Source organism: Pagrus major, chromosome 7 (assembly GCF_040436345.1).
Source record: "Pagrus major chromosome 7, Pma_NU_1.0".
Classification (NCBI taxonomy): domain Eukaryota; kingdom Metazoa; phylum Chordata; class Actinopteri; order Spariformes; family Sparidae; genus Pagrus; species Pagrus major.
In genome coordinates, this window is record NC_133221.1 from 20,785,035 (window position 1) to 20,929,213 (window position 144,179).

The following is a 144,179-nucleotide window of genomic DNA, read 5'->3' on the forward strand; positions in this document are numbered from 1 at the left end:
TTTATTAAGACAATATTAGTGCACACAAACCACTTTTTTCTCTTTAAAAATACCATAAATTAGGAAGAAAACAAGGAACAATATAAAACAAGCAAGGAAAAAAAGTGCATGTTAACCATGGTATACACCACATTGTCTTATACTGTAGTTTACAACCTTTTTTTCGTTGTTGTTTGTGTAACTTTTTGTCTGCCGCTAGATATGTGTTGTGTTTTTGACATGTCTTTCGCTCAGATGGATATGTCGTGCCTTGGGGGGGATTGGGAGGTTCAGGGATGAGATCCAGGCTGCTTCCCTGAGTTGTGTTCAACAGAAACATGAACGTCACTATGTGGAACAACTTAGGGTTTACATTTGTGCTTTTTGATCGGAGCTGTAAATGATTCTTAATGAACCTGTATGTTGATATTTCAGAAGGCGTACTGGAGGTAAAGTGACAGGAACAAAAAACCATAAGCAAAAGCTCTTGGCTGCTGAAATCCCTGGATTTTTTTTTTTTTACTTTCTTCTCTAAGGAAATAAAAAGTAACATTCTATTCAAAGAGACTGCAAAAATATAGTTTTAATTATTTATTTGTACATCATGCCAACATATTTTGTGGGTTAGGATACTTGTTTTTTATCCAAAAAAGGTGAAAACAATAAAAAGGTAAAATCTACAAATCATATGACTGAGAAATCACATCTAACCAAATCTAGAAATGTTAGCACCAAATTTCAGTTTCAACCTTTCAGTATTGCAGGTCTGTACAAACATGTTTGTCCACAATAGCTTATGAAATTTTCAACGTTGGCAGTAATTTCAGCTGTTCCAGTTTCAACAGCTGGATGCTAGTATGCACTGAAGCTAATTCACTACTTAAATATTTACAAAAAAGCTAAAAAAAGAAGAAAAGAAATAGAAAATAATACACAAACTACTTTTTAGCTCTTAGACATAGTAGGGAAGGAACACCTGGTGTATCAGGGCCATTTGAAAACCACAAGGATCCTGGCTGATATGTATTGTATGTTTGAATATCTATTTCATCCTATGGCAGTGAGAAGTCACTGTTTTGAGGTATATTTTGTTCACACGCTGTCTCGTGTTTCATCTGAGCAAGAAAAAGAAAATGCATCTGTTTTTTCATAAAGTGCTAGACAATTGATGAATTATAAAAAGCAGAAGAGTGCTGCTGCTGCTGCTGCTGGTAAGGCTAACCAAATAAGCTATCGAGGAATGTAGAATTAAAAATCGAGTAATGGCACTAAATTCATTTTTATACTCCAGGTCGTGACTCTATAACAGAAATGCTATTTGTCTTTTCTACTTCCATGCACATGTTAGGGCAGATTTGCGAGCATGCTTCATTCACAGTGAACAGAGGTTTTCATATATGGACACCGTGTTATCACCTGACAGGTGCTAATGGTATGTAATCATGGTCACTGTCAATGTTGCAGCTACAGCTACATTTTAAAATCAGTTTAATTATAGGAGAGTTAAAAAACATTGTGTATTCAGTCTGTTTAGGTGGATTAACAACATATGACATGTTGTCTTATAGTGAAGAATTGTGAATAGCAGTAAATTTAACATTAAAATTCCTTTATCTCCAGTTGATGCAAATCCTGTTCTGTCTCTGACAGGTGCACTTCATTGCTACATTGGAGCTGACACTACAATGTGTCGAGCATGAGGATGTTTTCCTATCACAAGGAGCTAATCACTTGAAAAAAACAACACTTCATTTCTCCTCCAATCCACCAAACCTGACTACAGTCTCAGCAGGAAACCCCTTCTTTATGACTGCACAACATACTGCAGATTCTCTTTAAATAAAGATATCGTGTTGTAAAGATAAAAATACGGCAGGTGTATGCCTCTCTGAGAATCCCACACCCACCCCAAAAAACACCTTCACCCTCACTATTTTGCAAAAAATGAAACAAGGAGAGGTCAATTTGGCAGTTATCATATGTGTTACATCCCACTCTCTGCACATTGCTGCAGTGTAAGCTAAGTTTGGATCGTGGGGTTTGGGAGTAGAGGTGCAAAGCGAGGAGAGTCAGGGGAGCAGCCTCAGATCTTTGTTTCTTTTTGAGGGGAGTTTTGGTGTTTCTGTTTCTGTATGTGTGTACCGTTTCTCTGCTCTTGTTTCGCATTTAACATCCTATGTTTGAATCATTTTTGGATTGATATGTGTTTTTAAAAAGGAATGTCTGTTGCCATGCGTACAGGTGTGTATGTGCGTGTTATGTATTTGTGAGTGCATGAAGCTGCTTGAATCTCACTCAGTCAATAACTTGATCTCATTGGCGAGGAGGGTGTTGAAATTGTAGGCCGGATCAGGGAGGTCAGGGAGATCGGGCAGGTTGGGGGCTGTGGACTGGCGGGGCGAGGACTGAGAGGGCTCGGCCAGCTCCGGGTCGCTCTCGCTGGAAGTGGAACCCATGCTCATGTTGCAGACGGCCTCGGGAAGTGAGCCACCGCCGGTGGGCACGCTGCACACCTCAGGCTCACTGCTGGTCTCGCTGGTGCTCGACACGACAGACAGCAGGGACATCTTACGGGTGAGGCGGCTGGGCAGCATGGACAGAGCGTAGTCGGCGACAATGCCCGCCACATCGATGCCACAGGCCTGGTCGAAAGCAATGAAGCCTACATTGGCATTGGCCTCGCAGACCACAAACGAGCCATCGTTGAGCTGTAGGAGGTCGATGCCGCACACATCCATGCCGAGGATGTTAGACACCTCTATGGCCAGCTGCTTGCCCTGCTCGCTCAGTGGGCACATCATGCCCACACCACCTAACAATCAGAGAGACATCAAGTTGGTTAATACCCTCAGTCATCTGTGGTTCCATCCAGTTTTTCTTTTTTATTAAGAATCAAGAGTAATCTTTAAAAAATCTATGTGGACGATCAAAAAATTTAAAAAAACAATAATTTGTCTAATTTTGTTATGTAAACTCAGAGAGTCAAATAGCACAGCCGATCTATCTAGAGTCAGCGGAATTGTCAACATGATCTGTTACATAAACACAGAATAATCTGATGACTGATGTCCTAAATATGTCACAGCACATTACAGCCTCACTAGACCAAAACTGCTCATGCTCTGACATTGAAGATCAGTCTCATCAGCTGGACTGCTGATGTCTCTGGGGCAGATTGTGGATGAGCTTGGTGATCTGGCACTGTTTCCCCAAACTGGTTTATGTAGCAGATGGAGTAATGATCAAACATTTAGAAATATGCTATGACCGTTAAATATTCTCCTCACATACAGGAATGATTAGAGCAATCCAGTGAGATAGTGATTTAAATGTGGCACACAGAGCAGTAGTTAATTTGTTTTCTAATGGTCTTATTTAAAAATTAATGCCTGTCTTTTACTCTTACTATGTTTAAAAAGAAGCATCCTGAAACTAATCGTAACAATGACCAGAACAGCTTTGGTTCTCCAAGAACAGTGGGACCGTTTAATCACACAACTCAAAATAAAACATTGCACGACTCAAGGCAACTCAAGACAGATTTAGTATCATCCATATAATCAGTAAATTAACTACACCTAAAACCAGACTAGTGTAAACTTAAGAGGATCTGTTCCAGTGCTGCCATGGTTGGTAACTGTGATGAGTGGAAGGGGAAGTGAGTTCACTAATGTATTATGTGTGTGACAGTGTGAAATTCAGTGTGTCATCTTTGACTCTCGGGGGTCTGCCTACCCAGGGAGCAGTTGCTCTGCATGCGACCATCAGTGGAGCAGCGTAGCATCGAGCCAATGACGCGGCCGCCCACCAGGACCACCCGCACATCTCGGCCGTGCGACTCCTTGACGTACTCCTGGAACAGGTAGGGGGTATCGTGGCGGATCAGGTGGCACAGATCCGTCAGGTGGTGTTTGTCCCGTGCCAGGAACACAGCCTTGCCTGAGCGAGGGAAGGAAGGAAAGGTGAGCTAGTTATCAGGCTGTCTGGATTTCTTCTTTTCTTTTTTTTTATATGAACATGAAAATAAAATTTGCAGGGTCTGGTAATAGCAGTCGAGGTTGGATAACTTCCACGGTTTAGCTGACAAGAAGCTGCTTCTGCTGACCAAGTCTCATGTCAGTTCCCATTTCTCATATAATGGATGGGACACTCCTCTTAGCAGCCACAGAACTGCTTCTCACAGAGGATAGAAGACGCCTGTTTTAATTAGCACCTTTTGGCTCCGTCTCCAGGTTGTCACGCACTCTGACCCCTGTTCCCAGCACCAGGGAAAATCATGTGCTCTGTGAGTGTATGTGCACATTGTGTCTAAGTGACAATCTAAGCAAGATGACAAGGCGATCCCTTGGTAAAGTCATAAGGATGTGAAGATGGACAGTCAAAAGTCAAGCCAAAAACAAGACAAACAAGGAATTATGGTCCTGTGACTCAGTGAGACATGTGACTACTGTGTGATGATGGTACTAAAATATTGTTTGCACCCAAAGACAAATGATATACTGAGAATTAGAATATTTCCCAAGACCTTGCCATGAAGAGCAAATTAAATTAAATATGGCATCTAGTATAGACCTATTAATACCAATGATTCTTAAGCTTTTTGATTTGAACTTTATATTTGTTTACAGGCCTTGATGGCTCATGAAAAGGGAGGCCGGCTGGACTTGAGCCAATGTCAACGGTCAACCGCAGAGGAGAGGAAAGCAACCATTGAGATGCTGAACTCCATAAAAAGGGTGAAGTTAGAGGCTGACCAACGGCTGCTTTCCCTAACAATGCACTGTGATGGCAGCCTAGGCTAGCCAAGGTCCATTGTTATTCCTTCACACAATGGCAGACCCAGTCAAGTGTCGATAACTATGAATGGGAAAGGGCTAATGGGTCAGCAGGCACTGGAAGCACAACATTAAGGAAAAGGCTAAAACTTCCCACACAAGTCCTGTGTGTATTCTGGCAAAATGAGGACACGAGGGTCAATTTGTAAACTGATCTAGCAGCCATACAGCAAGAAGCACTACAAGCTTCTGTTCTGCAGCACCACAGGCCTAATCATTTAACACTCTGTCAACGAATTTCATATAAGGGTGGACTGAGCTGCCGTTAGGGGCCTACAGTGTACAGATCCTTCAGGTGTGGTGTAGTGAGCAGAGCTGGGACCTCATCACGGAAACTTCATATGTCTGAAACCCTACCCTGTCTGGGTTTAGGATGATGTTTAGGATTTTTGGTATTACAGAAGCATGTTTCCTGACTACATTTAGGAAAAAATCCTATCTTATATTGGGATAGGAATTTGTCAGAACTGTCCTAACTGAGGAATTTCCTAAGTTAGGAATTCTAAGTGGGAATGTCATAGACCCTGTCCTAAATTGAAAGTAACTGCCACAAACTGTTGTACGGTCTGTATGGAAACAACAATGAAGATAGAGAGCAACATGAGCACCGAGGCAAGCCGGCTCTTAGCTCATCAAATAAAAAGTAAGTCTGCGTCGCGTATGATTTCTCAAATTGTAGATTCCTCTCAAAATTTAACATCAGACCCTGCTATCATTAATGATACATTTTCAGCTTATATATTCAGCTTATAATATCCTGAATTTCCACTGTTACCACCCAAATCCAGTATGGATACTCTTCTCGAGACTCTTCCTAGGCTTAAAGGGCTTATCTCATGTTTATATAATCAAATACTATCTTTTAAAGACCACCCTCTTAACAATATTAAATGCGTCTGGGAGAAAGAGTTAGGTATGGAGTTTGATGGGGACTGGTGGGAGAGGGCTACTGCATGTGTCAACTCCTCTTCCTCCTGGGCCCGACTGAGTCTAATCCAATTCAAGGTTCTGCAACGACTCCATCTCTCTAAATCTAAACTGTCAAAAATGTATTCTGAAGTGGATAATAAATGTGCCCGCTGTGCACAATCCGCAGCTGATCTAACACACATGTTTTGGTCATGCTCTAAATTGATAAGCTTCTGGTCCTTTTATTTTGAAACAATCTCTGAAATCACTGGGGTGGAGGTCCTGCCGGGTGCAGGGATAGTATTTTTGGAACGCCTGATTCAGCTAAAAATTTGACATCTTGGCAGCTAAACATTATTGATTTCAGTTCCCTTCTTGGAATACTAATACTAAAAATAATACTTCTTTGGAAGTACTCTGCACCCCCTTCGTCATTTTCCCTTATAGAGGATATGATGATGTTCCTTAATTTAGAAAAAATTATATTTGCTCTTCGTGGATCAGCCTAAAAATTCTATTCCACCTGGCAGCCCCTCTTATCTTATTTTGACCGACTTACAGTGCTTCCCCATGATTAAGACCACTTATACCCTATACTTTATGAATTATTCTGATGCTGTGCATCTGTGTGATCTGCTGGGCTTGCGGCATATGGAAGATTTTTTTCCTTTTTTTTTTTCTTCTCTCTCCAGTCATGAAAATGTGTGACATATTACTGAATGTTTTATGTGAGGCTCCTTAACTTATGTTATGTGTATGTATATATGTACGTATGTATGTATGTAGGTAGGTATATATATGGGTATATATGTACATAGCAGTACTATTGTGTATTTTATTTTATTTTATTTCTTCTTTTTTTTTGGCAATGGGTGACGGTGGGGTGGGTGAACTATCAAAAAATAATGGAGGAACAACTATTTCTTTTCCTGTAATTTTTTTTATTCTGTACATATGTTGGTCTTCCCAATAAATATAAGTTAAAAAAAAAACAAAAAAAAAACAAAACATGAACACCGAAATATTATGATTGAAATGCTACTCAAACCGTGGAGAAGCTAACACTGTTGTTAGTCTGTTGGAGAAGCTAATACTGTTGTTAGTCTGTTGGAGAAGCTAACACTGTTGTTAGTCTGTTGGAGAAGCTAACACTGTCGTTAGCCTGTTGGAGAAGCTAACACTGTCGTTAGCCTGTTGGAGAAGCTAACACTGTCGTTAGTCTGTTGGAGAAGCTAACACTGTCGTTAGCCTGTACGTTGTAATTTCCTGACACAATTAATACCTCCAAGTCATCGAAGCTAAAATATAATGCCTGTTTATTCATGTCCAGTATAGGAAGCTAGCTAGCCAGAGACAAGTAAAGTGAGACAGCTGTTGTCATGGGTACAGGCAGTCTCCTGTACATTTCTAAACACAGATTGACGCTGATTGAAATATCAAGTTTACAGTTTTAGATAGGATCTCTTAAGTTGTAAGATCAGCTATGAGTTTAGGAACTGATACTAGTAGGAAGTAAGGACTTTTTCTTTTTTTGACACCTAGGAAAGGAAAAGCAGTTGACTGAGGGTCTTACCTCTGTGGCCACGCGCGTTCTTCACCACCACGGGGTAGCCCAGTGGCTCTGCCTCATCGATCATCTTACGGAAGTTGTCATGCCCTCCTGGGAAACGCCCGTGAACACAAACACAAAGCAGACAGAGAGAAACACAGAGAGAGAGGTGTAAAATATATTAAAAAATTGTCCTTGTTTTGATTGCAATGTTCACACATGACAGCCAACTGAGCAGGGTGGGGGGAGGGGATGAAGCCCGTTGCTATGGCAACAGAAGTGACTCAAAACAGCGAGGCAGCGGGAGTGTTGTCCTGAGCTTTTACTTATTTTGCTGCTTGATTCATGAGATTGGAACTGAGCAGTCAGTGAAGGAGGCATTAATGTGAAGCAGCTGACCATATCTGACATTGATTCAGGAGCTGGCAGCTTGTAGCGACAGCTGAGCTTCAGCTCTCTCTGCTTTGGCTTGAGAAGTGACTGAAAAATGTGTCAAAAAGATTGAGAAAATGGGAGGTGTTAATAACTTCTTTCCCCTCGCTCTCTCCATTTCCACTTCTCCGTCTCCCTCTCCATCTTTGTGTTTCTGTCTGGTCTTATCTGGCATTGAGTCAAGGGAACAGATGTGAGCTCAATGTCACACAGTTTTTCCAGATGCACGATTCACATGTGATTTCAGTGAGAGGGAGAAAGAACAGAGGTAGCAGAGGAGGGGAGAGAGAGAGCGGACTGCAAATGTGGGTCCAACCATGTCATAAGCTGCTGAGGTTGAGAACAGGAGGGAGGCATCTTTTATTTTGAAAAATCATGAGGAGGGCATGGGGTGGGGCGTTGGGAGGAGGGTGGGGGTGGTGGTTGGGGGTTGTGTTACATAAGCTCTCCAGCCGCTCTGCATGCATTGCCTGGCCTACTGTGCAGAGAGACGAATGGAATGTAGGCCAAACACCCCCTCCTCTCTCTTCTTTCTTTCTTTCTTTCCCTCTGTCTGTATCCTTCTCTTTCTGCTCTCACAAACACCACAGCACTGTGGATTTTTGGAAAACAGGAAGAAATGTGCAGCGTTGTTTGTCAGCCCTTTGTTTTGTCTTTGACTACAATCAACCACAACAAATAAAAACAGCAGCCTGGCATGTTTTGTGAGGGCCGTATCCACATGTGTCGTGCCTTCATCAACAGTTAAAAAACCACTGGTGTTTGAGAAATTGTGAAAATGATAAATATATGTGGTTAAGTGGACAGCTATGAGGATTTGACCTGGTATGTAAATGGGATTTTTTTCTGTGCTGTTTGAGTAACCGCAGTGGACTAGCAATCTGCTGACTGATGATTTATTATTCTGTGATACAGACACATGTGGAGTAAAGCCTCTGATGCAACTAATGTGACTGAAATGTCACCTGACACAGCAGTGCTGGTGTTTATCCTAATATCCACTTACCATATAATGTGTTTATACATACTTAAAGATAATATTCACATCTAGTTTTTGTTGTGCTCATGTTCACTTAATTTGACTAAAACATTAAAGGTCATATCAATGACCTATGCGGCAAGAGCCGTCTGTAAAAGTTTTATCAAACGAAAAACATGATGGAAGCAATTCATTAAGAAACTGATGAAGAATCTAGGTTGACTGGTTCTGTGGGACTTCCTAAGAGGAAATTGTCCAGCGGGTGCTGTGATGGACAAGTCTATTAGAGCTAGGGTGTTTATTAATTTGTGCATTTGTGTGTAACACTTCTATTATGTACTCTGCTCTGGGAATTACAGTATGCTCAGAGCCCTGCATGAGAAACAGTGCAGTGGCATCTTTCAACACAAGGCCGGTACTTGTCCACAGACTTGGAAGCAGATACATTAATAAAGCTATCTGCGTCACTCATCAACTGACTTGCTGGTTATAGTCATGGAGAAACACACGGCTTCAGACGTCTTAGTTACAGCAAGACGGTGCTAAAATGGCTAAGACTAATGCTTATTTTCATTGTTGATTCATCTGTTGATTATTTTCTAAATGAAATGATTAGTTGTTTGGTCTATGATGTTAGAAAATGATGAAAGATATTTGGTTTTCTGCCATAGAGAAGTATGGACTCCAGTAAATATTCACATTTAAGAAGCTGGAACTTTTTTCTTAATAAAATTACCCAAAGCAATTAATGCAATTCACTTAATAGTTGACAATCAATTCATTTTACCAGCTCTTAGTGCTACCACAACTCACTGAAAAAGATGAACGTCACGTATTGATTTACCGTAGGAGAAGGTGTCAGGAAGAGGCACCCCGTGACCGGCCAGCTCCTGAAAGGTCCAGAACTTGTTGACACAGTTGAGTATGGCCTGGGGCCGGTTGATCAGCCGACAGCCCATCTTCTCAAGATGGCGCAGCACAGTGATGTCACTGTCTGACTGCACCCAGGGCGTGGGCACCCGTACCACCACCACCTGTGGATAAGATGTCACCAATTCCTGCTCCACTCGCAGACCTGGAGGGTGATGTGATGAGGGGGCGTGATTGGAGAACAGAGAGAAGAAACAAGATGGTCATCATTAAACAAAAATCCTTTGTCAGTCTGTGAAACGAAAAAACGTTCTTTTTGTCATTCTTTATTGCTACCATTACACCCTAAAAATCCTATTTCCAGTAGCTGGAAAAATTGTGTTTGGTGAGATTTCCTCTACTGGTGGAAAAGATGACTCGTCTTATGGAGGCTGTTTGTGGACACTGCACTGGCTCTGACCGAGAGTTGGCTGGGTGACAAGACCATGCAGAGGCAGCCAGCTCCAAGGCTGGTGCTGTTAAGCCATGAATTTGGAACCTGCCTTATTTACATGCTGCCCATATCAATATACAGTACTCCCCTGCAGTGCTGCCAGCTCGTGTGTCTTTTGGACCAATACTGTCTTCTCCTTTGGCTGAGGAAGGGATATTCTTGCTGATACACTACTTTGTCTCAATGTAGGGCAGTGGGGTAGGGAGTGAGGTCTGAAACCCCAAGGGTGCATAATTGAATTTAATCACACACGAACACACATGAGGGAGAAAAGCATGATTAAAAACACTGTATTGTATCCAATGAAATATTTGTTTGGTTCAAGTCGTTGTCCCTTAAATTAAATCGTAAAAAATATCTCATTTAAAAAAATTATGTTTTGTTTTATAGAAATTCAAACTGACATCGCTTTTCAATGTCTCAGCCTGACACCACTTTTATTATGTAAATGTGAGTGAAGGAAATACAACAGGCTAACTGAACACATCTGAATAGGTCACTGATCAGCCATTTCAATTCAGCACAGCATGAACAAGCCATGGAAAACAGGGGAGACTTGACAAAGAGAAGCTTGTAGAGTATAAAGCCGGCGTGACTTAGTATACTGTAACTTTTCTACTCTCAGTCCAATAACAGCTATCTGGAATAAGAGTTTGCTATTGGCTTGAGAGTTGCTAAACACAGATGGCAAATTCACCAAAAGATTTGGCAGCATTCTACCGGTGACTACTTTGTCACCCTGGATGAGAAAAGGAAACAGAGACAGACTGTGAGATTTTTGAGCAGGCGATGCGACCCAACAGCTCATCAGAAAGAACAGATTGGGTGAAAAACTAAAAAAAAACCTCAGTGTACGTGTGCACATATATGAGCACATATAAGACCTGTAGAGACCCATTTGTCACTGGCACAGCACTTCACCTCTACAGTGACCTGATTTTCAGCCATCTTAGAATCTGCAGGCTCACAATAGTGACAGCGCCACTGGCTGACATCATGAGGGGTCACGAGAAGCTAGATGGTTGCTGCATACATAATAACATCAGACAGCTAGCTTTTGGTGTGCCGGCGGATGCACAGTACAACAAGCGCACACTATGGGTGGGACCAACATTTGTCATTCTGTGGACAGACAGGTAGATAGGGGTACATAAGAGAGAGCAGCTGACAGACAAGGTCGGGATGTCTTGTAGCCTTAACACAGAGGAATGGAGGGAGGGGAGAGAGAAATGGAGGCACGTGAAAAAAAGGGGTTTGAAGCCATGAAAAGGCTGCCACCCCTCCTATTTTCTCCTCCTCCTGCTCACAATCTCACTGTAGAAGCAGGAGGATTCACTGTCTCTCCAGCCCTATTGAACACTCTCACACACTGCTCTGATTGTGCAGCTAGAAAGCAGTGAGAGTGGTGTTACAGTGGGAAGTGTCAGGGGATGTGGTCTCATGCTTTTTGACAGACAGTATTCACTGGTGCTCGTCTCCATCTCCAGGGGAACCAAACAGAGACCAATGAGGCAGCCAGATGAATCAGTGGTATTCATTTGTGCAAGTGTGCACAGCGCTGCCCGTCATGTGACCGTTGCAAAAACATTTAGAAAACCTCCTGATTATTTTGGTGTATAACAAAGGCAACATTGGTTTTGTATTGTGATCGTGTCTACATTTAGTGTGGGTGGGACCTGTTTATGGTTACAACTCACCTCTACGACAGTGTGTAATATTTTTATGGTTCAATGGACTGTACATGCGCGTCCCATTTTCAATCTGCCTGACAAAGCTAACAAGCATAACAGGCATTCTGTGCATACCGCTGCAACGTCACAAAGCAGGCGATGCCGACAAACGCTGTGCCAATGTTTGGCTACTGGGTCCTGCCAGTCCGGAATGCAGTCTAAGTCTGGGTCAGGGGGTATCCTGTCTAAATTAGCCTGATGGGGCAGCCGGATTGCCCACTGTTTCTTCTGGTTCGTTATGGTCTTCAGTGGTCTATTTACATATCTGTCATCAGTGACACACAAAACATGTACTGTAGGCCTACTGAGAGGCCAAGCAAAAAAATAAATCTTTTGTTCATCGAGCACAGAGGCCATGAAAACCTGCATATCATCGGTGAGTTAGCCTGTTTGTCGTACAGCTGATAGCTACTCTGACATTTACAGTACTTTCACTAACAGGAATCTGAAATACAGTCCCCAGTAATACAGAAAGACTTCCCATGCCTAAACCAGACAAAAAAAGTATTCTGTGGCTTTGAACTATTCAATCTTGGAATTCTTCAGTGGCGGTTTAATGTGTTTGTTGAGCTGTTTGCATGGTCATAAGATGATGCTTTAATATGGTGACACCCAATTATGTAATGTAAACTGATATAGCTCTGGAAACTATAAATGTGTTTATGAAGATTTTTAAAATATCGTTTTTCTTCACCATCACAGTTCACATGTGAACATCAGTTTGTTTATTTAAAGGTGCAATGTGTAAGAATTGGCCATCTGGCAAATTCATACTCCAAAAAAATAGGGGGCGGCATATGACCAAATCAAACAATATGTGCTGCAAACTGTACCTGCCTTTAGCAGGTTAGCTCAGTTAGCTGTGCAACTAGCCATTTAGACTGGGAGCTCGAGGACCAGGGGAGTGTTGGTGTTCACACCGCTAGTACAGGGGCTTTGGACCAGGACCAGCCGGGGCTAGCTGGTCAGCATGCTAACTTCAGTAGATATCTCTGAAACACAGTATATAGGCATCATAATGTTAAATTTGCTATTTATTCACATTGTCGGGTAGATAATAACTTTAACTAGTTATTTGCATGCACAGCACTATCACAAATGACTCCAACATACATTTTAATATATATTCATATATATATATATATACACTGGATGCAAATACTTTTATGCATACAATAAATTATGTTACTATGAATACATATTGGTGATGTAGCTTGTTATTATCCGTTTTGTTGTAGGGACTGGAGGAGAAAGTACTTGGGTATAGTGGCTGAATGAGTGAGTCTACACCCTCTCTTGCCAAACTGTCTAACCTGTTAGAGAGTGGCTTCTCTTGAAAGGTGTACATCAATCTTGTCTGACAGAAAAACCACAAGCACACAAAAGAGAAAAACAGCTTGGGGTTACTTACAGCCTATCCCAGCCACATTTTTTACCAATGATGCAACAACATTCGGCATCAGAAAATATAAAAGTTTATAGTCCAGCAATCATGGAGCAGACACTGTTAACTATGCAAACTACAAACGCAAGTGTTTATTTGCAGTATGACCATATATATGTAAAGAAGGGCCAGACATTCACAGCAACATAGCAACATATTTGATATGGAAAGATGTGTCAGCCACTTGTAAGGATCTTCTTATATAAGAATAGTGTTTTCAGTTACAACAGTAACAGTAAGAATGCAATTTCAGGGTGTGTTGGTCAGTGTTGCTCCAAATTGAAGTATTAGCTCTCTGTCTGTTGGCACAACTTAAAATACACTAAAAATACTTACAATTCAGTGTGTGACAATAGGCTGGGGTGCCTTGTGTTGAATATGTACATCAGAGCAAAAAATATGTACATTACTATGTGGGTAAAATAAGATGTAATATTGTTACGTGTGGTTAATCTAGTTATACACACACAAAAACACACAAGCAGCAAGTACTGAGCCTCTTTCTCACCACCAATAAAATGCAAATATACCTGTTCAGGCTGCTTGTGATAATTTAGATACTGTACAAGCTGTTGGGACTGTGGCATGCAAACAGGTCACCACCCAAAAACACTGTGTACACTTTTTATATCCTAAAACTTAACATATACTGTATTTTTCTAAGCAATTATAAAATCCAACTTTTTTTATTGATTTTGCAACAAAAATCCTGAAGTACGGGGTAAGTAACAGCAACAGTGGGATAAGTTAGTGCTGCAATGTGGATTTTAATCAAATTAAAAGCAATGCCACACAGTTGATCATCATATAATCTCATTTCTCAAAAAATGCGGAGTCTGTACTTCATAATTAACCGAAAATGGATCGGCATTAAATCTACAGTATCTCAACCCTGTGTGTTCATGCTGATGAACACTCACATGTCTGGGGGCAAATTAATGTTCCATCATCCTGTTCACTGACATAGGAGTGTTGCATTTATCATGTTTGGGGTAAAAGTGTGCCCACTGGCAGGCACAAGGATCACATGATCAAACATCAATTCATATCCGGTCTCTGTTTAAATGTCTCGCAGCAGACATCATGGGGTGTGAAATGCCTCTAGCTGAATGCTGGGTTTAGCTGTCTTATGTGAGAGGCCATCATGGTCATTAATGCATGTGTGCGTGCACATGTGTGTGTACTCATCTCTTTTCCTGGGGCCACATTGAACCCATTAACTTTAGTGTGAAATGTGGACCTCAACCTCACTTGAGATCACACATGTGAGCCAAGAGTATGAGGAGCCTTTGAAATAGCAAGCTGTAAAGGTGTTATCAGTTTTAGGATTACCTTAACAAATACTACATGGTCAATAATGTATTTTGGTTTAGGTTGTTAATGTAGCATCTACCACTAGTGGAAAGCTTATCTTTGAATTAGTCCTGATAACAGAGTTGCCTTTTTATGTGTTTCCCAATACCATGTATTCATTATGACACCAAGCTTGTTAATTAATAATAAATTATCTTTAAAGGGTAAAAGACAAATGGCAATAGTGGTGAGTGACCACAAAGGCGTTATTGATCACATGATGGTGAACGCATGTCTCCAATGCAGAAACAATGACAACTGTGAGTGTCACTCACTGATCATGACTCAGTCGCTGCACATGAAGTTGCATCTCCTTGAGGTATATCAAATTCCAGAACTGTCTTAACTTGTTGTGTTGCCTCCGTTAGAGTGCACTAATGCAAATCAACATGAAGATTCAAACAGCCTGCATATTACACCAGATAAGCAACTTTATTTTCATTGAAGACGATGCAGTCAAGCTGCCAATTCTACAGGTTCTGTAGCCTGTGGTGTTTTTCGTATGTACATAAATGCTGCATGCAGTGCCAGGTGCATAGGACCGGTATGCACCTCACGACCCCCAGACAGAGTATGAACTCTATGGCTTCCGCTGTAGCAAGCCTACAGCGTGTCCAATCTGCTCACTGGCTGTTAATCTGTGATGTCAAGCCAAGGCTCAGAAGACATTTACTGTATGCAGACTTGGGGCCAGCATGGATTACAGGTAATGCTAACTGCTCCTGCTCCAGTTGTGTGTATATTGCTAAGCTACAGGTCTAGACAGCTGTCCAACTTCCTGTCCTGGTTAGACAATACGCACTCATTTTCAGGGTGTCTTCTAGATGTATTCAGTATTTTATGATATCTACAGATTGGCCTATTGTTTGGTTGAAATTATCTAGCCAAAACTGCATTTTAATGTACTTTTCATGTGGTAGGTATTCTGCTTAAATGAGACAAATAGCCAATTCTAGGATTTGTGTATGTTCACAAATATTCCTTTTGTTGTACTAATGTATGTGGAATACAAGTAATTTGAATACTCCTTTGTTGGCATTTGAACCCCCATGTTGAGTATAAAGGTTTGCCATGACTGAGCTGTACAGTAGACCTGATGTAACAGTATGTAGTCTGTGAGGGACCAATCTCACCCCTATTCATCCCACATCCTCTCCAAACTATTGAGCCTGTGCCAACGCCAGCCTACACCGCTTATGTGTTAATTGAGACCTACACGCCTCTCATCTGGTGACACGGCCCCACATCACACCGCCTTGACGAATTCCATGTGTGTCTGTTTGCTGAGTTCCTCCTGTTACAATCACTTTATCAAGGCCTCCTGAGTCAATACTGTAAAATGTTGTTATTTCAGAACAAGCAGAGTACAAACAATGTGTTCTGGACAAAGCAGTACCAAAATAACACCAACAAATTGCCTGAAGATAGTCATCATGATATGTTGTTGATAGCATAGATACAGAAAACAGAAAACCTGACATAGGAGACTTGGGGATTAAGCTGAAACATGGTTAATTGTTTTTTTGGTTTTGATAATCAGTGGACTTTTTTGTAATTAATCATGTAATAACAATAAACAGAACTTGTTTATGGTTACAAAGATGCGATATTTAATTATGATTTTCCTTCATTTAACCTGAATATTTAATTTTTGGGGTTGCTGGTATCAATTTTAAGATATCACTCTAGTTGCTGGTTGCATCTAATGAACATGAAATCCTTTGAGATTTTCTAGAGAAAATATTTAGGTGATCAAACTCGACCTGTGCACTTGCGACCCTTTCTGTATGTTTACATGTTTACATGTCTTTTTCTCCGGCCTGTTTCTAAAGGCAATCTGCCTTTCCTGCCTGAAAAACTCGGGCTAACATATGAGAGAATATCATAAAACCTACAACTAGAACCTTCGAGCGACGCAATGTGCATCAGTTCAGTTTGCCCACAAATGCCTGTGATTTGATGTGGACGCTGCAACATTAGAAACGATTTCCCCGTTGCTCTGGTGATTAATTAAACCTTTCAATAAACGACATTGCAGCGTATTCAGGGAAATGAAACCAAGCATCATCGCTCCCCTCGGTCTGGAGGCAGTCTAGCTGGAAAGTGGGTTAGGCGGTCACTGCTGTGGTACACTTCGCTTTCTTGCTAGCAGGCAGACCGGGCTAGCCCTCGACTTGCTTTACGGCAGTGCAGCCCCCCTAAACAATGACCACCTGCTATTCACTATTCATCTAAAATAATCCAAGTTACACTGCACCATTCACTTAACACACTTTACGACCACATATCGGCTGCTTTGAGTAATTGTTTGATACTTGCCTAATTGTCCCTCGCTGATGGTAAGCACGATTTGATCCATGAGAAGCGAGCGGAATTCCACATCCTCGTCGGCGCAGCGCTCCTTCAGTGCCCGGAGGATCTGAAGTTGAGGATATTCCTGGCTGATACGCCGGTCGGTCACGAACCAAACCCGTGAACACATGTTTGGACGAGTGGATTCAAAAAGTTAGGGGGAAAAAATCCGTCTGAAAAACTGTGGGAGGCGGCAGGTGTGCGGTGGCAGCGAGTGGTCCGGGGGTCGGGCGGCAGTGTATTAGCACAGAGATGCTCACACAATGGAGACCTCGGCGGCTAACAGTACGAGCAGGCTGTGATGTGGCTAAAAACAGGACCACGGGTCAACCGTTGTCTGGACCTTAACGTAACAGCAAGGATGAATAATCTTCGTTATCACCTTTGTTTCCCTTCATTTGCAGCCATTTAGTCCTCCGGAGGCGCAGTTAGCAGTAACCAGACCGCGCGATTTCGACACAAGGGAGCTGAAAATAACGGTATATTTACCCGCAGAAACTTGTCTCTTTCAGCCGAGAGGCAGCTCGTGGCACTATTTGCCCGCCGGGGCGAACAAAGCTCAAGCTGTGCGCTTTATATCTCCCACCGGCCGACTCAAAACTACCAATAAAGTTTTCCCGCGATCGCAGCGGTTGTATGGCGTTGCAAACCGCAAGCTCGTCGGTTTGTCACAATGAACTAACGACAGCCCTCTCTGCTCCGTTTGGCTGCTATCCACACGGTGCTGGTGCTGAAAAGTGCACGCGCTTCGTTTACAACTCCACTTCTCCGCGTGCCCGTGCTCAGTCGACGGGGCCGCCCCAAAATAGAAGGTTTGGAGGGGCGCTGACCAATCACGGCGCGTCCACCGTCTCGTCGTCCAAACAGAACGCGGGCGGTGTGGGCGAGCCGCGGCCGGCTTGACCAATGGAGGAGGTCTAAACGGAACGAGGGGCGGGGCCTGGGTGTGAATCTGTGCGTGGTGTCTGCAGTGCGCACGAGACCGCGCACTTTCCGAACCGGTTCAGACCAGACGGTGCGAGGGGGTTTGGCGAATATCGACAGTGCTGTCTCCATGCCGAAGTGGCAGGAGATGAAATAAGGTCATCACAAACCAAAGACACTGCCCATCTTGCTTTTTTCATCCGCTCTGTAATCTCTATACACAATAGAGGCGTTTGTTTTAAGAATAACTCGTATTTACACTGTGGCTGCTGTTAAATTGTGCCATCCGGTGATGGCCGTGTCTGCTGAGGAGGGGAACACTTCCACGTGATAATAGCGCGAAATCATTCCAGTGACCCACTTCTCTTGTTCTCTTCCCCTCTCTGTGCCTGTGTGAATATTATTGACGGTGCGGGCAACACAGACATGATACACATATATTTGGATTCAATGGAATTAAGACTTTGCGAAGTTACCCCATTCGAGATGCCCATCTCGAATAAAGTCCATAAATCCGCGCAAAATAGATGCGCTTGCTAAAACCTCTGAACTTTACAGAGAATCATCACGGTTTAAAGTTTTCTTAAGTTTTCTGCTTTCTTGATAGATTTGTCCACATCCATGGGTAAATTGCAAACAGCACCTACTAATAGCTAATCCGGCATACTTTTAATGGTGCTTATTTCCCAAAATGTAAATAAATATAGGCTAAAATCACGCAGCTGACTCACTAACTCCATGGCAACCCATATTTCCTGTTTCAGTACCTCTAAGCATTCTGGGAACTGAAGTTCCAGAACTGAAAGCATGGCTATCGCCTCGTCAGAATGAAGAAATAATAATAATACTGATAATAATAATAATAATGGTGATGATAATGATGATGATGATAATAATAAGAATAATAATAAGAATAATAATAATAATAATAATAATAATAATAATAATAATAATAATAATGATAATAGGAGTGACAGAACCCATAAATATTGATTGTGCAAAACAAGAAAGGATCAGAGTGTCCCATTACACATGGTTCCTATATTCCTAGAACACTGGTACATGGCATACTAATCAAATATTCTCCAACAAACACAGATAAACACAGATGTTTGTTTGAGGTGCCCCGGCTGACTGTGTTTGTTGTAGAGTGTTTGGAGATGTTTGGTCAGATTCAACATGTTCAGTCTTTGTTTGTCAGTTTGTTACACTTTCAAACTGACAATTACCCAGACAATAGACATATAGTACACAAATCCATAGCAACACAGCTCACATATGCCCAGTATATGTGCTCAACTCATTCATACTGCCTACATACCCATGTGTTTTGCATTCGCACTGCTTGGGGCTGCACAATGAAGGGGAGAATGATCAAACTCTCAGGATGGCCAAGTGCAATATCACATCACATAAGCTGCAGTTTTTTGATAAAGACAGCATTACAACAAAGTACTGTTGTTGTGCTGCAGAGATGTCCTGTCCTACAAATCTTGTTGCTCAGTTTCCATTTCTTCAGTGAAAATGATTATACAAAAATGATAAATCCCATGAATCACCAATCATAGTGCAATCAGAATATCTATCAAGTAATTCTTGTTATTTTCTTTTACCATTTTTTTTAGCCCTCGACCTGATTAAGCTAGCCTAATTTGGAGCCTACTTCCTTGTTGCCAAAAAAAAAAAAAAAAAAAAAGATTATGATCAATGGCCCTGCCCATGAGTACCATGTAATACTGTAGTAATGACTAATGAGTCGGTCTATGCATGGGCCCATACATCAGTTAATCGTGTCGGTGTGATCCAATCGCAAAATGACCTCTAATTTATTTGAATAAACAAAACCGAAAAAGATGCTCAAGTGCATCTGGCTATAGATGATCTAAATAATAACCCGTTTAATTCATTCCATCTGAGGCTGCTGGATGTCTAGCTTGTAACCCTGTTAACACCGGCTCTGGATCACTGAACTTTTCATCAACGATTATGCTACAGACTACAGGCCCACAAGTTATTAGCCTATAAAAAATGGCTAACATAAACTAGACGAAAAGATGTGTGAGGCCCCTACAGACTTACATGACTCAACAATACATACAAGTTCACATCAATATAGAATCACTGAAAAACACAATTTAATGAAATATCCTCATAATTAGACAAATAGCCTCATCTAGATAAAAATCTAACCACATGGCTGTGCACCCATTGTTGGTGGTGAGCAAATGGCCTACTGTATTCTATGTTTATTATAAATGTACGACCTCTAGATATTACTCATACCTAGCCACAAGATGTGGATATTGCCTCAAATCAGTAGATTAAATGGAAAAACCTTGGTGTTTGCCTTAATAAGTTATAGTGGGTTTTTTTGTCTGCCTCCATGACCAGCTCCCTGAGCTCAGCCCACCTCAACGCCGGGGAACCAACAGGATCAAACCGGGCAGAGCCAGTCATGCCGCTGCCCAATCATCATCATCACAAAGGAGGGGGAAGGCGCAGAGAGAGACACATTCCTCCTGATGAACGTCGCGCAGTTCAGCAGCAGAGAGACGCTCCCTGCTGCAAGACCAGCCTACCTTCATACCCGTCATGTTCAAAACACACATCAACCACAGAGGTTTACTGTGAAATTGCTTTTTTCCATTCGGTGCCAACATGAACTACAGGCTCGCAATCCGGTGTTTTACAAGCAGCAGAGCAAAATGCTGCATGTTTGACACAGGCATCCTGACATCATACAGTCTGACTTGATTTATTCCATATAAGCCCACCAATCAGCACAGTAGATACATCTAATCACATCTTGTTATTCATTCATTCATTCCTTATTGTTGGCTTTGGCTTTGTTATCATGCACCAGGGCTGCATTTAACAAATATGAGACATTTAATGCTTTTAAAGACAAAAAGTCTTTTCACGTGGCGATTCAGTTTCTAATAAATGAACACTAAAGAAGCCTTCTTTGGGATTTTTAAACTATGGCAACACAATGTGTTAGGTTAGAGCGCCCTCTAGCGGTGGATTTATAGATTACAACATTTAACACAAGAAATTCAAGTAAGTTATTCATCTGCTTTTTGTTTTAATTTCTTAATCTCAATGTTTAAAAAATGTCAAATCATAGACAGAGCCTATATAGTTGTTATTAACATGGTCAAACTATTTATTACCATTTGAGAATTGATCAACACAATCCTGCATTTGTGCATGTTGTTTGTTGGGAGCAGTTTTGTTTTAGCATCATACAATCTCTTCAGCCAAAGTGTGTAATTCATGAAGCAATAGAATATCCAGCACTGTATATCGCTGCTTTGAAAAACCCCAATAATTCCATTACAAATATCTCATTAACTAGTGCAAGCACCTCCAGCATCCAGACGAGTGCAGCACTGAGCTGTTTTCCAACGCTGACAAAGTGGGGATGGCTCCATATCACCAAGCTCACAGACAAAAAGTACATCATTTGCTTCAAGTCTGACTAAATGTAGTTTGGGGAAGAAATTATACTGCGAGAATACTGATCTGGAATGTACATGCAGTTGTTTTCACAGCTGTTTGCGGGAAGTTTAAAGATCTGTCTCAAGATTTTAAGACATTTTTAGAATATTCCACTTAATAATAACAATCAATCTGTGTCTCATGTGATTTTTTCCACATAAGAGTTCAATTACTTTTTTAGAAATTCTTAAAATTACATCTCCTAATAATTGAAACATCCACAATATGTAGTAGCCAAAATATTTTTAAATTTCTAAAACTTTCACAAGATGTCTCCTTCTTCACTACACATTCTTTGTATGTGCACTTGAGGTTTCCTGTTTCCACATCACACTTGTGTAAGTAGTTGCATACTGGACAACAAGTGGTGCTCTCCAAACTAATTGTGATGTCTCACAATCATGCTGGTTGTACACTTACAGCCAGTTTGGCAGTCTTGGGGAGTACTACTGCATATGTGAAAAAAGCAGTATAAAGCCTTTTGTGGCACCAGAGGAAGCTGCATGCAATCTGATACATTGCCTCTAGTGATGTCACTCAGTGGCCAAGTTGCATTGTGGGTAATGTAGGCACCAGGTTTTGAAATTTGTGAAACAAAAAGGCGATATCTCTGGTTCTGCTGTATTGATTATAATAATGTGTTTATAAACTGTCCATAATGAGTTCAACAGTGTTATAGGAGCGAATTGACTACTTTTTAGAACCTGGCGCCTACATTACCCATAATGCAACCTGGCCACTTAGTGACATCACTGGAAGTAATTTATCAGATTACATGCAGCTTCCCCTGGAGCAATAAATGCTACTTTGTTCACGGAGGCAGCAGTCCTCCCCAAGACCTGTCAACACTTAAATGTGTAAAATTAGTGGAGTTACCCTTTAACTTCTCTGAAAACAGCCTTCTTGTGTCAAACTCTGCACAGCCATCCTTCTGCACACTGAAGGTCAAACATCCAAGTGTAGTAACAATAAGCAAAACACACTTTTGAGTGGAGGAGGCCTTTAATATAAACCCAGTTACAAGTGTACCATACCACATGGCATTGGATGTTTTCCAGTGCTTTTCAATTGCTCCTCTTATCAGCATTAAAACCATCTCAAGCAGTTTGTCACGGCAAGACAAGTTGGTTTGTATAGCATGCTCACCACCAAGGCAATTTAAAGGGCATTGCATCAGACATAAAGAGGAATTTCAAACAACTAAGTCCCTCCATTCCGACTTATTAAATTGTAAGAACCAAGTCTGTCATCCTCCATCTTCTCTGTCGGCTTCTATATATTCAGAGAAATTAGTTTTATATTCATTCATAGTATTTAGTTTTTGTTATCAATGTAGTCAACGATGTTTAAGGTATAATCAATGCTGATGGGAAAATCAGTATGTGACTTTTTAGATACAAATGCCATTCAAAATTTGTGTTTAAATCCACCAATTTAGAAAAAATGATATACATTGGTCAAATGTTCTCATCCCGGGGAAGTTTGTGTGTTGTGGTGGCACGATTAACAAAATACAAGTCACACTCATCTTTAATGTCTTAAAGGAAAAGTTCACCCAAAAATGAAAATTCTGTAATTCTCGTCTTACCCTCATGGCGATGGAAAGTTTTATGGTCCACATTTTTGGAGCTTCACGCCAAAACAGTGTTGCAGAATTCTCCTAAACAACTGAAGTAGATGGGGACTTGTTTTAAAATGTAAAAAAACAATGTAGAAAGAAACATAAAATGGCTCCATACACCTCGTCCAGAGTAATCGGAGTCTTGAGGTCACAAAATTGATTTGAAAAGACGTTATCGACACCCTCGATGCCCTGCGTAACTCGTGCACCCACTTCAGAAGATAGCACTTTTAGCTTAGCAACTACAATGAAGATTTCAGCTTGAAAGAGGGTGTGAATAATGTCATTTCAAATCAGTTTGGGATCTTTGGGCCTCTAGGGACTTGGATGAGCTGTATGGAGCCGTATTATTTATTTTTTTTAGTTGATTTTTTGCATTTCAAAACAAGTCTCCATCTACTTCAGTTATTTAGGAGACCTCTGCAACGTTGTTTTGTTGTGAAGCTCCAGAAATGTTTTGTGGACTACAAAACTTCACCTGACTTTCTGTCGGCATGGGGGTGAATAGATAATGACCGGATTTTCATGTTTGGGTGAACTTTAAATCCATGTTTCGGGAAATCATTTGCAAAATGAAGGAAAACTGCGCTCAAGCTAAATAACGGAAGCACCAGCCGAGTCTGTACTGCAGCATCAGTAGTCTAATGTGAGACTCAACATTGAAATACACATCCATGAGAGCGTGTGAACACATGCAGTAAAGTACGATAAACAAATCGATGCACTCTGGCTCCTCGGCAAGGAGCTCTGACTGATGTCCTGTCCAAGGTGGGTGCGCTGTGCTTCACATCAAGCTTCTCCCCGCATTTAATCAACAAATTAGAGGCATGCAGCCGAACTGAGGAACACCTCAACCATAGCAGAGAAGTAGCACACAACCAAGCCCTCAATGTGCTGAGGTATAATACTGTAGGTGCCACTGAACGCCAGCATGTTGCAGCAAATGTTGTGTGGCACTTGGAGCAGTGTTGTTTGAATATCATTATTGAAAAATGTTATTTGTTTTCAAAAAATCACAAGTTTGAATGATTTGTCTTAATAATTATTCGTATAATTAGGGTACATCATATAATGATCATTAGTTATAATCATATAATCACATTATCATTTTCATTATTATTATTGTTGTTTATTATTATGTATTATTATTATTATTATTATTTGTATTATTATTATTATTATTATGATTATGATTATTATTATTATGATTATTATTATATGTCAGTGGTATACATCATTAAGGTAGGCTTGTGTGATGCCTCAGTAGACACTCATTAATATTGAAATTGGGAACTAGTTAAAGGGTTGTGATTTCATTTTTCCCATTGTGGTGCATGAATTCATCTTCAACGTGCTCCGGCTGGCGTTGGAAGTAGTTCCGGTGGTGTAGCAGCCGAGCGGAGCACACAGACCCGGGATCTTCGTGTTGCCGAGCGCAAATGCGAATAGCGGGTCGAGTCCGCCTGTCATGACTGTCGACTGACCACAGCCGCGGTCAGTGTGACGGCCGCAGAGCACCGTGCGTGCAGCCCGAGTGACAGCGTCCAGGCACCGCTGGAGCTTTTGTCTTCGAGGGGGATTTTTCAAGTGCAGAATCGGCGTCTGGAGCTTCTGAAGCAAGAGTACAAGAAAAAAAATTGAGCCGGTTCCTAGTCACCTACGACGGTGAGTGTGTGCAGAAGAATTTTTTGAATGCCAGTCATGAAGGTTTGTGACAAATAATGCTGCACCGGGGAGGAAGTGTTGGCGAAAGCCAGCGGTTTGAGGATAGTTAATGGCAGGCTATGACAAGTTCGCTGCCTGTCACAATACGCATGCATGCAGACACTGAAGCGTTTGTCTTTATCCCGAATGTCCGTCAGATAAAGTCAACTTGTGTTAACTTTACAGTAATAGTCTGAAGGCTGCTGGGAAACGGTCTCTTAAAGGAAGTAGTGTTCATTAAAAACAATTATCTGAAAGGTGAACGCGCAAGTACGCATGAAGAGAAGACGGTGCCTCGCACAGCTGAGAACACTTTGGAAGTGATAACTGGGAGCTGAAAGCCTGACCGAGCAACCAGACCGAGCTCCACACTGATGTGTCCCTGTTTGTACCAACGTTATTATACGGAGAGGTGAAATATTCTTTACTACCAAGTTTTAAGACATTTTTGTTGAAGGTAACTCCATATTTAAGGAGAAGTAGTAACAGGAGGGAAACAAGTCAGGACACTGAATTCATAAGATGCACTAACTTTGTTTTACAGTCTAAAATATATATATATCGGTGTATGAATACACACCAACGTGCCTTTAACAGCCTGGCATGTATTCATAGGTGTTAATGGCTGATTTATTTTTTTTCTTTACTTGTGTAGCATTTGTGTGCATGCATGTACAGATTTTTGCAGAATTCCTGTGGCCACGCGCTGTATGGATGTACAGTATGCATGCATGTAATAATGCCATATTGCTTCATGTCGCAGTGTTTCGCAAACTTTTCCACCTCAAGGACTCCTAAACTAACACGAATTAGACCACGAACCCCCATTTGATAAAAATGTGTCCCCCTGTCTAATAAGAATTTTGCTTTTAGATGTTTTATGAAGGAAAGTGTATGAAAACTAGGGGTTGACCGATATGGCTTTTGCAAGGCTGACTCTGATGCCGATTATTAGAAATCAAGGGGACTGAAAACTGATATTTGGGATCGATATTCATTTACAGTAAAACTGAAAATCTTTGTGTCAAAATTTAGAACAACCAGTGATGAAATAAACTGAAGTACAATTTACTCAAGAAATTTCCAATCCAATTTTTGCTACTTTATACTTCCTCTACTCTACATTTATTTGTGGAGGTGGAAAAATGCTGAATATCGGCCCCAATAATCAACCAGGCCGATAATCGGTCTATCCCTAATGAAACCCATTTATAGTCACACAGTGTGACATAGTGTTAATTATGGATTGAATTTTAGTGGAAATATTGCCCTTTTTGCTGGGGACCCCTGGAACCCCCTCAAGGACCCCTGGGGGTCCCCAGACCACACTTTGAGAACCACTCTTTTAAGGGATGTGTCATTTTCAGTGGCTCCTCGTGTCTAGTTTAGGACAATACGTAAATGATTTAGTATATGTAGAGCTCGACCGATATTTGATTTTTTGGGCCGATGCCAACAGCGAAAATCGGAGATAAAGATAAAATTCTGATATTGATGCATCAGTGATGTTCTCATATACACAGAATCTACAATAGAATGCACTTTTTTGGTAATTATCCCTCAACTGAGGTTATTAAACACTTGTCTAAAATGACCTTAGTACGCTGAAACAGGAAACTTCACTGCGAATCTAATTATTATAAATTACCTCAAGCATCTTTTGTGTAAAAAAAAGAAAAAAAATGTTTTTGGGGCACCCTGGTAGCTATGTTGGCCGAGGGTGTGCCCCATGTATAGAGGCTGGGACTTGCTGCAGTGGCCCCGGGTTAGAATATGCAAGTCATATTGGCACAAATCAAACATTATATGCGCCGATACCGATATATCTGTTGCAGGCAAATATCAGCCAACCAATATATCATTCGGGCTCTAAGAATAAGGGCTCAACTTACTAAATCAGATTCACCCTGTAGAAGCTGGAGTTAAAATTTTGTTGAAAGTTGACATAATTTACTGAACTACTCAACATTAACTTTAAGTTGGGTGAAACATCTCAACGGTTTAACTGATGCAGGCAGAAAATACTGTAACTTGCCTCAACTGACACTATTATTTCAACAGTACATGCAGGTCATTTTCTTATGTTATCTATTATTTGCTGTTTTCCAGTTAGCTGAGTTTGTTGAAGGTGCAGTTCTGCTCACCCGCTATGGATTTCTGTTCCATAAGCTGCCTCAGACGGACCATCTCTTTCCATAAAGAGACCATAAACTTACCATGATCGGTGACCATCTTATGGCAGGAGTCATTATCTTTAATCATGCTGCAGTGTGGAGAGCCAGCCCATACTATACAATTTCATCTTTCCAAAAACACACAGACAAGGGGAGGTGTGTGTGTGTGTTTGTGGGCGACAGACTGAGAAAGCGTTTGAGAGAGTACCCTGCTCCTGATTTGGATGCGCCTCTAATTCCTATCAAGATGAGAGCTGTCTGAACAGATTTCTCTCATCATTATTTGCTCTGAGATTTACTTGCGCTTGTAAATGGTGTTGATTGAGGGTAATTTGGCTTTTTAATTGCTGAACAGCTGCCACACTCACTGCTGATTGCTATTGTAGACTTTCTCAGTAGATCACTCATAGACCCCTAAATGCCTCATTAAAACGTTATGCGGAATCGCATGAAACGTGAAGAGAAGGAACCCTCATAATGTTTTACTGATTTGTGTTTTATCATCGGAAAGGTCGTCATAATTATCGTCAATGTCAGCAAACGCAATGCTAAGACACGAGTGTAGTAATGACTTTTTGAAAGTTGAATTAAGGGCTATTTGTGGATACACTACATGCTTTTCAGTTTGTTTGATAAAGATGATCTCCATATGCCAGTGTAACGGATGTTAGTTAGGCACTAGTGAGAAGAACTCAGAGGAATGATTTCCACCGTTTCTTTTTCTGCAGGCAGTCAATATAACACACACATTGTCTTGAGGATGGTCACTGCAGATCTGGACCCTCCTGTCTCACGAAACACAAGACTACATAACTGTGACATTAAAATGAATATCGCTTAGCCAATGATTGCACAGTGTGTTCCTCATATTTGTCATTAAATCAATATAAAAAAAAACATTAACACTCTCAAAAAGAGTAGAGTTAAAAAATGAAAACTTTAGAAAACATAGACTAAACATAGGCTTAGGTGTCCAGGTCGATCGCTGCACATCTGGACCAATATGTACAAAATAACAGACTTTACACAAACAAATGGCTGGAAAAATCTCCAAAGGGCTACAGAAGTCACGTGATATTTGGCATGCGAGGAATGGTGCTTGATGAATTTAAAAGGTAAAATGGAAGCATCAGAAATACAAAGAATATAGCGGTCAAAATAAAACATAAACAGCAGAACAGCATGAACAGTACACTGTATGCTTTAAAGGTTAAATGATTAGTTTGAAGTAGTGAAGTAGTTCCAGTGGTGTTTTGCCACACAACTTGCCCTCATCAATGCAAATCAGTTCTGTGAGCGGAGCTATGGAAAATCAGCAGATTATTTATTTATTTATCAGTTCATCTGACAGAGGCAATATATGTAGTCATTGTTACATCTAATTAAAATGCACCCGATGCAATGTACATGGAGCTTCTAGCCATGGCTAATTTGCAGTCTGGTTCGGCTTTTGAGGAATAAAACACACAGATTCGTTACGGGAGATGTGCAGTGACTAAATTACCACAGAAAACTTATCTGAATAAAAATAGCTCAGCTTCCTTAATGAGATGAGATTCACAAACACTAAACAAAATTATTAAATAATAAAATCGAATTCACACGTATGAAATATAATTTGGGATTCATTTCCCTCTGTTACTCCCACTCCCACCGAATTTTATTCAATTTGACCTCCTACTGTGGCCTATGAACTCGAGGAAACATCACAAGCTAACAGATATGGTAAGGTTAAAATAAAAAACACATAAACCTCAAGAGTATCACATAGGGATGAAGTCGTGTGAAAGCATCACTCAAATTCCAAATTCAGCTAATAGAAACAGGCTGTCTTGTACACTAGAGCACGGATACTAGACCTGAACCTAGGCTTGGTTCGGACAAAAGTTTAAAACTGATTTTCGGGTCGGGTTCGGTCAAATCAATTGACAGCGATAGTATAGATTTTTTGAAATATGTATGTATGTGCATAGAACAATGCATTTTCACGGTCATCCACACTATAAATATCTGTGATAAGTGAAAACAGAGAAGCTGTAACCATGGTAGTAAAGGCGTGACAGCAGAAATGTAAATAACTGAAATCCAAGTTCGGGTCAGGCTCGGTTACTATTCTCTCAGATTCGACTGGGTTCAGACATAAAAGTACAGCTGCACTCTGTTTTACACCCCACAAGATCCCAACACCTAGTGAAGTACAGAAAGAGAAGAAAATGGAAAAAGAATAGAAAGTATCTTTACACGAGGTAGGTTGGGAGGTTATCTGACTTAAGATTTAAGCAGCAAAAGCCTGAGACATTAACCTCCAAACAGCTTTAACACTTGTCCCGACCAACATCCTATCTGGGCATGGTTAATATCAGCCTCTGTACTGGGTTAACTTGGTGCCCAAATCTCGATCTGACCTGTGTTTATGCATTGGCCACAGTGTGTGTGTGAGGTCTGATCACCAGTGTCCTGAGTGCGTTGTGTGTTGTCTCCCTGTGTCATGGTTTCAAGGGCGAGGTCAGACTGTCTGACAGGAACTTCAGCAGCAGTATCACTGTCGGTCACAGGTCACACACTGACCTGTCATCTGGTCTTCAGGTATGGCTGAGATGTCCTGAGGAGTAGAGGTCATCTGCTTTTGATAATCTCGATTCAGAGAACGAGCAATCCATTTTATGGTTCTCCTTTTAGAGGTCGTAGGCATTCGGATCAGTCAAGGGCCCGGTCCCTATCTCACACTTAAAGGTGAGAGAAGGGCAGTCTGATTGAATCATTCAACACTTCTATCTTCAATTGGATGGGAGGCCTTTGTGCCGGATTTCTTGATACCAGAGACCTCGAGAAAGTCAGCTGACTCTTAAGGTTCGGTTCTTGGTCACTGTGGATCTGGACAAAAGAGTACTGTGTATCTGACTGGTCGTTACATGGAAATGAGCCTGAACCATCCTCATAAGAAGGTCTGTCATGACTTTGATTGACTTTTTCTTCGAATCTTTGGCCGACCAAAAGCCTAAACATAGGAGCTCTAGTGGCCTAGTTGACATTAACGCTCTCACTTCAGGTTCAGCTGCCTTTCATTGCTGACAATGGCATATGTGGTCTCATCTCTGTTGAGGTTTGACCAGAAAAACCTCCGCCTTGTTAAGTTGAGGTTCCTGAAATGAACCTGATGTCCGGCATCAATGTGAACTCCTCTCAGGACTTTATTCTTCTATTCTTCCTCTACCCTTATTCTTCTTGTGTGTACTGGAAGTTCTTCGACATATCTTTGACTCCAGTGTTCTGGATTGTCATAATCTCTTCTGCTTGTTCATGCACAGGTACCTATTGCCAAACGGGAGTATTTGTTGGTGCTTTCACCTCTGAATGTCTGGATTTCTCTATCTCACTTAACATAGACTGTTGCATGTGGACTGTCATGTTTGGAAACTTGAGCGTCTGTATTCTGAGTATCGGAAGCAGCCTGGTGGTCACTAGTCATGTTTTCTAAACCAGCTGACTTTACAACGATGGATTCACCGACCTGAGCCATAACTGCCCTACCATGTCTTGGGAATGGCATCAACACCAGGACTGGGTGTGAAGGTTTGAAGACCCTCCCTCATGATGAATCCAGTAACTGTACAACTATCAAACATCCCTTCTGCCAGCAGTGCCACTAAGGAAACATCCCTTTTTCTTTTGGCAGAACTGGACTGGTAAAATCTGTCCATTTTCATGTTAGCATTCAGCAATTAAATGTGCTCGTGCCGCATATATTTATACATAAACGGATCAGAGTATGTAATTAAGTCAGTCAGGTTATAGAACCACAACGGTCTTATTATTGATCTGACCAAATATTTATCTTGAAATGTAGATCAGGATTAGAGCCTGACCAACGCCTAATTTTTGGGGCTGATTTTTTCCAATGATGCCTAAAATCCAGTTATTAACCATTTATTAAATATGGTTATGAAACACAATGACAAAGATATGTAGTGGATACAGGACATTTTACAGTTTAACAAACATTACTGTCTGAAACGCTACAAAACTAATATGACCGTTCAACATAACATAAAACAACATAGTAATGTAAAAATAATACAGTAAACAATTCAGATAAAGGTTAGAACTTAAATGACTCGTTCATCAAAGAAAATAGTAGTCGCGCCAGCAGCGCTTCACCACATATCATGTTCTCCTCACTGCAAAACAGCACTGTGAGGGAGTCCACAGAAACTCGGCAGGAATGGTCAGAGAGATGTGCAGCGACTGAATTACCACAGGAGACTCTGGTAAAAAGAACTAGCTGAAGCTGCTCGATAAGGTCAACTTAACAAGCGCAAAACAAAATGATTAAATAAAAAATGAAATTACTGTCATGACTGTCAACACTTGGTTGTCCCTCCACATCTTCATTTTAACTTGTAATATCTTCTTTTCCTGTCACTTGTGCAGCCAGTCTTTCTTCCCAGTGTCTGTCTGCCAAGAATGATTTACCACCCAATTAAAACATGATGAAGATTGGCTACTGAATTTTTCCCAAATTATGACAAAAATGTGTTTTGTTAAACAGCAATTTTTTTTGTAAACAAAACAGCAAAACATGCAGTTCTTTACAATACGGTTTATATGTATTTTTTTTTTTACATTTTTGAAAAATGTAAATGTATGTTTAAACAGTCAAATCTAAGTCCCAGCTTCCTGTGTTTGCCTGGTTTCAACATAGAAGCGCATTTATTGACAAACCCAGCATGATTATCGTAAGCATGTATCATTCAGAATTCTCTTTTTTACAGCTCAGAAGTACACGCCGATCTCTTTGAAGTGCGCTGTGGAAAATGTTTGTCCGTCTTAGCCACAGTGTTGATCCCTGTAAACAGACTATAGGCTACAGGCTCACCTTTTCATACATACTTTGTATTTAACCTTGAAAAGATCTGTTTACTTAAGGAAAAACCTCAGATTAGTAAGATTATGCTTTTAGCATACACTAACACCCACTCTCTTCAGCTGTACGGAGTGATGCCTGGGAGTCGTCGTCTGCTCTTTAACACAAACATTTCGCCACAGCAGCTGTGGGGGAAGCTGCCTTGCTCGAAGATAGCTCGGCAATACCTTTGAAAAGATGCGAGAAAGAGGTCTCTAATCTGCCTCTGTAATTATCAGGCCACTACAACATTACGAGGTCAACAGATTGTTTTAATTACCTCAGGTCATCTTAATAATCAGCTGTGTAAATCATCATTTAGACAAAGCGATCGTCATTTCATCATCATTGAAATGACCTGATATTAGAAGCAATTACCGCGACCCTGCAATGATAACAGAATATGAAATCAGCTGTTCCTTAGGTGTTGATTTACCTACACTGTACCATAGCAGACTCCTCTATCATCAGGCGGGGGATATGAGGATTTTGACAGCACATTAGAGCAGACTCACTCTCTTTTTAAGTACCTTTAAGTTCTCTGAGTGCTCCCAGTCATTGTGATATTTGTCTTGTCCCCAGGAAAGTACACATAATTTGAATTCAAATGCAGCAAATCCTTTTATCTAGTCAAAATCCTCTTTGATTCTGTTAGTAAAGCATTGCTGTGATTTGAAAAAGAAAGATGTAAAAGATAAGATGGGGAAAGATCACTTATAAAGGGGCTGTCATTTGGATTGATTCAGCCGCAGTGCTGCCAGCGACTAAAGTTCAGTGCAAGGCTTCTGTTGTGATCCTGATGTAAATCCTGTGTCTTACACAAGCTGCCGTTGTTGTTGCTCTCTACTGGTTATGTTTTAATGAGTAACAATTGTTAGCCAATTTGCATGTAAAACAATGTAATTATAAACAAGCATCAAAAAGCTGTAATACTTCTAAAAAATGTAAATTACCCTCCATTATAAAGCGCAACAAAACCTAAGCCATGCCTCGGAGCCAGGGCCTCTAGGTTTTGGATGCTCGCTTCCATTATTAATGCTATTCACAAGCCAAACTTTTTAGGTTGGTGCAGTTGGGCGCTTTAATCTATTTTTGCTGTAAATTAATGAATTTTTAAAGAGGACTAGTCCTTGCTGAATAGCGCTGGATGTGGGAATGAAGTTTTTGAGTCGTGGTGACGCAGTGCTATACAGTAGCCCCCTTTACTGTGCAAAGCATGAGTTCACAAACAGCATCCCATCTCTCTCCTGGGACCGCTCGTTGGGGGAGTTTGCCGAAATGCTGCACTCCTATGTTTTATTTATGACTAAATATGCCTTTTTAACTTCGCCGTTGTCAGAATCTGGAATTGTGATAGCTTCTTCCTAGTCGGCAGTGCTAAGTCTTCTGGGTCGCTAACTCCCTCTACCTTGGCAGATGTTTTCAGGTGTTATGTTCTGTGTGGGCATAGTGAGTTAAATATTTTATCCGAGGCCTTCAGGGATTCAGTGGTACCCACTGATTTTCTTACCTTCTTTCAATCAGATTTTCTTTCAGGGAGAGAAAAATCGTGTGAATCAGTGTGTTCTGTTTCATTTGAGATGCCAGTTAATTGACATCAGTTTTTAGTTCTCACTTGTTGTTCTCTCATGGTTAGATTATGGTCCTCTCCCTCTGTATTAGTCTTTTCTTCCCCTCTCATTTTTCCCTTTCAAGCATTAGTCTGCCTGACCACTGGCTTTAAGGACTAAGGACACAAAACATGTCTCAGTTTGATACGGTGCATTACATTGCTGCCTCTCCAGGTCTCCTTTGAGAATAAGTAGACAGTATCAAACGATAATTGCTTAACCCAGCTCCATTGAGAGATGAGCAAGCAGCCACCATAAGGGCAGCTGATTTGCCTTGATATCTTATAATTGAACCTTTTCAGGGGTATGTTTTCTGGCACTGAAGCAGAAAGTAATTAAGATGTTCAATACTGCTTTTTGGACCTTTTCCTCCTTCCTTTGAATGGCCCACACTCCTAGACATGACAGCGCTCAGTATGCCTACAGACTTTCTTTTGACACATTAGCCTTACCCTTGCCAAGGCAGTCCTTCCCAGAAACCCCCTCTGCTCGACGCGCTCCGGGTGGGTATTTTGTCATTACTTCATTTTCCTCAGAAAATATTTTGATGCCTCTTTCTTTTGGCTTCCTCCCCCCCACCCCACCCCCCTTCTCTCACCCATCCCCCGTCACTCCATTCAAAGTTCTCTATTAAAATGCAGAACTGTAAAGCCTCTCTCAGTCTAAAAGCCTGCTAGCAGCGGGGGACTGTTAGCTGTTAGTGATGCATACAGCTGAGTGAGTGCATCACAGCTACAAAGTCTAATGGGTGAATACATTCAATCACACACAGACCCTCAACTCTTTTTAAAGGGACAATGTTCCCAGTCATGAAAGCTCCATCCACAGTGCGGAGAGTGATGTATTTAAATTCTTTGGAGGAGAAAGATTTCTTGTTCATAAACGTCCAAATCCTGGCTCTTCTCTTTATATTAGTGCTTGTAATCTTTTTTTTTTTTTTTTTGCTGCAAATGCCAGTTAATGTCTCTCAACTTTCAAGTTACCAAAGTTAACTTTTTACATGCTTTTTTCATCGGGTAAAAGATACAAAATCTGAGATGCCACATGTTCTTTTTGCCAGATTTTGAACCTCTTTTGATACATACTAATGTTAGCCAAATGTCTGTCTCTGAAAATTTATGTTCCCGTGCACATTCATACTACAAGCTTTCAAGCTATTTAATCAAACACCACTTTTTTTGTATAATCAGCTGCCAAAATATCCCCACTTTGCTTACCTTTATTTTCTATTCAAGTGCAGCTCTTTGAAATCTGCTCGGTTGGTGAAGTTTTTGATGTTTCCTGATCAGTGATAAAAAGTGAAATCTTTTGGGTAGCATGTCCACAAACTGTTAGTCGGGTTAGTGCATGAGTCCCCAATCATGGCATTACCATTACTTCTCTCTCCTGATCCGCTTTCAGGGACTATTTTCTGAACCATCATGAAATGAACTGTATTTGTTCAGTTTTTTTTCCAAGCATGCAATGAGTCTTATATTTATGTATTTATTTATATATTTGTTTGGTCTTATCATGGCTTTATTGAGAGTACAGCTGAAGAGTGACAGGAAATGGGGGATGACATGTAGCAAAGGGCCACAGGTTGGATTTGCACCCTGCGCCGCTGTGAAGACACAGCCGATACAGTACATGGGGCACATGCTCTACCAACTGAGCTACTGGAGCTGCCCAAATTTTATATTTATGAGTAGGAATATATAATTAATATTCTTAATGAAGTTCTGTTTTAAAATGTCCTTTTTAGAGATTTAATTGTCTGTTATAACATGATATCATTTATTCATAATATATGATAATATAATGTATAGTGATTAAATTTTTAGTTGCCCCCTTCAAATTGTTTTATTTATTAGCAGTTACCAAATAACGACAAAAACTAAAGTTAATTGTCTTCATTAAAACCGCTCAGAACATCACTGGTGCCCATTTACCGAGCATCAGTGATATCTGTGAAGTGAGATGTCTGCAAAGAGCCCAAAGGATGCTAAAAGACAACACACACCCCAGCCACAGTCTGTTCACCCTGCTGTCATCTGACAAGAGATACAGAATATCTGCTGCCGTACCACCAGACTACGCAGCAGCTTCATCCCTCAGGCTGTGAGACTCGTTATGTAGCATTGAGGGACAAAACTCAACTTCGTTTTTCAACCCTGGTGTTGTAAAATGACAAATGAATGAACCTTTACCTTTAACCTTCTCTCCCGTACTGTTAAACTTGTTGTAAACTGTGCAGTACACAGTTGGAGTTGTGTGCACCCAACTAAAAGCTTGTTTCCAGGATAATTGAAATTTTCGCTCATCAGCGTCTTTTCGCCGCCATTTTCTCTTGACTGCCCGATCAGTATTATGCAAGTGCAACTCTCAACAGAGATGAGAAGGAAGTGAGATGTCTCAATGCTGAGCTTCTTCCATCATCACCTCTGGAAAAAACAATGTGTTTAAGTCTTTTTTACCACTTGCCTGATTGGGAAAGTGAGTTGCTAGATTTACTAGCCTGACCTGGCAATTTATTTGCCAAAGATTAAAGAAAATGACAGCTTGAGTTTACACAAAACTAGCTGTTAGACCGGCACTGTTGAGTAAATTTGGTTTATCAGAGACATGAAAAAAATATCTTTTAACTAAGAATTTAGTACTCAGCATCCATGCATACAATGCATTCCTATGGAAAACTGATAGCTCAAAGACAGGCAGAGATACATGTACTGTAAGCTGTCTTCTCTGCAGTGATCATTTTTCTCCCCTGATACCACGCAGGCGTCTGAGGCTGATGTGAGACACGGCAGGTATCGGGAACAAAAGGCACAGTGCTGAGGTTAGCCCAGTCACTATGGGACCGGTTGACTGAGTCGACTAGGTAATTGGTTGCGTCTACCCGCCCAGCAGGGCCCCTCTCCCCAGCAGCCAAGTCATGCCCCTCCTCTTCTCTCTCCGCTCTCTTCTATTACTCATCATCCCAACGCCTCACCAGGCTAGCGGTGCAAAGCTACACCGTGCTGCCGTGCAGCCTGCCCACGCTCCCAAACTTCTCAACAACAACAGCCACGGCAGCACAGCAGGTCAGGGCTTGTGGCAGGCTGATTTGCAGCTTGAGCCTCCTTTTTAATGAGGGGAAAATAAGTACTTGTTGTTCTGTGTCTTGTGTGTCACCACCCCCATCCCCACCTACCCACCACCGCTACAACTAGCAATGCTACCTTCCCTTCAGCAAAAAAAAAAAAAAAAAGGTGCACTAATTAAGATGGTTTCCTGGGATTTGGAAGAGGGGGGCTTGGCTATGGCTTCTCCCACAGTGGCAGAGCCTTGAGGAGGAGATGGGGGTGGTGTTGTGCAAGAGGCCTCATCGGGCATATCTCTCCTCTCGGCTCCTCTCTGCTTACCCTAGTCCCACTGCCTGGCTTGTTTGGCTTGATGAGTCTGCTGCTAAACATTTGTGTTTTCTACTTGTAATTAAGCGAGGTTTTTGCAGGAGCTGAGCATTTCCCTTCTTCTTCTTCATCCTGGCTCTCCAGGGGGATTGGAGGAAAGAGAGACGGAGGGGTTTGTGTGCCTGCTGGTAGGAAGGCACATTGAAGTTCTCCCACCTTGATTATATACAGTGTGCATGAATGGAAAATGCGTGGGCCAATAGACTCTTTGTTGTTCAAGGACACATGAAGGTTACTGCATGGGATGGCAGATGAAGGCTTAGATGTAGATTTCTGTATCCTTGGGAGGCTGAATTCATCCAGCCATTGTTAACTGTTTACTTGCATAGGACACTTCAGTAGCCATCTCTTTCACAGAACTACTCATAGGTTACTGTATAAGACGTTTATCTTCCTAAAGCACCAAGTACTAAACAAGGCAATTTACTTTGATTAATTAGTGTGGTCTGAATGCAACATCTTCACTCCAGTGATGAGTAACAGTTACATGACATTCTCAGTCCAGCAGTGACAAATCTACGAATGTTCTGTGACTGACTGAAGTACAGAACAATGGGTGAGTAAGTTCTCTCTCGTGTACCGAATGATAGTCTTTGTTATTTTCTGAATCATGCTAAAACTATTTGCAAAAGCCCCCACGACCGAAAAAAAAAAAAGTTCCTACACAGGAGGACACATTTTTAAGTTCAGCGGCGCTCTAAAAATAGCAACCAAATTAAAATGTTGAGGCTTCTTGAGTTCTTTCATTGTTTGTGTCTGTCTGAGCAGGATCTGAGGCGCTGGGGGGGTGGGTGGGCACGGACTTGACAGGAGAGTGAGGCACGTCGAGAGTCAGAGAATGGGAGCACGGTGTGGGGGGGTTACACAGAGAGGGAAAGGGGACGAGCCTTTCGGCTCCTCTAGAGGGTTGGAATTCCTCCCGTGCTGTTCCCCCCATTTGGCAGGCACTTGTGAAAACAATTCCCCAGCTTTTAGTCACTCTGCAGATCCAATTGCCATTTCCACTTTGGAGGGAACGAGAGTGAGAGGCAATCCAGATAGACAGAACACAGAGAGAGAAAGAGAGAAGAGTTTTAATCGGGTTGGACAGATGCCGAGGCCAGTTGAGCGGTTGTGCAATATTAATATCTTATGAAGGCTGTCTGGCAGTGCAAGCTCACCGTCTTGTGTGGTTCTGTGTTTGTGTGTTGCAGCAGCAGCCATTGCAGTGGCTAAATGAAGAACTTGTGAACATGCACAAGGGAAGGACTCTACCTTTCACTTCGGTGACTTCCCCAGATGCTTTGGCCCAAAGAAAGATGGAAAGGATTGGGAAGAGTAAGACACTTAACTCATATGTCTAGTCCCCATACTGCTTTGCTTTTCACTGTTTAGTTAATAGAATACAACTGTTCCATCAAAGTTTTTTTTAATCCATAGTTCACATTGCGGATCATATTTATGTGCAGTGTTAAAGACCAAGTGATGAACATGCCAAAATATTTAGTTTTCCATTATACAAAGCTTCACTGTATGTGGAAAATAATGTGCACGTTAACATCTGTGTGTCTCTGCCAAGTGCGCTTTCTGCTCCAGCTAAAGGAGATGAATAGGCGTAGTAAACAAACCTCCTGCTCTTCCAGACTTGAGCCAAGGCTGCTGCACAGCACCCATTCAGTGAGCCAGAAGGAGATCCTCCACACGCCACGTCACTGAGCCTCTCACCCTTCTCTTTTGACCCCTCGACCTACAAGCACCATGACCTCTGAGCTGGAGAGCAGCCTGACCTCGATGGACTGGCTCCCCCAGCTCAGCATGAGGGCAGCCATCCAGAAGGCAGACACGGGCCATCACCACGGCCACCACCACGGGCACCACCACCACCATGCCCACCATCACGGGCATGGGCCCGGCAAGAAAATCACCCATCTGGACCCAGGAACAACACTGGACCAGGAGGAAGCTGCGCAGCACAGAGACGGTAAACCACCCTACAGCTACGCCAGCCTCATCACCTTCGCAATCAACGGCTCGCCGCGCAAACGGATGACCCTCAGTGAGATCTACCAGTGGATCTGTGACAACTTCCCCTACTACAGAGAGGCAGGCAGCGGCTGGAAGGTAAGACAAGACAAAAGAGATACAGTATGTGATGTGGAGTCTTGCTGCTAAAGCTGCTTCTAGACTGTCACTCTATCATTTTGGTAAAATGACATCAGCTTCTGCCAATTATATCAGCTGTAGCTAATTATCATCAATTCTCTGACGTACTTGACTTAACACTTAACACTCTCTAACACAACTCCATGATCACGGTTGGACTGTGAACTGTTTTTGCAGTTAAACAAAATGACAGAGAGGTGAGACATTTTTAGTACTATTCAGAATTATAGGTTTTCATGAGTCCTCTTGCTTCTGAGACCAGACTCAAGACCTGACTCGAACGGGCTCCAAAGCATACTCAGTCAAATTGGGTCTGGTTACTCGTTTTACTGCCACGGATCTTGGGTCTGTGTCAGCTTTTTCTGATATCTGAGGGGATCCAAGTGGATCTGAGTGCACTCCAGCTCTGATCACATGGTTCCTCAGAATCGCAACTTGAGAAGTAGAAGTATACAAAGTCAGAATGACCTATTTTTTGTTATTTTTTGTTTTGTTTTATTATATTGCTGCTCATTTTGACCACGGCCGCTTGTTAATTGATAGTGAATCATACTACTGCTAGGGTCTCTTTTTAAAAAAATGATTTATGAATGTTGGGTGGGTTAGACACGTATATATCATACCAATAATAATAATAATAAAAAAAGCTTGGAGCAAGTAGCTTATGAGATACAACCCCAACAGTCCCCCTGTTATGTCTGCGTCGTGTTACAGCTGCGACACGGCGGCCAGAGTTGATCATGGCTGTTCTAGACAATGCTCCACCAGTTTCCGAAGCAGCTGTCCGTAAATGATGTCAATATATGTTACTCAGATCTGCTAGACAATTGACCACTTTGAGACCTTTCACTTTAACTTTTCAATCAGACTAATGACAGGTTGCCAGATTTTCTCAGAGTCTCTCGTTGTTTTTTGACAGTGAATCCAATTTTCTGTAGATGTAATACATTCCTCAATTCCTTCAGCCACATATTAAGCTTTAGGGGCTTCTCAGATTTCCACAAATTGAAGCAGCTGTTAGAAAGATGGCCTGGGTGTCATTCTCCAAATTCTAATAAATGATCCCAGAAAGTTTGCAACCACCGATGGAAGGAATTAAGATAATGTCCCTTGATCTTTTGAGCATTTTACACAGGGGGTGAAGTATCTGTTAATATTTTACATAATCTAGCCTTTCATTGTGCTTGTCAGGTCTCAACTGCTCATAAGTGTTTCTATGTACCTACCCAACAAAAAGTGATCACAGATCTGAATCTTTGAGTGAAATTTAAGTTTCTAGTTGCTACCAAACCTCAACCCCATTGCTCGAGCTCAAAATGCACAAATGTGATCCAGCAGTTGCCTCAAGGAGCACTGAAACCTTTTAGTGAACCGAGAGTGATTGACAGATGCATTTAGTCTCATTCAGACGACATTATTAAATCCTTATGTAAATGCAGCTATGCAAATCCTGGCAAATATGAGCAGAAAGGGTGGCTGTGTTATTGGAGACAAATGAATAGATCCCTACGGTTGTGTCTTGGGGATTCTCTACCTTATTAGCGAAGAAGGGGATGGATATAGTCCTTTCACTGACACATCGTAAAGGCTGTCTGCAAACTATCAACCAATTCATCTCTCTGAGAGCAGAAACATTTTTCTTCTTCTCTCATTATTTTTCTCTCTCTTTCACTTTCTGTCTTCATCTCCCAAGTACTTGCACTTCACCAATCCCTCTCCTCCCCTCCTCTCTCCTTCGCTCTCTTAGTCATTCACTCACTCCTCTCCTCCTCTCGTCTCCTCTTCTTTCCTTTTCACGAACCTGTGTTTGTTCCCCGTCTATAATCTTGAACACGCCATTCCCCGAGCAGAGATGCATGCCAGCAACGGAGACAAAAAGGTTATGATACAAGCCAGGTTGTGTTGGCAGAGCTTCTTACCTGCACGTAGGATTCAATCAATTCGTTTTCTGTTCGCAGAGAGAGGATAGGGGTTATTAAGACCATTCAGGCTTTCTCTCTCGCGGCAGCTCACGACTGCCTTCTCCTGCTGGTTGAGTGCCAGGATGTTTTAGTATCCCATAATTACACCTCTAGATTCATTGATTTGTGTGTGTGTGGCTGCATTCTAGTAGCGTCATTAAAGCGCAGTGCATGATGGCACTGTGGTTATATTTTCACATGTTCTGGCATTTGACCATGATATCAGTGAGGAGAGTTTATTGTGAGATACATAACCCAAAAGTTGTGTTGATTTCCACCTAGGCCAGGCCTTATTTGTCAGTGTACATGAAAGAGCACAGCATTATAAAAACTAGCTAACACAGATCTGTGGCGTGAAAAAACATTCCCACAACCACTGCCCTGTGCATGAACTAACATTTTAGGAGCGTGTAAAGTTACAAATGAAGCACTTCAAGGTAGAGCATGTTAAATTTTTGTCTTTGAGAAAAAGGCTAGAAACTTTCGCTTCCTGGATGACCCGATTCAACACAGTGGGGCTTGTTTTATACCAGCCATGGCCGTCACAGGGAAAGTTACATAAGTCCGGTTCATTCCAGTTCAGGTGATTGCTGTCAGCTGTACACAGTGGGACGCAGACACAGAGATTGTCTAGCTGCCACGGTCGGCAGACATCGGCGGCTCTCACACACACACACACACACTTTGAAACGTGTGTTTCCTGAACGCACCGACTCCCGGGCTTTCAGAAAACGCCTCGTGCATGGTCCGCCGTCTTCCTTCACCCTCCGCCACACATGCGTGCGCACACACACAAGGCTCGTACGCCCACGGAAGAGACTCCCACTCAGGTCGGCAGTGTACGTGTGCAGTCTGCAGATTACACACGGGGAGCTCAGCGGGAGAGGAGATGGGGGGGGGTGGTGGTGGAGAGGGGGGGGTCGAGTTGGAGAAGAGAGAGGAGACTGTCAGAGAGCAGAGGAGAGTTTTACTACCCAGCACACGCACTCCGTCTGCTCTGTATGATAATGTGAGAGTGCAGGAACGGCAGAGTTGAAACCAGGACAACACACACACACACGCACACAAACACAGACATACACACACATACACACACATGTACACACACACATACACACACATGTACACACACACACACACACACACACACACACACACACACACACACACACACTTCCATCCTTAGAAATGACATGAATAAGTACACTGGTTGAACACCACAGGCTTACTGCATATGTTGTAGCAACACATACACACACACACACACACATTTTCACGTGCATTAAATGGCCTAATTCTACTAGCTGATATACTCAGGTAGCTTTCCAAGGTCGTGAGATTTTTGTGTAACTGAATATGGAGAGCTCTTTTCATCCGAGAAGAAGTAATGATGAGAATCTTCCTCCGGAGCTGTGGAGGAGGTTCAGAATCTGTAACAAAAAACATCCTGAAATTAAATAGCACACGACTGCATAAGCCATTTGTTTATGGAGCTTGTTGACGCACCTAAATTCATCTTGTGTAACATGCATGCATAGCATTTCCCTTTTTAAAACAAAGGATTAAACTGGAGTGGAGTTGGAGTGTACAGAAGGGGGATGCAAACAGGCTGTGTCATTGTTTTTTGTTTCACTGGAACAGTATTATCTCCCCTATGTTATCTTTACCAGCCTCTCCCTCTCTCTGTCTGTGTACTACACTGTGCACCGCTCTGTTTTCCCATGCCCTCCGCGGCCCCCTCACAGCCCTTCACACCCACGTGTCCCTCCACTCTAGGGTCCACCTTTAGTACTACTCATAGACAGAAGCCACACAAGTTCGGGTTTCTCTTTTTTAGAGGTCAACCGATTATTCGGTTTTGCCAATTAATCGGCGCAGATAGGACCTTTTACAAACTATTGTTATCGGCTGAACTTGGCTCCAATAGTTACCGATGGCTGCGCAGCCTCCACTGACCGCGGAGGAGTACGTCACCATTTTGCATGGAGGATACGCTGACTCAATCATCATCATTTGAGGGCCACCTCTGCTGAAAATATCTAAATCCTCTTAATCTCCCTCTCTCCCTTAATCTAAAGTAAACAAACTGACACAGCAGCCATATATGCACAGACTATTAATTAATGTCACGTTTTTCAATGTAGACTAAGAGAGACTAACGTCACACCAGAGGTATTTTTTTCATAAAGTAATTCTCCACTCCATGAAATACCTTCCAGTTAAGTAGTTAAAAAGTAAGGTTTTATAAATATAATACACCCTATCAATTATTTAAAAACAAAAAAATACACTAAAATATTGCACACAGAACATGATAGAATTACTGTATACATAATTTTGTATATATATTAATGATGAATTGATTAAATGAAAAAATCTGTATAGATTCATCTGTATTCGGTGCTGCTCTATTTTATTCCATTCCGGCTGAATAATGATGGGAAATGCTGGTTATTCAAATCTCACCTCCCTATTGTAATATAATGGAAATGTGCAGGCCTTCCCATTATTTACCACTAGAGAAATGCAGTCCAGACCGGTACCTTCACCAAAAAGCTTATTGCCGTCTGTGCTGACTAACCTGCTCTCTTGCGACCCCTGACGCCTCGGGCTAGCTCCCATGCAGCCAGGCTAATTGCCTGCGAATTAGCAAGGCCTAATGTGACGTTGTAAAGGGCAGCGCTACCACGATGGCCTTTGGCCTTTGGCTGAACACCACATGTCACAGACAATCACCTGATATGAATCAGCGCCGGGGCCATTATTCTGGCTCCAGTCCTGTCCTGCCGGCTCTGTGGGAGATCTGCGACTGAGCACAGTGGAGGTCGGTGCACAGTGTCAAGTGTACTTACGTATGTGGAGGGAGGCTGTTGTCATTGGCTGCTGGGAGTCATTATGTGGCCGGAGCTGCACTGAGGCTCCTGGGCCTGTGTCTTATGTGCACTTTCACCACAGTTCTTTGCTTGTTGTGATTCAGTTTGAGACAATCTGGGGAAGATCTGTGGAGAACACAGTGTGCAGAGTCTGTGTGGAGCTGGTGTCGTGTTTATGTGTCTACAGCTGCGTACTCTTGTCAGTGTGTGTGTCTCTGTGCTTTTGTCTGTATTTTCCAGAAAGTCACCCTAAAGGAGTCTGATAGTGGTGCCTGGGAAAACGTCTCAGCCGTCTGCTTGTTAAATTGAGTCTCACCTTTGACTCTGTGTTGATCCTGTCGTCACTAAGTAACACATACAGAACTGTTACATGTAGCCCAGCATTCCCAGTTTACACGTCACGTTAGACCAGTCTGCTGTCCAGATGTTTGTGTGTGTGTATTTATGTGTTTTTGTGTGTGTGTGTGTCTCAAGGTCAAAGTCTCCCTGTTGACATTGTTTATTTGAAATGTTAATATACAACATAGATTCCTAGCAAATCAAATACAACCTTGACTCTGAAATGATTTTTTTTGGCAGTTTGAGTTTTTATCTGATCCTCTAAGAATCCAGGTTTACCTTAGCTCCTCAATACATTTTAAAAATGTTTTGGTGTCTTAAAAATACAGTTGGTGATTCCAAATTATGGATCTCTCAAGAAAACAAAAGATTTAGTTTGTTTCGAATTCTATAATTGCAAAATAACAACCCTGAGGCTCTGTTTTCTGGATCAGAGCAGCAAGCTTTTAACTGCAGTGCATTAGACAGACTACTTCCGTTTTTACCTGTCACAATAAGAGTCCTGGATACCAGTATACACTGCGCAACTGCTTATCAGGAGGAACTAAGGTTCACTAAGACCATTTCAATAACAGGTAACTGAATAAAACAGCTAACGACATGTTAGTCAAGTGGGATATACTGCAGTTCATTTTCAGTTGGTTGCTTTTTGTACAAAAAAGCTCTGTCCAGTAAAAGAGCACTTTATTTTGAAACTCGTTTTGAGTGTGAGTGAGAGGAGGTCCTGTAACCTGGTGCACTTTTGGAGAAAATATTAGAGTTAGCTTTATTTAATAGTCAATGCTTTAATATGAACATAGAAATGTTTTTGTTTGTTGTCAATTATAGTTCTTAAAAAGACAATTGGAATCAACATAAATCGGGATCGGTCAAGAAAAATGCCATCAGTGCAAACTTCCCTACTCACTCTCTGACGTATTTAGCTGATGTTTTCCGGGAAGACAGGCGACCAAATGAAACGCACCGTTACCTTAAATAAAATTAATAAATTAAATTAAAAACAGATTTTGGGGGGGTTTTCACATTATTTGAAACATTTAGGGTCATGTAAGTACACAACTCAACAAAATATATACCAATGGTTTAATTGTTTTTAGACCCTTAATGTGGAAATGTTACATATTATTACGTTAAAAACAGGCATGATAAATGGAAACGTCACGTTCTTGAACATTTAAGCCTGAAAAGCTATCACATCATCACAATCACATTAGGAACCTAAATAATAAAGTGTATAATATAAAAACAAATACACTGATTATTGTCCATAATTTACCCTGGTGGCTGTTTTCATCTGACATCACGCTCAGGGTGAGAAGCCCAAATGTCATGTAAAGACAATGGACAGTCAAAATCTAGAGGAATATCTGATCATATTTCAAGGTGAAACATATTTGATAACCTGGAAGAGCAAATATTACTGTTTAAAAGTATTACATGATGGAATGGAAAAGGCTTAAATTAATTTTAAAACATTAACGCACATCTTTGACACACTGGATGTAATTAAACTGCAGTGTTAGCTTTGAATGCTAACAGTAGCTAATGGGTTATCAAAAATGTTGTTTCACCCTCGTCCTTCAAGATTTCCATTTTTCCATCACCTTTTCAGTTTCGGATCAATCGGGAAGCAGTGAAAACAAAACAGTTTAGAACTAGAACTATCTAGAACACAGCAGCATAACATTATCCCAGCATTTGAGCTTCACCACCCTGAGAGTGACTTCAGAGGAAAATGGCTGCCGTGTGAATATGGTCTGTACTCTTGGCCATAAAAACTGTGATTTTGTTGCATGGACATTCATTAGAAATGTGTGGTCATCAGTTAAACATCTTGGGACAGGTGAGCCAGAATATATAGATAAGCTTATAAAATAATACCAACTGTAACTGTGGACATCCTTTATGCAACAAATATTGTTTACTTGCTCAATATTGTAGAAGTTAAAGGTGAACTGTGAAACAATAATAGCCACATTTTGTCTGCTTGTGATGACATTTCTTTATGAGGCAATATATACCGAAGGCACCTTTCCCTCCACCACATTTGTATTTTTAATACAAACTGTTGCTCTCCTTTAATATAAACTGTGCTATCGCTTGGAGAACAAATTGAGATTATCAGCAGAATGTCACTTTTAGGCTTCCTACATACACATTGACACACATACACACACACACACACACACACACACACACACACACACACACACACACACACACTGCTATTAATTAGACTTGTATGTGTAACACTGCTAGAGCTTTTTAATTACATACTAATCACTAATAGCAGTCTCAGTATTAAGTTCTTAATTAAAAGCGAGGAATTTCTCTTGCTATCTCCTCGAGGATTTGGCACCCATCCAGCACAGCATTTCCCTCTCTAACCAGCCAGGCCTGTAGCACTCTCCATATGGCTAATAATAGGCTTACGGCTGGTGTCTGTAGCACTCTGGAATGCAACAATTATACCACAGAATGAGCTTATTCGCTAGTTGCTGGGTTTATATCCCGCAAAGAGGCATGGGCCTGTCTTTTGTCAGACTCTAAATACCATCAGAGTATTTCATAGATAGTAGACTATGTCAGCAGCCCTGCTGGACTGTGTGAGGGGATCTTTGTGTCAGTGTTGTTGTTCTTTTCAGGAAGGACAGTCAGATAAGATGGACACTGGTATCATCAGTTGATGTTTCACTGAGGTGTTTTGAAAGAGTAGAACAAAACAAAAGCTGATTTCTTTGGAAAGACAGTGAAGGTAATGGCTAAATGTCAAAGCTACGGATAGTAAGCATGTGACTAACGATTATTGTCATTATGGAATAATCTGTGGATTACTTTTAACGGTTTAGTCTATAAAATGTCAAACAATTTGTGAAAATGCTCATCACAATTTTACAGAGCCCAAAGTGACATCTTTAAAAGTTCACAGTTAACAAGAGCTAGCTCAAAGTTCAGTTCAACTTTTATGTTACTTTTAGCAGTAAGGACGTAACATAACGTGTTACTGATAAGATTTTGCCTGGTTTCTAGTTTATGACATTTACAGTGTCAACTGACGCGTTACCACCTGACCTCATCATCTGGGATCCATGATGTCATATATATCATTGTTGTATACGATTGACTAAATTTCTCTGGAAAGCTGAATGTTAGTGACTTACTTTTTCTTTTTGCCCAGAAGAGTAACGTTTTGTGAACAAGGGCTCCGGAGTTTTTCGACCAGTCAGAGGCTGTGTTCATGACTTGTTGACCAATCAGCAGCAGAGTAGGGCGGGTCTTCTGAAGAAAAGAATTGAGATCCATAATAACACTGTTCTGTATGAAACATTACCCTCTTCCATTCACAGACAGGTTCTTTAAAACGGTGCATGAGCACCATTAACTCGCGTGAGAGTTAGTGACGCTCACGTCTATCACACATTTACTTTGCCGATTCACCAAAGTATGAGTGTGTTCATGCACAGCACAGCCAACCAACAGTCCAAAACCCAAAGACTCTTCATTTACTCTCATAAATGACAAAGAAAAGCAGCAAATCCTCAGAGAAGCTGGAACCAACAAATGTTTAAACATTTTGCCTGAAAAATGACTGAAATGATTAATCTATTATCAAAATAAATAATCAATTTTCTTCCGACCCATATTTCTATACTACTAACCCTGTCGTTAATGGATATTGGCTACTCGTGCAGTAAAAAGTAGGTGTACTGGGACGCTGCTGATATAGCTTAGTGTTTCTGAGTGCTGATTCCTATTACAGCATTGTAGGCAGTCTTGGTGGCATTTCTGAAACTGGTATCAGTTTCGCAATCCAGATTTTTTTAGATTCTGTATTCAAACAGTTGAGCTAAAATTAGAGATATGATTGTGGCACGTAAATCCTAACTGTTAAACCACGGGAGGCAGCAACTTCCACACTGCTACTGCTTGATTGACTACACTGACATTTTAATCACAGAGAGTTAAAGGCAGCAGAAATACAGACCCTTAACTTTACCTTCCTAAAGTCCTGGACTGTGTCTGAGCAGGTTATAGACAGCTCCCCTCTGTTGAATTAATAACTTCATCACCTGCTGCAGAATGGTCTTCATTTCATCAAGCAAGAAGGAGGATAGAAAAAGGAGGCTGTCAAACATTATTGGGATGCAGAGTTCAACCAAAGAGCTCCTTCCTGCCTGTCCGCCTTCCCCTCCCTCCCTTCACCGCTCACTCGCCTCCTCTCCCGGAAAGCTGCTGACAGAAGCTGTCACTTCGCCACAGCACTCTGCTCGACACAACCAGCAACAGGAAGTGTGCCGCCGTGACCTCTCGACGCTCTGCAACCTAGTTTGGTCTCTGTGTTATTTTTGAAACACTAAATAAGAATAACAGCTGAAAGGATTTGTCTTTCTAAATCAGTTGTGAGATGAGAAACCCTATTGATGTGACAGAGGGAGGATGGTAGCGAGTGGAGTATGTCTAACACTTGGTGGTTCAGGAAAGTGTTCACCAACCTGCAGATCGGGACACCCCAAAATAAATCCAAGGGCTGACGAGAGTTAAAAAGATATTTTTTTGTGCAGGAACGGATAGTTTTTCTTCTTCAGGCATTGAAGAACTTTTTAAATGAACACTTTAGCTGAGCTGCTCACAACCCCTGCGCTTTTGATAGTTGTGGGAATATACTTGCTCATCTGAGCTGTGAGTGTCCACTCAAGACATGTTCGAATGATGCAAGTGTTTCTCCGCTGCGGAGCATTGAGGTCAAAGAAGATGTTTACCTTGATGGCACGTTTTTGCAGAAAAGGCAGTAAAAGCCACTTAACCACTTCCTGTGTCTGTTTCTGCTTGCACTTTTCTATTGGAGAATGGCACTGCTAATGAAGCTCTGTTGACTTGGTGATAAACACATTACATTTCCTGTTGCTGCTTCACAATAAAAGCCTCCTGCGGGTTAGTCTGAGGAAAAGTTTTAATGTGAAGCAGCAGGAAACGTTAACATAGCACCAATATGGATGTAACTTACTTACTCACGCTCTTCACACCACTTTGGAACATGAGGCATCAATAATATACCTCGTCTATCACATTTTTTCATATCTAGCTGTGCCTCGCCCCATGAGAGACTTTTCTCTGGCAGCTCCGTCTCCACCGTCAGTGTTTCCCACAGGATTTGTGAGACTATGGTGGGTGGACCTTGGACCCTCTGGGATGGTCCCGTGGGCATGCTTCCCCGGAAGACAATTTTGCTTAATTAAATGCATCAATCTGGTGCATTTTAAGAGAAAAATTAAGACGCTTTATCATAAATAACATGAACATAAAAAGGAAATTATATGAAATACGAAATGTAGAAAACAGGAAAATATTACACTGAGCTTTGGCTCTGCTGCCTTGGAAATAGTCTTTGGCTACACAATGTAAACACAAGCCTATAGGCGATAGTTAATATCAGTCAATTGCTTTCCATCATGCTTTAGTCCAGAGTTGTAACTAAACCTTGACTGAGAGACTATGGAATCATCGTCTTGTTTTAAAATGATGTGTGCATGTGAGAAGTACCATCGTAACTACATATTATCTGGTCTGGTCCACACAGAGGTTACTTCTGGAAAACACTAGTTTCATTTCGTGCAAGCGCATATCAACAGATTTTTACAAGCAAAGATTTATATTTTTGAAAGATGCTTTGCCGAAGCAATGGCACAAAATGTAAGAGGTCTTTAATCCTATTATGAGGAGTGAAAAATATTTCCGGATTATTATGAAGCTCTGGCGGGACAAATTACAATTAATGTGATGACCTGCCACTGTGCCAAGTAATTAATGGGAAACAATGACCGTTGTTCATCCAGTGATCCTCATTTGCTTTTTTTTGCCTGGTGGTGTCCATTTGAGAGCCACTTCGAAGATCCACATTCATAAAATGTAGAGCTGCAACCATTCATGTACGTTATGATATAGTGTTAGTGAAGTAATGGCCAACTATTATGATTAATTGATTAATTTTTTCAGCCATTTTTCACGCTTCGACAGCCAGTCCTCATGTAGAGTTCCTTATTTGATGTCTTCTTGGGCCAGAATATACAGCAGTCATTGTGGAACGAGCAGACTTTGTTCATGTTCATTTGGTTTTTTGCCAGCACAAGGGGAAAAAATGAGTGGAATTAAATGACAAACCACAGTGATTCAGTCAGAAGCTACACAAGAACTGAGTAATGAACACAGAGAACCTAAAACAGAGTTTCTCCTCTAATCACCAGTACAAACACACAAAAGTCATGATTGTCATGGACCACAACACTGCGCTCAGATTTCCCCTGCTGGGAGGAAACAGCGGAAATGCAAGTACTCATGGCCAACGCATCAATTAAAGCAGACCTACCCGGCTGGACATGGCATGTAACCTGCAACAAGGGTTTGCAGGTAGACGGTGATTTAGCAGATTTGGTGCAGCAGGGCCTCCTGGTTGGCATGATGACTGTACACTGCGTCTACTCTTATTGTGTGGGAGCTTCTTACTGGATCTCCAGAGACAGCAGCAACCCTACTTCCACCTTGTCTGAGATGGCTTTGTGCCAGTCACAAACACACACACACACATACACACACTCACTCATGCCCTTTCTCTCCTTCACACATGCACACACACACACACACACACACACACACACACAATCTGTAAGCAGTTACGGGCACACTACTGCTGTAAAACGTGTGTGCATATAAACACACATACTTACATGGATGAACAGGTGTGTACATAACTGCTCACAGGCACATGCACAGGTGTACACACACCTGCCTACATACACACTTATGCACAGGTGCATGCACAAGCAAAACTGAGTTAACGCTGAAATACACACAGCAGCACACACGCACACATTCAAGCACAGACACCAGTGTGTTAACCCAAACACACACACACACACACACACACACACTCACTCACTTCTCATCGTATAGATGACTTGTGTGAAGCACTTCAGTGAGGAAGTGAAGAGGGCGGGGGAAGGGTCCATCAAATGAAATGAATATGTATTAGATGGGGTTTGAAGTAGTGACTTGTATTCAACCTCGCATTCTCACGGAGCGTCTGTCACTCCGTCACCATCAGGATATAATAAGGCATCTCAATGATGCTCAGAACCCAGGAGACTTTCACATCTAAGACACCTGTCCGTATGTGCGCGTACCCCCACACTCCCTCTTCCAGCCGACTCCTGCTCCTTCTTTCTTTGTGCCTCTTGCACCCTCCCTCCCTCCTCCCAGCTCCTTCTCCTCTGCCTTACCTTCAAACTTTACCACGTTTTACCCTCTCTTTATGCACCATATGGGTTCAGCTGAAAGTTAATAAAATCTCCTCCGTCTCTCTTTTCTCCAAATATCCCCTCTTGCTATATCTTCTTCCTTTCTTACTTCCTCTCTGTTTCTTTATCTATTGTTCTGTCTGTGTGCGTACCTCTCTGACACCACAATGCATTCATCCTGAAGGGCATGGGAGAGACTCCTCCTGAATACTGCTGTGTGGGTGTGCATTTGTGTGCGCGCATCAAACTCCATAGGGCCTCCATAAGTTAATACCCTGGCAAACCTCTTGCCCTCTGACCCCAGTCTCCCTGCAGACAAACAGTTTAGTAGACTTTTCAGGATTTAGACAACCACAGACATGAAGGCTTCCTTCCTGGACCACATTGCTGCCTTTCTGCACAATAGTGAATTTATTCAAAAACTAAAACTTAAAAATGAAGTTTTTTCCAGCCTCTGAGGCTCATTCATCTCCATAACCACAATGGTCCAGGATGTTGGATCTCAAACAAGACTGCCCTGAATTTAAATTTGTTTATTGGATTTTTGCATCTGTTTTCAGCAGTCCTGTTTTATTCATTCCTTTCATATGTTAACATAAAAACTAACTTTTTCTTTAACTTTCATCTTCGGATTTGAGATTTAAAATTATATTTACATTGTCAACAGAACTGAAGTTGATACCTCAGGTCGTGTGCTGGACACATCTGTATTTGTGTTCACAGTCTGGTATATTAAATGAGCACCATCGCCTCCTGTCTTTAGAGTCTTAATCTGGCCTGCTCGTGCATTTGTTTTGGAAGCAAGTGAAAGAAACATGCAGCATATTTTGAATGCAATTGTTCTTTCTTAAACACAGCTGTTTGCTGGATGCAAAGTGATGAGGTAATATATCAATCTGGGCTGTGTAAGATTAATAATACTGTTAAACCCCTAATCATAACCAGTTAGAGTTTGTTGTTGTATGTTTAAATAATGGCTAAGTGTCAAATACATAATAGCCCCCCATTTCCAAGCATGTAGGGGAATCTACGGTGGCCTTTACTACATTGTAAAAATGCAAGAATCTCTCTCTTGAGCCAGTGTTCAGTTTGTCCGCTCTGGGCTACTGTAGGAACATGGCGGACTCCTTTGAAGAGGACCTGCTCCGTTGGTAGATATAAAGGGCTCATTTTAAGCTGATGAATATACAATGATTCTTAGTTTCAGTTGTTTATACACTAATGAAAACGCAATAGAGGCCCTTAAATACTGTAAACTTTTCCTTTAAAGCTTTGTAAATTTGGCTTGAAAAGTGTTTATTTCAGCTTTGATAGTATATCTTAAACTTAAAGTCTGCTCGAGTCTATCAGGTAATCTACCTGATGATGACGACTGAGCGGTTGTGATTTGATCCGATTTGATTGACAGTGTTCTTATATGAGCAAATGACCTCACGCTGTCATCACATTTTGATATAAATGCTGTTAAAAACACAACGTGACATCCCTTTTTTCTAAATGAGACCAGCCCATCTCAAATACCGAAATCTCTCTTGTGGAATAACCAAAACTATAGCAAAATGATTATTTCCTCATGTAGGATCGAGGAGAGAAAAGATTTTCACGGCCTTAAGGATTCTGTTTATCACAGAAATGTTCTTTTTTGAGTCAATTTTCACCTCTATCCTAATTTTTTATACATACACAGGCTCGTACCTTTTGCTTTTTTGCCGAGGAACCAGATATTTTCGAACACTTGACGATTTAGCCTGGGAGAGTTTCATGCCCATATAAGCATTAAATTACTATTATTTCTGGAAACTTAGGCACCAGAAAATACTTCCTCCCACTTTGTAACTCTATACAAGTTGGGCTCTACTATGTGTTTCCAGTGCGCCCAACTTCACCAACCAACCATTCAGTGTAATCAGCATTGTTTTGTTAAAAAAGTCGCGCTTGTGAAGCATCACTTCTCAAGACTGTTTAATTCAGTTTAGAGGAAATGCCATCTCATGTTGCCCCTCTGTATTTAACTCAGCTGCCATGACCCAAATCTTCCAAACCTACCCGCTTATGTAACTGCAGTCTTCTCCGTGTGACCTGTTTCCTTGGCGTATCTACACACAAACACACACACTCAGACATACGCACACACACAAGCTTCCTGCCTATGGCCAGAAAATCCTTCTGGCTGCTCTAACCTGCGCTCACCTCATCTGCAAACACATGCACATACGCTAACCTCTTCAACCACTACTGTCATCCTGCAAACATGTCATTCTTTCTTTGATCACTTTCTATGACTGACAGACACCCCCCCCCCCCCACACCCACACACACACACAGACACACACACACACACACAGTCTTACACTCCTTTTCTCTGTCTTTCCACCCGAAAGCATGTTTCCAAAACCTGACTTTTTGTCACACATCACATTATATCACATTGCATTTTGTCAAAAAGTCACCCATGCTTATCAAGCCCGCCTTATATAACTAACCTCTTCAAGTACAGGATGTTGCACCCTAAGTTAAACAGCAGCAGCAGCAGCAGAAGAAGCAGCAGCACCCACTACCACACACATTAATGGTGTATACTGTACATACCGCATATGCATGCACAAAGGCTCGTACCTAATAATAACTGTGTAAAAACGGTTGTTTGGCCTTATTTTTCTACGACATGCCTCTTAATCTCTTCACTCTAAAAATTGCCCTTAAAATCATGAGGCATCATGGGAGCTATCCAACTACGGTGGATTGTAAAATGAATGGATGCAGGTGCGCTGTGGTCTGCACTCAAAATGATACAGTGTGTTCATGCATATGTAAGCACATATACTTCTAGTCAAACATAAATCCATTTTTCTTACTGTCTATTAATTAGATAATTATTAAATATTTTGTATTAACTTGAAAACTGCAGAATTGTGTATTATATTTGTTTTTAATATCCCTATTTGATAACGGTATGATTCTGTTGTAACACAAAGAGTAATGAGATTTAATTACTGCCCAACACAATAACAAAATCTCTTCACTTTTAAGGTTTTCTAAAACATTTCCCTTCAAGACATAATATGTCACATTTCCACATTAAAATGTCAAAAGACAACTTAACCTTTGTTACATATTTTGTGAAGTTGTTTATTTACATTATCCTAAATGGTTCCAGGGATAACATCAGATTATTCTTCAGAGAGTGAGGAAGGAAGTTGGACAATATGACTCGACGTAATGTGTGTAAGATATAAAATATGCAATGGAGGTAGGATATTTTGCAGTTAAACAAAAAACTTGATTTTCGAAAATGACATCAGTGCACTGAAATGGTTAAACACGTTAAACACACGCACAGAGCGATCACAGAATATATACAAATATATTACAACATTTCAGAATTACCCAAGGCATCTTTTTCTGTTTTCATATTGGTGCATATCGGACAACATACGTATTTGCCGATACCAATATATCTAGGAAAGGCTTTAGCTTACACTTGCTAACCTACATTATTCAAACCAAAGATGTTATGAAATTGAGATATCTTAGATGTCTTTTCTATTCAACATGTTCTCACTCACAGCTTGTATTGCAGCTTGGTCAGTGCCCCCTAGCTTCAAACTATGATGATCTACCTACCCTTCTAGCGTCAGTTTTGCACATGAAGGGCTCCAGAGTCAAAGTTTATGACTTTAGGAATGTTATCAATGTTGCCACAGTTTGGTTAGGTTTAGGCAAAAAAACTAGATTACTGTAGGAAAAGTTAGGGTTAGGAAAAGATCAGGGTTATGATTAAAATAACTACATTCAGTCTTGTAATATCGTGACATCAGTTTGGCAACGTACTTACGTGACATGAATTTAAAACAAATCACTATTGACTCTCACAGATGGAATGCAAACCCCATTCTCCTGAGGGAATGTTTTGTGAATGACCCACCCTTAGCTCTTTATACTGCTGCACTAGAGGGGCACTTCAATAAGTGTTGCTACAGCGTCAAACAAGGACCACTGACCAGGCTGCTATATTTGATGCGTTGGGAGTGAGAACAGACTGGTTTATCATATTGTATACAGTACAAGGTTTCTGGGGGAGTGCTTCTGACAATAACTTCTTATGAAGCACACTGGCAGCTTAAAGGTTTATCTAAAAAGAAAACATGACTGCCCCAATATTGCTCATTTTGCACAAGTTTGTTTTGTGACATTTTCATGCAAGTGTTTAAACTGTGTATGTAATTTTGCTAAAGTTATGGGGTTGAGCCTGTAATCTTCTTCAGTGTCCTTCCTACGTTTCACACAAACATGCAGGCACACTCACACACGATGCCTGTGACTGTGCGATCCATCAGCCACTGGGCAGGAATGGCGTGGCCTCAGCCCGGACCAATAAGCTCATTAATCAGGCCGGGTGAGGAGTGGGTGGAAGGAGGACACAGCAGTGAATCTCATTATCTTACTTCACAGCACTGCTAATCAGTACATGTATTGATGATGACTACTCCCATTCAGTGAGAGGAGATTACTGTTTCCATAACATACAAGAAAGAGGCATTTGTACTTATATATACACATGTATGTTATGTGCACACTGATGCTTTCTGGTTGGAAGGACGGTCTCCCTTCTCACAAAAATATACACACAAAGACACACACACACACAGGTTTCTTCCTGAAGACATGCGTCCTTGCAGCTATCTGAGTGGTCAAAGTTTAATAGCTTTTTGTTGTTCTTTATGTACATTTTTCTGTCATTGACAGAAGCTGTTTTCTTCTCAGTGACCTGTTTTGGGACTGTGTGGGTGGCTAAGAGTGTATGTGTATGTGCATATGTTGTGTATGGACTTCATGCAACAAAGGCTCCCAGCAGAAAATATTAGAAATGTACTGTAAATACATTTAATCTGAATGAATTAAAAAAAAAAAAAAAAAAAGTTTGAACAGTTACAGTAACTGTTCAAACTTTTTTTTTTTTTTTTTTTTGGTCAGGGTGATCTTGACTAAATGTTACTATATTTTTCACCAACTTGAAATGAACATGTATGGATGTAATGCTGATTGTATTTTGTGGGTCCCCGTTGGAGCTTTAAGAAGAAAATGACATTTTGAGAAACAACATCAGGCAGAGGAAGTTATTGTTTATTTCAATCAAATACACCAAAGAGAACCAAATTCAGAGCTCTTGATGATATTATATCTATACCTCTTGATAATATTTTGAATCGTATCAAGATACATTTCGACAGTAGTTTGATTGCTGGTAGGTCGACCACATTGGTTCAAAATGAAATGTCTCATCAACTATTGGATGGATTCCATGAAACTTCATGGTCTCCAGTGGTTGAATCACTTTGGTGATCCCTGACTGTTCTACTTACCCCACCAGTAGGTCAAAGTTTCCACTTATCCAGTGTAATATCTTATCATCTGCTCAATAGATTCCATGAGGATTAATTATGACTTCAGTGCTACGCTGGCTTTTCCACAAGATTCACCTTTGTGGTTTTCATTGAAATGTCTCTACAACGAAAGGAGGGAATTTCATGAAATTTGGTGCAGACATTCATGTCCTCCTGAGGATGACGTGTCATAAGTTTTATTAACTTTTAATTTAGCGTCACCATCACATCAGAATTTTCATTTGACCAAAGCCTTCCTCCTCAGCCTCAGCTGTACCGAGTGTTTTGTGCTACCTTCCTTACTAACTAAGATGGTGAACATGGTATAAATATAGTGGCTGCTGAACATCCCAATGTTAGCTTTGTCCTTGTGAGGATTTTAGCATGGTGATGTTAGCATTTAGCTCAATGTGCTAAATGTGCCTTAGCATGAGTTTACACTCTTTGCTGCTGATCTCACCAAGACGCATCACTAGAAATGGGTTGTAGGCAAAACCATTGTTTTCCTATGGAACAGTGTGCACACAAAGCACAGAATCACACTACTTTTTCCACTGATTAAATATCAACATCCAGTTGTGCATGCAACACCACGCTGTTTTGCCTGACTTGCTTTTCCAAGGTGTATTTGCAGCAGCTGCGCCTGCAGCGATGAGCCTTGGTATGGTATGATCAGGGGTCTTGTTTAATATCATTACATTTTGATTGTATTATATCAATATTATGCACAGATTCAATTTACAAATGCACCACAGTAATGAAGATAAACATAAACGCGGGTGGGACAGCAGGACTTCAATAACTTAAGCAAAATGGAGTGGCAGTAAGGTTGAAAGCTATCGTTAGTGATACTGCTGCAAATATCCTGTACATGGAGCATTCAGCTAATACAATTAAATATGATTTAGGTTTATAGTTTGTTTATTTGTTTTTTTTTTTTTTTCAGGTAATAATGTCGCACAAAATTTGTGCAGCACGTTTAATGCCGTTAAACACTTTAACATGGAATTAAGATCTCCAATGCAGACTAGTTGTGTTGAAAACGTCACATGGATAGCTAGAGCTGAGTATTATGTCTTCAGATAGAGACTACCCTTTTTTTCTGGCATCATGTCTGACTGACAGCTAAAATTCAGTATTAAATGATCTGATGACACATGTTTCTAATATGCCAGTTCGTAAACAGTGACCATTATCGTAAGGAAATTAGTGTGAAAAACATCAATTACCAATCCTGGTGTTCCCATCAGTTAAACAAGGGAATTTTGTGGAATAAGCAACGCCCTCCTGAAGAAAACAGGCTCCTCATGCCTCAAACCATCCCAGAAATAACACTTAGCTCTCTTCATGTACTTCATTTTCATTTAAAATACAACTTTTACCAAACTTAATGACATGAACAGATTTAGGCCGATAAGAGACATCAACATTCGGTACACTGCCCTGCTCTAACACATAAGCCTGAAAGTGAAAAAAATGCCAGATTGTGCAAAATCTGAAATACACATTGTTGTGCAGAAATTGCAAGCAGTGCACAGGTGTGCAAAAACTGCTTGGGTAATAAGAAAATAGTGTGTAAATAAACAAACAGTTGGTAGAGGTTAGCAAAGTTAGTAGGGCTGGCTGCAGAAGTGACGGGCAGACTCTGTGTTAATGATCAGGCGCCTCCTCCCACAGGAAAGTTTTTCGAACAGATGGTTGCCTTTGTGTGCTGAGCTTGTGGCAGCCCTCCTTGCCTTTTGCGTCACCCGGCCGCCACGCGTTTTCCTTGATGGACGGCCGCAAACAGCCAGTGACCCGCTAAGTAGAGCAGCTGAGAACTGCTGGAGCTACTCTCCAGGAGGAGCAGGGCGAGGCAGAGGTGGACGAGGCTGTTAGAGTATGCTAGAGACAGAAAGACAGAGAGAGAAGGTGTTTTTTTTTTGTCAGAGAAACAAAACCAGTGTTGAGCAGTGAGAGCTCAGGAGAAAGAGCAGAGAAATACCTCCCATCCCTCTGCCTTCTCCCCTCCTCCTCCCCAGTGGTATTAATTAGCAGCAGCAGATGAGTGGAGAGCTGGAGCCTGAAGGGAGAACAGGTTCATGTCAGGTTAGCCTACACTGTTGTGCCCCCCCTCTCTCTACCCTCACCACACACACACACACAAATAATAGGATGTGTTATAAATTGTAGAAATGTCAGTTTCCACTCATTATGGCCAAAACTATGAATTTGTTATATGCTTCAAAAATGGCGGACTCTTCATAAAGCCAGTTGAACACATTGTTTTAGCTTGAACACACCCCTTTTGCACCCCAGACTGGGACAGTCCCACAACAGCTTGGACCCCCTCCTAACAGCGCTGTCAAATTGTTGCCCCGACCTACCTCTGTATGGCCTCCCTTGCCCTTTTTCCATCTTCAGGTCTCAGGTGTGTTTGATGGAGCAAATCCGCTTCAGCTTTAATCAACACAGCTGTCCACATCTGCAGCGTAGCGGCTCGCGTTTCATTCTTGTGTGACTGTGACCCGGAGTGTCTTTCTTCACTCTCATATGGTAAACAGAGAAATAATGGATGACTGATCTTCTTTCAAATATCTTCGCTAATGGGCAAGACAGTCGTCCAGAGCCAGAACGCTAATGTGATGTCAGCGTCAGCAAATGCAGCAGAGGCAGCAAGATGGTCTTGATTAGGATTTTAAATCTAAAATCGATTGAAATGACATGAAATCTTCAATTTCTACAATCGAATTCAAATGCAGTATCAACTTAATTGATGAGGGGAGATGAAAACTGAACTGAACTAAACTGATAACATTGCCAAAGATCCTTGATTCTTTTACTTGAGAAGATGGTTTACTCCGGACAGGTTTGAGACACCAAACTGTGTAACAAACTGAATTTCCATCTTTTGTTATTTATTGTTGATTTACTGTTTTTCTTTTTTGTTTAACTCTGGAATCTTAACCCTTACTTGCAAAAAGCAAAGTCAAATTGCTGTTGTAAAATACCTCTATCTTTTTAAAGAAGGTGAAATTTAATTGAAATTTAAATGATAGTTGTTATTGCATAAAAGTCTAAGTCTAACAACTGCATAGCTGTCAGTGCTGAAAAATGTTTTAAATCGAATCGTAGATTTAGAGAAAAGTGAAAGCCCCTAATGCTGAATGTGTCTACGTTGAAAGTTTTTCTTCGCCTTGCACATTGAAACTCTCTACATTGCAAGTTGATTTCTGTTTTTATATATCTTGAAAAGGGGGTACTGTCCAGATTGGAGTGAACGTGACATTGTCTTGGACTTTCAATGGTTTGGAGTACAAAAAAGCAAAAAAAAATCGTTAGAGAGGCTAAAACCATTCAGTATTTCACAAAAAGAAGTCAGAAATATGTGAAGAAACATTTTCTGATTCTTTGATTATCTTGTGACCCCTCAGATTTATCTGTCCATCCCAATGCTCAGGTCCAAACCGCTGGTTTAGAGGACACAATATTCAATCTTCTCTGAAAAATAGCAAAGAACTGCTGTTGCGATGAACACCAAGAATCAGTTTATAGTATAATTAAGTGAATGCAAATGGAATTTAAAATAGTGTATCTGTGTTAAGTTACTAAAACTATTTCTTTGTCCTGTTTCTTCCTCCTTTCTCTCTCTCCCTCCATCGGTCTCTCTTTGCAGAACTCTATACGACACAACCTGTCCTTGAACAAGTGTTTTCTCAAAGTGCCTCGCTCCAAAGACGACCCTGGTAAAGTAAGTATTTCCCGAACAATGTAATGCGACTGAAAAGCTCAGCTTGAATTCAGCGCGACACACAATGAAAATGCAAGCCTATTTCAGCGAGCTTACAAATAAGAGCGAGACGACGGCGATTACTTTTCACGTGTTTAGCCGCCCTCGTGCCGCACGTGTGTGCACACTTGTGCGTAAGTGCAACCCAAAGACACTTGTTTTCTTTCTTTGTCTCACACGTGCTTACACACACACACACACACACACACACACACACACACACACACACGCACACAGTGTCTGCACTTAAAAGCAATTTGTAGCTCCATAACCAGCTGAATGCCTAATGCTGCCTTCTCTGTTTTCTGCACCTCTTCGATATTGATTCTGCCAAGTAATAATGTGGTACAGGAAGTAATGAATAATAAGTATATGTAGGTACACTCCTTCGGATGCAAGGCCGTTCACGCATCTGTTATGCTTTATTACGCCTCGTTCCACTCTCTTTCTCACACACACACACAATCAGAGGAAGCATTAGATATTTTTCTCCACTGCCACCGCTGTGGTTAGGAAGCAGAGTTGGCACGGCCTCTTCAGCAGCTCTGCTTTGATAACAACAATTTGTCAACTCCTTGTTTGTGCTGAATCAAAAGAACTGCTCAGACGAGGAGAGTGTATAATTACAGTTGATCAGTGAAGCTTGCCCCTACAAGATTTTTTAATAAAAGCTCAAATGTCCGCATTTCAACTCATCACAGGGTTAATGTGAGAAGCAATCCACCACTTTTACAAAAACTGACAAGCCCAAACTTTTTCATTGAGCACTCAAAACTCTGCTCGTTTTGTTTGTGGGGGGTGGGGGGGATGGAGGAGGGAGTTTCTCCAGACTGAAGGGATTTTGGAGCCATTGAAAAATGAATTAGGAGGAAGAAGGTTTAAATAATTCAAAGAAAATCCTTGGGCTTTAGTGGAGGCCTATAGTCTGCGAAGACACAAAGAAAGCAGCTCCCCCCTGATTAGCCTGACTTGGACCTGACCAGCACCTTAATTCACACCGTGGATCGAAGTGGTCGATACCTCGGCATGGGGGGGCGGGGTCATGTGTGTGTGGAGCAGTTGAATGTACAAGCTGCTGTTTGAAGCCATAGAGAGAGGGGAGAAGCTAAATCATGCATGTGCTAACGTTAATTGGCTGTGTACTGTTCAGTGATGTGGGACTGAGAGACAGGGGGAGGAGAAGAGGCAAGGAGGGGGAGGTGGGGAGGGGGATGTTGAGAGATGAGCCGTGCTTGTGTGTGCTTGTGTGTGTGTGTGTGTGTGTGTGTGTGTGTGTGTGTGTGTGTGTGTGTGTGTGTGTGTGTGGCCTAGATGAACCTCCTGAATTCAGTCTGCAGCTTTGGACCTCCTTGGGAGGGAAGAGGAAAAATGAAAGATGGAGAAAAAAAACCAGACCGGGAGGAAATCAAGGACCTAAAAGCAATTGATTTCCTCCTCTCTCATCGTATGTGTTTATTTTGGAGGCTGCTGTGTTTTAACATTGTGTATCAAAAGGATTGCAGTGGATTTTCAGGGGAGAGGAAGCAGGAGTATGCACCAAACCTAGAGAAAACTGATCAAATACAGAACTGGAATAATAAAACATACATCGACTTTATCAGATGCGAAAGAGATCCATCTACTGCACTCTTTGTTTAGTGACACTTGTTTCCCCCCATTAGAGGGACTGAAGCAGCCTCACTGGGAAGAATAATAATGGAGACTTAGATAAAAAGTAGCCACAATAGGAGGAGATACAATAGAAACAAATGTTGTAAAGAATGTGATGGATATAACTCCAGGAAATAACGGGGGATAATAGATAGAAGCTGTAACGCATAAGATAATATATGTGTTCAAATCCACCTCTATAAAACCAGGAAATTATGTGCAAATGAATAACGTCATCAAATGGCAGCACAGCTGAGTCATTATATACAAGAACTTATTAAGAGCTTAAATTGTTTCCTGGTACAAATATCTAAAGCTTTATATTTTTATGAACTGAACAATAAGTCAAGTTTATTAACAAGGTCGGATACATAAGTGCTTTGACTACCAGTGTTGGGCAATAACGCATTACTTGCTGACATGTTACAGTTTTTTTCAGAGAAGTGTAAAGGATTGCAGTTTGAAATGTAGTAATTAGACTGCAGTTATTCACAGCAGTAATGCTTTATTCCTTTCATAGTGTCAGTACAATATATTATGCATATAATACATTAAGGAGACCTTTCAAAGGGTTTTATGTTCTCAGCAATGTTTTTCCATAAATCATTTGATCAATGAATGTTTCCAAGGGTCAATATGTTGAAATCGCCCACCTCAAAGCCCAGTAACTCATTTTAAACATCCATCTCCCCTTGTTCTTTTGCAATTTGAACTGTGAAGATAGTCCTCACCAATAACTAACAGTGTTTTTGTACAGAGACCCTGAGAACATAGGGATGAGCCCACAGATGTTTTATAGGACTAGATAGCAAACCCAAAGACGGTGACCATTCAGTCCAAAGAGGACTGCTGACTTGGCGCAAAAAAAAAAAAAAAATCAAACTTTTCAGTTTGGTTTGTAGTTCAGCAGCTCACTGGATAAAAGTTCCTGTTCGGCCCATAGACTTTCCATTGTGATGACGTCACAGGTTTTTTTGCCGGCCACTGGGCAAAATATGTCATATCCAGGTCTGTAACCCTTTTTTGGATGAGCCCCTGGTTAGCCTACAGAAATTGTGATGCGTGGGAGTGGAGGCTGGACCTGCAATGTAACTAATACATTTTGCTGTGGAGTAATTAGTAATACTTTCTCAATGAGTAACATGTACTGACTAATATATTACCTTTTAATGTAACCTGCCCAACATGGTTGACTATTGAGTCATGCGAAAAGGTTTTGGAGGACTGAACCAGGAGAGGAGTTCAAACCTTACTTTACTTTAAAGGTCACCGACTGTTCTCTGATCTCAAAAGTGTGTTAAGCAGTCAGACAGGGGAAATTGAAAGATTTAGAGGGCATTTTGTGCCTAAAGCTGTGAGACTTTTGAATTACATGATTCTTGTTGTTAATATAAATGGTTTTAAACCTGTTTTTGTTAATGTATGGTTATTAGTTTATTTATTAAGTAAAAGACTAAATTCAAAGTTTTTTAATTCATGGAATATGCGTTAGTTGTGACAGATGTCTTTTGTGTGTTACCAAATGAGTTTACCTTCTGAAGATTAATTAAGTCAAAGAAAGAAATGAGATGCAGCTAATTACATTTGCTCAAGCACCGCATTTAAAGGCAGTTTTTTTAGGAAATGATTGTAATTACAAGTTACCCTCCAGTTCTCGATTTTACATTCAAAAGATTAGTTTAACTGCTAATTTATCTTATTTAGATGATCTACTAATCTATAAATTTGAATTATTGCAGTAGTAATACTCAATTCGACTGGACCAGGTGAATTCAGTACTTTTACTTGTAATGGACCCCCCCCCCCCCCCCCCCCCGGTGTTGCTATTTTTGTTTACAGTGATTATAGAGGACTTCTTCCACCACTGACTCTTTATTAAAGAAGGATAAAAAAGAATATGAACGTGTACATAAACCTACAGAGCAATCAAAACCACTGGAGAAATACACAAACTGAGCAGCTTCCATCAAACACGAGGCTTATCTCTTTGTTTTATTGGGGTCACTCTGCAGGGTTCCTACTGGGCCATAGACACCAACCCTAAAGAAGACACGGTACCCAGCAGGCCAAAGAAGAGACCGCGCTCTGGAGAAAGGGTGAGTGCCTGCTTCTCCTTTTAACAATTGTTTTAAAAACCTCATAATATGTCGAACCTGCTTCCCTATCAGCATCTTAATAGTTTTTTGCTGCTACAAAAGTTTAATCTCAGCTTTCTATTTTAGTTCTTGGTTCTTACATAAGCAATTTCTTTACTAATTCAAGTTCACTGTCATCAAAATGGCAAAAGCCATGACATTTTGCCATTGCTGACACTGTGAGGATTGTCTGAGGAAATGTTCATGATGTAGCAGTGTGAGAAGGCACGTGAGCAGAAAAACAAGAGATTGAAAAAAAAGAAGCTGCTCCATACCCCTGAGATGCTACAGAACTGTTTGTGTGTGAGCAGACTTCCAATCTTTCTCCTTTTTCCTTGCTATAATGATGCCAGGGTATACCAGCAGGCAAACAAGGTGCCTTTAAAGCAAAATAAATAAAAAAGTAAAATAAAAAATAAGAATCTCCAGCCATTCTCGCAGCTCTGTGAGGCTGTACTTCAGCAGAGCAGTTTTTTAAGCTAAATGCTAATGATGATATGCTAACTAATGAAGCTAACGAGGTATAATGTTTACCATGTTTACCATCTTAGTTTAACATGCTGACATTTGCCGTAAAGAAGGGCTGAAGCTGATAGGAATGTAATTAGTGGAATAATTATGTTTTTGAGATTTTGGGGGTGAGCTTCTTGTTTAATCTTGGGGTCCTGTTCATGTCCATCTACGTTCCAACCCTCACCTATGTTCATGAGCTCTGGGTAGTGACCCAAAGAATGAGATTTTGGATACAACCAGCCGAAATGAGTTTTATCTATAGGGTGGCTGGGCTCAGCCTTAGAGATAGAGTGAGGAGCTCGGACATCCAGTGGGAGCTCGAAATAGAGCCGCTTCTCTTCGCGTTGAGAGGAGCCAGCTGAGGTGGTTCGGGCATCTGATTAGATGGGAGCCTCCCTTTGGATGTTTTCCGGGCATGTCCAACTGGGAGGAGACCCTGGGGTAGACCCAGAAGTCGCTAGGAGAGATTATATATCTCAGCTGGTCTGGGAACGCCTCGGGATCCCCCAGGAGGAGCTGGAAAGCGTTGAAGGGGAGAGGGATGCCTGGAATACCCTGCTTAGCCTGCTGCCGCTGTGACCCGACTTCGTATAAACGGATATTGTTGTTGTTGTTATTATTGTTGAGATATTTCAGCTTGGACCTACAGTTTGTGGTGGAAAGTGTTACATTAGACGGGACTCAACATTGAAAAATATCAAATGACAGTTTAAAACACATCAGCAATTTCTTCTGTTGTGTGTTATTTCTGTGATGCAGTGCCACAAAATGTTGCCTGATGATATATTGTTGGTAATTTCTTGACAAGAGACACATAAAAGGGTTGAATTATGGGCTGGATCGGTGATACAAAGTGAACAGCCAAGAGGATCTGGTGACGGGATAGTATGGTTGACGGGATGTACTGATAAAGTGCAGTTTTTGTATGAAACATTCTTTCCACAGTTGCTTGACTGCGGTACAAATAAATCTTATTATGTAGAAAATAGAACGTGCAGCTTACTTTTTGCTTTTTTTTTCTTGCTACGTGTCATTCTTGTTTGAAGGGTCTGTCATACCAGAAAAAGATGGTTGGTTGACTACAATCTGTGTAATTATTACTCTCTAAGGTCACAAAAATAGCAAAGACCTCTCCTACTGCAGAATGCAAGAAAACAAGTCTGTGTCTGATAGAAAAATCCAGCACATGTGCCATTAGAGAACCAGAGCCTACAGTATAGTCTATACAATGTCATGATCATAGGTTGTTGTCGATCATGCAGGGTTGACTTACACGTTCGTGGATGTTAACCACGGGCTCCTGGATTAGCAGATTCCAAGATGCAACAGAAACAGCAGGAAGAAGCTACAGAATAGATGTGAGAACTCACAAGTAGGAATGAAAATTGGTGGAAATTGATTGACAGATGCCGAGGCTAATAATATACTGTATGTAACCCTGCATCAACCCGGCAGAATGTGGCTGGTGTTCAGTCATCGACCCGAGGTTCTTAATACAAAAACAGTCAGCTTCATGATGGATTGCAGGTCTTGTATCACCTCCTTCTGCCTACATCTCTGTTGTTTATTAGCACACTCATAACTAGTGTTGGTTTAAAGACTGAAATTTCAGTGCTACCTCCAAACCAAACTATTAGAATCGTTATATAACTTTTAAACATTCAACAGATGAAAGTCTCTTTTGACCATCAGCTAAGTTGAGCTTAAATAAACCTATAGCTGTGCTCCATGCTTGAAAAGAGTACACATATATCTTGATTAGAACAAAAAAAAAGCTAGCAGTTAGCAGCACACCAAGAGTTGACATGAGCAGCAGAAAATACCACAGTGATGATATAAATAGAATATAAAAAACTGAAATTCACTGATGTTATGATAAGTAGTGATACCTTATTGACATCTGGGTTTAACGCTAGGCTTTAGCATGACAACCTCTCCTTCAGCCAAGGTTGAGCAACCAATTAGTGAGATCTGCTGGCGTCTTGTGGACCACGCACGGTCGAAACGTCGTCAGTAAAGCTCATTTCACAAGGGAGCCTTAAATCTTGTATGCAGGAACAGTTCCTGTGTTATACTGCATACTGACTAAGTTTACATGCCCACTTATACACCCCACTCACACTGGACAAAAAGCTCACTAACACCCGCTAACATCTGGCTTTTGTGTATTATTGGCTTTTACTCCCGGCATTTGAACATCGTTCAGTCGGCGCTGAGTTTCAAAGAGAGACTGAAATTAAGGATATTAAAAATGAAATTGTTTTTAGTGGCTTCCGTGTTGTCTAAAACTGCCAGCTGCCGAATCTGCCATGGTCAACTCTCAACAGAGATGAGAAAGAAGCAAGATGTCTCACTCCTCAGAAACTTCCATTAGGAAAAAAGGATGTATCTAATTAATTAATAAGATAATTATTAGGGATGTCCCGATCAGGTTTTTTTTAACCCCGATCCCGATCCGAGTCATTTAATATTTAGTATCTGCCGATACCGAGTCCCGATCCGATACTTAGCCCTGACTAATATTTTCTTAGATAATACAGCTGCATTAAGAAAAAAATCACCTGCATCCAAGCTGTTCTTAATAGCTTTTTTTATTTTGTTGAAACAAAGTAAATACTTTCATATGGCTCTTTCTTATTCTGCATATCCTATTGCAACATTGGTTTTCATTAGTTTTTTTGTTTTTTAACAAAAACAACAAGTAAACAAAGTCAGTAACTAAACCCTGATCCTCTACCACGGAGATGGGCTGGTTATCCAGAGCGATGAATTCAATGACCTTCTCTGTAATATTTGTGGCCATGTCGTTGACTCGAGGATATTTCTCTTTCCTTTTGAAAGTATCCACGAGTGTTTGTTGCTTCGGTGCCTTTGCCTGTATTGCTTGAGTGAACTCATGTTTTTGTTTATGTGCTGTATCAAATTTGTAGTATTAAATGCAGCTCTTTTGTTACCAGCTCGCGAAACGGTCGTATTGCAGATGTTATGTGTTGCCGTTGGACTGCTTTCGCTTTCGCTTTCGCTTTCGCTTTCTAATTTGAAATATTTCCACACTGCAGATGTTTTATCCACAGGTTCTCCAGACTAACGTTACGAGCACGACTGCATTCTGCCACAAATTGTGCTCCGTTGACGACAGCTGACGTAAAAATAATCGGGCTTGGGTCCACGTTCAAAATTGCCGATCCCGATCAGTGAAAAAATGCCCATATCGGCCCCGATCCCAATCCCGATTGTGGGATCGGGACATCCCTAATAATTATCTAAAGGTCCTTTTTGTAGTTGATTTTTGAGTGTCATTCTCAACCTGTCAAATATTAACACTTTGGGAATGAGACTCAAAAATCAACAAAACAAAAAGTTGAAAACGAGTTAAACGTCTTCTGGATGTAGTCTGAGGAGTTATATAATCTGTTGCTTTATACTGTTCCCTGTTTTGCTGGGCACATTCGTGATGGCGAACGTGACACACAAGGAATAAAAAATAACAAAGGCAAACTCGCCTCCTGGCAATGTGAAAAAAGTCAATTACCTATTTTTAGCAGGTTAAAAAAACCCACATGCTGTATACACACTAATTTTGGTGTGAAAGTGGTGTAATTTCCCACTATTCTTCTGAATATCAGAATCCGATATGGTCATGTAACCTATTATGGTATTCAGAATCAGGCCTTATTCTGAATGTACCTTTTTTTCAATTAAGATATGTAGGATATGCCGATATTATTCAGGATTTTAGGAGCATTCTTTGGAAATGCATACTGCGCATTCAGAATATGTGTTACAATTTGGGTTTTTACCGTAGTTTGCAACACTTTTCGGTCAGCTCTGCACATTGCCTGGCCAACAGTTTGCAAGACTGGAGTAGAGATGCATGCACATATGAAAACCCTATGCTAAAACACCTACTGTTAAACATTATTAAAAACTTGGAGATCAACAGGTTTTTGGACACATTCAAATATTACAATGCCGGCCTTTTCAAGAAGGTGTTGCATTGAGGCAGTGCTCATTAGTTGGCATATGCACAGCTGCACTTAAACTTCATTAGCCATTTAAACAGCTGAGTAGGAATGTTTCTTTTTTGGAATAAAGGCAACAACAGGAATATTTTGTGCATGTAAATGTCGTCGTTGTGGATATTTGTGACCAGCAGATGACCCACTGAGGTTTCCCTGAAGGTGCGCCTAAATATGTTTGTTGCTGTGTTGAAGAAAACCAGCAGTCTTTCATCACAGTGAAGCACAACTGGACATCTCCTTCCTCTTCTCATCCTGCGTCCTGATCGTTATCTTTCTGTGCGTCTGTCTGCCCGCCACTCTTTCCTGTCTCTCCTTCTCTTTGCCTGTACTGCCGCTTTAGCCTCCTCCTCCTCCTCTCCAGGGAGCTCAGGCAGGCGCGGAGCAGCAAAGTGCACAATCACAGTTCTCATTGGAGGAAGAATTGAGGTAAAAGAGAGAAAAGGGTGGGTGGGGGAAAGAAAGGATGCCGAAAAAAGAGAGGGAAAAAGACATCAAGGTGGAGATAGCGGAGAGGGAAAAGTCAAGCTGCAAGGGTACGCAGGGAAAAAAAGTGCGGAGGGAGAGGAGGAAGGAGGGAGAGTATTCTAGGCTTGTGTTCCAGTTAATTACCACAGAAGGCCCCGGGGCTGCCGTTAGACATATTTTCTTCACCAATTTTTTTTATTACAAACATTAATTAATTCAGAGCCTTGTCATCTCGTCTTACATGGATGGGCCCTTCGACCCCTTTTCTTACGCCTCACTTGCACCGCTGGCAGACACACTGTGGGCTGTCACATGGGCTGAGGAGGAACAGGGAGGTTTTAAGTGCTAAGATTTATAGCAGGGTTATCGTCAGGGAAAGAAAAAAGAAAAGAAAAGGTAGGCTAAATATGTCGTACTGTTTTCATTGGGGTTTTATGTTGCACCAAGGCTACACAGTCAAAGTCTTTAAAGTCTCCTGGTGACAGCGGCTGTGCAAATGAAAAGATTCGAAGGCTAAACGTCAGCCGCATAAATGCATTGTATGAATATGTAGACAGGCAGTGTACACTTTGTTTAGTACCTGCGTCTCCGGTGCCCTTAGCATAATCACTCTCTTTCATTTCCTGTATGCCTCTCTGTCTGCCTGTCTGTCTGTCCGTCACTCAATTATCTCTCTACCTATTCTTCATTTTCCCTCCACAAGCCTTCCTCACTTCTCTTCACCTCTCCCTTGTCTTCTTTTTAAGTGCCTCCACCAGGGAACCGACAACCCGTTTCACTGGGAGTTTATCATAAATTAAAGATTGCATTGTTACCGACCAATCCTCTTACTGTAAGCAGTTTGGAAAGGCAGGCAAGCTGTCTTGAACCCTGAAAGGAGTCAGGCAAGGGAAAAAAATATTGTCCTCATTTTATTTATTTATTTATTTATTTGCCACTTTGCAGGCGCCAATTTAGCCCCTCATCGATCTTTGAATAGTTCCCCATATCTTAGCACTCAGTTAACCCTACTTTAGCTCTTTGTGAGGACGGCAGAAAATGAGCCGCTGCCGAATACATTTTAGGCACTTGAATAATGCATGAGGACGGCTTGATTTATCTTATCAAGTGCAAGTGATGTGTCCACTTTTCAGGCTGGTTAGTGTCCGGCAATTTAAATGGAGTGCGCCTCAACTAGTTCACATAGTTGGAGCCCGGGGCACGGTGATGATTCAGGAGGCTCAGTACAGAATCATGAACTTGCAGCATGCAGAAATTTCTCATAACCTTCGTCACATTTCATTTCCTGCCTCGTTTTTGCTCTCACTTTCCTCTGCATATTTCCAATCAGTGGAGAGCACATTTGAAATACTTCTGCGGTAATTAATAGGCAGGACTTCACTGTTACTTTTCTAAAGGTATTTGTACGGCTATTTAAAAAAATACACAATGCTAAACTTTACAATACATTAAATGTCACAGCCAGTGAGGCAGCCTGACCTTTCTGTGATTGACATCATTAGTTTTTATTGTAAGGCCTGTGGATTCATTGATTACAGATGATTAACTCGGTACAGCTGCATTAGGTTTATACCAGGCAAGCAGCCGTGTATTCATTGTGCTACACAGGTTTTTTCCCCTCATTTATTGTTCAACTCGTTGAGCTCCTAAGGAAACAGGAAAAGTTGTCTCTGCTACTTCATTATTTTTATCATGTTTTCTGTAAATTTCATCAATCTCCCTGGGGCGTAACAATCCACTGATTTAGATCAATCTACTGAGCTCATTGCCTGAGATGCAGCAGTATCAGTACAAACAGCTTGAATTTGGCCGCAGCTGGGAAGAAAATCACAATGGAATAAACACAATCTTCTCTTTGTCAGAAAAGAACCACAAATAATTAAATGTCTTGTGTTTTTGTGGGGCCATTAAAAGCTGAAATAAAAAAGAGTATATACAGTAGGGATGCATACTATGTATCGGCTGGTCCATTTATAATTATGTATTATTCTCTATAATGAGATTATAGCAGATAAATATAGCCGATAGCATGAAGCCACATTGCGTTCACTGACTTAAAGGAGCAATTTGTAAGATAGGGCTAATATTGTTTTAACGTATAGAGTGTGAAGAAATAACAGTGTTGATGATGTATCAGAGACGTCTATGTACTCTGTTGCAGACATGTATACTGAAGTTGTCATGCTAGCCAACTAGCCCCGGACCGTCTTGTCTCCTAATACCACTTTGTACCAAGAGGCCATAGTCTGATAACCCCCATAGTTTCAGCTGGGAGATGTAAAAGCAGTGATTTTGCTACTGAGGCTAATAAGTACACAAAATAAATTCAATAAATGTCAGGAAAGGAAATATTTTCAATTATTTACAACCATACATCATCTGAATTCAAGTTTATCTCTTTTACCAAACTAAGACAGGTTTAAATGCATCGTTAAGTCAGTCAAACTCGAAATAAACAAAATAAAACTCACCAAAACAGTCTTGGTTTGTCTTTCTATAATCACCTCTGGTTTGGTCAAAATAAAACCTGAATTCACTGAGTAAGATGTGAAAATGCTCTACATGCCGTTCTCACCCGTTGCTGATGTCCGACTCTGCCTCGCTCCTTATCATCAGACTGACATCTGTCGCTTTGTTCAGTCCTAGTTCAATGTTCACTGGGAGGCGGCTGAGGTCATCAGAGGTTGTAGTGTGGGCAGACTCTGTCAGCTAATAGTGCCACTCAGCTGCAAGGCTAAATGAGCTACTTGCTAACAGTAGCTTGTTGCTACAGCCGAATATAGTTTCACCAAAGAGTATACTAAGCATCAGTAAGTGGTTATAGTTTTGGAGCTACCTTTAAATTCTGCCCATTTCCTTACCAATTCTACCTTTAACAAGTGCAACATCCACACACCTCCATACAGTTGGTATGCATGTTCTCTGCCATGCACAAGCTGTTTGCTCACTCTTGCAGATTGGATTTTACTTGACTCAGACGCCTTAGCAATAACACAATGTTAGTTTAACTGTAAGCATTATAGGCCACAGCAGACATTGTGACTCGTAATAGAAGGTGTCGTATCTTCTGTGGCGATGCTGATGAAGATGTTTGAAGAAAAGCTCCGCCAACACTGTCTTAGTTGTATAACAAATTTATTACAATAAGTTCAGTATCAGAAACAAGTAACACGTTACTTGGAGAGTCTCCAGCCGAATAATGAAAACTCTCCTGAAGACATGCAGACAGCTCCTTATATACCGAGCTTGTTTTGGTCAAAGACTTAATTACCACACATGATCCACATTAAAGAGGGACAGATAAGAAGAGAGGCCTCTTTACCTCTGACCCAGGACCCCCATGACTCTGCTAAACTTTAACATTTTATACCTGTTACCTTGACCACATATGGTTCAAAACAAAAGGAAGGGACTGATAAGAAGAGAGGCAAGAAGTGAAGCGCCCCTTTACCTCTGTCCCATCCCGTGACAGCAATCAAGCTGAGCAAGCCATCAGCAGGTCCAACCTGTTTACAATGTCATCAACCTCTTACCCTGACCAAATCCTCTCCAGGTCAGGAAGGCCCCAACAGCAACTAACATTCCAATATGTTTTCCAAATACTCATATTAATATGCTGCATATAACAGCAGACACCTCAAAGGAAAGCACAGGTGTTACGAATAACATTAACAACTGATCTGTTCTATTCAAACAACATGTAAGACATGACAGTGTGACATTGGGCCAGCATTCACAATGCCCCTGAAGCTAAAAGGAATATAGACGTCATTCATTGCTTTTAGTGCTTTTTTCTACTATGAGATGTCAAATGTCTGTTCTGAAAAGGGCCTATTGCTGTTGATCTACATAGATTATATGGCTGTCTTTGTTGTTTATTTGTTAAGCTGACAATGGAATACTGGATCTGGATTCTCACTCGTCTGTCCTCTACTTTCAGGCGTCAACTCCTTACAGCCTGGAGTCAGAGTCTCTGAGAATGGACTGCATAATGTCAGGAGGAGCATCCCCGACTCTGGCCATTAATGCTGTGACCAACAAGGTACAATACTGGCTACTCACTTGTGAAAGTTTGGTTTGTCCCAGTGCCTCAATTCACCAGAACTCAAAGGTCTAGTTCTCATGACAGGAACAGTTGACTTAAATGAACTGATTCCCCTGAAGCACGAGATGCTGTTGTTATATTATGCTTCAAGAACCACTAATATTAGAACTTTTAAGCAGTTGAAAAAGCTCAGAAAGATGCTACTAATGAATATTCATTTCTTAACGATGTGTAATGATGATTTTTGACTAATGAATTAGTCAAGAAGATGTAGTCATTTGTACTCGCAGCTGAGAGGAATGTGTTGAACTTTGTCGAGGCTATAATTAAAACTAACTGGATATTAGACGTACTTGACGGAAAACTGCAGCAGAAGGAGACTCTGTTTTTCTCTTTCACCATCAGTGGCCTGGGCTGTTTTACAGCTCCTTACTTTCACACACAATGTGTGCAATGACACATCGACACACACACTCAGACGCGCGCGCTGACTAAAAAGCTGTGGGTGTGACCGTTTGTACGAGGGTCAGAGATCAAGCCACGACTGGGACCTCTGACACCTCTCTGATCTGGCAAACACACACACACACACACACACACACACACACACACACACACACAGAGAAAGATGATGTGTGGTACGTGACCCTTTTGTCTGACCCTGACCAAAGAGAAAATTTGTCCCACAGCAGCAGCTCACATAACTGTTAAGTGTTTGGTCTGGACGTGATGTGAAGGTCTGGACTTGACAGCTTATTCCAGGTTTCCATTCTGTGCTTCTCACAGGTCTTGACTCATACTTCCCAGAATGTGTCGATATGAAACACTTTTATCAGATTATTAACACTTTGGGAATTCAGCTGTCGCTTAAAAAAACTTCTCATCAGAATTATATAGCCATTTGTTTTATATAGCCACATTCATTGTAATTTTTCACAATGAATTATTGGTCATTTGTCTGGTAAAATTATGAGTAATTGCTGGTTCCTGATCTAAATAGCTGCTATTTTTGCCCAACTAACCACTCTAATGCAATGGGCTAAATTACCCACCTACTATGTCATGACTGTGACCTAGAACAGTGGTTACAGTAGTCGATTTCATCACATTTTGGACTATTATGGCATTTGCACAATGTTGCTGATGATGTGATTGAGCCACTCTGATGAGGTTTCTCCAGTTTTATTAGATACACAGACAAATTAGTAATAAAATTCCACAGATCGCGTCATGAACAAGAACATCAACATCAAGCAATTATTGCTAACAGTTTCAGTTTGAATTGTCACACAGGCAACAGGTGACAAAAGCAGTTCATTAACCTGATTTATATCAATTTGCACTGATTCTCTTTTACCTCAGCAAAGACTGAAACTTGACTCATCGTAGTCATCACTATACATTTTGAAAAACAAACGATTCAGAGCAGGGCGAGGAAGGACCTTGGTGATGATAATGCTAATGCCAACGTCAATGATGTCCACCCACACTCAGACAGGTGGCGTCCTGCATGAACAGCAGTGCGTCAAAGCCTCCTTAATAACACATTAGTTTTATTCTGTTTCCATTGGAGAATGCCTGCGCCTTTGAAAGACATTCCTATAATACGATACTAGAAAATTGGGATAACAGAAAATATTTTCTTTGAGAAAGATTGTTATAGTCATCATCATGTGTAGATTTTACTTGGGTTCGTAAATTCCTTGTAATGGAAGCTCTGCTAAGTCTAAAAAACACCTGTTTGAAGGTCATTTCTTTACTAATGCATAGATGTTAACCTCACATTTTTTTATAGACCACATAATCATTTCTTTGTTACAACACATTAAGGAGAATTTAACTCTGATATCACCAAATCCACCATCAACAGTGACTTCTTTCTTTCTCCGCTACGAGATGTTCTACCGGATAGAGCACTGCCCCAGAGAGCCTTTACTGTTGTCTCACCCAAAGGCTACGATTTCACATTTGTCTATACAATTAAATGTAGCCTGGAGGTAATACCGGCGCTGTGCTTCACAAGTACTGACAGTCAAACAAAACAAGAGAAACACGATTCAACATAATCCTGAGGCATTTTTCTTTTTAACAGCTCTGTGATCTGTCACCAAAAGACAATATACACTGCACTTCCTCTGAGTGTCTTCATCGCTGCCAAACTTTCAGACAATAAAGTCACGTCTGAAGTTGTTCAGTGGTCTACGGGTCAAGACATTTAATCAAAATCACCATGTTTAAGGGAAAAAAGAAATCATCATTAGTTTAGGTTCTGTGCTTTTATGCAGCAGCTGGACCAGCACTTTAATTTTCATTTTTCCTCATGAGCTGTCTCATAAGTTAATGGTGCGTGGGTAACTTCTTGAGGTGGGCAGTGTTCACTTTAGCCTGGATATGAATTGGCAAATGGATAAAATGAGGGAGAGTAGCAAAATGGGCAACGAGGAACAATAAAATGGTGAATCACTGCCTTTGAAGGAGTTTATATGGTTCATTGCCTCAAATTTTTGGCCCTGTATAATTGCCTTTATTGTCACATTAATATGGATCCTCTGTGTGTGTGTATGTGTGTGTGTGTGTGTGTGTGTATGTGTGTGTAGGTAGCGCTGTACAACCCTGAGGCAGAAGGCAGTGAGAGTCCTGGGAGTCTGGGCGGCAGCCTGAGCAACAGTCTTTCTGAGCAGAGCTTGGCGTCCGTCAACCTTAACAACCTGAACACGGCCGTCAGCAGCGGCAGCAATGTGCACAGCTACACACCAGTAAGACCTCTTCTTTGTTCTGGGTGACGGTCTAATGATTGCTGCGGGAGAATTTTCTCTTTTCTTGTGTCTGTCTGCACAAGGACAACAGCTGACCTGATGGTGCTACAGTGCAGACTTGTTTAAGGACACTTCAGCTGGGATAGCTTTCTCCCACTCCTCTTCTGCCTTTTTTTATCACGAGCTGACCGTTTTTCAAGCTACCTGCATTCAAACTAAAAGTGATTTGTGGTAAATGTTCTCTGCTCACTTGATTCTGACATAATCTGGATGATTCAGCCACTGGTCCACACACTCTCAGTCGGTACAGAAGGTGTCTGCTGCACCCTTAGCAGACTGAGGAGGTGTTAACCAGCTGAAGACATATACGCTGGATCTACAGCACACTGCTCAAACTGTTTGATGTTGAGACCTTGCAAGCACATATATTATATACTGTATATTTTAGTGGAGTTAAGCAGGTGGCATCAACAGAAACATTCCTGTGTCTTTTTGGCCTGCAAAAAAATGTTGCATTTCAGGTGTGCTCGCTTACTTAATAATTAAAAGTTGTTGCTAAATATCCAATTTTATTGCTGTTGTTTTTATGTTAAGTCAAGCCAGCTGTCAAAAGGGCAATTTCAGTCTGTCAGTCAGCTCCTCAAACGAATCAAATTACCCCTTATTATCAAGATTTTAGTATTCTTCTTTTCAGGGGTTTAGAAGTGCAATTGAAAGTGTAGATTGATTGTCGCTTGTTGTTGAATGTTGCATTCATATGCACTGATTATTTAGCCTGTGAATTGAACTTTGTTTTGCAGCTGACTATCAATACTGTTTGCAGCGCCTCACACCCCTCAGGGTTGCTCCAATAAATTCTCAACCCGTGGGAAATGCTGGAATGCTTTGATAGAAGTGCAAAAATTAAACAGCAGGAAACATCTGAGTCATCCCTGTGTGTTGACAGCTCACCTTTGTCGTCTCTGGTGCACATAAATGACACTGGACCACTGCAGTGATCAACAATTTGAGACAACGGGGCAAAATTGTACACAATTAAAAACACAATTAATTCTGTTAGCTTGCAATTAAACACGTAGATTGTGCTGTCTCTGTGCCAGTAACCACACACACACACACAGTGAAGTATATTTAAATCAAGGCCGGCCCATGTTGTCCGCTGTTACTGTGCCTTTGGTCTTGGCCGGTGAAAAGTACTCCACAGACTTGGCAGGCCACAGATACACTGAGACACATTTGGCCAGATTTTACGCTGACCGTTTAAACGATTCCTCATCCTTTATAAATCAAGGTCCTTTGGCTATTTAAATTGATTAGTCTCAACTGTGTGTGTGTGTGTGTGAGAGAGATGATAATAAGTTGCCTTTTATGAAGGAGGGCAACCCTTCTGACAGGAACTAAACTGTCCCATGCTGAGTAATTAAGATTTGGAACAAATATTTAATGGAGGCAACAACAGTTTATTATTGACCGATCAGCTGCAGAAAATGTTGCTGGAGCAGGAGTCCTTGACCAGACAAGGCTTTTGACAAAAATAATAACAGTGATCTGACTTCTGGGTTTATATAATCCCTGTATCCACACATGCAACTGGATATTGGCCTTCCTCACAAATAGACCCCAGACAGTTCGGATTGTCAGTCACACCTCCTCTGAATTAATGCTCAACACCAGAGCCCCCCAGGGCTGTGTACTCAACCCTTCTCCTGGTCACACCAGACTTGAAGGGAACTCTATGGTGAAGTATGCAGATGACACCAACATCATCAGCCGCATTAAAAACAACCATGAGAGTTCATACCAGTAGGAAATTAACAATCGTGCAGAGTGGTGCACAGAGAACAATCTGCTGATCAATGTCAGCAAAACCAAGGAGCTGATTGTTGACTTTAGAAAGAATGAGGCAAAGACACACACACCCCTGTCTACATTAGTGGAGCTGAGGTGGAGCAGGTGAATCATTTAAGGTTTTAGTAAGCTGTCATGGTCTTCATACATCACCAGCCTACCAGCCTAGTAAAAAAAAAAATAAAAATACTTCTTAAGGAAATTTCAGAAGGCTAAATTCCAGAAAACTAAAAAGACACCACCCACCCCAGCCACAGTCTGTTCACTCTGCTGCCATCTGGTAAAAGATACAGAAGTATCAGCTGCGGCCTCAACACTCCACCATATATTTTGTTTTCTTGTGTAGCATAAAGGGACTTCAACTTAAATGTCATTGTACAACCCTGTGTTGTAAAATGACAATTAAATTAACCTTTGAATGTTTGGATGAACCTTGAAATTTTGGATGAATTTGGATTTCTTTGAAGATGCTTAATTGACAGTATAGATGTGGTTTGCTTTTAAGATCAATTTTCCCTCCCAACTGGCTGAAGATAAAAGGGTTCTGAAGACCTCTGTTGGTCAGCAGAGCACTTTGGTCCAGATCAGAACCTCTCAACAACTGCTACTACCAATATATCAAAATTTCCCTTTGATCAAAACTTCAGCCTATGGTCAAAAACTAATTTTTGCATTTTCATTTCACATTTTCTTTATTCATGGTCCCCAGAGGACAAATCCTAATGTTTTATGCTCTTGTGATCTTTTCTGTAGTGCCTCCATTTGGACCAAAACCTCCATTTGTACTCAAGAAACATCCAAAATCCAAGGGGTCGTTGACATAACATGTAGCCAGCCCTTTCATAGTCTCCAGAGGATGGACCTTTTCCTCTTGTAATTTAAGTGTATTCATGCTTGCAGGGGATAAAATACAAATGTGCTTGAAACGCTATTGCTTTTGTAACATTTTATTCTATTTATTTTAATCCGTGCACTCTGTTTCTCCATGCTGCTGCAACAGCTTGATTTTCCCATCATGGTCATTAAAGTTCTATTCAGTCTAATGTAATCATGGGGACTTTTGATAGACTTGTAGTGCATCTGACATGTTTGTCGAAGTGTTTTTGTCTGTCCCTTTAAACATAATATAATACAATTTTAAAGGCCAGTCTCGGTCCAAAATAACAGAAGCGCTGAAAAAATCCCATCTCTTCATTATTTCTCCCTTGTAACAGCTGCTCACCTTTTTACCATCAATCACTTTTCCCCACTCACCTCCCACCTGCATTAGCAAAGGTCAGTGCAATCTCATCTCGTTAACCTCTCATTTCTAGAGGCCATCTTTTGTTTTCCTCCTCCCTGCATCACCTCCACACCCACCCGCCCTCCTCCTCCTCCTCCTCCTCCATCGCCTCAGACCTCATCTGTGGTCTAGTCCAGCGGGATCAGGGTTAGTTCTGCCTCATTACCTGCCGCAGGTGATACCCTCCTAACTGACGGTGATTACTGGCGGCGTCACTGGCAGAGATCTCAAAGACACCAAGAAAGTTGATGGAAAAGCTGCCATTAATGGGTGGAGGTGGATCTGACGGGGATGTGTCCTGCTAAGTAGGCTTATACTTGCGGAGGCACACTGATAGAAGCATATTGCTCGTGTTTGCTGGGTGGATGGTGGAAGTATTTTGTTTTCTGTGTGTTTATATGAAATGAAAATGAGTGCCAGCAAAAATTTCCTTCTAATTGCATAAAATTGAATTTGGTATGATCACAGTGGATGACTGAATTAAAAAAACAGGATTTGTAGGAAGTATTAATGTGAAAATTGAATTTTGAATGGCACGATTGGAAAATAAATTACATTTCTTGAAACTGAATGTGATTATTATTGAATTTGACTTTTTATCTGTTTTACAATGCAGCTCTCCCAATTGAAATTCAGGTCTCTCAATTTAGATTCAGCTGCTAGAAACACTTTGCTTCCCTGTGCGGTGACTGACAGGTAGCAGCCCACTCTAGTGCTCGCATTAGCGGCCTCACACTCTTCAGTTTGGCCGACCAGGCCATGTTGTTCTCTCACAGATAAGTTGGAGAGGTTTTTTTTACATTGTCTGGTCCTTCATGCTAAGTTAGTGTTGGCACCAAAAGTAACTTGAGGGTTGTTCAGTCATTAAGTTTATGCTATTTCCCTGTGTAATTGAGCCTTTATGTAGTTCAGGGAAGTACAGGAGTTGTTATGGTCACATCTTTCTTATGCCGTCCTACTGTTATGTCCTTATCCTATTTATTAACACCAGGCAGTCAATTTGTAAACATTCTCATTCTATCGGCATATACAAACATTGACATCTGCATTCACCACTTTCCAACTCCAAAAACCCCTCCTGCATTAGCATTTAGGTGTTTCTCTTTGTTTAAAATTCAGTATTTGTTCACGGTTATCAAACAGGAACTGTAAATGATGTAAAGTGCGTCATCTGGCAGATTTTAGGAATGTTGTATGAAATACAGCTTGTACTTCCACATTTTTTATATACCTGCATTCACAGACGTAAAGAGTGGAGTGGGATGGAGAGACAGAACCTCGTTGGGTGAGGGGTATCTCACCAAACTCTGATCAAACTGTCAAAACTAGTCTACCGAAACATATTTTAGCATAGTGTTTATTGCAATATAGAAAGGTCATATCGATCCTGTATTGTGAAAACTGAGGCTGAAAAAAGTCCAATTAAACTGTACACGACAGTGCTGATCAAATACGAACCACGATCCTGTTAATTGTCTATCTCTCTCCTAAAATGTTTCCTGTTTCAAAATGGACGCCAAGCCAAAACTAAGCACTGCCCAATTGGCAGTATGTCACCCAGCAGCAGGAATATTTATTGGTCTGGTGCGGCGCAGTGCATTTTTGTTGTTGCAAGTTTTCTAACTTTTGAGCAAAAGAGAATACCACATCCCTTTTTCTCAGTTTTCTCTGGTCGTGTAGCACCAATTTAGGAAATATGTATGTCTCTCTACTGCATAAACAGCTCAGTTTTATGCAAGGGTCATCTTTCCAGGAGTTCTTTAATGTTGTATATCTCAGGCTCTGTCAGGGGGTCTTTGTCAAGCTTGGAGAGATTTGTTTTAAATTATCACTCTGTGGCTCTGCCCAAACTAAAATAGGTATTATGTTGAACTAAAGGATGAAAATCTCGACTTATTTTTCATAACCAAACAGTTATCTACCAGGAATGTGCATATGACCATATATTATTTGCCAGTGTGGTGCTTTAATGGTTGGTGTTGCATTTTGTTGTGGTTAAACCTGCACCGACATCATCTTGGTGCTTGACAAGCCTGTGTTTATTTATCAGTCTGACAGCAGCTTACACTTTCAACTACAGTGTGAATTCAGCCTTTGATGTTTTTCTCTGAAACCAATATCTTCATCGATTTCCTGTTTGTCTTTTTGTACCTCTCACAGTCCGTCTGTCTGATCTCTTTCCCTCTCTGTCCGTCTTGAAGGTGAGTAGCCACTCAGAGCCTTCGTCCCAGTCCCTGAGCCTCCAGCAGCCCGCCCAGCAGCCGCCGCCGCCTCCCCCTCCTCCCCCGCAGCCCCAGTACGGTTTGCCCGTCCCGGAGTCGCGGGACAAGCAGCTGTGTTTCTCAGACTTCGAGGACCTCAGCGCTTCTTTCCGCAGTCTTTACAAGTGCGTCTTTGAGCAGTCCTTCTCACAGCAAGGTGGGTGTCGAGTCGACTGTCACTTTGTATGCGGATTAGTGTGTATCTGTTCACTTGTGTCTGTGAAACATCTTAATTGACACATGTGTTTGCGGGAAAAAAAACATGTAAACCTCTGTGTCAGGCTTCGTGCACATAATTAACTGTCAAGCTTAAGCTCCTAATGAAATGGAAATCATTTAACATTGCTTTCATAACAGTAAAAGCATTGCAGTATTAACCTCCACCACACACCACACACTACTCCTACTCTATTGTATTTTAATAAACAAAACAATCTGTTGTTCCGCATATCTGCATTTTACGGCTCGCTCAGTCAAATGAGTAAAGGCAATTAAGAGGAAGAATTCAACAGAAGGAGAAAAAAAAGCTCACAAACACATCTGCAGTCGAGCAGAGCAAAGGGTTCTGCAGCTTTGATAGCAGCTAATTAGATTGGTTCTAAAGTTTGTGTAGCATCTTGCTAATTGCTTCCTGAAGCTTTCAGGTCACCAGGCCTCCTCCCTCTTGGACCCCCCACCATCCCACCACCCTCCTATCACCTTCCCTCTCCCCCTCTCTTCTCCACATTCACACGCATACGTTCTGTAGCCGAGGAGATTGATGCGCTCTGTTGAGCTCCGCAACTGCTGCCTGCCTGGATTCACCCTCTGACAAGGTCCCCTTCAATTTGCGGTCAGGGGGTGCACACACGTAGAAGAGATAAGACAATGAGAATACTAGTTGGGTAAAGGAAAAAAAAAAGATTTGACACAGAGACCTAGAAAGAAAATGAAGAAGAAAATGGATTTAGCCGATCCTTGAAAGGGCCCATTAAGTGTGAGGCTTAGCAGGAAACGGTGTCAGCAGTCATTGTATTTCAGAGTCTGAGTCACAGTGAGTCACCCAGACAGCGGAGCTCATCGTCTCCCTTGAAAAACCGCAGCGAGTCCAAGACCACACAGCAAACTGTAACTGAGTCAGGTGGCAGAGCATTCATTTTTCTGACAGATCTTCATCGTCATGAATTACAGGTCAAACAAAACAGACAAAATGAGCCGTAGACAGATGAAATGACGGCTTGAAATCATCAGTTGGAGCAACATGCAAAGTCGGGCATGAAAACTAATTTTAAACTGCGACTTTAAACACTCAGTGTGTAATATCTGCTGCAAGGGGTCTCAAAATATTGAAAGGATCAGGGAAGTTGTTGTCTTCTTTGTTAAACAACCACCTTTGGAGAAGAAAATGTATCAGGCAGAAATGTTTAGACAAGGTGATCTATCAAAGTTTTATAACTGTCATGCTCACAGTCAGGTTCAACGACCACCTTCCTCACTTTCTTATGGTGGCCGACAAGTGCAAACGCTTCAGCTTAAGAAAACACATGCAACAGACAAAACCGGAGCAAATTAAGACTTATTGTTCAGAAGAACGTAAAGCGTTAAACAGTGAGCTGCAGTTGAATGTGAAAACACAACAAGTGTACAGCAATAAAAGTACTGAAGTACATTTACTGAAACACTCTGTTAACAGAATAAAGCCCTGGTTATTGCAGTTGGTGGAGCTCGCCCTCCCTAATGGCCTGGAGCACTTCTGCTGTGATGACTGACCGTTGTTTTTGACTTTGCATCGTTTCTGTATTGCACATTTTCCTAATGGAGGTGTCTATTTGAATGGGCAACATACCATACACCATATACTTTCACTGCACCGTGAAAAAATATGGATTTCTCTGGGTTCGAACATTTAGGATTTAGTATAGTGTAAATATAATACTAAGATCCAGGAACTGTTACATGTTATATCTTCAACCATAATCTACTTTCTCTTCTGTCACATTAAAATAAATTTGACTGGCAAGGGGCATATACCATTCAGTTCAACTTTGACAAGTATCTGTCAAACAATAAATTAGGACAGACAGCACAATGAAGACAGTTAAAAATGGTGCACAGTCTTCCATCAAATCCTAAATAAATAAACAATATCCATAGAGCATTTTTCAGAAAGCCTTGATCAGACACATTGCAGTGGGAATAAAAGAATTGGAATGAGAGATACTTTAACAGGCATCCAAAGCGTAACGACTCCCCAATGGCAGGAGTGAAAATTCACCCACGAGGATGTGTGCAGATAGACTCGGTATGCTCATCGATTTCCTTCTGATTTGTTGGTCACAAAAAGAACTCAAGTACCTCTGTTTCTCTCCACCGATCTTTGAAGAGATCTTAACAGTACTGTTCAGCCAGTTTCTGTCTTTGAGCGATAAGCAATGACACATCAGATAAAAGAAAAGGTTAAAAGAGTCTCAACTAAAGAATAAATGCACTTACAGGAAGGAATTTAGTTTCTGATGAAGGTGCACCCCCAACCTTAATAGATTGTTGAACACTAACAAAGTTCTCGTAAGAATCATTTACATTTAAACTTACATTAAATTAAACACAAGATGTTCTTCTTTCAGCACAGACGAAGAGCACAATCACTGTCCAACTCTGTACCTGAAGAAAAGACAACAATGCGTTACTGTCTGAAAATTTTACAAGGCGGCTGCCTATTTGACAGTTTCTGCAGCTGTCGGTATCCATGATGAAAAGTAAAGGAGATAAAACACTCTTGAGGTGAAATAGTACATTCAAAAAACAACCCAGACACGAAATGTTTGCTGTCTGTGCATCAGAAAATCTAAAATCCACAAGACACTTTGATAAGGGCAACAGTGTGTGTGTGTGTGTGTGTGTGTGTGCGTGTGTCAGAGAAAGAGATTTGCATAACTAGCGACAGAGGGGCCAATGGGCTGAAATCATTACATTTTTTGGGGTTACTTATTTTTAGAAACAGTACTACAACGCAAGATTCTCAAATTATGGTAATTTAACTAAAATTGAAACCGAAACTGAAACTCAAATTTACTGTAATGTATGCCCCGTCATTAGTTGGTTTTGTGTTTAATACAAGACACAGACATAATTATTTTCTGCCTGAAGTAGAAGCTTTAACACCGTGAGGCTGCTTTATTCCTTCACCATTTATTTGTCATCTTAGTTTCCCTGTGCTTCTTTTAAGATCACGCACTCTTCTTGAGTGTTTCCTTTAAGAAGGTATTTCTTTTTATTCTGAGCTCTGTTCATTTAACTTTTTTTTTTTTGTCATTTGAAAAAGTTACAACTTTTCACACAAAATCAGACTAATAATAATAAAACTGTCCTCTGTCCAACTGTCTTTTCAGTGCTCAAAATATTAACTGGCAGGCTGGGTTGATGGCAACAGGCCTAAGGAATAAGCCGTTATGATTTGGTGCACAGGGATTTATAAGCACAAGGAGCTGAAACATAAAAAACAAAAAAATCAGTCTTACTGCTCCTTAAAAACTGGTTTTCATTGTCATATTTAGCGGATTAAATAATTAAAATGTAAACTTTTGAGAGCGAGAGAGCCCATAGACTGTCTGTGGTGATGCTGACACATGAGTAGGTGTAAATACGGAGGAAAAATATCACCTTTCATTCACACAAAGCATCAATTTGTCAATCTTGTTATGAATAGTTCATCTATTTCAATTTTTCTTCTTTTCTTGTCGTCGCCCGTGATAATTGTACCTCTCCCTCCCTCAGGTTTGATGGGTATGCCCGGTGATTCCAGCCAGCAGGCCCGGACCGCCTGCTCCTACCAGCACTCTCCCGGTGCAGGAAGCAGTGGCCACCACCAACACAACCACGGTCAGGCGTCGCACCACCCCCACCACCCTCAGCAGCACCTCTCCCCTCACTCCACCCACAGCCAGCACCAGGCGCACGGTCAGCATGGCCAGCACCAACAGCACCCTGCTCATTCCCAGCAGCACCCGTCTCTCTCCCACCAGAGTCACACTGGACAGACCTGCCCCACAACAGGTGAGATTTTTTTTTTTTTTTTTCTGGCTTTAGTGACACCTACTGGCAGAACACCGTATTAAACAAGATACTGTGCAGATCTTGTATCGCATCACAAAAGGTTGATGGAAACAGCATCGTTTTTTAAACTTACCTAATTTCCAAAAAAAAAAGTTTTCTTTTTTGAAAACAAGTTAGCCACTGAATAGGACATGGAAACGCCTTTTCTGTGTACGTTCTAACATATCGAACATTTAACTCACTGGACTGATCAGCTGTTTCCGCTTCGCAAGTAAAGAAGAAGAAGAAGCTGTGTCCACCGTCGACATTTTCCCAGATGTTCCCAGAAGATTCTCATTCCCAGATTAATTTCTACATTGCCTCGTAAATTAACAAAGTCACTGTTTTTGTTTCTTCGTCTTCTTTGCAAACAACTTGTTTTATCTCTTGGTTCGCAAACTTCACTTCTTCTTAGCCTATACCACTATCCTCTGACATAACTACACTCTGCATTGCCTGATTTATTCGCTCTAACCAGTTGATGGAAATGTGCCTGATTGGGTTTTTTTTAGTTCTCACTTGGATTGTCTACTTTTTCTACAAAAAAACTCATCAGAATAATTTGAAAGATGCCATAATCACATAAACATTCTTCACATAATAAGAATTTAAACTTGCACTTGAAAGTTTTCACAGTACTTGAGGATGTAGTCTATCAGTTTGTAGTATTTCAGTGTCATTAAGGAGAAATCACATTGTTTCCACGAGTTTGATATTACACTCTTGAGAGTCTAGTTTAATTAGTTAAGTAAGAGATATAGAGAACTTGCAGTTTAATCAAAATAAAACTCACACCAATGCAGATAATTAAAAATTGTTTTTATCTGGTTTAACTTTATAATGAGCTGCTACAATGTCGCACCATAAAAATAGCACATTTCAATGTATCTGGTGTGGCTACAGGTCTTCCCATGTTGGTAACCATCTTAATATTATGGGTCTCACTCTGGTGCCATGGTGTGGATGCAGCATTAGACGAAGCCTCCACAAGAGTAGGGCTCCACTAGAGGAGAGTCAATATTTCATTGTTATTGTGATATGAGACTATATACCGTGTTAGATTGTGGATATCGTTATGTGGTGATATGGCATCATGGAGTCTTTCCCTGGTTTTAAAGGCTGCATTACACTAAAGTGATGTCATTTTCTAAACTTACCAGACTGTTCTACTTGTTCCAATACTCGTTTTTACCCACTTGTCATTATATCCACATTACTGATGATTATTTATCAAACGTCTCATTGTGTTAACAATTTGTAAAAGTACCCAGCACCATTATCAAGGTATTTGGTCAAAAATATTGAGATATTTACATTTATGAAGTGCTTTTGAGGAGATTTCAGAGTAGAAAAGAGATATATATCATCTATTACGAAAAGCCTAAAAATATTGCAATATTATTCGAAGGCTATATCCCTTTGCCCTACACCAGAGCAATGACAGAATATTTCATAGGTGCTGAATTGATCCAGAATCTGAATTTGATTCACACTGCTAAATCTGCTCGACCTTCCTGAACCGAAAATTTGAAGAGCTCGACTATCAGTCAGCTCACATTATTTATGAGAAAAAAATAAATGAAAAATGAACAGTACTTTTACTTTGGTCTTGATTTCCAATTTAACAATTTCCCTGCTGCTGCTTACCTTTTACTAATTCTTGTGAAGGGAGCCCCCCACAGTGTACAGTATAGCTTCTGGTTTCATATATTTAGATGCCGAACAGCACTATAGAACGATTCTACCTCTCCTCACTCCCAAAGTCACATTGGTGTAAATGCAATTCACCCCAACACACCAGAAGAGGCTTGTCTCTGCACAGACTCATTGCATTTATATTATACTCTCTTCCCAGGTCCCAGAGCATTTGATATTATGAGGCCGGGCTCATACAGACAGGCATCTCCAAAGCTTCATCGAGGCTTTTCCTGCTCATATTCCCAGTCATTGTTTTTTTTTTTTTTTTCTCCTTTGTGTCTCTGCAACACAGCTCTCAGGCCAAAAGAGGGACTATTCAGACATTATTTATCTGGGTTAGTATTCCCCTCAACCAAGCTGAGGATGAATGAAAGCAATCCCTCTGTCTTTGATCCACAGCCTCAGAATGTATTGTTGTTTAGTTTGTGGTGGTGAAGGCGGTGAAAAGCATCTCCTTCTCTTTTTCTTTTTTTCCAGAAGCAGAGCTGTGGCTTGAGATTTTTTCTGTGTGAAGTCACACCACCTTGTGGTTGGCTGCAGAGACGAATTCCACTTATTAGTCTGGATCAGTTCACCTGTTTTTAGATTATTCAACAGCGTCACACCGATCAGACTCATCGTGTTACCTTGGTATTCATTTTAGTGTTCATCCACCACTGTTTTTGGATCAATAATTTAAGTCATTTATTAAGAAAAAAGGTCAAATTGATGTGTGAATTTGCTGCTTTTCTCTTTTTTTATATAATTGTTAATAGAATAGCTTTTGGTTTTTGTATCATTAGTTAGAATTTTTTTTTTTTTAAATATTTGAAGATGTCACCTTGAGATTATGATGGGCGTTATGAACAACATCCAACGATTTAGAAACAACTAAACGATGAATCAAAAAATAATTAACTGATAGTGAAAGTAGCTACTAGTTCACTTTATGCTTTTATTTTAAGTGTGTGTGTGTGTGTGTGTGTGTGTGTGTGTGTGTGTGTGTGTGTGTGTGTGTGTGTGTGTGTGTGCATGCTCTCTCTCCCAGGCATGTCATCAGACTGGTACCCCAACCTGGACTGGCTGAAGGAGAGCTGCCGCATTGCCACCAGCTACAACTGGGCTGACGTAGACCTCTCCCCATTTCAAGGTAACACACACACACTGTACTCACACACACACCACACTACGAAGAGTCCTGGTGCTGTCAGTGTGAACGGCATCTTAAATGAACATTGATAAAGCTGTCTACCGCCGCCTGTTTCAGCACAGCCCGAATTGATAAAATGCTTGTGATGCCGATCAGTTACTTTGATTAAACCATTATGATTCCTCTCCGCGCTTTCACACACACTCGCCCTTGAGGCACAATATTATAATATCCAGTGTTGTAATAGTGCTGGCCTAATAAAAGTCATTATCCTGCATCTGAGAGGTTTCCACTCTCCGTTTCTCCCTCACACACACATACATACACGCAAACACACACACACACACACTGTCTCCCTCCCTCCCTCCCTCCCAATTGTATGATGTGAATAATCCAATTAGGCCCCGGCTCAGTAACAGCCTCTTATCACGGTCAGCGCACAAAGCCGGCAAACATCCACACACACGATGGACGACGACGGCTGGTCTTATAACACACACAGGCCCCGCCGCCTCTCTCCTCCTGCAGCGCTTGACCTCCCTCACACCACCGTAATGCCATCCTCCACCGACTCTGGCTCGCCTCCAAAGCATGTCTGTCGCTGCCAGACACAAGCCTCGTGGATTAGATTTTGGGGAATATCACAGAGCATTTTGTTGAATAGGAGCCGAGGTGTGTCTTTGTTTGAAGAAATTAATAAGAAAAGGAGGTGTGATAGGTTCAGGGTCTCGTTTTAGCGCATCTCAAATGTGAACAGGTGGAACAATAGAGACAGTTAAAGCTGGGAGAGACTGAAGCATTGTTAGATGTAACTGTAAATACAAGATAAGATTCAATGCACAAGTGTTTCTGTGAAATACAAGTTGGTATGAACATTACTTTCTACTTACAACAGCGATCGTGTTCGTCTTTTATTCAATCTCAGTTTTATCCTCACACATGTAGGGATGCAGCGATTAACTGATTTCTCTACACTCAGTGTTTCTGTTCTCACTCTCAAGCACCTTATGGTTTGGGATGGGACAACACAAGATTTTATCGCCACCCACAATGGTGGCGATATTACCTACAGTGCAACTTAGCCACTGAGTGTTTGAGTTATCAGATTACATGCAGCTTCCTCTGGAGACACAAAAGACTTATTACCACTTTTATATTATATTACATATGCAGGAGTACTCCCCAAGACCTGTAAACACACTTTAATGTGGAAACTGGTGGAGTTACCCTTTAAGTGTAAAATTAAGTGACATATTTGAATGAAAGCTTCCTCTGTCCGTCTGTTAGGTCTGAAGGAAAGCATGCGACAGGCTGAGCTCAACAATTGGTCGCTGGACGCCGCCCAGATGGCCGACCTGTGTTCCTCCATTAACCAGTTCTTCACAGCCACAGGGGTCATCCCCCCTCAGGGCACTGCCCACTCCCAACCTCAGGTCCAACACCCGACACCACCAGGAGCGCCGCAGCACCCGGCTCAGCCTCACGGGGCGATGCACCCAAAGGCCAGCCAGCACAATCAGCACGGGCAACACAACCAACACATCAGCACGGGTCAGCAAACAGAGCTGTGTTTCACTTATTTTGCTGCATATTTTATCCTTTACTTGATATAAAAGCAGCAACACCACAATATAAAAATACTCCATCAAAATAAAAGTCCTGCATTTCAGTTTAAGCTGTCAAGTTTACTGAAGTACCAAAGGTTAAAAATAGTGATTTTGTGGACGAGTAGAACTTATTTTAGATTTTTTTGTAAAGCACAAATTCATGAGTTTATCTCACTTGGTACTCTAGCTGTAAAAAAAAAAAATGTTATGAAGTAAAAATATACAACAAAATATAGTGGAAGAAAAGTAAAACATCTACAATTCAAATACTTGCTCAGCGAAGTTTCTGCAATTGCCTTGTGCTGAAAACCAGCCTCTCTCCTCACTGTGCCATTGTTTGCCCAATATAGATTTACAAGGGAATTATGGATGTTGTCAGCTTCATGGCAAGTTGATATATGAAAATGAGAGTAGGCAATCCACTGAGAGACAGCGCATTGTATAGGATTTCTCAAGCTTAGCATAAGAAAGCAGTAAAACTGTGCTGTGAGCTCGCACTGTGCATGTGTGAAAGTCGGGATACTAATCTGACAGTTAGTCATTGCCCTTTTGGTTGTTCTCCCACAGGGAACATGTACATGGACTCAAGACAGAGCATCTCCTCTCTGATGGGCCCACCAGGATACCCCCACATGCCTCCCATGAGCAACACGGCCCCCGCCATGACAGGTGACTCCTCCGTCGCCCACTTAACAGGTCAGGAGGAGCAGGTAGAAACGTATTGTGTATGTGTGTATGCAGGTTTCTATCCCTGCAAGTTTGTGCTTGTCAGAATCAGGACGTTCCCTTTTTTGCCGGTAGATAGTGTCTGTATTTTTAATGCTTATAGGGCTACAACTGACAATTATTTTCATTGTTGATTTAAAATGTCATATTTTGTCCACAACATAAAGACATAATATATATATGTACAATATACCAAGTTTAACAAAAAGCAGAAGGGAAAGAACCATACATTCACTATGATTATCAGTAAGTTCAGTAAGGGTTGGCCCATTTGACGATATAAATAAATAAATTATAATCACTGAATTAACAGACTATGAATAGATGTACAAGGGTGTCACAATTAAAGGGGCCTCCTGCAATTGAGTATTGTACTTCAATAAAAATGGGGGACTTTGGAATGGTTAAATTTGATGCTGCTAAGGCAGAGAGTAACTGACTTTTAGGTGCTAGTATGGATCAAACTCCAAAAACACTGGATACTACATTTCCCATGACTTTAGTGATGTCACTTGTAGCTTTCTGTGAATTGACAAAGCTTCTCCTGAACCACAGAAGACATTATCCAACTGTGTGAACAGGCTGGGTAAGTTTATCTTTGTGTATAAAATCAGTGGAGTTGAGTGGAGTGGAGAAGAAATGCAAACTCAGAATGGTAATATTTACAATATTAATTGATTAATAATACAAACTCAGAAATATAATTTTTTTTCCATAAGTGAATAAACAAGCTGTTCTTAGAGGACAATAAGGTCCCCAGAACACTGTGTGAAGCTAGAAAGGTAGCAGGGTCCGCCAAATATAAACAAATGTGTCCTTTATGGATAAGTTTATTCAGTCATGAAAACGTAGAAAGTTTGTATATTTAGTGTGTTTAAGCATAAAAATCAATCAATGAAGATCTTTCTCTTAAAATGTATTTCTCAAAACTACATAGTGCACCTTTAAATAACATTTTAAATTTTTTATAAATCATTAATTTCATTAAATGTCCAGGTTTTGTCTGCCATCATCAAGTTTATTATAATCTCCTGCTGCTAGAGGACAATGTTCACCATTTTTCACCATTGTCACCATTCTAAATGGTCCTGTTGTAACAAGGACGGTTCAGAAGATAAAGATACTCAAAGATACAATGTCACACGCTTAGTATCAGATATTATCATATAGTGGAATCAACTTGAATCTTTCTGTCAAAAAACAGAATTTTCTACGTTTCATTAAGATACAGGATTGGATTGCATTGGATATTGCAAACTGTACGTGACATTTTGTCAACCCCCTATATTTAGTTTCTAGGTAAAATTACAACACGTGCCATTTAAAATTCTAAGATGCTATACAAAGTTAAATGTAGTGCCACAATAGAATAACCAGTTATTTCAGCCAGTGTAGGTGAGATGTATTGTAGATGAGAATTTAAAACAGATTTTTCCACTAATTGCTAATTTGATTTATTTTATGTTTATTCATACCAGGACAAGTATATGCCACACACCGCAGCTTTAATAGCCTAAGGTAATTTAGAATACCTGTCCCCAGATGAGCCTTTAAAATACATAAAACATAAGAGATGCACAAGAGATGGTACAAAACAATAAACAACAATAAATACTTAAAAAAGTTAATGCTGATACAGAAATGTAACAGTATCTTAAACTATTAAAACTTCTGCTGTTCTTCCATGTTCAGGCCATCTGAGCCAGCTGAGCCATCAGCAGCAGCAACAACACCGGCTGCCTCTGGGACACTTCCAGGTGAGACGCATGCTCACTGCAGATGACATCCAGGACGACTTCGACTGGGACTCCATCGTCTAAATTGAGCCGGCAGTGGAACGGGTGAAGAGAGAGAAAGACTGAAATGACAGAGAGAGACACATATAATACCAGGTGAGGTATGGAACTGGCCAACCTGCTCCTTTCACCTGTGTGATAAAAAAATACAGAAGACAATCCAACTAAAAACAAAAATGGAAAGTCATTTTTCTGATCTTGCTGGCCTTTTTTTTCTGATACAAGTGGATGGTGAGTCAAAAGACAATCATAAAAAACGAGACTTACACGGGATTGGATCAAGCCAACACATTGTCCAAAGCAAAAAGGACGTCTGAAGTTCTCTGAAGTGTCTCATGTTTTGTCCCCCCGCAGTGCCAACAGGGTTACAAGTCGCCAAAGTGTTGTCAAATCGTCTGTGAATTGTTTAAATCTTTTGTGTTTCCTGCTACAACTTGTGCGTCTGCAAAGTCTCAGCACCTGTGGCTGTAATGAATAGAAAGCTTGTTTTCACTAAACTCATTGCAAAGAAAATCAACGTCTTTCCCACACATTCAGCAGGTCTCACTATTTCATCCTCTTTTCTAATTCTTTGTTCACTCTAATACTGGGCATCACTGCAGTACTATGGTTAGAAGAAGGATTTTTGAAGGAGAAAATAATGATGGCTGTAGCTGTTCAACTTGAATCAGTAACGGTTGAGTGGAGCACCACCTGCTGGTTACGACAGGCACCATATAGCTTCCATTGCCTACATACTATGCATCACAATGGCTGCATCCAAATGTCCGGACTTCACTGATCTTGCAAACTTGCAGACTTTGCAGGCGCATTCCCTGAAAGTCTGTGAGTGCTGAGGGCTATCCAAATCCACAATTCCTCCAGTCCACAGAGACCCTCAAGTGGACATTCTACAGGCTTCTGCAGGCTTCAGGCTCGGGGTGCAGACTTCACCGAATTTAGGCCCTGTCCACACATACACGGGTATTTCTTTAACCTTAGCTTCTTCCATGCCTTTTGACCTTCCGTACACACGCAAATGGCGTTTCAGGTCACAAAAAACAAACCTTTTGAGAAACTCCTCCCAGGGTAAAGATATACAGTCACAAAAAAGAGAGATAACAATGGCTGCTTACAATTTACTGTAAAGAGCCGGATCCAATTGCTGACTTAAAAACTTTATTACAATGTTAAATAATAATAAATAATCAATAATATGTAAGACAGAAATAAGTGTCCACCCAAGTCCTCGCAAACTTTACGCAATGACAGTGAACGCATCACTCTATGCACGACCTTGTGAGAGTCCAGAAGGTGGACATTTGGATTCAGCCAATCTGTTCTTTCTTTATCTTTGTTCTTCTTTATTTTATCATTTAAAAAGTCGTTATTGTGTGTGTGGAATAGTGCATAGTGCCATGTTCTCAGGGTGTTACATTCACATACCATGTCAGACCAACACAAAGCCATTAACATGTCCGTATGTGAGGTTACTGCGTGTCATACGGTGCTCAGTGTTCACCTCCTGTTGGCGAACAGCAAGCCTCCTGGTTACTGTGCTCCAAATCTTCATCTGTCAAGTTTATAAGCTAACTGATATAAAATACTGTGGCATAAGCTTCTCAGTAGCTCCAACTACAGCCACTAATTACAATAAAATTGAGACGTTGGCTAGACTTCGACTCAACAATAATACATAGTTTCCTGAGGTATGATTCCGTTTTTCAAGGTTTTATAGTTTTGGGAAGGTGCTTATCGATTATGACGATGCAGTGAAGGTCAGATGTTATTTCAAGATGCCTCATTTGGGAGATGACGAGCAGTTTTTGCACAGCACCAAACTTGATAGCATCTTAGCGAGTGAGAGAAATAAAAGAAAACAGTGAACCTTTAATTTCTTTGTTTTATAAAGACATTTAAAAAATAATAAATCAGCAGCAAAGGAACAAAGACTAAAACAAAGGTTTTAAATGCTCAATTTTTTTTTTACTGTGATGTTTAATTTTGTCTGTGTGTACAAGTGTGTGTAGTCTCTGATTTCCTTTTAGCATACAGCTCCTTACAGCTCAAAAAATACTCATAAGAAACAAGTAACTTGTTGGTATTAAAGTGAAATATGGGGCCTTAAACTGCTCTTTGGTTTGGAAGATCTCAGTGGTTGTTCAAATGGTCAATACAAGGTCTCATAATGAAAAAAAAAAAAGAAAAATACTCTTTATTATTGCCATTAAATGCTGTATTACAGTGACCAGCATATATAACTTGTATGTTTTGTGTGTTGTCGTCCTTGTAAATACAAGTATGTTACTCCTACGTTTGCCCTTGAAAAACACGGACTGATTAGAAGAAAACAGAAAAATGGAGAGAAAGTATTTTGTTATTCGTCCTTCAGGAGACACAGTATGTACATACCTTCAGTATATTGTAAATAAGTGATGAAAAAAAAATTGGCATTGGCGTTTTGTGTGTCATAAATAATCTGTGTATGGCGGTTCAACGGTTCAAATCTGTTTCAGTGTTTATTAAAATGTCATTGATCATTTTTACTGAGCTAACCTCGCTTCTGCTGTCGTTATTTCAACAGCTGTGGGAATTAATTAATGCTCTTAGAAACAACTTAAAGATGAAGCAGGACAATATCTGTGCTTTACATGACTCTTTTGGAGGAGAATTAAAAACAGAATTTTTCAAGGTAAAGGGGCACTATGTAGTTTTGGAGAAGAAATTCATACTAAGAATGTTTAGATTTACATTATTGATGAGGAAATAAGACAAACACAGAAATATGTATTATTTCCATAACTGACAAGCTGTTCTCAGAGGAAAATAAGGTCCCCAGAACACTGTTTCAAGCTAAAAAGGTGGCAGGGTCTGCCAAATATAAACAACAACAACAACACAAAAAAACAGTATGAAACTGTGTTGTCCTTTAAGGTCAGTTTGTTTATTCAGTCATGAAAACAGAAGTTTGTTCATTTAGTTTGTTTAAAAAAGATCTTTCTCTTCTGATTAAAATGTATTCCACAAAGCTACACAGTGCACCTTTAAACAAGACTAAAACAACAGGGAAAGACTTAATTTTGTGGTTATTGAGAAACTTTTTCCTCCTTGGCTTCGTGCTGTTTTTGACCCTCACAGGGTGTTGTCCAACAGGTGTCAGCCTAGTGCCAAGCAACAGTTTGTTTGCCCTCCATCGCATGTATACTCAGCAGACCACCCATGCTCGCCTGTGTGAAAGTCACACAATGTTCTAACTGTATTTACAGCTCCTTTTCATAGGGAAAACCTGTTTAAAAGAGCAACTCTTTCTCTTTTGCTACCGTGTGTCAGCAGCAGATGCACACTGCGACTTCTTTTCTTTGCATGATTGATTATTCAGGAGATCAATACAGATGCATTGCGGATGCTTGTGTCACTCACTGTTTGCTTAAGATGGTGAGAGGTAGCAAGTAGTGTAGCTGTGTCCTATTACAGACACTTTCTTGGCTCCTGACTGTGTGATTAAGGATTATTAGAGACAGCTCACAGCTCTGTTTACATCTCGCTCCATTCATTCAGAAAGCATTTCAAAAGTTTGTTGCTTTTGCTTTCTACTTGCATAAACCGACTTGTCAAGCTGTATTTCGAGGAGTCTGTCTTGTCTTGATTAATAAGTTAACGGTTTGTTGCCAAGTGTGTGTGTTGCTGATATTGCAGGGTTTGCAAACAGGAGGGTTGGCTGTGCTCCAAGAGCAGAGCACGTCCTCCACGGGGCTGGACCACGAGGGCTGAAACCACCTTACTGCCCCAATCCAGACACCCTCCTCCCAACCCAACCTGCCCCCTTGCTCCTCAACCCGCCCAGCCCACCACCACCAGTACCAGCAGCACCCCTCCTCCACTCCCAGCTCAGTCACTCACACACTCTCTTTTCTCTCTCCTGCTGTGTGCCAGTCCCTCTCTCTCTCTCTCCCTCCACTTCCTCAAAGTGGCCAGAGCTCTTCTCTCCTCTCTTGTCCTCTTTACATCCCTCCACCACTCTTTGTCTCCCTCCTCCAGCTGTGAGAGTCAGGCTGCTTGTCTTCTCTTGCAGTTTTAAAGGATCTGTGGCCCAAACTTCTCCTGAAGACTTCGTTTTCTTTCCTGACCTCTTTTTATTTTGGTCATTAACCCTTCCCCTCCGGAGAGGCCGGTCGGTGTGTGTCTGGCGTGTGCGCAGCAGCGTGTGTGAGGGCTCTGGTGTCGTGCTCTTTGCCCCGAAGGGAGTCCCCAAAGGTCGTGACTGAAGTGAAGGACAGACGTTTTCACCACGATGAATGTTCAGCTGCTGCTCCTGTTGGCCCTGGCTGGCCCTTTCTGCGCCTTCACACATGCAAGTAAGTGAAGCCTCTGCTATCACCGTCCTGCTGTTAGCACACTGTGTCCCCTCACTCCCTCTGCCTCCATGTGCCCACACCACTCTTTGTCTGCTTTTAATCCCTGTTTGATTGAACTATAAATCTATTGAATCTGGCTGCTTCCAGAAGGAAGAATAAACTCAATTTTAATGTGTGCCTCTTTTAACTAATGAATTAAATTATTGTGTTCAATTTTTTTCATATATTTTTTTAACATTTTCACTCTTAAATCATCATTGAAAGCTGCCTCTGACAACTGCCATATGTTCCACTGTAACTGAGAATCCCCCTGATGGAAGAGCAAAACTTTGGTTGAAGGTGTTAATTTAACAAAGAGGGGGCGACTCAAATGGTTAGTCTGTGTTGATTTTAAGAAATCCGCCTCCCTCTGTCTCGCTATCTCATTTTTCCCTGTGAGCGCCGGACGAGAGGAAAAGTTTGATTTGCACACACGAGAGAGAGAAATGTGATGTAATAGCGGGAGCTCTGCTGCCTCGTGTCTGTTAATTCTTGGCACTGGCAAAGAGAAGAAAGGAATATCCTTTGGACGGTTCCCAAAACAGTGCTCATACACAGGGAGGGATGGAGGGAGAGGAGGTGGGGGGGTGGCTGTAAACTGTAACATACACCGTGCACATTTAACTGAAAGCTTATCCTCTGTCTCCTCTCACTTTACTCCTGATCTTCTCATTTTCTCTCATGTTGCAACTTCTTTCTTCCTTTTTCCTCTGATTTTTCTCTCTGCAACCATTGCCTCTCTCCCTGTATGTATGTGTTCCCTCTCTTCTTTTCTTTCTACTTCCTTCCTTTGCCTTGACCAGCAGCCTTGTTTGCCCAGAGGAAGCAAGCAGGCACGGTGGGCGTGTGGCTGAGGCCTGAGGGAACTGTAGGGCAGGGCAGGGCTGGTTTGCGTGTGAGTATTAATAGAGAGAGGCTCTATATTTAAGAGGGTCATATGGATGAGAGAGAGGAGCAAAGGACGGGAAGAGAGAGAACACCCGGTACGTGATGAGCTTTAAGAGGCGCCCCACCCTCTTTTCCCCGCATGTTGTTAGACCGTGCGGCGCGCCTCCCCTTGGCATTTACCCATCTTTGGTGGGGTATCAAGCTTTACCACTTGAACCCCCCCTCCACCTTTCCCCCCCGTCTCTTAACAGTCCTCCGCCTTTCTCCAACTCCCCTTCCCCTGCTCCAGCTTGATGGGTCTGGACCCCGGGGGATAGGCTTGGTGTAGACACGGGGGAGCAGAGAGGGGCTGGGACTATTCTTAAACAACAACCTTTACCGGTCGGAGACGACATGCCTGTACCATATCCATAGAGGTTTACTCTAAAAAAGAAAGTCTGAATGATTTGAGCTCAGTGGTCTCAGTTTTGCAAAGCAAAGGTGAAACAAAGAAAATAGCTTCACAAATGGGGTCTTTTAACTCCCTCGCGCCTGCTCACTTAACTAGCAAACTCCATGTATCCTGTAAAACCCTCCACCTCCTCCCTCACACCGCTGCCCCCACCTCCTCTGGTCTCCTCCTTAATGAGTTTTGTCTGCCTCTCTGGGCCTATAACATCGCCGTCACATCTGGCTGCTGAAGGGAGAGGTCAATGCCCTTTGTCCGTGCCCACTTCTAGACTCGAATGTTGCGCTCACGCTCCAAATATGAGACGCATGCCGGTAAAGAGCGTGACGAAAGGGGTACTTCTCACGTCAACTGTGTATCGTTTTGAGAAGAAGAAGAAAAAAACGCTCAGTCATACTTTAAAAAATTTCCACAAGGAGAAAGAAACATCTGTTTATGGAAAGGAGCGTGAGGCCATTTTTGGCCAGCACCGAGCCCTGACGATTCAAGACTAGCAGGGCTTCAGGGTACGGCCCAGAACTCCCTGTGGAGTTTTTTTTTTGTGTACGTATGTGTGTCTCCTCTGTGAGCACTGACACAAATGTCTCATATCTCTAGCACCTACGTGTGTTTCAGGGTGAGACATGGTGCAAGAGAAAGTAAGAAAAAAAAGTAGAGCTGCTGACTAAGGAACACTTACACAACTGGGCGGGTGTTTTATGATGTGGGAGTTGGATTTGAAGGTTAAGAGACATGATTAGAGATACATTAGGAGGCTCGTTTTATAAAAGTAGGTCAGGAGTGTTGCTTTTATCTGAAATTCAAGAGTGATGCCAGACAGTGGTTGCATTTCATGTCATCCCTGCCCTGATTCACTACATTTTAGGAATGTAATCAGACCTGTTAAGCCTAAGATTAAAGGCCCACTTGTGCTCAGTCTGGACCAGTTACTGCCCCTGGCGTCCAGATGTTGCCTGTCCTCCTATCTAAGTTGGACCATGAGGGGAAAAAATGAGTCCCTGTACAAGTGTGGACGCTCATTGTGTTGCGTTGTGATAAGATGGGCTGAGAAAATTCCACTCTTGTCTCCTGCATAAAATCCCCCCACGTGCATTGCATGGCACGCCCCAGTATCTCCACAGCTGACTCCTACTGGCTGAGCGGGGGAGGCCACGCCATGCGGCATCTCATCGTCGCGCAGGGAAGATGGGCAGGGCGCCTATCTCTCTCAGCATTTCCCTCCTCCGGCGCTGCAAAAACATTCCTGGTCTCCAAAGGTGGACACTCTCACACTCCCTCACACCGTCTGAACAAGGACCCTCTCCCTCCCACACAGGACTGTGAATTAGTAGCTGGCTCACACACACAAACGGGGGCCTCGGTGACAGCTGATTGTGATCATAATGGATGGAAGCTGCTACTCCCTCCTTCCTGTCTCGCACTGTATATCGTTGTGTCCCTCCCTCACTCTTTCACTCTCTCTGGAGGTTTATTTATGCCAGGCTGGACTGAAGCCCCACATGGGTGCCTCCACCTCTTTCTCCCAGCTTTTTGCTGTGTTCCTTTGCCCCTTTTAACTCTTTCTGCCTGCCTGCCGCTGTCCCTTCCTGTATATCTACATCCCATCATTCAACCTTGTGTGAGGGAAATTTCAAATCCAGTTTCATTCACAGTTAGAATTACAATGCTGTATTAGTATTTGAATTACTTTTCTTGATACAAACAGTGTCAACACCGTTTGTTTCCCACCTGTTGTGCTCCTATTGTGTCCTGGATGTCGTCTTAAAGTTTCCCCCCACACATTTATTAAGGCATACATAAACTGACTTTGTTTTTGTAGGAAAAAAGTATAATCACCACATTAAAATACCTAAAATGGCACCTACTCATTCTCCCTCATTAAAAATTCGAGTTTAACAGCTCGACACGAAATGTCTCCTACTTCACCGTAAGTGTTTTCTGAACTGGAGGCTTCAAGTTTCCACATCACACTTGTGTTTGCTGAATATTGGACCAGGCTTGGCTTCCAAGCTATTTGTGATGTCACATAGGCCCGCCTCTTAAAATCAGATTTTAAATGAGCACAGAGAACCCTCACACTTTCAGCACTGAATGTGAAAACAGCGTTCTAGTGTCAAAGTCTGCACCTACATCATTCTACAAAGTGAAGCTCAAACATTCATCTGGAGAAACTAGAAGAAAAACACACTTTTGACTGAGTGGGGCTTTAAGAGGAGTGGGGTAGTTTTCAGTGGCCGAGGCAGCCCTAGGTTTACATACATACACATACACACACACACAAACACGTGAACACTTGCCGTATGAACTCATTGCCACTTGCTGACGCTTGTTAATTACCAGGATGATTTCAGGCTGTTTCATGCGAGGAAGCATGTGTGGTCACAATGATGTAATCTTGGGTAAAATGACCTGGGTGCTCCACTGAAAATGTGGAATAATAAGGACAGCGCCGCAGTTACGTAAACGTTTCTCAGTCTAGGATTGAAAGAATGAAAAAAGAGGGACCGCTTCCAACTCTGCTGTGTTTTTACTTGCTGAGGTTTGTGCAGAGCTGAGGGTTTTTAATTTGTCGTCATCATGGGAAGCACAAGTGTGTGCCCTGTACTCAAACCTCTTGTGTTGGTAGAAATCCTCACCAGCTTCAGGGGTCCTGTTTTGGATCTGACCCATGCACTCAAACCCCCCTGAGGATTCATTTACAGACATGCTAACCACTGCACACAGACACACTTCTTCTTGCTGTGAGCAAACCAGAGACCACGTTCACAGTGAAATCAAGCAGCAGAAGGGACACGGGGGCTGCTCCCTCAGAGCTCCCCTCCACCCTCCTGCCCTCCCTTTTCTTTCTCTCCAGGGATTCAGCCTTCTCAAAGGTTTCAGCGGCAACAAACCTCTCCTTAGGGAGTGGCAGGGTCATGGAGAGAAGGGACGGACGAGGAGTGGATTAAAAGGAAAGGAGAGGAGAGAGGATGTAGACCGCAACAGTCTCACTGTGTTACTCACTAATGCAGCTGTAATCGTGATCGTGAGCACAGTGGGGAGGAAATACTACTCTGAGCTAATTGTGGGAACTGTACACATAATGAACCGATTGTTAGAGGAGGTTGAGGGGGCGATTACACATAGCGTATGGCCATACTCTGTGAAGCGCAGACCGTTTTATCATCGCTTACAGACGTTCCAAACAAACAGTCTGAGTTGCCTTTTGAAAATCCCCCCTCTTCTGTACCCTGTGGGAACAAATGTTTTGTTATATTTACCCCCGCCTGTTGCTAATGAACCCGCTAGCCAACTCGGGACTAGGAATAACTACACCGGTTGTTAGACAAGTCCAGTCATTCTTCAGTGTTATTTTTACCCTTGTGAAGTATTCTCTATTATTTCAAGTATTTAGAACAATTCGAGAGAAAACGGGGAGGAAGAGAGCATGATGTCAGTCGCTAAGTTTAGAGACGCTTGTTTCTGGTCTCTAGAGTCAGAAAGTTTTGAGAGAGAAGCAGAAGAAGTGATTTCAGGCCAACATCTTGTCAGTGGAAAGTTAACTGCAGACCGTAATTTTAGTGCCACACTGAAATCTACCTCCTTAATTTCGAAGCAGCGCTGTCCAGGCTGAGCTTTTCAGTTGTGGCTGGGAGGATGATGGGAGGATGGAGCTTGGGTTATTGGAGGGAAATTATTAGGTTGAAGTCAGGCCGCTTCTTAGTCCAGACTTTGATGAAAGACACAAGGGTGAAAACGTGTCTTTATACAGTCACTAAGTATAAAACAAGAGCCTCCATTTTAGTCTTTTGAGCTCTGACAAAACTTGATTTGATTTTCAGCATTCAAATAAGATATTGCAGGATACTTATACATCTTTTTTAATCACGAAGATAGATAAAAAAAAGTTAAAGATGCTTTCAAGATACAATGTCGGACATTTCCTCATCAAGCCTCCCTGAGAAGATTTAGTTCTCGAACGCACGATCAGGCATCGTCCTTGGCAGCCCCACCCTTCAAAGGCTGCACATGTTAAGTGTCTGAGGGTTAACAAGCCATCCCGTGCTCTCTTCACACGTCAGCTGGGAGTGAGGCAGAGGATGTGGCATACCAATACGCTAACGCAGACAGGATGGAGAAGGGGAGGGGTAGGGGTACATTTAATGAAGTCATGGGGCGTGGTGGCCATGCTTTTACGGTAGCCATGTTATAAGTATGAGAAAGAGGAAAGGTCATGTCATCACATCATTATGTCAGGGAGGGATCTAATTATTTACCATATTCATTTTGACCTTTATTGTATCCATACTTAACATTTTGTCCTGCTACTGAACTTAATATAAATGAGGCAGAAAAATGTAAAAGCACACTGTACTGGGTCAATATGAAAAATGATATAGGACTGAACAATCATTCAATATTCTTATTTATTGTCTCTATATCTAAGATTACATATTGAGATCTAATTTAGTTCACAATTTACAATTGTCTTAATTAATAAAGGTTAAATTTGAACACATTCAGGTGTATATCTGTATGTTTCTGTGTTGTAATGCCTGTGAAAACAAATCTATCTCAAGAACAATCAAATCTAAAGGTCACAGTGTCAAAACTGAAATGCACAATACGTTTCATGAAGGTTGTTCAAGGAAAATACAAAATAGATTAACCATTAATTTGACTGCTTGAGCATGGTATCTTTTCTTTTGTAAAAATGATTTTGTAATAATGTGATATTATTTCTTCCATCACTGTGGAAGTGCCCTCTGGGTTGCCCTTCCATTGGAGAAAACAGGATAAAGTGCCCTCTCTTCGCTTTAAATATATCATGACTGTCTGTGCGCTGGTGCCTCCCTGCATACATGTGGTGCCCTTTCTACTTTTTTTCGCCCCTGCCCCTCAAACATCCTGAGTCCACCACTGCCTTCTATAATGTCAAAAGCTTTGTTTGGGAAATCACATACATTACATTTTTGTTTTAAGTGTATTACAACCGATACAGCATTATTTTATGTATTTTGGACATTTTAGAGCTTTAGAGCACTATATATAACCCAAAACATATGACAAAAACAATATACATGTATACAATGACAACAAAAAAATCCACAGCAACAGATTGTACTCCTACATTTACACCTGGATTTGAACCCATCTGTGACGTCTTATTTCTCTCCCCAGGCCCCACAGCTCTCCCTGAAGACCTTGAAGTTGCCACTGAGGCACTAACAGTCATAGCTGATGCTACAGAGTCACTGGTCACTGGTCTTCCTGCAACTGAAGCAGCAGAAGTAGCCCAAGATCAAGTCATAACAGAAGCTGCAACAGAAGCTGCAACAGAAGCTGCAGCAGAAGCTGCAACAGAAGCTGCAACAGAGGCGGCGCCTGCTGTAGTCCTTACTGAGGAGCCTGTCGTAGAAACAGAAGCGCCTGTTGCCTCTACGGCTGGAGCACCAGAACAGCTTATCACCGAGGCTCCTGTTGTGGAGACCGCTGCCCCCCCTGAGGAAGCTGAGAAGGAGGACCCGCTTGTGGTGGCGACGTCACCCACCCAAACAGAGGAAGACTGGATCCACATTGACGTTGAAGGTGAGGATTGTTTGAAGACAGGTGTTATTATTGACTGATATGAGGGGGTTTAAAAGTCACACACAGGCCTTAAATCTCTCCATATATGACTGTTCTCCCTCTTTTGCCTTACACGTTATTCTCCCTTTCACAGATGTTATTGATCTTCTCAAAGATAGATGGCATGTGATTCACTTACACATATAACATGAAGAGTAGCAATATCAAAAGCTAAACATTGATTCACTCTCGTCTTTCTGTCCCACAGACGTCCTGTCATCTGGCCAGGTAGCCGGCATCGTGATTGGCGCTCTGTTGGCAGTTGTCATTCTCGTCGCCGTGGTGATTGCTGCCGTCAGGAGGATGGGCAAATACTCGTAAGTACCTCACCTCCAGCGGCTGAATCCACGTGAATACAGACAGTTAAATAAACGTTGTGCAGTGAGTCATCACTTCTGGCTCCCTCTAAATATGGAGTGAAACAGCATGAGCTTTTAGTCATCACGGACACATCCTGTGATGAAATAACACAGGCAGTGATGTAATGGGTCCAGAGGAGAGAGAGTTGTTCTGTGTGATAAGATGACCTCGCATGCCCAACACAAACTGGTAGCATTTTGACCATAATTGGTCTCTGCTGTTAAACACATTTGAAAGTCGACCTATCTTCATGAGAGTAAAAGAGGTCCATTCAAGTGACAGTGTTCCCACGAAGCACTGCCTCCCCTCTGAGAATACTGTCTTGAGCTGCATGTCTTGCTAATGATGAATGTTTCTTGTGTCACAGGTCTGCCAAGAACAAAAGACCAACCAAAAAAGAGAGCATTATGGTTTCTGTAAATGTCTATTTGATTCTTTCAGCTAATTGTTATAACCCTTTGCCCATCATGATCCTAATTCATGTAAAATGTGTAACAGATGTCTTTTCCCCCAAGAAAAAACTCACATGAGTTTGATGCTTGTTGCTGCTTTTTCTTCTGACGCAGAGCCTCATGGCCTGAGGAGGAAAAATTGGGCATTCATGGTGACAAGTGGCTCTATTTGGCCTTGAAATTGGCTTGTTTATTGACTCAGTGTCTGTCTATGTGGCCAGTGGTCATCAAGCAGGCTAGTTTTTATTTCAACAGAGGGGTTGTGTTTGTCAGAAGTGGAGCAGCAACACAAAGTCCTCAACTTCTGTTTGTTTTCTAATTATCAGTCTTTCTATTTTGGTTTATTTGCCTATTTACAGTTTATTTCACAGTGTATCATCTTAAAGGTCCTATATTATGCTCATTTTCAGGATCATACTTTAACTTTAAGAGGTTTACATGCTTTAATGTGCAAAAAACACATTATTTTTCTCATGACCTAACTGTGGATTGAGCATTTTGATACTTTCACAGTATTTATAGAGCAACTGCAACCTGCTTTATAAGAAAAAAAAAAATACATGAAAATCTCACCTCCTACAAAATGGGACCTTTAAGATCTTTGCTGACTTAAGTTACGCTCTGAAAGGGGCAAAAGTAGTCCAAAACTAATCTTGTCAACTCCCAAACAACATGCCTTTAAAAGAAAATGTCTCAATTTTTTAAGGTTTTGATAAACACGTCTCTTATATAACCCTTGTGTTGTTTCGTTTCTGTATATTTACCTATATTTTTAATCTTTTAATTGAATCTACAAACCAGCTTTTTTTCACCACCCATTTTGTTGGTGTCCATGTGCCCTTATTGTGGAGAAATTTAATTTACACAATGAAATGACACTACTTTTTCAACTACAAACTGACTCTTTTTAATTTTTTTTTATCCCACAGCCCCTGAGGAAAAAGCAGGCCAAGCAGCAGGAGCGTGCAAAGTTCTGGAAATTCTGAACTACTGAGCCGTGACGCCATTTCCGATCATTAAACCAAGCACGACACCAGAACTAAACTAATCTAACCAGGACTCTGGACTGTTGCCAAAAAAACGAGAGGGGGAAGGGAGGCTTGTGTGTGTTTATGTATGTACTGTATGTATGTGAGACAAGAGGGGCTACATGAGCAAACATCCTCACCTCCCCCCCGCTACCTCCCTGACCTCCCCCACCCCCCACCCCTCCTGGAGCCGCTGATATAAAAGGCTCCGTCCTCCCCTATGCCCTCGGAGAGAACAAATCAAGGTGACAGCAGGATGTCGCCAAGAATTTTCAGGCCTTTTCAAATGCATTTTGTTAGAAAAAAAAAAGACAAAGGGAGAAAGAACAGTAGGGGATTATCTGACATCTAGGGGTAAAATCTCTCCTTTAAAGAGTGGTTTAGATTTGCATGGATGTTTGAGAGGAAAATACTGACAAACCTAAAGGAAATTAAGCACACAAGGACGGTGGGAGCAGCAGAGACTGCTACAAATTCCACAGGATGTATATACAATGCAAGGGGACTACATAGTATACAGCTGATGACTTTCTCATATGTTGCATAGGCTAGCATTTGATATTATGGAATACACAGTACATACAAGCTATTGTTGTGGCTAACAGACCTTTAAAGCACCCCTGAGCACCAGTAAAAACCCTTTTTCTCACGTAGCCAGAATCCCACATGACATTTCGGCCAACTGTATGAAGCACCGTGTGCAGAAGTTGTTTTCGACATGACACTCATGAGCTCTGAGGGGGCTAGCATGAGGCTAACGGGAAAGGAAAAAAAAAGAGCACCCTCATTTGCAAGAGTAACGTGACATTCTGCCCACTTTAACACTGACATATAAAAACCTAATACATATCTGTGAAATTTAGCAGAAGGGTTTGTGCCACTGTCTCTGGTATTCTCTAGGTAGTTAGGAGGATTTTAACTTTTGAAGTGCATTATTAATGTGAATTGACTGTACTTTTTAACTGCCACCCATTCCAAAAAAGAACAGCTTTGATGACTTCTGGCTCGTTCCTTATAAAGGCTTACACACAGCTAGCAGTTATTAGACATAGTGATAGCATTGTGTTGACAATGAATCCATAGTACTTCTGTTAATAGTTACCAGAACAAGCCATCCAGTCTTTAATTTGTGCTAACCCCAGATTGCGTGCACAGGACGACATTTTATAGTTGCACTTAGTTTTAGTGCACAAAGTTAGGCAGCAATGCCCCCTTTTTTTGTTATTTTTTGCAACTGTAAGTGTGCTAAATGGGTGTACAAATAATGAAGTCTCAGCTTAGCTCCGCTTGCTTTACAAACTCGTTTAATACGTGCACTGAATGAGTGATGTAATGTTTAATGAATAGGCTTTAGACACTGCAAATGTTTGCAACGACATGTTTGTTTCCTCCCTTCTGCTTTGCCACATATTATCAGTCTTCTAGGTCTTTAATTTGTGCCATCTGATTTGTTTGAACCATTTTAATTTAATTGCAGTGTTTCTTGTTCATATTGTTTCAATAAAAAACTGAAAACACTCCGCAGAGTACGTCTCTCTCTTTCTCCCCTCTTTTGCCTTTTTGTGTGTGAGAACATCCCTCAATACCTTTTTATAATAGCTGTTTATTCTCAGCAGACATTCCATTAATTAGATCACGTAGTTAACGTGGAAACGCCTAAAAGTCAACACATTCCTGAGCAGCACTGTATTAAGTCTTGAGTCAGGCCGAAATACTCGAGACAGTTAAAATCGCATGACACTTATTTTCTATTTCCAAGTGCAATCCACTCATCATTAACAAGCTTCCACGCGGGCAGCATCCAGTCCACTCTGATTGGCTCATTCAAGTAATGCTTCAAATTTGAAAAAAAAACAACCCCTTTTCAGCAGGGAGACAAACAGCACCAAATATGGAGGAACATATGGCCTCGGACCGTTGAGTCGGTTGAGACCTCTGACAGTTAGGTGTGTTTTTTATGTCATGTTGTGGACTTTTTCATACAGTGCTGTTAAGCTGAGGCAAGGCTCCAACAGTAGGCTGCGAGTTGCACAGAGATGCTCTGTGTCTGGCTTCCTCTCCTCCGTGTGGTTTTAGGCACAGGCCCAACGCCCACCTCCCCAGCCTCTGCCCCACCGGCGAGCTTCATAACTCTCTTTAGCTCACTCTCGCGCCTCAGACTGCTGGGAACAATGGAGTCTTTTGAGAGGGGCAGATGGAGAGGCTGTGGGCCGTGGCTGTGAAGCTGCTCGCCAGCAGCTCCCTCTCTCCCCTACAGCAAAGGGGAATTCTGTACATCGCTGCAGGGTGGGGTCACTTCCTGGGTGGGCACAGCATCGATCATGTGCATTTACACACACACACGCACACTTAGAAATACTCTAAAAGAGACCAAAATTACTTACTCTGTACCTCAGTTGAACACATGTTAAACCTATCACAGCAGTCATGCTCCAGCAAAATGTCCCAGCAGAAGCAGCTATTAGGAAATACTTTAAGAGTGTGTGATTCACTGAGAGTCTCAGTCACATTCATGACACACACAGGTCTGTCTCATATTTAATTATCAGACTCAAAAACCGCTTTCTCATGAGGTGTGCTGGCATAAATATGAGCCGAGTGTGCGAAAGCTCTGCATATTCACGTGTTTGTGTGTGTCTGGGCTGTACATGCTATGAGCTGTATAAACATACACGATGTACTGTATGAGCCTATATGTGCACACATGAAATAAATCCCAGTGAGTTTAGTCACTACACGAAGTTCCCCCTCCCCACTCTTTTCCCTCATCTGGAGCTGACTGAAAAACGGGGAAGGAAGAAGCTGCACAGCTCCAGCAGACAGACACATGAGGAAATATCTTTCCCTCTAAATAAAACCAGACCGGTGTATTTTGATTAACACAAGAATGTGTGTTTACATGTATTTTTCTCTGTGCAGTGGGAACCAGAAATAGCAGGTTACTTATAGCTGACTGTGAGCTGTCTGTTATATTCCGCACAGGAGAAACCAGTGGTCTGGACTGGTCTTCATTTTTAATGGTAGGAAAACTGTTGGTGCCGACTCAGCAAGTTATAATCCTAGCAGTGTAAAGAAAGCACAGACTGTATAACAATGGAGGAATGAGGTTTTTCCGAATGCAGGGCTTAATATAAACACCAGGCATCCGGCTAATTCTGTTACATTTGTTTTTGGCAGTTGATGCCATCTTTCCTACAAGATGTTTTCCCTTGTAGCCTATCAATACGTACTTTAATTCAAAAAAACAAGTACAGGTCCAGTGTGAATATAATATTCAGAATTGTGTTAATAAGTGTGTCACCTGAAACTAAGAATCATTTTCATTAGCTAAGAATAAGCCCTTTATATCTACAGAGGGAGCAGATCCTCTTCCACAAAGTCCGCCATGTTGCACTGCCATGTTTCTAGAGCAGCGACAGAACGGACAAACAAAACATTGGCTCTAGAGCGGACTAGAGAGGTGTTTTTTGCATTTTTAGTGGCAACTTGTTGAAGTAGGGGAGTGTGAGATGAGAGGTATTCAGTCAGGTGCAATCTGCAACCATACAGCTAGTTTTCACTAAATCCAACACACTGGACCTTTAGATCAACAGAAAATTACAATGGAAAAGGTTGAAATTGACAAATAACAAAAAGAAAATCTACAACAAGTACAATCATCATCATCAAGTACTTCATTGAAAAAAAGTAATTCCCGCAAATATTTTTTTATTTGTATTTCTTTATTTATTTTTACATCTGCATTGATTTATTTAAAAAAAGTTGATGTTTTGGTCACAAAGACGTTTCTCAAGGAAAGGTTTCTTGAGAAATGTCAACCTTTTTTAAATTACCAATAAAACCTTGGGTATCTGCACTGTGTGTAGCAATTAAGTGGTACCGTGGTTTTGCTTTTCCTTACTGTTATGTGGCCAAAGATCTCACAACACTGATTATTAGCCTGGATCAAAGAACAAGTCGGGTTGTCGCATTTTCCTCCTTTCTTTTTATTTTATGCAATTACTCACAACAAAAATTATAAATGCACTACTTTGGCTCTGATGCAACATACAGTCTGCAACTAGAGGGACTAGTAACTACAGTGCCTCCAAAATGTCTTGGAGTGGAAGTATGAAGTACCAGAAAATGAAAATACTCAAGTATAAGTACCTCAAAATTGTACTTAAGTATAATACTTGAGTAAATTCACATAGCAACATTCCATCACTGTACGCAACTGCATTATTCAGTTTGCAACACATAATTACTTTGACATTTTCCCCAAATTGATAAATTAAAGGACAAAACCAAAACAACTAAGTGTTGATTCATCTGGTGTTTCCAGTTTTCAGCGCCATCTCATTGGGATATGATGTATTAATACACAAAAATAGATCCCTCTTACATATATGTTTGAAAATATCCATCTATTCTCTAAATCACTTTTCTTCTTACAGTTTTTGGAGCCTTATAAGAAGAGAGGACATGCAAAAGGCCTCAGCTGGCCAGGACCCTCTTGCTAATATCATGTCACTGTATCAGAAACAGTTTGAGAACATCAAATGGCCTCAATTCAGTGTCTGTATAAAACCACTATCTGGGACGTGATGTTCTTGTTTGACAAAATGCATTTGCAGTTTCAACTTGACAGTTTATTTAGTTTCACAGGAAGTGATTTGATAGTTGTATTATTGTTACAGACACAAAGAAGTACTTTGAATATTTACAATGGACAAGACACTAGTATAAACAAGCAGCAGTTTTCTCCATGTGTGTTTATGTCTGAACCCTTCAGTATTCATGTCCGGAGGTGACAGGAATGCCATCCTACAGTGATTGGAGCTCTGTAGCAGTGTGTGTATGTCTACTTGCGTGCAAGGAGCGCCATATGTCAAGCCTGTAGAGCGCAGGGGTTTGTGATGTCACGAGATAAATGTCAGCCTATAGGCCAGTGGGCTTTGAGTGCCGCAGACAGCTGGGTGGATGGAGAGGGTGGGGCAGGGGTGGAAGGGGGCGAGGGGTGGGAGGGGGATAAAGTTGGGTGACAGTGTGTTTGTGTGTGTGGTGCAGATACAGTGGGGATGATGCAAGGAATAGCCGAATTTGCTTGTGTGTGACTGTGTGTGACTTGAAGACAGTGAAAAGGGAGAAGGATTGATGATGTGTGTATGTGTGTACAGTATCTTGCATATGGTGTGCTGCTATATGGGGTCAGGGTGCTTCTTTTAATGTGTGTGTATGTGTGTGTGTGTGGTGTGTGTGTGTGTGTGTGTGTGTGTGTGTGTGTGTGTGTGTGTGTGTGTGTGTGTGCAGAAGTGAGAAGGGGCAGTGATTCCGGAGGACACATGTGTGTTTATTGGACTTTGAGGAATTATTGGCATGGGTGTGGTTTGTGTGTGTGTGTGTGTGTGTGTGTGTGTGTGTGTGTGTGTGTACTGTCAGTACATAAATACACAGTACAGAGGGCTACAGTTGTGTGCACTTATGTAAAGTATCATGTGTTTTTGCACTGAACAGTTTGTATTTGTGCTCCGACATGCTCACATTTACATGTTCTTCCCTGCACATCTGGCGTCCCACGACATGAAGCAATAAAATTTGACTTCGTCCCAGTGACATGACATGTTGTCTGATCACAGGCGAGGCTTTGTCTGTGCTGGGTGGCACACATTTTCTATAAGGGGCCCTTATTGTTTCATACCAAAGCCCTGCTCACTGATCCTCCAGATACACAGACACGTTGTGAACCACCTCTCCCTCTTTGTCTCTCTTGTTCTATATGTTCATGTGGATGGTGAATGATTCATTGTGCACAGAGTCATTAGCACGAACCGGCGCCCACTGCCACAGGATACGTTGCCATGCATGTAATCTGGGGCACACTTTGTCTCAATTTACTCTCACAATGTCTCAGTTTCCTGTTTGTTTTAAATTTGTCCCCAAGAAAAGTAACAACTTTTAGAGCTTTGGTGTGGTTAAACTTTTTAAAAAAAATAGTTTTGTTCTTAATTTATGTTCATTCCCATTTTTGTTGTGTTATAAATTGCAAAGGTGACCACGAGAACCAAACATCCAACTTAGATCATACAGTAGTTACAACACTAATACAGCATACATACACATGCCTGCAGAGCCCACCTCTCAAATACACAGTCATAAATGTGAAAAATATTATAACATGGTCTGTATGCATAAATGGTAAGTCTCATTACAGTTGGCAGTGATGCAATATAATCACCTGGAGAGAAACAGGAAATTAATCATATAAAAAGGGGGGAAAGTACATTCTCACAAAAGCTTATATATGAGACATCCCCTGTTCTATTCTCTTAAATGTCAGCTGCCTTTTGAAAGATGTACTATCTATATCTAACCATGATGCAACAGAGTACAATTTCTGATAAACCTGTAGGGGAGACAAGGGATGGCTGTGACATGTTTTGTTTCTAACTACTCCGACTATATCACAGAATTTATTAACTGAAACCAATGTTTGTTTACAATAACTTCTGGGTAGAAAAAACTCTGCATCATGCACAAGCTTACATACAATTTAATTGTTTTTTTTCCATGATATTATTTTAGTTTCCATCGCATTCATCCAAAATGCATGTTTGAAGCTTTTTATCTCATTAATAGCAACACTTTCACTTTCAAATTTAAATTGGAGACCTAATTTACCTGTTGGGCCACAGATTAAAGAAAATTAAAGCTTGAGTTTAATTGAAAACTAGCAGTTGATCTGAGTTGTCACTGTTGGATAGATATCAAAGACCTAGCAAACCAACACAGTGCATCAAATAACCACAGCAGAAACATCAGATAGGTTGGATTATTGTGATTTAAGGTGCAATATGTAAGAATTTACCACCTGTCAAAGGTCACTCCAAACAAATATGTGGCAACACATCCAAAATAAAAGAGTTTCCTGATTTCACATATCCCCTTAATACTAATAGACCGCTAGATGTCAACCTGGAAGAGGGTGTTGTTGGCGACACGATGTTATAGTAATTTGGTCGATACTAAGAGTTCCACTGTTACAACCTGCCCCGATACAGGGGTAAGTCGCAACACAACCTGGGGCTACTTGTGTCATTAAGAGTCAAGAAATAAAAATTGTTACCAAACCACAAAGTATAGATGTTTATAGTGCCTGAGAACCAATCAGGACATGCCCATGACTTGTAACCTCGTGTTTGAGGTTGTACTTCACCGTAAATTGATATGCAAACTTCCTGACCCAAAGGAAAGTAAAAATAGTGCCTGATTACACACTGATACATACACTGGTAACTGATTACTTAGGTTTGCCTTGTTGACCTGCTACCGGTCAGATGCTCTTCACTACTTCACATGGAGTGAGTCCAGAATAAGTCTGCTGCCTCACCAGTCAAGATATCGGCTTGCTGCACATTGAAGACTGATTGCCGTGATAGCCCACAAGCAACAGACCTTACTGTCTTTTCCAGCCTGACCTCATCTGATGCAGATTTTAGCACATGCGGCGCAAACACACCTCTATCAGTTTTTATCCCTGTCAGCCATTGCTTAGCCAGCTGTAGCATCATGGTTTAAAACTGGCATAGATGAGATGCCTTGCATTTCACCCAACAGGCTGTTCAGTAAAACATGTACAAAATTCTAACTCCAGCAGTATCAGTTTTAATCTAAATATATACGTAATTTCTCAGCTGAAAGTGTGTGTTTTGGATCAAAAATGTGCATACTTCTTCACACAGCTATGAGAGTTCAAATGCAAGACCAGGAAGGAAATGGTCATACATGAAACTGATCACATTAATCATGTCATCCCTTCTTGGCAAAAGTGCTGTTACAATGATCTCCAGTCTCCCCTATATATATTAAACTGCTTTCAGTTTGAGCAAAAGTCATTCCTACTGTATGACAGACTTTGACTGCTTAGCCATGTGTGTAACACGGCTTCCAGGCGGTCAGCACCTGCTTATACGATGATTTGACGTATGTGTCTGACCAGCAGACCCAATTGTGAGCTGCTCGTCATAATTCCACAGCTGCAATTGCCATCAACAGTGAACGACATGCTGGAGCCTTGGGCATGTCCAGAGTGAGTCGCTATGACGAGTTATAAATAAACATAATCATGGTCAACTTGCCACTACATTAACTCTGCGTGAGAATCTTACACCATCTAACAACACATTTTGTTCCTCAAGAGCTCATCGCATAGCACTATGAAAGCAACTGTACTGGAAAGTTTGGGTTGAATCTAAAATACAGAGCGAGGGAAAAGCCTGAGCAGACAGAGGCCTGTTGTTTATGATCTTTCATTATAGCTCACTGGAAGGCTGGCATGTAGTTTGATAGCGAAACACCACTCAGCCTACATACCATGCATGTGCCATGAGAACACCACCCTTGTGCTGCACAATGTCACAGATGTATACGTGGGGTCTGGTGAACTCCTACATATCCTCTCAAAGAATGTCTTTTACTCTGGTATGATTCTGGAGGTGGAAATACGGCCATGTGAAACCAGCGGGTAGCTTTCTATCAGTGTAGGTGTGAGCTTTATATGAGATGGTGCCTTGTGATTCAATTGACAATTGTTGGGGGAAAACAGAGAACTGGTCAGGGGGAGAGAACACATACTGGAGCACATCATAAATCCTCGTTCTGTCTGCTCAGTTTGACTTCTGTTTTCTCAACAGCTGTGAAACAGACATGACAATGGGGATTCAGGATATTGACATATGGCTTCGCTATAACATCAGAATTAAAATTTCCATTGAACTTGAACATATGTGTGCAAGATGAAATTACTTTCAAGGAAAAAGTGTGTGCATGTATGTAGATTGAAATAAAATGGCCTTCGGTTGTCTTGACTTTTAAGTAACTTCTTTTGTGGAGAGGTTTACAATATAGTGATCATCTGGTTGTCTATTTAGTATATTTGAAAATAATCTCAATACTACTATATGCTACAATTGACAATATAGTTAAACCATTAATATTGTAAGACAGTAATATTACACATTTTAAAACGTATATTTCAGGTAAACAACACAGCAAAGCTTTTCCCTCCTTCTATCTGCTAGCTTTATCATCTTTTCTTTATGATATAGCGCCCTCTACAGGCCAGATTAATACACTGCAAGGACAGAGTCTGTTCAGAAATGAAACATGATTTATGGTTGAGTTCTTACAAAATTCAAGAATTTAAATTTAAATTTAAATAAATTATTTTTTATTATTATTAAAATGTATTTATTTTTCGCATATTTGATAACTCAAATGCATTTTTGAGAATGTAAAGTTGTAGGTAACCAAGGTTAAAAACTCATAAGTAAAATCATCATGTAACCGACAGGTAAAAGAAGGTTACTGTTTCAATGTGGAGCTTGTTCTGTTTTTTCAGACGCACAAAAAAAATAATAATTGAAATAATAAAAACAAGTTAGCTGGAGACAGCATTAATATTTGTAATTTCTTTGATGCATGACTGTGATATCTCAGCATGCAGCATAACATTATCATGAAACAGTTTGTACAGCCTGTCAATGATGCTTCTCATTTCAGTCTGAGGTGACTGCTTCTTCTGCTGTGATGTTTTTTTTCTTCTTCTTCTTCTTCTTCCAGCGCTTCAACAAACTTGTTGCTGATTGGTCCGAATTTAACATCCACATTCTCTGACCAATCACAACGCCAGAACCTTGTAGGTGCATTAGGGAAGAAAAACACACAACTGTCTACAACCTGCTCAGGAGGAATAATCCAACCCGTTGCCTGGCTGCCAACAGAAGTACGTATGAAAGTGTAACGAGCACTTTTGTAGCCTGTCACAGTTAGTGTCCGTGACGGTCGTGTCGAACATCCTATCCTAAATATAGCCAGGGCTTGTGAGCTAGCAGTGCGGCTAGCTGTACATCGTTAATGCTTTAATGGCGATAACAGCTGATTCTTTTCCACACTTGGTATGTGAAGCCTTGTCTCAGGACCTTGACGGGTGTGGGGGTTTAATTTCCAAGTGTCTTCCCTGTGTCTGGAGGGTAGTGGTGGGGCTATTTTAGAGAAGCCAGTTGACCTTTCTGTGGACGAGCTAGCAGCCTCTGTAGCAAAACAGTGAAGTGACGACGTGTTGTGTGACCAGCCAGCAATGGTGCAAGGACGGGGGAGCGTCACCAAACCAGGTGAAGCAGATGCGTGTGAACGCACACCAAAGCTAATCCGACTTGTAATGATAATATAAAATATGGATGGATTCTTGCCATAAATATATAATTTGTGTGTTATAAGTGTCAAATAAGCCTGTTGCAGTGCAGATGGATGGAAATAGAAGTTGAATATTACGAGACTGGCTCAAATAATTCAGTATGTAGGCCCTTGATGATGGTGGAACACTTTTCGGTTCTGCAAACATGATATCGTGACTGATTCAGATTTATTTGTGCGACAGGAGCACACCACAGGACTGTATTAAAATACCTGCACGTGTATCAATATAAGATATAAGGTCTGTGTTGACATTGCCTCTTGTGTCTGAAAACTGCTTGTAACGGACTCATTAGGCGGATAAGTGAATAAACTCAATTGTGCACAACGAGAAAGCTGATAAATTATCAATAAACACTTAAATGAAACCGATATTGATGTTGTAAGTGCTCGTGCAGTCGTGATGAGCAGGTGGAAGATCACGACAGATCAGCCACACATCATGAGCCTGCCATTTTGTCCCACCAAGCAGTAGATGCATCTTAAAATGCACCAAACTTATTTCTTCTTTTTACAAGTCTTACAGTAATATCTGAAAGGTAGCTATGACATCTAAATGATAATGATCGAGCTGTGTGGCAGTTACCAGATGTGAATGTATGTAGTCAGTGTAGCAGGTAATGTAAAGCAGCCATACAAGGGTAAATAAGGTAGAGCATGGGGGCAGATTAGCTGTATTTTGGGACTGTTCTCAGGCGACTAATGGTTCAAAAGAAAACACTGGCCTGTAGAGTATGGTTGCAGCCAATGTTTATTTTCATTATTGATTAATCTGTCAATTACTTTCAGGATTAATGGTTTAATCGTTTATTTATAAAATGTCAAAAAATTGCTAAAGAGTCTGAAGTGACGTCTTCAAATTGCTTCTTTTGTGCAAAACCCAGTGACTCTTAATTTACTACCATAAATGACAAAGAAAAGCAACTAATCCTTACATTTAAGGAGAAGATAATATTTGACATTTTTGTTTACAAAGTGACTGAAGCAATTACTTGAGGGACATCAGCATAAGTTAACGAGTCAGGACCGGAGGCTTATTCAGCAGCCAAATGACCAAAGAGATAGGCTGAAGTACACTGTGATCAACAACTCCCACACCACAGCTGTTCACACTGATCACTTTGTGTTTTTTATTATTCAGTAGTTCGAGCTTAAGTGCAATGCTTCATTATATTATTATGTGTCATGCTAAATTATGGAAATGGTTTCATTCTCTTTTTTTTTAAACGTGTTCTTTGCGGTTTTCTTTCTTCTTCCAGCAGAAAGAAAAGCCTGGGTTCATCTGTCCAACAAAACATGCTTTTTACTCTTCACTGACCATTAAAATGGTAAGATGGTGTGTTAACAATTCTACGTATTATTTTACTTTAATGTTGACTCCTTGTTTCTGTCTTTAAATGTATAGGAAACAGAGGGTCGTCATGGCTGGTTATCATGGCTGAGATTATGAAATTAATACACTTGTGTTATTATACGTAGGATTTAGACAATATAATCATCATCAACAGTGTACAATGTAATACTTTTCTCATACAATTGTAATACATTTATACAAATGAAATAAAAGGAACTATTGCTCGTAATAATAAACGTTATAATGATTAGTATTACTAATTAATGAGTGAATTGCAGCTCAAAGTGCTTTATGTAATAGGAGGCATCTGGGATAGTGATTTCATAGTATGTATCATAACTGTTGCAGCCACTCCCTATTTAAGATGGCTACTTTTCTTATCAAACTATTTGTCTGGTGGTCTAGTGCCAAAACATCGCAAATAAATGTATTTTTGCAAGTTCAACAGTGTGCAGGAGTTTGCTTGCAAGAATTTCAACACGATATATCCACCTACAGTAAAAGGCTTTTCAACCTTTTTGCCAGAAGAGTGCCTTAGATCTTTATTTTTTTCTCTACATATTAATTTGATAAAGCAGACTTCAATGATCCAAACTCACAGCATTTAAATGTTTGTGTTTGTGTGAATGATTAGACTGCACAATTGTTTAAAAAAAAACCGATTAAGTTCATTTCAGTCCTTACTTGGCACTTAAGCTATATTATGCCGCTAATTGACAATATCACCTTGATCTTTTCAATAGGTGTGATAGCTGTCAAAAGTCCGGTGTGACAGACTTCCTCCAGAGAACTGGATACAACCTACACAGAAGATGGAGGACTCTCCTCATTTGTATATCTCTGAATTTGGAGACAATGAGGATATGGAGGAGGGGGAGGATGAGGTCATTTATGAGGAGGAAATTGACATGACACCAGACATGATTCAGTCGCTGTACCCAGATCTTAATAAACATCCCAATGAGGATACTGAGAGAGACTGGGACTCTTTTCCCTGTCAGCACTGTGAGAGACATTTTACCAGCAAACAAGGCTTGGAACGACACATGCACATCCACGCTTTGGCGAACAGCGAGGCACACGCATGCAAAAGCAATAAGAGCAACGTGTCTTTTGGTTCAAATCTGGGTCAGCATGAGAAGATGAAGCGTCTAGATTCAGAGGGCTCAGTCATGCAGTTTCACACATCATCCCCCGCTAACTCTAATACTCCCATTCTGTCTGCTGGAGAGCATACTGCTCAGCCAGACAAAGAGGGAGTGTCAGATGGCCATCATGCTTGCAAGTACTGTGAAAAGATATTCACTACACATATCAACAAGCGACGGCATGAGCGCAGGATCCACGAGCAGCACCCGCAACTCACACATGTCATCAAAACCCAGGACGAACATCCTCAGAGGATAGTGAGTGAGACATCTCAACACAAAACAGAGCTTGGTGACAGTACAGCACCCTCGGCTGTCCTGGAGAATGAAGGGGAGCACACAGAACAATACATGCTAGATGTCTCTAGCAATATTTCAGAGAACCTCAGCTTTTACATTGATGGAAAGATAGTGTCAACAAGCACAGTCAGTAGCTGTGAAGCAGCTGAGGTTCATTCTGGGTCTTCGACTTTAGTGAGACTGGATTCCCTGATTCTAGACCCTGCCCAGATCAGCCAGGTTCTAAATACAGACTCAGTTACAGGAAAAGAGATACCTGGTCAACCATTGGCCAAGAGAAGAACTGCAACACCACCTCTTTTACCACAAATTAAAACTGAACTGGAGTCTGAGGTGGTTGTGTCTTCATCCTCCTCATCACTCTTATCTTCTTTGATAGAGAATCTACTTCCTCAGAACACAGAGTCTACCATTGTGCAGAAGGAAAGAACAGTGTTTCTGTCACCCAAGCTTAAGCAGCTCCTGGAGAAGCAGGATGGCCTTAAACCTACACTCGCCCTCATCACAGATGGTCAGAAGCCTTGTTCACCTGTCTCTCTCTCAGTCCTGCCCGCTGGAACAGGGAGGTTTAAAAGAAGGACTGGATCTCCACCAAGCTCCCCACAACATAACCCAGCATCTAATGAGGAAACGCCAACGCTAAATACAGCAGACAGTGATGCTGTAAGTACAGGACAGATGGAAACCCTACGTAATTCCTCACCTGTGCACCAAACAGGCAATGAAAAGGATGACACAAGTCCATCTGTAGAGGATCCAGTGAGACCTGTTTCGACAGAGAGCTGGCCCCAAATGACTGGTGGTAATTCCTGTAATCAGCAACCACTAGATCTTTCGAATACAGTCAAAAGAAATGAAGATGTAGCTTTAGATGAAGCCGCACTGGATTTGAGTTTGCAAAAAAAGAGCCTTGGGGAAACTGAACTAACATTAAACTTAGTTTCACAGGCAGCTTTGAATGAAGGAAAATCAAACACATGCTTGTTGGAGAAGGCCTTAGTGAATATTGGAGAGCAGAATATAAGCCTCGGGAATCCGGAGACCCCTTTAGTTGACTTCACCATAGTTACAGGTGCAGATATGATGACCCCAGTGGACCCTGTTGCAGAAGGACTTGTTTATGGACTTGCCCTACCTCCCAATTCTCTGACTCCATCATCCGCCTCCCTCACTCCTGTCACCTTGCAGCCAGCTTCCCCGTGCACTATAGCTTTTGCTTCCCCAGCCTCACACACCATGCTCCCTACTACTTCTTCATTAATCACAGTTTTGGCACCGCCACCCATTTCTAACCCTTCAAGCCAACCAATCCAGGTATTAGCTCCAAACATATCTCCTGAGCCCTTAGTAATCTGCACGGAAAATGCATTAAATTCCTCAAAGTGTGATTTAACTACTGCATTTGCCACTTCAAATTCTGCAAACCTTGTCACTCTCTCCCAATCCCTTGACCCGACTCTAAGTCTACCTGGTCACGTGTTTCTCACTGATCAAATAGCTCTCAACCCACCCATGGTTGAGCCCACTCCTGTGTCAGAAGTGCCATTCGCACCCACTGTAACTTTAAATGACTCCCTCATCAACTCTTACAACATTACCAGCAACACAGTGTTGATAGAGTGCACGATAGCTCTGGAAGCCCCGGGGAGTGTAGTCCCCGCTGCCATTACCTTACAAGAAAACACTGCTGAGCCTCCAGCACCTCCACAGATGGTTGTTAATCATATAGAACAGCAACAGATTGTGTCTGTGCCCAACTCTGAAACTGTGGACCCCCCTGTTCTTGTGTCCTCCATCGCAGAATCAGTAACTCTATCCACCACCACTTCAGTGATATCTGATTGTCCTGCTGTGGGTGAATTAAGTTCTGACCCAGAGCCTGATGTCAATGCAGAGCCACCCACCATGAAAGAGGAGGAAGCTGCTGACAGCACCGTTTCCATAGCCAAAATCCCATTGAAAACCTCACCTTCACCTGTGAAAGCTGAAGAGGACGAATTTTCAAACAACACAACAAGTGATGCAGAACCGCAGACGTTCACCAAGAATTTCATCTGCAATGTGTGTGATAAGCTTTTCCATTCAATGAAGGAACTAGGCGACCACGTAGGTGACCATGCTGATGAATGGCCCTACAAATGCGAGTTCTGCCTGCTGCTCTTTGGGAAACCCTCCGCCTTGCTTGAACATCGATCAAACCTTCACGGCGTGGGCAAGACCTATGTTTGCAGTGCATGTACAAAAGAATTTGTCTACCTTTGCAATCTGAAGCAGCATCAAGAAGAATTACATCCCGGCCAGCAGTGTACACACACCGAAGAAGAAAAGGGAAAACTAAGACCTCAGAACTACAACAACTCAACAAAAGTCAAGACGGAGCCCCCCGATGTGCCATCGGCGTCCGATGCTCCAGAGGAACCCGACAAACTGGTGAAAAAGGAAGAAGGTGAAGAAGATGTGGCTGCTGAAGAACTGTTTACAACAATTAAAATCTTGGCCTCAGATGGAGGCAAGATCAAAGGACCTGATGTTCGTCTTGGCATTAACCAACATTATCCCAGCTTCAAGCCACCTCCGTTTCCTTACCATAACAGATCACCTGCTGGCTCAGTGGCTTCAGCCACAAACTTCACCACCCACAACATCCCACAAACCTTTAGTACGGCTATTCGGTGCACCAAGTGTGGAAAAAGCTTTGATAACATGCCAGAGCTTCACAAGCATATCCTGGCTTGTGCAAACGCCAGTGATAAAAGGCGATACACGCCTAAAAAGAATCCCATCCCACTACGCCATTTTGCGAAAACTCAATATAGAGTTCTGTCTACCACAAATTCTACTAATGGGATGAATAATTCAAACAGACCCAGCCAGTCAAACAGGTCGAAACCAAACCAAGAATCACCAGTAAAGGTGAAGTTAAAGGTACTGAACAAAAGGAAGAAAAAGTTGGTCCAAAGGGTCATGCCACAGAGGAACAAATCAGTCCCTTCATCCAATAAAATCTCCCCCGCACAGGTGGACGAGCGGCAGAAGATCTTTGTCTGCCCACACTGTAGCAGGGCATTCACAATGCGTCGCAGCAGAACCAAACACCTTGCACACTGCCCTAAGAAACCTAAAGAGGTGAAAAAACGTAAAGAGGGAGGAATCTCTGTGACAAAGGAAAATGATGGACACCTGCATAGAGGCGTTGAAGAGACGCAACAAGCCTCACCGCCGCATAAAACTCGACTCCAGACTTCTGGCCCAGCAAAGAGGCCCGCCATCCTCCCAGTGCAAACTGTCTTTTCAAGCAAAAGAAGCAAAATAATCATAAAAGAGAGCATGCAGCCACAACAAGAGGCATCAACTCTGAATGAACTTCCCATTGTTCGCACTTTCAACCCCTCTATGCGTCAATATAGCAGAGTGCAGCATAGCGTCAAAGGGATCCCCATTAAAATCACCATAGTGAAACCACAACAGGCTGCGGCACAGAAGGACAAGCTGCCTCCCACCCAGAGCCGAGAGGAAACGAATGAAGCCGTTAACAACAGCTCTGAGCAGAGTCCTACAGCTTGAGGTCTACGCAGCAGCTCACACGGGATCGTCAGGTAGTTAAAGTACATTTAAATTTATTTACAAAGTGATGATCACAAGCCTCATAAGATCATAAACAGTGTAATTGTGCAATTAAATTTGCAGCCAATAATATCTGTGTACTGCCATCTTCTAAAAAAAAAAAAAACTAATATGATTTATAAAGATGAACGTTGAAATATTAAAACATCTTAAATGATAAGCATTAACGCAATACCCAGATGATAAGCAACCTCACGTCTTTATCTTTTTCAATTTGTGTTTTGTTCTGTTTTCAGGACCCTGCTGTGTGGAACATATACTGATCCTAAAGGGAGATAACTGCTAATCACACTGTAAACTCCATGTGCACCACAGATTGCATCATACTGTACAATAAATGACTGAACTGAGGATAAAACAGACGACTGATGATCCTGCAGTGACTGGATGTGTTTCACTGAGTATTTGAATGCTTTTGTAGTAGCTTGAAAGTTTTGTAAATTTCTCCTCCATTTCGTAAACTTTTCTGTCGACGGCTTGGATTTGCACTTTGAAGTTAATCTGACTGCTACATGTCACAAATTGGAAAGGAAGTGGGAGGAATTGAGCTGGGAGGCTGCTCTCATTTCATACTTGGTGGGTTATTTAGAGAGGATGGCAGGTGGCAATCATCTTCAGCATGCATTTGCACTTTTCCTTATCTGTTGTCTGTGGCCTTTTGGTTTACTGCATGCTGTGAGCTCATGTGACGGCTACATTAATTTTGGATGGATTATGTTGATGCAATTAGGCCTTAAACACTGAATCTGATGCTGCTCTGTTGGTCTGATCGACAGTAACCAGTGTATTCACATGGAAGACACATTAGATTGCTTTGAAACGCAAGACTAAAGAATCACAGAAACTAATACACTCAGTAGTGTAGTGTAACTTACAAATTATTAACAATATCAGCACTGTTGATTACTTTTAGGAAAGTCTGTTTTTTTGTTTTTTTTGGTGTGAATGTAATATTGGTAGATTTAATGCTACAGCCTTTGCAAATCCAAATTGTATATAATCTGGTTGGCCCAGTTGCTATGTGTTTGTATGAAAGTTTTGAGAATAATGCTCTTAATGTGCCATCAAATGTATATAATAGTACTAAATGTGGCATAGAGGTGATGAAGAACAAACATAGTTTGGTGTTTTCCACAGAAAGAATTTATTTTGGTGGCCACACAGATGGATCAAATTGTTTTTCTCTTCGAAAGTCTGTGAAGCTGCAGTTGAAAGTGCAGATTACTCAAAAAGAAACCATTTATGTGTGAGCTCATTTTTAAGAAGGGCTTCTCTACATAGCCTAATCTCATAAGTTTATGGGCCACCACAAATACATTTTTAACTTGTGGGAATCACTGCAGTTTGATGTGTTTGCACTGCAATCACAAACAGAAGTGCTATATCCTGTACAGTTTGGAAGCATCAATAATAAGAGTTCAGTTCCTAACAGCATTGACGGAGCCCCCTCCAGTGCTTGGCCTCCACTGCATTTCTTCTGAAATCCTGAAATATGATTTTGTTTTTGTTTTTTTTATAGTGGTGTGTTTTTTTCTCCATTTCAATGAATAGAAAGCCTCATTAGGACAGTCTATCTAGGTCTTTGTCATCTGTAGCATACAAGCGCTTTATCATTGCTTACAATCTGTATAACAGTTTATTGTGTGAAGTGTGTATAATGAAGTCTAACATGTACAGTATAAATCACAAACCGGAAATGTAAGATCATGGTGTAATTTATGCTGAAAAATCAGTTGTTTCATTTAAATTTTGGTAAGCTACTAGTTTGATGATCTAGTGCTATACAGGGTAGTTATTTCATTATTACTGAATTGAGTTTTATTAATTTGGGCAAACTAAAACTTGACAATGGCCTGTATCTGAGGGAGAGAAAGTGTAATGGTACTTCTACTTTACATTTTGCCTTTTTAATCCTCGCTGGTAATATTTCCCTCATCGAAACTGACTGCAATGTGTTGGATGTACAGGACCGTTTGGGAGACTGTTAGTTAACTGTGAAAAGTGCTTGTAGCATTTCGAAGTGTAAATTGAGTCATGTATATTTATTAATAATTTAAAAAATCACGTTATCAATCTCTAAACAGTTATTCTGTATGATTTGCACTAAAGGTTTTTTCAAGCGAGTATTCAAAAATAAATGGAGAATGTTAAGGTTATATGTGAAGTTTGTGTGGAATCTTCTTTAATAAACAAATCAAATTAATCACATTACTGTTGGTACATTCTTTATATAAGTCACTGGATTTCATATTGTATTTTTATTAACAGAATTTGACTTGAGTTTTACATGTAGAATAGATTACATGTAGTCTACTGCAGCATGATCCTTTCCAGAAAGTACCAAAACATCCAGGTGGTGGCACACTTTCCTCACATTAACCACTGGAGCAGTGGATTCAGTAGAGGGGGGGATTTTGTGATACCACTGCGTCTCTTCTGCACTCCTACATTCTGTTTGAAAAATCAGTGTACAGTGACACGTGTTTTCATGCTATTTTTAAAGCATTCTCTCCTCCGCCAGAATTTTAACATTTGGAATCTGGATGCCTAAATGTCTCAGTGCAAAGATGTCACGAGCCGCCACTCTGTGACCCCTTTTCTGAGAAAGGGGTGAATAATATTGTAGATATTAATCGTTAACATCAGCCCATTTTTATCCTACAGATTTAGTATGACTGAGTAAAAAACAGACAATCTAAACATCAGAAGATGTAATACATGTGTTTTAAATTGTGATGTGTTTTATTTATAAAAAATAAACTACACATCTGTTTCTCTTTGCGTTCCCTGACCTTTGGAAACCTCAGCTCGGTTCTGCATTAATGAGTGAGTACGGTGTCTTGGTAAAGAGCAACAGCAGGGGCATCTTTATAAACCAAGAGGTCCAACCAAGACCAAGACTCTCGCTGTAAGGCAACAGCAACTCACCATCCCTCTCAAGAAAACTAATCTGCACAAGCACAGGTTTGTGGAGAAAAGTCTAATGAACCAAGTTAGCAGTCAGTTTTAATCTTTACACCGATGGCTCCATGTGACTATTAACGTTTTGTGATTTGTAAATCCATTCAGATTAAACCTGTCCATGAAAACCTAACCAATGGCAAAGGAGATTCCTTTTCAATTTTTTTTTCAGCCTTTGGTGGAAGTGACAAAAGAGAAAACAACTAACTGACAAAAAAGGTAAATATAGGCTACTATTTCTACTATTATTTTATTTAAAACAGACATTTTTATAGGTTTTACTTGTATTGAGAGAGGTATGTTGCCAGGTTTTCTTACCTTTTCCCCTCGGTCTTATAGCATCTATATTGCAGCTAAAAGATTAAACGAAATGTTAACTAATGCTAAATTGCATAACGCTAGCTAACATTAGTTAACTGTACTTCCATATACATTCTAAAAAATTATTCAAATGTTTTCATCCATTTTTGATTGTCAACTCTGTGATATGGTCTTTTTGCCTTTTGGTAATGTTATAGTGAAAAATTGGTTAACCTGACCGAAAAATTGCTGTTGAGCTGTTAGTAACCCCCAATGTGCAATGTGTAGGTACACTGGAACAATACCATTTGTGTTCCTCCTTAATCTAGATTTTGACTCAGGGTGATGTACAAAAATCATCAATTTTCTTATGTGCAAATGTGCAAAGTTTAACAAGTCCCATACAGAATTTGTCTGAGAAACACATGACCCTGTCCAGAGGTCAGACACCACAAATAAGTTCTCCACTTCTTGCATGTCGTCCTAGATAATGTTAAATAATATAAAAATGCATGTATGCGTGGAGACTTAACCTCATGTTCTGCAGAACTCCTCTCCTCTTCATCAAAAGGCTCAAGTTCTTCACCCGGGTGTCTCGGGTGTTTTAGAGGGGGCACGCTTTCAAAGGCTCACTGGGTGCCTGAGGTTGGTTGGAGGAGCTCGACTTCCAACCTGCAGGGGGACCTACGGTAGTGCTGAGGAGCCAACTGGGGAGCCACCGTGGGAGATAGGTGCTTGGATCGTACAGACGATGAGCCGTGGGCTGCTGGGCCAGTTGGGGTTCTAGCTGTCCATGTGTATCCAACATCAAGCCTGTGAGCACACAGTCAAACTCAGAATAGGGTTTACTGTAATATTTCTGACTGCATTATAATGCCAAAACTCAGAAAATTCTGTTAGAATCTACTTGCGACACGAATCACACCTGAAATAGACTTCTGCAGTACGCTTAGTGTCAAAAATGTGAGTGATCTGACGAGGGCTGATATTCAGATAGTTATTTTTTATGAATAATAAATGAGCATATGAAAGATACAGGGTATAAAAGTCATGATGGACATCTGTCATGTCACCATATCATAATGTCAGAGAGAGATGGATGAGACGAGAGATGGAGCCAGATTAAATGTCAAAGTCTCACACATCACAGGCCTTGTGAATGCCAACTTTTGTCTCTAAACAGCTGAATTAATGAAAATAGAACATGACTTGAATTTTTTAAGACATCAAGGTCATTTACTTATCGTTTTACAGCACCGGTTTGTGCAATGAAATGTAGTTTGTAGCTACTCAAACACAGAACAGATTTATTCATGTTATTTCTAATCCCACCTCCAGCACAGGAGCTTTGGGCCAGGACAGGCTGCGGCTAGCTGGTTAGCATGCTAACTTCAGTAGAAATCTCTGTAATGCAATAACATAGTCATCATAACGCCAAAATTGTTGTTTTTTTTTCACATTCTGCATAATGTGACACCACAGGTGACGGCCTCAGCTCAACTGGATACGGCCACCTGATGTGTGAGTGTGCACAACTTGACACCAAACTGAGGCTAAACACAGCCTCCAAGACTGCTGGAGGTCAGTTTGACAGCACTGAATGTGCTGTAGCACGAAGGTGATGTACAGTGGCTCTGACCAAAACCATAACTTTGGGGATGACAAGACGCGGCAGGCGGGGCAAGAGAAGCGTTCAGCGGGAGAGAGGCAGCAGAGAGTCGGACATCAGCAGCGGGTGAAAATGGCGCGAAGAGCTGGAATATTTTCACTTGGTGAATTGAAGATTTATTACGACCAACCTAGAGGTGATGTGGAAAGATAAACCATGACTGTTTTAGTGAGTTGCATGAGTTTGAATGAAGTGTGATGTGAGTCAAGCTAACGAGGTGTTTAGCGCTAAGCTCGTCTTAGTTGGTAAAAGAGAGAAACTTGAATTCAGAAGGTGTACAGTTGTATTTTTCTGTTTGGTGAGGAAAACAGAAGTAAGAGTTTTTCATTTCTTGACATTTTGTGAGTTTATTTTGTTCATTATTTTGCTTACTATCAGCTGGCAGTTACAGAAGCCCTAAAGGGCCATGCATTCATACGTTTTATTTCCTCCGTTTTCCCGTGATAACGAGTTCATTTCATTTGTTTTCTCGAGATCTCGAGTTATTATCTCGAAATAACGACTGCCGTTTTCCCGAGATAACTGGATAATTTTCTCGAGATCTCGAGATAACGAAAACTTTGTTTTCCCGAGATAACAATATAATTAATTCGAGATCTTGAGAAAACAAAACGATAGTGTAGTTTATTAAATTTGCATTGCAGGAAACATCATTCAGTGTAGCAATGTCAGAGGAGCAGGAGCATATCGATCACCGCGTCACATATCTTTTCAATCAAGGCCTGACACAGGGCTGAAATAGCATTATGCCTTGCTATTACAGATAATATACACATTAGTGTGCGTAATCTAAAAAGACGGTTAGCAAGGCCTCAGCTATATCGGCTGCGCAATCTAAGTGAGTCTGATGTCGTCGTTAACTACATAGCTGACCAGCTACGAAGTCCCGGGCATCTCCATAATCTCAGGCCTATCATATCACAGACATTATCTCGAGATCTCGAATTAATTATATCGTTATCTCGGGAAAACAAAGTTTCATTATCTCGAGATCTCGAGAAAATTATCCTGTTATCTCGGGAAAACGGCAGTCGTTATTTCGAGATAATAACTCGAGATCTCGAGAAAACAAATGAAATTAACTTGTTTTCGTGTGAAAACGGAGGAAATAAAATGTATGAATGCATGGCCCTTTAGGGCTTCCGTAGGCAGGGCTATCAGAGCACGCTAACTTCAGTGGACATCTCTGCAACACAGTAGACGTCTTTGACATTCCATCATTACTGTTGTTCCTTTACACCTGGTTGATAATGTTAGTTCATTTTTTGAATTCTGGTCATATCTTACAAATTTACTCAAAAATTCGAACATTAAATGAACATTAACATCAAGTAACAACAGTGTCGACGTTATGTCAGAGTCTAGTCAGCTAATAGGGCCACTAGCTGCCGGGCTAACTGAGCTAACTAGCTTACAGCAGCTAGTAGCTACCAAAAGTACATACAGCAAAGAGTACAGCGAGCAGCAGTTTGTCGGTAGCTCTAGTGATATGTTGCCCATTATATTTTTGGAGCTACCTTTGACAGGTGGCCATATCTCACACGTTGCATCTTTAATGTTCACTAATGCTGTCTGTTAAGACCAGGCCCAAGTGCTGGCCTGTGTCAGCACGCTGTCTCAATCAAACATTAACAGAGGAAAGTAATCTCTGCCTCGGTTTAATTGTTCATCAACATGCAGCGCAGTGGGCATGAATTTAATTGGATTTTTGGCAGTTATGCAGAATCTTTTATTTGCTACAGGCGAATAATGTACGGGTTCCAGGGGAAAGATCATTTTTTTTATGATTCTTCAGTACTATGAAAATGCTTTGGAAACAGTAGCTGTGGCGTACATCTGTCTGCGACATTGACATATCACTGTAATTCCCCTCCATCCCCTTGTGTTACGACTGTAGCCAACACTGTAATAAAACTCTGATGCAAACGACTGAGCAGAAGCAGGTGAAGCGAGCTGGTTCAGTCTGCCGTGTACTCTTATGTAAAGGCTTGTTCTCTCCTGGTGAAGCTTATATTTCCACTCTTCAGAAGCTTTTAGTGCCTTTGTGACAAATCAACACAAGTGGTTTGGATTTTTTGGACGTTTTTTCCCCTCTCGGAAAAGTTAAAAGCTGCAGTTCAAATGTATTTTTTACATAACTGAACACAAAAGGACATGCACATGTTGTAATGTAACTTTGTAGCTTTGAATAACTTTGTAATTTAAATGAGAAAAAACGGAAGCTGCCAGATTCTGTGTCTCTGAGGATTCATTGCAGACGTGTATGAAAAGGTGTTTAAGACACCTGATGTCCTTGTAGTAATTAAGAATTAAAAAAAAGTCAAAATACAGTCAGTGGGAATAAGGGATCGGCCTTCAGGTGATTGGAGCAGTTGTGCCAGGCAGATGATTTTTAGTTCTGAGCTGTTACAGTGTACCTATTGCGACAAACCACAGCCCTGAGGTACAGGATCTCCCAGTGCTCACAAGCTCAGCAATAACTTCAAACTGCGATGCTGCATTTGTATGCTCGACACAGCTCAGGATCTTCGCCCAGGGCCATGTTGAATCCTCAGAGGAAGTTATGATGAGGAGCGAGGACACATGATCAGAGATGATCGAAAACAAAAACATCCATCCCAGAAGTCTGAGTGGAAACCTTTGATCTGCTTCTCGTTAATTTCATCATCATTACTGAAAGTTTGATTAACAATATTCATGCTGAACTGAAACCGGTAACTGAGATGAAATGTATTTTTTCCCCTAGGTGGGCTGGAGGTGCGTCCTGTACCCAGTTTTTGGAAAAGGCAAAAAGTTGAGGTTGGATAATGATGCGTGTCATCTGGAGGTGACGATTAACTTTGCATGAACACGTGAACAGTGCATGAAGTGATGACAGCGAGCTGTCAGGATCACTGTGTTTCAGGTGAAGACACATGAGAGGGCTGAGTCACACCACCTCTGGCACTGCTTATTCTGGCTGACGTGACGGTGAGGCAAAATCATTAGGATGTCACTTTGTTTAATAACTCTTTACTGATCATTCGCACGTTTCTTCTTTTGTGGTGGTGCAGTCAGAACACTTTAGCCAGATATCCCTTGAAAAACATGTTCTTTATCGCAACAAAAGTTATCTAGTTAAGTCAAATTCTAATATTTGAACTAACTTGTGCCAACTTATGTAAGACTGCATTCAAAGGAAAAATGAACCCGTCTCTGGTATGATAAAGGTAACAACCCCCTCCAAGTAGCACTGGGTGGAAGCAATAATACAAACAGGATACTTGGTTAAAGTACTTTTGTACAAGTCTCTTCTTCCCTCTCTGCATGCTGTTCATGTGGGAGCGGAGCAGTAATGAGGACATTAATAAAGGATGCCAATTCATTTTTAATGATCTACTGGCCCCTTTAGTTTGAAACTGATTTTTGTGAGTTTTCCGCTCAGAATCCGTGTTTTTTTTCTTGTTTTTTTTTTTTTGCTTTGAGGATGGCTCGCAAATGTGCTATTTTCTGCCTGCATGAGCAAATTGCTGCATAAGACACTGCGTACACCTTGTGTGTGTGTGTGAGTGAGAGACAGAAAAGTAGGATCAGTCTATTCTGTCTATATTTGGAAGATAATACCGAAGTAGGCAAGTAAAGGGAGAGGGAGGGGTGTAAGACACAAGGAAATAACTTTGTTATCCTGGAGGAAAATTTGAGTTGGGAGTCAGGCATTAAACACCCTGACAGAAAAAACACATGAATATCCCATGTGCAAAAACACGTGGCCACGCGTGATTATGTGTCCATGTGTGATTTAAAATGTGAAAACATGTTCAAATCACATGAAATACGTGGATTACATGTGTTTAGCAAAGGTGAAACAGGTGCTTTGCACATGGGAAACGTGATATTGGAACAATTTCATGGTGTAGTATGTGAATCCCATGTAAATTGTAACATGAAACCTATGGGATTACATGAAAAAATGTAAATGCCCATGTTAAACCCATACAAATGTCCATGTGAAACCTATGGGATTACAAGTGAAACCTATGTAAATATCCATTTTAAACCTGAGCACCCCATGTAAGCCTGTTTCATTTAGGTAAAACTCATGTTTACAACATGTGGAGGTGTACACAAAGTCAAAATCCAGTGATGAGTAAAAGATCACCTCCATTTTATGGGCTTAGCTCTTGTTTTTGAGGAACCGCAAGTCCTGTTTCCCCTCTCCCTGATTTCCCAGCACCTGTAACTGAATGAACAGACCGCAGGCCACATCGAAAGCGTGCTCTTATTTGCTTTCACTCCCTGGAACTTACCAAATTTGTTTTAGAGTCTTCTGCCTCAGACAGATGTTATCATAGATGCTGTAGATGATTCAGACTGGATTAAAAAGAGGGAGATAAAAGAGAAAGAGGAAACCAGCTAGAGACTACAAGCAGCAGCAGCAGCAGCAGCAGCCACAGTGTAATGTCAGAGCTTGCTGTACACACATGCACACACACGCACACACTATCATCTCTATTCTCACTTCCAGCGGGGGAGAGAGTGTGTCTTCTCTCTGCAGCAGGCTTCTCCTCCTCTCTCTCTCTTGCTTTGTTCATGCTGTGTTTGCCTGTGCTCTCTGTCTGAAGCAGCGGCACACTGGAGCACTAATGAGCAAGCTGAGAGCAACCCCAACGCAGATCTCCCATCAGCTGAGGAGCAGCAACAACTCTGACGGCATCTGAGGCGACGAGACGCAGGACTGATCTGCAGTCAGCGGGGAGACAGCCGTAAGAAGCAAATGACAGCCCTGGGAGAGGCGTAGGAGAGGTCGTGAGGTGCAAATTATCAGTGAGTCAGTGAGAGAGTGAGAGCGAGAGGATTGCTCCAGTGCTTCAACAGTCGACCCTCTCCACACTCGGAGGCTGACCCTCTTTCTGAAGACGAAGAACCTTTCCCCTCCTGGAGGAGTTCAGCCATGGAGGAGACGCTCACCTGCAGCCGCAGCCCTTTCTCCCAGGTGTTTGGCCGTCAGGGTCAGCTCATGCAAGCCAGTGAGTGTTAACACCTGAAATCTGCAACTGAAAATCTAAAAGTTTTATTTACCTTGCTTGATCCTGAGTAAGTTTAACTTGATTGCATGCAGTGTTTAATGGATGCACCCCACTGCACTTTTGTATTTAATGCTAAAATACAAAGACTCTTTTAAAATAGACTGTTCTGATTATGACACAGATTTAAATCTTGAAATATTGGTATGCAAAATTAAGGCGTTCAGGGAGGCAACAGTTGAAGATGTGCGTCCCAGTTTCCCCAAAAATGGGTAGGCAACAACATTTTTCAACATCATTTTCCTTTTAAAGCAGATTCTGCCGCAATTAATCATTCAGTTATCTCAATATTTTAATCATGTAATCCTTTTATTCTTTATAAGGGCTGTTATTATATTTTGTCTCTCCATCTCTGTTGGGAAATCATTGTGATTTGACGCTTTTTCATGCAGCATGGCTCGCTCAAACGCTCAGGTTTTATGTGTTCGATATTGAATCAACTCTGTTGTAATGCGGTTTGACACAGCGACGTGTTAATGTTGATAGACTTTGAGGCTCCTCTCACACACAAGAGAGATATCAGGTGTGAATGCGTGTGGGATGTGTCTTGTGTGCATGTGTGCACATGTGTGTGTGCGTGTGTGTGCAGGTGGATGCAGAAGAGTGGAGCTCACCTTTCATGTATGAGTAAAAACCTTTGATCTCTGTCTGTCCGATCATGCCACAGGTCTAAAAAGGAAAAAATATAAGAAATTATCAACAGTCTAAAGTTAAAGTTCAAATCAGGAATTCAAGGGAAATGCAATAAATACCCTTGTGAAGTCTATATTGCTTATTTTTTTGTCCGACTGGTTGACAAAATAACAGAACGCAGCGTTAATCATTAATTAGAAATGGTTTATTCTCCAATTAACAAGTTAAACAAGACCTTCTGCTTTAAGTGCTGCACCACTTAAATTGATTTTTGTAGATTTCATCTTTGCAAATACGTCTGAGTCTGCTGAGTGAATTAGCAATGAAAAATAGATGATGTTTGCTTATAATTATGCTTATGTACTTATTTCATATCAATATTTGAAGGGATATTCTGCAGTATGGGTGCCAGACACCCACAGCCTCATTCAGACTCTGCGTATGTGGGTGCCTATATGAATTATTTGTATATGTGACTTTCTTGAGCTTTTGAGGCCCTATGGCTTTTTTTTCCTTCTTTTTTTTTTTACAGGTTCAAACCTCACAGCACGACAAAATCCATCTCTGGTGTTCTGTAACAAGGTGTCATATAATTTCTAAAACAGGAGAAGGATCCCTTTGGCCATGGCTGATCTGATGCGAAGCAAAGCGAGTTGTGATTTTTCACGGGTTTTGCGGCAGATTCAGATGATTGTATGTACGTGCTCGAGGCTGCTGGGCATCTCGATCCAGAAATAGATTTTTTTTTCTCCTTAGTTCAATTGCTATGTGAGTTGAGGTGTTTCTTGTCTGATTGTGTTTTGTTATTCATCAATAAACAATGCTTTGTTTTTAGGCTGCTGTTTTGCAATAGGGAAGAAAACGTTAAAACTTTCTCGAAGGGCCTCTTTCATAAGCGACTTGCTTGGCTTGTAGGTTAATGGTTGCTGTTACAATCAGAGTGGCTCAGATTGGATATGTGTCCTGATTTGAACAGTTGAAATGATTACTCACTTCACATCCACGCAGGGTGGAGAACGCAGCAGGCAGCGTGACATGGCAGAAAATCAACAGAGACGACGTGGTTGTCTAAATGTTTGGAGGCACGTCAAGCTTTGTGCAATTAGTTTTTGGCCTTTCTGGAAATATGCTCTCACTGAATATTCAGTCTTTTGTTGCGCATTTATTTTACATATGCCCTAGGGGTGTTATTGTGTTCCTCCTCTGTTTGCTTTCCCCCCATTCAAACCAAACTTGAAGACAACTTGAAGTCAAACTGTGGAGCTCATTCACACCAACTCCCCCTCTGATGCCTTTGACATATCAGTCACAGTGTAGGTGAGAGCGCTGGGTGAATTAGACCTAAATGCCACTCTCTGCGGTTATGCAAAACGACATTATCATTGCATGTGTTGTGGTGAATTACAGTCAGTCTTGTGCTCCCCAAGTTATCTATGCTCTTTGAAGCTTCTGCTGCATGTCTATGATTTCGGATGTGCGGGAGACGGTAGGGGAGAAGAGAGGGAAGGAGATGGGAGGGGAGGGGAGGGGATCGGGGCAAAAAAAAGTGAGCAAGCTGCAAATTGTGTGAATAAGACATGGGTGTTTTTTTTTCTATTTTTAGCAACAACCTTACATAGTGTTACACAGCTGCTGGAAGACTAATCCACAGTAGCGCTGGCTGGCAATATCTGAACAGTAATTATAGGGGGGATTTTTTGTTATCTTTGGCTGTCACCCATCATTGGATCAGAAGTCCCTCAGCTATATGCAAAAGGCCTGCCTTGAATTGCAGAGAGAAAATCCATTACATGAGTGTTGCACATGCCCAAAGACTTGAATATTAACAACCTTCTGGTGGTACCCCGGCAGGAAAAAAAAAAAAAAAACACTTGACAGAATTTTTTTTTTTCTCATGAATCACATTCACGTGGCAGTGCCAGGTGCACAATCCTGCTACAATTCTCTTACTCCCCGCTGGAGGTGTGATATGTTCTGTGTTCAGTGTTGTGATGTGTTGTCAAAACTCCCCGAGCAGCCGATGCTCCCGTTTGTCGAGGGAGCATAACAACTTAGTTCCCTCGCTTTGGAATAGTCAAAGTATTGAGGGAAAAGTTTATTTCTTATGTGTGCGACTTCTCAAAGTTATTCCCACCGATCACCCATACCCTATAACTACGTCATCAACTACATTTTTAGTTCCTGTAATGGAAATAAAACGATCTTATTCCTCTGGAGGATCGAAGACAATTCATAACATAGCAATGTCTGTAAGTCGCTTTGGACATGACAAATGTCCTAAAATGTAAATGTAATATAAAAATGTCTGTTTAAAAAGCAAATAAGCAACATTATTTGAAGCATACCCGTAGGCTGTTGATGGGATTGGGGATTAATAATATCACTTCAGCAGGACCTGAGATTTCTGGCTGTTTCACAATTTTAACAAAGGCTTCCTGGTTTCTCATGTCTGCTTTTGTTTCTCGGCCCAAATTCCCGCTATAAAACCGCTGTCGGTCTGAAAAAAAAAATCAGCGTGTAAAATGATTAATGTCCACCAGTAATTTTGACTGTCTTTGCTTTTCTCTGCTGTGCATTTCTCTATGTGATGAGTAGGATGCATATGTAAATTGCACCATTTTTGCGTTGTGTTAAAAATACATAAGACAATTCATTCAGTTCATCTAATCTCAAGTAAGTGATGAAAATCTGACAAGTAAGATTAAGTCTCTCCTCTTCTCAGGCAGGAGGCAGGTAACAGACACGAGGAGAGATGAGTCGAGGCATTAAGCAAAATGAGACGTCCGTTCTTTGGAGCATCATTCTAAAGCGACGCCAATTAAATATGACTGCATCATCTGTCCAGTGTTTTCTCACAGACTAATGCTGTATTTTATGATCTCTGTCAGATGAGCAGAACAGTGTTCATGACAACTTATATATTCACTCATATATTTTGCTTTCAATTCGATTGCACATTTTATCATCTTAAATAACTAATACAACTTTTTGATACACAGGAACATTTGCAGTCCTGCTCCCACAGTCGCTTGTATATTCCAGCTGTGTCTCATGATTCTTATAATAAGGGTTGCTGTGGCTCAGGAGGCAGAGTGGTTGTCGACCAATTGGCGGGTTGGTGGTTCGATCCCTGGCCCCTGCAGTCTACATGACGGAGTGTCCTTGTCCTTGTCCTTGGACAAGATACTGAGACCCATATGGCTCCCAGTGGCACCTCTCTCGGTCTGTGAGTGTGTATGAATGGTTATTGGTCTTGTAGAGCAGCTGATGCACCAGTGTATGAATGTATGTCAATCAGTGAATGCTAAGTTGTGTTGAAAAGCACTTAGCGTGGTCGGCAAGACTAGAATAGTACTACATAAGTACAGTCCATTCACCATTTAATGGGTGCTGAAAAATCTTTCACAAAAGGATATGCCTGTGCTCATGACTCCTCCAGCAAGCGTCCTCTCTCCTCTCTTGCGAGATGCATTTCAGAAATTGAGACATCCTTTAATATGGCGTGCTGAGAAGGATTTCAGGGTCACAGGCAGGAGGACAGCGGAGAGAGCCCTGAGAAGAGCCCTATGTAATCTGCCGCTTGGGGTCTCTCAATCAATGGGATCATGGGAGTTGTCGTCATTGTTAAAAAACAATTGTTGATGAAAAGTCTATCTACATGACTCAGAAATGTTCACAGACAAGGTGATGTTTTACACTTTTATTCATGTTATAATGAGTCACGTTTGCTGACTATTGTTATCTTGAATAAAATCACAAATTTCTCTTAACATTGTTGTCTAGACATTTTAATAAAGAAATGTAACGTATTACATCTTTACGATATTATTATATTAATTTTAATGCCCTGAAATTGTGATAATGTTATTGTCACTGATAGTCGTTGTTGGTTACTTTAAAAATTGCAGTATTTCCAATAAAAATTGCAACGAGATAATTACTTTTAGAGATACTCAAGGTGAGTATACAGTATATATTGTCAGTTTAGCAGTCAAAGTTGGAGACTGTTTCCTTTCTTAGCTATCACTTTACCCTTGAATATCCCCTTAGTGCCTCAATAAACCGCTGGTAAATCCCTGCTCAGGAGAGGCGAACGTGATTTGAAGTTTTAATACGTGACCACTGCAGGTGTAGAACATATTTTGGTCTTCTTTGAAGTGATTAATTCCTCTCCTTCTTCCACTTGTGTTATGGCTCCAGCAAACTCGCAGATTGCTCACACTTCCTTACCCAGTGGGCTTTCCTGCAGTAAGAGATTAGCTTCATGCTCCTGGTGTTGCTAATCATGTAGAAGGAGTCACGTTGCAAGAGGTTTGCCGGTACAGTCAGTGTGTGCACTCAGCAAGGTAACACTTTTTTGTGAGTCACGGATTTGTGCTGTTTTTGAGATTGTTATTTATGTATTTTTTATTCATTTTGTTTGGTATTTAGAGAAACTGTCGATTGGTGTAATGAAACATTGCACTAACTGTGACTCCGCAGGCTCTGTGCACTGAAACAATCATTCTCGCTCCATCTGCTGTCATTTTGATGTGCATTTTGATAAATTCATGTAGCTAAACTGAATAATTGAAGCCACAGGAGATACATTGCCACTGAACCAGATTTTAAATGATCTCACACAGCCTCAGTAAGAGAGGGCGAAATGTTTCATCACACTGGAAAATAATTATTAGTATTAAAACAGATATTGTTAATGAAGGTTCTGAGTCATCCAGGTCATGGTAATTCTAAGTGCTATATCATAGGCAACTGGACTTATTTCAGTTTCTTGAGAACAAATATTCTTATCTTCATTGACATTTAATCTCTCTGAAAACTGTGTTAACATCATACCGCACAGTCTTCATGCAGAATACATAATGGTGCTCACAAACAAAATACAAGTTGGTAAGCGTATAACTCAGTTAACTCTCATTATTACTGTGACTGTGATGTAGTTTCAGTCGGTATTTGTCACCTCAGTGGATCTCTGCTTAGGAAAAGTCTGGATTAACAGTACATTTATCAGCCTGAACATCGCTCAATAACAAAAAAACACAGGCCTGTCTCACAGATAAAGAAAGAGATTACAGTTATGTAACATGCCCTGACGTACTTTATGTCTAGACCTGTTATTGACAAGTCAGTCACAGATGAATGCTGGTCATCCGTCTGCACCAGTGGCTGTACTCCTGCTCACATGAGTTTTGAACCATGGTATTGCCATGTGCAAAGCTAAATCCCAGCAGGGCATCAGGATCACATGTATAAATATAGACTGTGTACCTCCAGCCACAGATGCAGAAGGCTGTATGTACGATGATTGGTGCTTGAAACTCCTCAAATGTTTCCTCCGTTGCAGCAAAAAACTTTGTGTCAAGTTGTTCTGGGAATGTTTTTTTTTTTTAAGCAGAAGTTTATTATTCAAAACTCACAGAGGAAAAACTGCTGTCAAGGCAGTCAATTGAGTTTAAGCGGCAGACCATGGGACACCTGGCACACTCTGAAAAATTTACAATGCCAACCCCCTCCTGCCCATTCCTGTGCTTAGAATTGGACATCTCCAACTTCCATTAACCTTCAGATGAATGAGTACGCTGCCAGAGGAGCCTGATTGAAAGCAGAGTTTGGGTCAGCAGGCTCTCTCTCTGCATCTCCTCCATCTCATTCTACTCGTTCTCTCCTCAATCCTCCACTGAACCACCTTTTGAAATATAAGCTTTGTATGTTAGCACATCCTGTCGTACATAGGGGTCATTTTGAATACAGAGTTTGTGTGCTTAAAATTTTTGTGCCGTGTTTTTTTAATGTCATTCTCCTCAGGAACATTTACAAGAGATGCAGGACCTGAAGTCAGGTGAAAAAAAAACCCAGTTCAGCCTGCAGAACTAATCAACAATGCAATGAAAGCCATAAAAAGATAACATGTTTGATACCAATAAGATAAGGTGTGGGAAAGAAATGGAGATTCTGTGCTATAGTAAAAGGATATCATACTTCCAAGGACATTTGATTGTATCTGTGCTTCAGAGCTTCACAAACATGTCAAATTGAATGCAAAAATATTAGCTTTCTCTGCTTGCTGCTCAACTCAATATCATCAACTTTGATGTGTGCATACATTATTTAACAGCAAATCAATAAGCATGAATTCACCATATTCCCTTCGTATGAGACTATTTGAATTTAGGAGGTTCCAGCCCTTGATGAATATTTGTTTTACAGGAACATTTTGGCATCAATATTGCTAATTTTTAGGTAAATCTTCAACAGTACTAGTATTAATCAATTAATATATTATTCACGAATAGGCCTATATCAAAAGAAGGTCACAAGTCAAATTCAAGCTTGCTTCACTACCTATTATTCGCAGTCACTTGTGATGTTAGTCATGTTCATCTCCATCTGTGTCAACAAGATAAAGGAGTGCCAAAATGTATTTGGCACCTTTGTGTCAGTTTGTACCATTTCTTAACAACTGAAAAATAACCCTAACCTTTGCTATTAACAAAAAGAATATTGGTAGAAAACAACAAGTGTAGCGTACGTGTATTTTTTCCTGTTATTTAGAGAAACGGCTTACTTAATAGCCAAATGACAAAAGACCTCACTGTGATCTTACTACTTTCAGCCAAAGAAATAGTCCCAAGAAAAACACGTTGCAATCAATTAGCCAGAATAACAGGGATATTATCATAACAAACAAACAAAATAACAAAACAAAAAAAAACTTTCTTTCAACTATTTTCTTTTGTGTTTTGCTTGAGCCCAGAAGCTTTAAACATCCTGCTATTACACCCACCGCCACATGGTGGCACTGTTGCAAACAGGATAAATGAGCCAAGAGTGTGGCCAGGACCCTGTGTTTTTCAGTTAGCTTGCTTACCAAACTATACCTAAGTTTAAGGTGTATTTAGCTACGTAATCGACACATTAATTAAAAAAAAGCAGCAAATGAATAAATAGGCAAGTAACTACAATAATAACAGAGTGAAAGAGGAGATTTTGAGAAGAAAACAGCAAGGCAGAGAAAATGCCTTCGATGCTAGCTAACGTTAGCCCTCCTAGCATTAGCATCATAAGCAAACAGTTAGCAAACGGCCATGTCCGAGGTCGGGGTGTTTGGAGTGAGCAAATAATTACCAAGAGGAATGTTTTTTATAGGAGTTACAACATATCTGCTCCAGTGTATGCTGAAGTAAACATGAAACCAAAGGACACCTGATTTAAGGTAAGACAGCTTGCTTTGTTACCAATGCTAATGATTGTTTTTGGTTTAATTAGTTAACAGTGCAACAGTTTGTGGAGCTGACTGACCAACATTTTGCTAATTGCTAAGTGTTTGAGTGCCAGTTAGTGTTACTCATTCACTTAGAGCTGGCTACTGAAATATTTGGATAGAGAATACAACATTTTCTTGAGATTTATCGTAGTCGTCAACAGCTGTGTGGTGAGTGATTCACAGGTGTGCGCTGAGCCTTTGATGTTCCTTTGGAGCTGATTTCCTTTTACTGGTGAAATCCTTTATATAAATTGCAGTGCTGTGTTTCTGCACAAGACATCAGATATTCATGTTTTGGATCTGTTCTTAGTCTGTGCTCCTCAAACCACCTGTCTTATATCCACCTCTGAGAGATGGACACTGCAGAGACGAAAGTGACAGTAGAGATGCTGGAGTTGGAGATGTACCAGATCAGATAAAGTTTTGTTCTCCAGATGTAAGAAAACACGTTTGTTTGGTAGAGAGCTCAGCAAATGTCGCATCATCAGATTATTATAGGTTTTTTTTAGTGAACATGGAAATTCTGATGCAAAAATTATCATTTTTTTGACCATACCGTGCAGCCCTATTGCTATGGTAGACTGTGGGTGTTCAAGGTGAGCAGCCACTCTCACTTTATTTTATTGTGCTACTTTCGAAGTACTTAAGAGATTAAACAGGCCTATAACTTGTTCAGGAATAAATTATAATATGAATTAATATCATCCTGAACCCGGAGGGCTACTTGACTGATATCAAACACACTGATATCTTTTAGAAGGAGCTGAGTGAAAACCTGAGTGTTTTCTGAAAGATTACAGATTACTTTATCCTTTTAATAAATGTGATTTAAGAAGCGATTGTGGGGAAATCATCCTTTCGTCTAGTTTTTCAGGATGGAAAATCTTGGCATTTGAGGAAAAGCAACATTTTCTGCATTGCTCATGGTTATTCGGTGCTTATAACTGCAGTACACCCTAGTTACATTTGGCTGCTGGTAGAAATCACATTGCTTTATTAGCTATAACTCTTAATTTCACAGGTGCTGGCAGCAGAACCCAACATCAACAGTCTGCACTCAAACTTACTGCAGTGTAGTGACTCGATTTTTGTTGGCACAAGTGTCCAGCTGGTGTACTGTACAGGCTACCAGCGGGCTCTCAGTGGTTCTGTGATTATCATATCAGCTAGCAGTGATGCACAGCAGCAACACAGGCTGGCCACAAGCTGGCAGGGCTGGATGTTAGCCAACAGCAAGGCTGTGGCAGCCTCAGCCATGGACTGTGAACAATACAACATAGCTGGGAAGACTGTTTTTACTTTTTTGCCCCCACGGACCACATGACCTGTACCTTAATTTCTGCTTTTATGTATCACTTCTTAAAATTTGGAGGCGATATTAAGTGTTTCAACTGACTGTTTCATAGCAGACATTTTGACTTGTTTCAGCAGGAAAAGCACAGGTGTAACTTATAACATGGATCCTATTATGACCTTACAAAATGTCTGCCCCTTGAAAGGATTTCTTGTCTAATTGCACAGACTCCTGTTCTTTTATTTCGCCCTCCCTTGGAGGCAGATGTACTCTAATTAAGGAAACAGAATCTAAAGTAAAAATTTAATTTCTGCTCTCTGGTTGTTACACATTGGACAGGCTGGAACAAATTTTTCCAGCATGTACAAGAGAAAGTCTGAAGGCACATAGAGCTCTGGGGAGTGTTACGTCAGATTTGCCCATCCCGCTTACAATAGAATTATGGGATTCAGATTAAAACTTGAAGTGTCGGTTTAACTCTATTTGAGGGATCGTGGGGAGTCATGCCGCGTTTTAGGACAAACAATTTCTCTTCTGGCTCATCTGCAAGGCAACTGTAATCCTCACTAATCACTGGAAGTTGATTATGTTTGCATTTGTGATTGTTTCACAGCGTGTTTCGTATTCTTTGGTGTTTCTATGACACGTGTTTCCTCTCCCGTCCTGTGTTTTTTTTCTGTTGGCTGCATTTATCTGCAGCGGCAGGTGGATGATGCGTCAGCAGCGGTGCGTGATTTTTCTGCCAATCACGTCAATCCTAGTCTCTAATCCTTCACTTTCCTGCTTCTAAATCCTCACTTCAGGCGGCTGTGCTCTCCCATCTAGACAATCCATCTCCGCCAAGCTTGCCTCTGTGAGACGAGAGATCATTGATGAGTGATAAAAGCTTAGACTTTAATCCCAAACACATACAGGATTATAGGACAAGTGTTGCACTTTTGAAGTAAGGCAATAGTGCCTGCTGTGACTTTGAGAACAGTGGGAATAATTATCCAGGAAAATATCCAACCACACTAAGTAATTGTCATACGAATAACCACTAATAAAACAGCCTACAGATGATTTTGATTTGTGAAATATGTGAGTTCAGGTCATAAAAAAAGAATTCTCTGAGGTTTCTAAAAGCTAATTGGTTTCCAGAGCAAGGTGTTTTGAGCCTATAATACAGTGTTGTATTTGTCTTGGTTTACAAATTAGACACCTGTGCAAGAAATCACCCTAAGAGACAATATTAGCTGTCCCACCCCAACCTTTTATGGTACCAACATTGAAAACAAAGGCAGGATTAGACTTAAATTACAAATTGAATTGCCTCCACTCAAACATGATGTTATTTAATTGACTGCATTGGATAAAGAACCCTCGGCTTACATCAGTGCGTTGGGAAATGAGTGATGAAACTCTCACGAGGACCAGGGGCTGAAGTAATTTTGCCTCCTCTGCATTCAATAAGCTACGATATTTTCGTAGTGCAGGAAGTTTTCATCCTCAGTGTTTCATACGGTCCCTGACGCCTCACACTTAATTTAGATTGATAATAACAGTGAGAAAGAAAGCATCTTGAAGTTCATACTGCAGCCTACATGTCAGTAGAGCTGCAACAGTTAATCGATTAAATTAAATCTACCGCTATTTTGATAATCGATTAATCATATGAGTATTTTTTGGGGGAAAAAAAGTCAAAATTCTCTAATTTCAGATTTTTAAATTAAAATATTTTGTGGATCCGAATATTTGTCTATTTGGATATTCGTTTGTTGGGTTTTTCATTTTGGTATTCAGATATTTATTCTTTGATATCAGACTTTTTTTTCTAATTGTAGTCTAGCAATAAAGGCGAACTGTAAAATAGCCATGTCAGAATCCTTATGTGAGAAAAAGTGCATACTGGTCGATAGGACCTTGTTTAACCAAACCAATCTGTATTAACAACAGGCATAAAACACACCAAATCTTTTGGAAAATGTCTTTTTATTCAATAACGAATAACATTAACCACAACAAAATTGTAGAACAGCAGGATTCTTAAAAATAATACACGTATGATGCTGCAGCGCTCAGTCGTCATCTCAGCCGAGAACATAGAAATGTCTGTCTGAGTTCTACATGAGTCGCCCTCAGAGCCCCAACCGACCGAAGCTTTGAGTATTTGCTGTTGATTGCTATCAGAGCTCCAGAGCTCAAAATATGGTATTCGGAACAGCTCTAGTTTTTTTACACCTCTATGACAGTAAACTGAATATTGTTGGGTTGTGGACAAAACAAAACAATCAAGGACGTCATCTTGGGCTTCAGGAAACAATGATCAACATTTTCACCATTTTCTGACACTTATAGACCAAACAACTTATTGATTAAGTGAGAAAAAAATCGACATATTAATCAACAATGACGATAAGCATTAGTTGTGGCCCTAGATGTCAGCACTAACCTACCAAACATAAGAGAAGAAACCCCCTGATTGCTTTGATCGCTTGTAGGCAACCAGTTAAAAGTAACCATATTGCCTAATTCAATGTACAAAGAGGCTAATGAAAGAATAATATACATACATATAAACAAGTTCTTATTTTTTCTGATGTCTGTCTCAGCGATTAATGAGATTAATGGATGGAAAAAAGAT

General features: G+C 41.1%; 4 protein-coding genes across 7 annotated transcripts in view; 3 read left to right on the forward strand and 1 right to left on the reverse strand.

Annotated features, from left to right (window-relative positions):
* Positions 1–17,511, reverse strand: part of rimkla (ribosomal modification protein rimK-like family member A) — a 17,543-nt gene extending 32 nt beyond the window's left edge. Inside the window, exons 1-5 of the mRNA XM_073470667.1 lie at positions 16,893–17,511; positions 9,528–9,758; positions 7,297–7,383; positions 3,715–3,918; positions 1–2,791 (exon numbers count right to left, since the gene is read on the reverse strand). The exon at positions 1–2,791 is cut by the window's left edge and continues 32 nt beyond it. Coding sequence (XP_073326768.1) covers positions 2,271–2,791; positions 3,715–3,918; positions 7,297–7,383; positions 9,528–9,758; positions 16,893–17,055 — 1,206 coding nt within the window. The 5' untranslated portion in view covers positions 17,056–17,511 and the 3' untranslated portion in view covers positions 1–2,270. The remainder of the gene's footprint in view (positions 2,792–3,714; positions 3,919–7,296; positions 7,384–9,527; positions 9,759–16,892) is intronic.
* Positions 17,512–24,475: 6,964 nt separating this feature from the next.
* On the forward strand, positions 24,476–95,029 carry LOC140999884 (forkhead box protein J3-like). Its single transcript, XM_073470446.1, has 13 exons — positions 24,476–24,636; positions 37,987–38,110; positions 38,416–38,893; positions 60,440–60,514; positions 64,216–64,299; positions 73,279–73,380; positions 75,981–76,139; positions 81,471–81,687; positions 85,284–85,562; positions 88,327–88,428; positions 89,716–89,979; positions 90,603–90,731; positions 92,454–95,029. The coding sequence occupies exons 3-13, from the start codon at positions 38,531–38,533 to the stop codon at positions 92,579–92,581; spliced, it is 1,902 nt and encodes a 633-aa protein (XP_073326547.1). The 5' UTR covers positions 24,476–24,636; positions 37,987–38,110; positions 38,416–38,530; the 3' UTR covers positions 92,582–95,029.
* A 1,386-nt stretch (positions 95,030–96,415) lies between these two features.
* Positions 96,416–107,231, forward strand: pdpn (podoplanin). Its single transcript, XM_073470298.1, has 4 exons — positions 96,416–96,891; positions 103,427–103,834; positions 104,082–104,190; positions 105,615–107,231. Exons 1-4 carry the CDS (start codon positions 96,828–96,830, stop codon positions 105,619–105,621), a joined length of 588 nt encoding a protein of 195 aa, XP_073326399.1. The 5' UTR covers positions 96,416–96,827; the 3' UTR covers positions 105,622–107,231.
* An 8,175-nt stretch (positions 107,232–115,406) lies between these two features.
* Positions 115,407–124,578, forward strand: prdm2a (PR domain containing 2, with ZNF domain a). 4 transcript variants are annotated; one of them, XM_073470171.1, is made up of 4 exons: positions 115,407–115,476; positions 117,206–117,274; positions 118,044–122,344; positions 122,609–124,578. In XM_073470171.1, exon 3 carries the CDS (start codon positions 118,113–118,115, stop codon positions 122,310–122,312), a length of 4,200 nt encoding a protein of 1,399 aa, XP_073326272.1. In that variant the 5' UTR covers positions 115,407–115,476; positions 117,206–117,274; positions 118,044–118,112; the 3' UTR covers positions 122,313–122,344; positions 122,609–124,578. The 4 variants fall into 4 exon arrangements, with proteins under 4 accessions (XP_073326272.1, XP_073326274.1, XP_073326273.1 ...); XM_073470173.1 differs by having other exon boundaries at positions 115,443–115,476; positions 117,209–117,274; XM_073470172.1 differs by lacking the exon at positions 115,407–115,476 and adding an exon at positions 115,554–115,864.
* Positions 124,579–144,179: the final 19,601 nt, after the last annotated feature.

Excerpts from the sequence above, each read along its gene's own strand:
- prdm2a (XM_073470171.1), top strand. The coding sequence starts at position 118,113 with ATGGAGGACTCTCCTCATTTGTATATCTCTGAATTTGGAGACAATGAG.
- LOC140999884 (XM_073470446.1), top strand. The coding sequence starts at position 38,531 with ATGACCTCTGAGCTGGAGAGCAGCCTGACCTCGATGGACTGGCTCCCC. Across the intron at positions 73,381-75,980 it reads TTAATGCTGTGACCAACAAG|GTAGCGCTGTACAACCCTGA; the intron begins GTACAATACTGG and ends ATGTGTGTGTAG. Across the intron at positions 81,688-85,283 it reads GCAGTCCTTCTCACAGCAAG|GTTTGATGGGTATGCCCGGT; the intron begins GTGGGTGTCGAG and ends TCCCTCCCTCAG.
- pdpn (XM_073470298.1), top strand. The coding sequence starts at position 96,828 with ATGAATGTTCAGCTGCTGCTCCTGTTGGCCCTGGCTGGCCCTTTCTGC. Across the intron at positions 96,892-103,426 it reads CTGCGCCTTCACACATGCAA|GCCCCACAGCTCTCCCTGAA; the intron begins GTAAGTGAAGCC and ends TTCTCTCCCCAG. Across the intron at positions 103,835-104,081 it reads GATCCACATTGACGTTGAAG|ACGTCCTGTCATCTGGCCAG; the intron begins GTGAGGATTGTT and ends TCTGTCCCACAG.